General features: G+C 44.0%; 7 protein-coding genes and 1 non-coding gene across 12 annotated transcripts; 5 read left to right on the top strand and 3 right to left on the bottom strand.

Annotated features, from left to right (window-relative positions):
• The first annotated feature begins 30,948 nt into the window (after positions 1-30,948).
• Positions 30,949-31,986, top strand: LOC110017553 (probable G-protein coupled receptor 151). The gene has a single exon (XM_020713857.1). The coding sequence runs from the start codon at positions 30,949-30,951 to the stop codon at positions 31,984-31,986; it is 1,038 nt and encodes a 345-aa protein (XP_020569516.1).
• A 20,933-nt stretch (positions 31,987-52,919) lies between these two features.
• On the top strand, positions 52,920-62,335 carry mavs (mitochondrial antiviral signaling protein). The gene is made up of 5 exons (XM_004082817.3): positions 52,920-53,000; positions 53,941-54,063; positions 54,852-55,032; positions 58,558-59,129; positions 60,201-62,335. Exons 2-5 carry the CDS (start codon positions 53,941-53,943, stop codon positions 60,834-60,836), a joined length of 1,512 nt encoding a protein of 503 aa, XP_004082865.1. The 5' UTR covers positions 52,920-53,000; the 3' UTR covers positions 60,837-62,335.
• A 235-nt stretch (positions 62,336-62,570) lies between these two features.
• LOC101161204 (pantothenate kinase 3) lies at positions 62,571-69,519 on the top strand. 2 transcript variants are annotated; one of them, XM_011490789.3, is made up of 7 exons: positions 62,571-62,868; positions 63,286-63,638; positions 65,139-65,392; positions 66,723-66,866; positions 67,067-67,190; positions 68,635-68,760; positions 68,841-69,519. In XM_011490789.3, exons 1-7 carry the CDS (start codon positions 62,670-62,672, stop codon positions 68,889-68,891), a joined length of 1,251 nt encoding a protein of 416 aa, XP_011489091.1. In that variant the 5' UTR covers positions 62,571-62,669; the 3' UTR covers positions 68,892-69,519. The 2 variants fall into 2 exon arrangements, with proteins under 2 accessions (XP_011489091.1, XP_004082840.1); XM_004082792.4 differs by having other exon boundaries at positions 66,723-66,899.
• Positions 67,257-67,357, top strand: mir103-2 (microRNA 103-2). Its single transcript, NR_107208.1, has one exon. It is a non-coding gene; the product is annotated as a microRNA 103-2 (primary transcript).
• Positions 69,520-69,765: 246 nt separating the features above from the next.
• On the top strand, positions 69,766-99,255 carry loxl3 (lysyl oxidase like 3). Of its 4 annotated transcripts, none has more exons than XM_011490791.3 (16): positions 69,766-70,199; positions 75,324-75,652; positions 77,366-77,529; positions 81,636-81,853; positions 83,948-84,013; positions 86,639-86,689; positions 88,972-89,179; positions 89,262-89,442; positions 90,379-90,533; positions 91,535-91,690; positions 93,215-93,374; positions 94,795-95,038; positions 95,211-95,326; positions 95,401-95,537; positions 98,586-98,697; positions 98,766-99,255. In XM_011490791.3, exons 2-16 carry the CDS (start codon positions 75,331-75,333, stop codon positions 98,837-98,839), a joined length of 2,364 nt encoding a protein of 787 aa, XP_011489093.1. In that variant the 5' UTR covers positions 69,766-70,199; positions 75,324-75,330; the 3' UTR covers positions 98,840-99,255. The 4 variants fall into 4 exon arrangements, with proteins under 4 accessions (XP_011489093.1, XP_011489092.1, XP_011489094.1 ...); XM_011490790.3 differs by lacking the exon at positions 91,535-91,690 and adding an exon at positions 90,887-91,057 and having other exon boundaries at positions 69,772-70,199; XM_011490792.3 differs by lacking the exons at positions 83,948-84,013; positions 91,535-91,690 and adding an exon at positions 90,887-91,057 and having other exon boundaries at positions 69,774-70,199.
• Positions 99,256-99,472: 217 nt separating this feature from the next.
• mrps26 (mitochondrial ribosomal protein S26) lies at positions 99,473-102,387 on the bottom strand. The gene is made up of 4 exons (XM_004082791.3): positions 102,036-102,387; positions 100,427-100,573; positions 100,225-100,348; positions 99,473-100,145 (listed from the first exon to the last, which is right to left on the bottom strand). Exons 1-4 carry the CDS (start codon positions 102,257-102,259, stop codon positions 100,014-100,016), a joined length of 627 nt encoding a protein of 208 aa, XP_004082839.1. The 5' UTR covers positions 102,260-102,387; the 3' UTR covers positions 99,473-100,013.
• Positions 102,388-104,353: 1,966 nt separating this feature from the next.
• LOC101160521 (neurofilament light polypeptide) lies at positions 104,354-108,676 on the bottom strand. Its single transcript, XM_004082789.4, has 3 exons — positions 107,541-108,676; positions 105,107-105,231; positions 104,354-105,036 (listed from the first exon to the last, which is right to left on the bottom strand). The coding sequence occupies exons 1-3, from the start codon at positions 108,543-108,545 to the stop codon at positions 104,976-104,978; spliced, it is 1,191 nt and encodes a 396-aa protein (XP_004082837.3). The 5' UTR covers positions 108,546-108,676; the 3' UTR covers positions 104,354-104,975.
• A 6,892-nt stretch (positions 108,677-115,568) lies between these two features.
• On the bottom strand, positions 115,569-116,610 carry nanos1a (nanos1). Its single transcript, NM_001122908.1, has 2 exons — positions 115,967-116,610; positions 115,569-115,717 (listed from the first exon to the last, which is right to left on the bottom strand). The coding sequence occupies exon 1, from the start codon at positions 116,519-116,521 to the stop codon at positions 115,967-115,969; it is 555 nt and encodes a 184-aa protein (NP_001116380.1). The 5' UTR covers positions 116,522-116,610; the 3' UTR covers positions 115,569-115,717.
• Between the last annotated feature and the right edge of the window lie 4,100 nt (positions 116,611-120,710).

The raw sequence follows: 120,710 nt of genomic DNA, 5'->3' as shown, positions 1-120,710 counted from the left end.
TGTTTCGTTGGAATACCTTCCGCCTTCGTCAGGGTCGTCATAAGGTGGTGGTGTGTGACGTCTTAAAAAACAGATGAATCATCTTCAGAGAAACCGGATGGCTTCAGATGTTTCTGAGAATAAGATTCAACATTCTAAGCAAATCTTTCAGTTTTCTTTCTATCCTCTGTGAAAGTTCATCAGTTCATCATTGTTTGTTGGTTCTTCTGAGCCTCAGGAAGATTGAGAAGTAAGGAGTTAAAACTGAGATCCTCAGTAAACTCTAACCCAGATACTTTAGAATTCCCAGCTGTACATGAATGCATCTTGTGAGCCCTGAACAGCTGGAGAGTGTGTGTTAAGGGGGGAGGGGGGGGGGGCATAATTATCGGTTAAACTGCATGGGGGGGGCGTTAAAACCATGTTTTCGTCTTGTTTTTTTTACAGACATATAAAAAAATGAACAGAACGTCGATTCCTTTATGTTCACAATATAAATGTTGACACAAACTGAAACCAATTATTAAAACTCGGATTAAAAAGAATTCCACAGATTATTGTGACACTTTCAATTAAACATACAAACAGGATTGTGCTCAGAACCATTGCCAAACGCAATCTATACAAATTGTATTCACACAACACATTCATCATTGTGGAGCATTGAAATCAGCCATTTCAGTAGTGATGATTAAAATATGAAAATGGTCATTAATAGTGAGGAAGAGTCAAATGTAAATGAATAAATTCATACATATATATTGAAATGTAAAAGAATAAGAATGATTACATTTTATTTGTGGAAAAACTAAATGTTAAGACATAAATGACAAAGCAAAACTAAAAGAAGTAGTGGATTATTTTAGAGGTTTTCAGATGTGGATGAAAAGAAGAAGTGGTGGAACAGATGATCACATCCATCTGGAGAATTAAAGAGTGGAACATCTCTCCTCATTAAAAACAGCAGTTCTGACATGAACAAGGCAGGGAGGGGGGCACCAAACGGGAGCTGGAGAGTCCTTTAACAGACTAGAGGGATGCAAAAGAAACAAAAGAGCCCCCCAGGTATGAGGAGGAGCTGCTCCTTTTCTGATATTTGTTGGGAGGGGAGGTCAGGAATCATGTAAGCCCCCCGCTATTTGCTTTGTGGTACTTTGAGACGAGGGACGGGGATGGCGGGGGGGGTCATTCCCATGAGGACTTTCCGTGTTTTCATGAAGTAGATTTTTTAATCTGCTCTTGTTGACCTCTGAAATGCGTGGTGGGGGGGCTGTGTGACCCTCACACCCTGCCTCAGACACCATGAGAGCCATGTTTAAACAATGGGAAAGGGCTGACACTGATTTGTGGGAGGTGAACAAAGCAAGAGCCCCCCCCCCCCCCCCCCCCCCCTCAATATACATATATATATGTATATTGATGACAACAATAAAATGATCTGTACTGCAGTGAAAGTTAATTAAAAAATACTTTTTTTTAATGAAAACAGCTGATGCAGCGAGCAACTTTAGACTATTTACAAAAGACCCCCTATTGTGACTGCTTACACCGGCTCGCACATCGGAAAATGGTTGTGACCCTTCTTACACACCCTAATTGCACCTTAATTAACATTCTGTTTAGGTTAATAATTAGCTTTATAATAATTTCTTGCAGTTCATTTTAAAATGGCACACCTCCTTTGGTTTACATACACGTGCACACAAGTGATTTGTACAGTTTACATTGCTTATTTATGTTAACATTTTCATATTCTGTACTTGTTTTAAGCTGGAGAATGCTGGTGGCTGCAGGTTTCATTGAGGTTCTGCTGCTGGAGCTGTGAGGCCTGACTAAAAGAGTCAATCCAGGATGCAAAGCCTCCACAGGGTTCCCTTGTTTATTGCTGCAGCTGTGATAGGGGAAATCTGTATTTTCAATAGATAATTTGCAAACATTTTTACAGTTATTCTAGATGTTTTAAGGCTGTAAAACTCCTCACTGCACACTTTATACATGTTTGTCAGACACTCATTAGCATTTTTCACGTTTCTCTTTTGTTTAAACTCTATCAAAGTTCAAACATAGAAAAACACAGTGGTGGACAAAATAGTTGGTCCCCCTCAGTTAGAGAAAGAAAGTCCACAATGCTCACTGGAATGACTTGAAACGTTCAAAAGTAACAATAAATTCAAATTTATTGAAAACTAAATAATCAAAATCACCCATTACTTTTGAGTTGTTGATTAACAGAATTATTTAAAAAACAAACTAATGAAATAGGGCTGGACAAAAATGATGGTACCCATAACTTAATATTTTGTTGCACAACCTTTTCAGGCAATCACTGCAATGAAACGGTTTCTGTTTTTGTCAATGAGCCTTCTGCACCTGTCCACAGGTATTTTGGCCCACTCCTCATGAGCAAACTGCTGCAGTTGTCTCAGGTTTGACGGCTGTCTTCTCCAAATGGCATTTTTGATGATTTAATTTTCAATGAATCTTAATTTATTGTTGCTTTTGAACGTTGCAAGTCATTTCAGTGTGGACTTTCTTTCTTTAACTGAGGGGTACCAACAATTTTGTCCACCACTGTAAGTCCAGTAATATTGAATGAAAGGACAAAGATCTACCTATTATAGAAGATTGATGTAAATTTGGGAAATTGAGTGCATTTTGGACAACAGACATGGTATGGAGGAGTTTGATTGACAAGGTCTACAGCTAGAATGCAGAACAGTGTACTGTTAAATAAAATAAAAATGAATTAAAAATTAATTTAAAAAAATCCTGAAAAATTGCTCTGAAAAAAATCTGTGACACTGCAAAAGATGAACCGCAATATAATGAGGGACCACTATCAGCCAAAGCTATTGGAAAGAATCATCAACCCCCCTTTTCTGGGGAATATTAATATACCAATTTAACTATTTAACCATTTGTATCATATTTAATACACACATTTCACATTCTTTATAAAACAGCAACATGATGTTAAAAATGTGTAAGGTGTGTTTTTTTCAGAACAGTCATGTCAATATTTTTGCATCATTTTTGCATAAAGTGTAACAAATGATTCGATTAATTTTTCATAAAAAAATATTTTTGCTACTTTTTCCTTGTGGATTTCATGAAGTATTTATAAAACATCTTAACTCCAAAAATGTTACGTTTTCTGTTGATTGTTTGATGTTGTGGACTTTATTAAAAATGACTTGATTTGGATTCTGTTGGGTTTTTGTGTCTCTGTGTTTATTATTGCATTTGTGTTCTTTTTTTTCTTTTCAAAGACCAAGTCTTCTGTTTATTGTTGTCAAACATTTCCCCCTGATTTTCAGACTGTTCAGTGTTCAGGTCAGGTTCTGGTGCAGTTTGCTCTCTCTGCTGCCCTCTCCTGTCATTCTCATCTCCTCTGCTTCTCTGTTGGGTTTGTAGATCACACCTGATTTCTCTGCTTACTCGTTGACTCGTTGGTCATCTGGATTTCTTCTGCTCTGTCAAGGTTTTTCTATGTTTCATAAAACTCTTCTTTGCCTTGTTTCACTTTGACCACGGATATTTATCAGTTTGGTTCTGGTAGTCGTTCAGTTCGTTAAGATACACTTTGGTGATTTGAGTTTGTTCTGTTTGTCCTCTCCATCTCTTCAAGCCCTACTCTCATATGTTATTTGTTTTTTTTCTAGACATTTTTTAGACATTTTTCAGCGTCCGCATTACCCCCCCCCCCCCCCCCCAACATGTTTACTCACAAAGGAGAATTTCTGACGTTATCACTAAAGAACCAACCAAACACTAAAGAGACAGCCATATCATTCATTCGGCCTTTACAAATGTGAGAAGCTCCAGTATGACCTCGTGAAGGAAGGGTTACGGACATGGTTTTCAGGTTCTCCTACTTTTTTCATGCCTCAGTCCAATGTGCTTTTCAAATCCTGTCAATGTTTTATGTGTTGGAGTGTTAGTTTCTGACATCAAGCTGGGCCTCCTGCGTTCTGGTCTGTGTACCACCCCCCCCTCTCCTTGAATAATCTGGACTGATTTTCAATCATCTTGGAGCAGCAGCTGTGAGTCTGCAAAAGGAAGCAGACATGAAGAAGCTTCTCTGTCTGTTTGGACTATTCTGACTCAGCTGCATGTTGGACGCGGCACATGTTTGTCTAAAAGGTGTGGCACACAATGGTTATGTCCGAATTCCCTCACTGCTTAATCCACTATTTGTAACATTTGCCAATTTGTCGGAGTGTAAGAATCTACAGCTCCGTCCGAATTCCCTCCCTGCTCCCTAACTACTAAAAAACGATGTAGTGGTCTTGATTTTAAAAGCAATTCGGACAGCATGCTGCCAGCATGATTTCCCAAAGTAAAAGAACCAACATTTTATGAAGACTAGTTATGAATCCTCTGTGTTCTCTAGATGAGAACTTGATTGTTTTATAAACAATTGATTAAAACATAAATGTTCACATGACAAATGGTTCAAACGCACTGCAATCTGGTGACCATCAATGCAGAGTGGTTTTTCACAGAGACTTTTGGGAAATTTCTACTGGATTTTGGAATTGTAGATTCAGACAGCTCTACAAAATGGTAAATGCGCGAAATATTGAGAACTGAAGGAATTCGGACACAGCCTACAATTCCAAAATCCACCAGAAATGTCCCAGAAGTCTCTGCACAATGCATTGTGTTTGAATGAAAAAAAAATGTAATTAATTTTTTTATTAATCATCCAAGTTTTCATCATCAGAACACAGTGGATTCATAACTAGTTTTTGAAAAATGTTGATATCTGGCCACATGGGTGACGTCATATTTGGCATTTATAAAGAAGCATGATGTTCAGGGCACTCGATAGTCCAGCACTATGCAGTCTTTTAGGGTATTCGGACATAGCCATTGTTGGATCACACCTCCATTAGGCGTTGGGGGGGGGGGGGGGGGGGGGGGGGGGGGCACTGTAGCTCTGCCGGACATTGTAATTGTGCTTTAACAACAACAGTACTGTGACCCAGGGAAATGACCAGGAATAGCTTTGCCTGCATTATTATTATGATTCTGCATGTGTGCTGTGGGGGAGGTGGGGGGCAGGGTCGCTGGGAAGTGTCACGGTCAGGATTGCATCAGACTGTTTGAGCCTCAGTAACCTTAAACCTGTCCTCACTCCCCCACAGTGACCGCTGATGAAAGAGGTCACCCCCCCCCCCCCCCCTGCAGAGGGAACATGAACATTAGCATCTGCAAACAGCCGCATGTGGCTGATAATGAAGACGGCATCAATGAGCTGAAGCCAGATGCCTGCCTCAAAGTGTCTGTCAAATCAGACATCAAGACAACTTCACTCTAGGTTATTAAAATCCCGGTTACACCAATCATTTAGATTATTGTATTTTAAAAATGGGCTATATAAGGGACTAACAGATAATATAGAGGACTCTTTGGTGTGATCTCTGTACAGAGCAAGCAGGGGGAGCATCAATGGAGAGGAAAGCTACATTAAAGTGGAAAAACTCTGCAGCAGAATCTGACTTAATAGAGGCTTGGTGTTTGCTGCCAGCTTTGGTTGAAGTCTGGGGGGTCAGGAAAGACCCAGAAAAGAGACAAGTCAGTGACAGCAGCACAGACATCTGCATGCATAGATGAAAAAGAAAGCAGGTTATGTCAGAGCGGCTGTGGGTAGTCTGTGGCAGTTACAGCATGCCATGCAGTATGTGTGCACATGCGTGTTTGTTGGGTTGCTTATGTGTGTGTCTGTGTTAAAGAATGGGTATAACTGTCTTTGCATTGTGTTTCTATGTGTCTGGGTGTGGTTTCTGTGTAGGTGCGTGTGTTTGTGCTGTATGTAAGTATATCATGTGTGTTTCTGTGTTTTTGGTGCTTCTGTCATATTCCTATGTTGGGCGTGTGTTTGTTTGTGTTGTCTGTTCTAACTTGTGTGTCAGGTTGTGTGTGTATGTCTTAGTGTCTGTGTCTGAATTTCTGTGTGATTCTGATTCAGCTTGAATGTGGTTTTATTTTTGGTTATTCATTGTGTGTGTTCATGTTCAATTGTGTCTGTCTCTGTGTGTGTGTTTGTGTGTCCTATTGTGTCTGTGTGTATCCAAAAGGCTGTGGGCGGAGCCTTTGACCTGCAGGTCCTTCACAGATGTTATTTGATAAACTCCTGCTGCTATTGGTTGTCCCGCTTCCTCTTCTTCAGAGGTTTGTCTCCACAAAGGAATGGTCCAGGGAGGGGAGGGGAGGGGAGGGAGGGGGAGCAGAGCCCCCCCCCCCCCATGGCCTAAGTAAACAGTTTGACAGAAAGGTTGAGGATGACACTCATTCCCATTCCTTTATGGGATTAGGTCGCTGGGATGCACAAGAATGCCTCATTTGACATTCAAAGCAACTGTGACTGAAAGAGGCTGTTTGGACAGGGATCAATGATCCGTCAGTCTATGAAGGGGAGGCGGATCAACAAAACTCGGAGGCGTGTTGCCGAATAACCTCTCAGATCCTTTCAATGAATGCAGACAGACCCGTGCCTTTGGCTTTGACACTGACGCCTTCATCAGAGCTGCTGTCGCATGAAACAACCGCAGCTTCACAATGAAGGCAATTGTTGTTCTGTGGGATTAGAAGGAGCTTCCTCTGGGCGCACACATGACCTCGCTCAACTGGGGTTTGTTCACCATGTCTTTCTTTTGTATGAGTCAGCTGATTTGAAACATTAGAAACAGCAGCTTGTTCTGTGAAGCTCTTCCTGAGAATTTTAGACATGTTTAGTCCAGAAAAAACTACAGGTGTGAAAAGCGATTATTGGACCCATGGATAATGATCGACTTTGAAACATTTTGTAAAATTTGAATAATTGAGAGTCAAAAAACTGTTGGGATTCGATGAAAAAGTATCAAGCGGAACTTTAACCCACAGCGCATATTTCACCCTGAGGTTTTTGAAGAGTACACAAATATGACATGTCCTAGAAACCGTGGTGTGCATCACCTGACCAGCCTCGACTTTGCTTAAAGCTAATGTTTGGAAGGATTTGGGCTTTTTCAGTGTTGACGGTCAAAGGGCTTTGGACAAAAGTCCCACCGGATGTAAGTTGTGTCATACCAAATTAAGTATTTAAGGAACACAACAAACATACAAAATCATATCGCACAATTCCACACTGTTTTAAAATACTGGCTGTGTTCAGATTTGTTCAGTACTCACTATATAGTGTGCCATTTAGGGCATTTTTTCATTTTTAGTGCTGTCCTAATCTGCAATTCCAAAACTGAGTGCTCTTGAGGTTTCCCAGAGGTCACTGCAAAAAAACAGTGTACATTGATGCTCACTAGAATGTAAGCCACAGTGCACTGGGTTTGAACAGTCTTTGCCAAAAATAATTATGTAAAGGTATTTTTTAATTAATCATCAACGTTTTCATTACCAAAACACAGCTCATATTCATTAGGGTTTTACTTTTTCAAAATGGGTGATGTCATATTTACTGTGAAAAAAATGGTGACCATGGTGTCCAAATTACTTTTAAAATCCAAGGCGCACTATACAATTTATCAGTATTTAGGGGATTTCGGACATAGCCATGAGCTCAGTAGCCAGCCAGGCACTATTTGTTTTGTTTTTGACTTAAGTAAAGCGTCACAAAACAGGCAGAAGGCTGGTTCCAAATGCAGCAGGTTTATTAGCTCATCTAAAGGTTCACTAATCTATATCAGAGTCAGGCAGGCAGGTGTCAATAATGAGCATTGAAGCATAAAAGGACAAACAGGGGCAGTCAGGATCCAGGTGAGAGTCAGGGCAGGCAAACTGAGTCAGAACCAGGAGCTCTGGTCCAAATTAAACACTCAGTAACGCCAGCAGAGTGGCAAAAACAATACTTCACACTGAGTGAGGCTCAGTTAATGTTTAAGTATGCTGTGGGTGATTGGGTAAATGAGAGTCAGGTGTGCAGCATCCAGGAAGTGTGCACTGGGGTTGCTGGGAGAACTCTGGAGATGGTTCCCGCTGCTGACCAGAGGGGGAGACAGAGCTCTGACGTCTGACAGAAAGAACATCCCATAAAAACTCATCTGTTGATAAAAAGTAACATCATTGCATTACTTTTTATTGAAAACTCATCTTTTTTTGATGCTATGAACAATTGATTTTCAAGCGAAACATTTTTAATGTCACAATTTTTTATGTTTTAATAAAAGTTAAACACCTATTTTGATCTTGTCTTTACATACAAATGCACTTTAGTGGATAAAAGTAATAAATTTATTCTGCGGACGAGAAAATATTTTCACTTTTGTTTTTGATAATCCTATATATATATTGCTAAATTTTAGATACATTTCAAAGTGTAACCACTGATTCTGGAAGCTTCATGACTCGTGCACCTGTGGACTGTTGGGTTATCTGGAGGGTCGTTGTGTGTGCGTGTGTGTGTGTGTGTGTGTGTGTCTTGCAGGTTCCTTAAGGCTCAAGCAGCCACATCAAGGCATCTGGTAAATGTTTCTGAAGCATTTGTAAGGATGTTAGTTGCACACACGTATGACGTACAGGTGAGGCTGTCATTCGGTGTCATTACACCACACTCTAGTCATTGGCTCCTTACTGACCGCACACACAAATACTGCACACACAAGGTGTGCATGTAAGTGCCTGTTGTTTGTGCACACCTGCACAAACAACAATCTTTAATTTCCTCATTTCTAACACTCAGCCTGCATGCAAAGGGGCACGCACTCATCACTTCAACCGCATTAATGGGCTCCTTGCACAGTCTGCAGGATTTGGGGGAGGTGAAAATAGGAAAAAGCGCTACGATACTCATTCGTCTTTACTACTCCCCCTTAATCTACCCTCATGTGTTGTTTAAATGTTCACTACGACCTGTCGCCCGCAGCATGTCAATCTACTATCACTGAGGTCACCTGTGTGCTCCGAACAGCCACCCCCCCCCCAGACAGCCCGGATCCACCCGTAAGCAGACTACAGCGTTTTGCTGCTTTTAACGTTATGGATCAAAACACATTGTTTTATTGGTTATAACAGTTTGGGGATGTTGACATTGTTGCTCTTGATTGATTTTAATTGTAACTGACCTGAGGGCTGTGTGCAAAAGAGCTGCTTCCTCATTGGTTCTGTTGCCCTGTGGGGCTCTCCAGGGGCCGGTTCAGAGCAGATGACAGTCTGGAGCAGATTTATTTTAATACTGTCACTCCTGTCTTGTTTTGTTGATGTCAAGGCTAGATTGGCCCTAAACTGAGCACCCAGTGGATAAACACACAGACAGCATAACATACAGACACACAAAAACACAATCACAAGACAGAGAAACAGCATCTGCAGCTCAGGAACTGGATCTGCCAATTGCCATCAGCGGAGCCAGTTAGGCTGATGTTTCAGACAAATTGTTCATGTTGTGGTTCAAGCACTAAATTTGGCAGGGATGTACCTTAGGGTCCCCTTTTTCAGAGAAGCTCATTAGCCAGGAGGAAAATCAAAAATGGCAACCATTTGTAAAGATTGCGGCCAAACCCTCAATAGTTACAAAAATATTCAGTTTGTATTTGCCCAGCCTCAAAAATATGGGCTGTTAATACACAAAATGCAGTCTTATCACTAGAGGGGTAACTAAAATACTATTATACGTATGATATTTACATTATACATTTGTGACACTGATTCTGAAAGAGAAGATCCTAAAGCACATCTCTACCTTCTGTCAGTTAATCAGGTCAGCCTTTTGCTTCTAAAGGGCTTTCAAACAAACATCAGTTCCTGGTGGAGGTCCTCTGACGTTACCTTTTGTTTCATCAGCAGCTTCACAAAACCACATGTAATGCTTGTTTGGGTTGATAGAGGTTACCTGATTGGTCAAAGTCCAACTGGTTTAACTCTGGAAGCGCATCCATTGGCTGCACACAGAGCCAACTAAAACCTGAAAGTTTTGATCGGGGAAGCCTGTAGCCCAAGACTGTAGTTTAAGCGCGTTTACGTCAACTTTTCATTGGAAATAGTTTCTTGACCGTGGGTTACTGAGGGGGGTATGAACGTAGCATCACACTGGATGTTTTAGAAGAACTGCAGACTCTGATGACAGTCTTCTCTAGTCAAATGTTCAGATGTGGCCCTCCACTCTCTGGAGAAGAAGCTGGGACCTTCACAGGGGGGCTGGAGGGCGGGCGTCGTCAGACCTGATCATGACTACTGTCACGTCCACAAACGTACAAGTCTAGGGCTAGAGTGTACGCAACATAAACACACACAATATAGGACTTAAGGATTTGATTGGACATGGAGGAGGGGAGGTAGGGACTAAGGTTGGGCCAAAGGAATCAAATAAATAGAACAAAACCCAGCCTGGCTATCAGAGCTCTAAAACTGAAAAAAGAAAACAAAAGTCTCACTGACTTATCTATAAAGAGGTGAAAAAACATACAAGGGGTGGCACCAACCAACTTACCTAGTGTGTCTAACAGAAAGCAAGCTACGTGAGGTGTACAGGGTACCCTGTCTGACCTGTCCACAAACCTCCCACAATCTCCAACACAAAGAGCTGTTCACATTCATCTGTTTGTGATCCAGAAGGAGCTCTGTCCTCGAGTGATTCCCAGGAGCTTATATGCAGGCCTGGTGGCTGACTCTGGCGCCTGATTGCACAGCTCGTCAGGTCTCCACCAGGTGTCTTCACTCAGCACTTGAAGAACATGCAGAGGAAGGAAACAAAAGAAAGACAATGAAAAGCCCCTGCATGTAACAACTACCCATGACGGTGGGTTGAAAGTCAGGCCGTGTGCACATTTAGGGCCTGCAAACGCGCTCCTGCCTCCTCCCGGCCGCAGCCATGAAGAGGGAAGGTCAGTCAGTGATCAACTTTCCCCCAGAGCAACATCCTTTTATTTGTAAGGGAATGACATTTAACTTGTTATTATTTCCTGGAAAAGATTAATGATAAATTGTCTATTATTTTTCCTTAAAAGTGAAAGATAAGGCTGCAGTCGTTCGGCCTGCAGGCAGGGAGCCCCCACTATGCAAAATGACAGCCAATTATCAGAGCCTGTTTGGGATAATGACTTTACAATGAATCCTCTTGATTGAAATGTAACTGCCACCCTCGGGGCAAATAGGAAGGAGAAAAAGTTATGGAGGCGGCGAGCAGCTTGGCGTTCCTGCAGCCCGGCTGCTTCCAGCCTCGCAGAAATAGAAAATATGTGCAGGACAAAGACAGAGATACGCAAATGCTGATGAAAAAATTATGAAGGCGCAGAGCGCTGGCAGCAAACATAAATTAGCATATTCAGGGTAAATATGCAGACTCTTTACGATAATAAGAAGGGATTATTCAATTCAATGAATGTTAAATAGATGAGGAAGGGCTGTGTGTGTCTTATCTGCTCACAGCTTCATTTTCTCCTCACTCCTCCTTCCTGTCGTCCGCCTCACCTGCTTTGAGTGCCGCTCACCTTATCCGGCCGCGAACCCACAAAGTCCACGTCACCCCGGGGCCAGCATCACGATAAGCCCTTTTCATTATGCACGGGGGCCGATGGAGGACAAGATTGGGGGCCGCGTGCACGAGGGCTGCGCACGGATCCAGATTAAATAAACGCAGCAAAAGCCGCAAACAAAAACACTTTTTGTTCTGCAGCAAAACCTGAACTTTAAAGCAGTTAGTGTATAAAAGCTGCAGCACACCCCCCCTCCCTCAAGGCCTCGGTTTAGAAAGAAAATGACTTCAAATCACAAACTTTTGAGTCATTTAGAAGCATAACTTTTTTCAAACGTCACGTTTTTCTGTTTGAATCTTTTAACCCTGTAAAGGCCTCTGCATCAAACAACTGACAGAAGATTCCCATTTTTTTATAGTTAAGATGTTTTTCAAACCCTTTGAGGAAATCCACCAACTATTGTTTTGCAATGTCAATATTTTATGAGACAAAGATGGTATTAATTATGATCTGTTGGGCGATTTGGTAAGCTTTTTCTCACAACAGTGTTAGTTACCCAACTAAGATAAACTCGATTAAAATGTGTTTGTTTTCTCTGCTGCTTGTTGCCTTTGGGGAGAAAAACAGACAATCACTATTTTTGTAAATATGTTTTCTAAATGTGTTCGACCGTCTGGTTGAGCCGGTAGGTGAAGGGTTGAGATGCACAAATGTTAAGATGAAAGTTAAGGGAAAAGCACTTCACTGACCCACCCTCTCAAACCTGATCCACACATTTTTAACACGGTGTTACAGTATTATAACAATATTTTGAAAATGTTGCTTTATTTTTTTATACAGCAAGTAAAGCCAGTCAAAATTAGTTATGAGATTGGAAAATTAGCCTAACTTTTCCCGCTAAAACCTTTTAAATCCTCACCCTTGCTGGGGTGTGAAGCCTAAGCTTCACCGTTTCCCGGGTGTCTGTCTTCTGGCTGCTATCAAGAGTCGGAGGGCGCCCCCCCCCCCCCAAAAAAAAAGACAGGCAGGGTTTTCTTTTAACTGTCCTCTGCTGCCACCTGCTGTTCATCCCAGGCAGTGAGAAACTCTGACCTTCAGCCCCCCCAACAATAGTACTGTTGATCTGTTTGGGCTGCAGTCCAAGCTCTGCTGTTGACTAAATGTCTTCCTCACTACCAGAGAAAGATAGTACTAAAAATTGTCCTAAATGCACAAAAACTACAACTCCCACAGCCCCCACCTCTTCATATTTGGTATGATTGAAAAGCCCCAACTGTGCTCTGTAGATACCTACCAGAGTTTGTTCAGCAGTGTGCAGAGGTGGGGAGATGCTCAGGTTTACAAAGAGGACACATTTGCGTTGTTGGTAGTCTGGAGGGTAGAGAAATAAAACAGAAATGTCTCTCTACCCGTAGAACACAGTACTGAAGGGAACCACCCCCCCCCCCCCTTTGAATTACCAGCACTGGACAGGCCAGTGGTTGCTGCAGGGCTGTCTGGCTCTCCTCCTTGAACCCTGTGGTGAGACACTGCAGGAAGCAGGACCTCTAAACACACATGAAAGTTCCCTTCGATATTACTAATAATAAGTGAGAAGAAACACCATTTTCATACATTTAATATTTATTGTCCAAAAAATGAAGGCAGTAATAAAGATTTCCCCATATAAAACAGAAATCGCCAATGCCAACAGCAGGAATCCACCATTTGCTTGACCGCGACGTCTCCTGCTCTTCACCAGACTCGTGATGTTTGGAGGCAACGTTCCACTTTTCCACAAGTGCTCCATGCTGTTCTGCCAGGTTACTTGGGGGTGGACTACAATACTCCAGTCTCTGCTCCAGTTGGTCCCAGACATGCTCTGTGGGGTTCAGGTCAGAGGTCATTGACACACTCCTACTTCCTGAAGTCCAGCTGTGATCATTCTGATACCATTATCATCCATGAACAGAAAGTTGGGAGGGTTCTGGTGGAATTGGGGGAAGATGATGATGATGACAGGTTCTATGTACAGTAGTTCTGTGTTTTGATGCAATTTTGCTGATGTCACTGAGACTGTCTACTAGCAACCTGAAGGCGCTATGGCCGGGTGCTTCTGCTCGTCCGTTAAGCCACGTCGTGTGTTCTTGGCTGTTTGAATGCTGAACTTGGAATGACTTACTGTCAAAAATCAGCTTTTTATAGCTACAGATTGATGAAAGTGATGTCACACTGAAAAGGTTTTCTATTATCATTTTTTTGTTTTAGCCCCAATAAGTGAAACTGTGTGGGAAACACTTGTGTCTCTCACACAATTGCCTCAATATTCTGAAAATATGTAGAGAGAAAAAAACACAGTGTAAATAGATTTGACATATCTATGTATTTTTTATTTTATTGCCTTTTTCCTTTGTTTTTATTAATGAAAATTTCTTAAAATAAATAAACCAAAATCGATGCATCAAAATGTGAATGTGCTGGACTTTCATCAGGTCTCATAATTATGCTTTTTGCAATAAGAACATTTTTCAATTATGCCAAAAAAGACTGTAGAATGTTTCAATAAAAATAAATCCAATGAGTACTTAAAGTAAGTAATCCAGTACATGGCTTTCAGAATGTTTTACCTGCAAATGTCGCCTCTGGATCTAAAGATGGAGGGACGGACGTTCCCTGAGATGTTCTCCTTTTCTGCCACTCCGTGGCGCTCTTCCGTAAGTCTTGCTCTCTCGCAAACCTCCCAGCTTGCAGACCGTGTGCAAACATTTCAGTGTGCCAACTGGAAACTGTCAAAGCAAAGATAAAGTACTGCCATGTGTGGGGAAGAGAACTTTCAAATTCACGTTTCTATTTTCAAAACATTTCCAGAGAATGAATGTAAAGGTTTTGGGTGACGCCTCGAGCCTCCAAATCAATCAACACTATGATGCACAAAGAGCCGGCCAATGCAACGTGCACAAGCAGGGACTTGGATGAAGCTGTGGTTTTATGCATTTATGATTAAAGCCTACATCCCCATCCGCTCCCCCCTCCCACGCTCGCACTATAAAAAAGCCTGACATTAATTATTTGCTGTTTTGCAGGCGGGAGTCTGCCCTTTTGCTAAAGGAAGCCATTTATGTCTTTGCATGATGCCTGACTTTAAATGAACCAAACGCTGATGAAGGTTCCTGCAGCTCTGAGCACCTTTGAACCCACAGAGGAAAAGTGTGCAAAATGTCGGCGTAGCTGATTATAACCACAACTCTGTACATTAGCGTACTAAAACAGATGATCCTGTTTATTTAAAATCTTTTAAAAAGTGTCTGAACATTGGTGATAAAAGATAAAAGAGTGACAAAAATGTAAATGTCCTCATTTGCATATATAAACCAATAGTACAAATGCAAGGAGCTTTGATGTTCTTGTGCAGGTAAATGCAGAGCGACGGTCATCCAACATGAAACTGAACCAAATCTAACATGTGAATCACAAACACAAATTTCACGCCAGATCCATCGTTTACTCTGTAAATCCCACTGCACTGAAGAATGGACAGAATATTCTAATTCTTTGGATTTAAAGTCCATCCATCTTCCTCCACTTTTGGATTTAAAGTACTTTAGAAAAAAAAAAAAATTATGAGGTATGGATATTATTGAATATGATGCATTGGGTGATTTGGTACATTTTTGTTCATAACAATGCTGATTTAAGATGCAAAAATATGGACACGAGTGTTCAGGAAGAAAATCCTCCTATTTATCCACTTTCTCAAATGGGATGCACACATTTTAACACAGTGTAAATGTTTCATAGATAATTCATTTTTGACCAATTTTGCATTCTTTCAACACAGCCAGCAGTCCTTTGCTTGAATAAATAATGTAAAGTTTTAAAGCATTTAAGCAAAGAGTTTATTTTTAACTGAAGTTTTCTAGACAAGAAGTTTATTTTGAAAGAGCCTTTAGTTTACATCACTTCCTGTTAAAATCTTGCGGTCTCTTCTTGGCTCTTCCTGCAAGCATGACAGACCCTGGTGAGAATGTTGAGCTTAATCCACGATCATCCACTGTCATCATCATAGAGGCAATGCTGGAAGTTTATCCAGTTGAATTTAAGAATGTTAAAGAATTATATAATGTGTTTTGTTGTTAGTGTTAGATCATTCGGAGAAGTTTTTATATTTAAAGTTATATTTTAGTCTTTAAAGAGATACTTACTAAAATACGCGCCGTTTAGCTGGATGTTTAGTCAGCAGTTTGACACGCTGAACGAGAATATTACAGTGAAAAAGCATTATTTGATGCTTGAGAGTGAGCACCATGGCATCAAGTCACAGATCATCAGCAGGCAGTGTTAGGAGCACCAAAACCTCAACGTCATCAGCAAGTGTGGCGCATGCCAGAGCCAAAGTTTAAGCTGCAAAAGTAAGAGCATCATATGCTGGTGATGAAGCAAAACTTAATATGGAAAAGGCTGCAAAAGAAGCAGAAAGAAAAATAAGAGAAGCACAAAATCAACACCGAATTAGAAGTATTAACACTAAAAATAGAAGCAGAGGCAGTTATTATGGAGGCTCAGGTTTTAGAGGAAGCTGCAGCAATGGAGTTTGTGGTTGATGATGAAAAGGATAAATCAGAAAATATAAAAATTCAGCGAACAAAGGACTATGTTCAGTCGCAGATTGAGTTCCAGTAATCATCTTCAAGTTCCTCTTCAAAAGATCCACAATACCACAAAACCAGCCAGACAGGCAGAGTCACAAAATAGCTTTGTAACATGGGACCCTCCACCAAACCCTTCAGTGTGTACAACCTGTTGGTGAAAGACTAAGCTCAAGAAGAGACGATAATGTTGGCTGGCAAACACCAAATGTAAGTAAGCAAATCAAATCAGAAGGACAATTTAAAGCGGAAAAAACGAATGCCATCATGAATGTACATGCTCCATCATATGTACCCCCACACGATACCTCTGCCATCATGCTGCACCAAGCTGAGCCGCTGGCACAATACTTGGCACGGCGAGACCTTGTCACCTCTAGCCTTTACCAGTTTGACGACAAACCAGAAAATTTCTGAGCATGGCAGTCATCATTCAATAACGCAGCTGCTGATGTCAATCTTACAGCTAGTCAGGAGCTAGACCTCATGATTAAGTGGCTTGGAAAATAATCTGGTGAACAGGTCAGGCGTGTCCGCTCCGTCTACATAAACAATATTGATCTGGCCCTGAAAAAGGCATGGGAAAGATTATGCCACTGCTACGCCACTCCGGAAATAATCGAAAAGTCGCTCTTTCAATGACTGGACAGTTTTCCCAAGATCTCAGCCAACACTAAATTACGTGAACTGGGAGACCTTCTCATGGAAATCCAAGGAGCTAAAGAGGATGGATACCTGACTGGCTTGTCAGATTTGGACACATCGCCTGGAATTGCACCAATTGTGGATAAACTTCCATATGGACTGCAGGAAAAATGGATGTCTTCAGGTTCATCGTACAAAGCAGAGAACAACAGTCGCTTTCCCCCCGTTGTCTTTTTCTGTGACTTCATCTGTCACAAAGGAAAAAATAGAAATAATCCTAGTTTTATGTATCAAACAGACACTTTCACCTACGCTGTATCAAACATGAGAAAACCATACACTCGCCGTGGAATTCTTTCCACTGTGAACAGTGTCTTTGACCCCCTGGGATTTGTTGGCTCCCATCCAGGGAAGAGCTCTTCTCAGAGAACTTACAATGCAGCTGTCAGATTGGGATACACCAGTCTTAGACGACAAGTTCAAGATCTGGGAGACTTGGAGAGACTCCCTTCAAGATTTAAGAGAGGTTCATATTCCACGGCCATATACATCTTCCTTAATGGGAGCAGTGCGCACAGAATTGCATGTCTTTTCAGACGCCTCAAACAAAGCTATTGGTGCCGTGGCTTACCTAAAGACTGTTCAGGAAGGTGGGAAAGCTGGGGTGGGATTTGTAATGGGCAAGGCTAAGCTAGCAACTCAGTCATCCCTAGGCTTGAGCTCTGTGGTTCTGTTCTCGCATTTGAAATGGCAGATCTTATCCAGGATGAGCTTGATCTGAAGTTTGATGCTGTTCAGTTCTATACAGACAGCAAAGTCGTCTAGGGTATATTTGTAATGAGACAAAGCGTTTCTATACATATGTCCATAATAGAGTCCAACGTTTATGCCAGTCTTCAACTCCAGAGCAGTGGAATTGCGTTTGCACAGAAGAGAACCCTGCAGACCACGCATTACCTTACCAGCATCTCGCCTTTCACAAACATCTTGGATCACTGGTCCCTCCTTCCTGCATAAGACATCAACAGCAACAACAAAACCTATTGAAAGGTTTCAGCTTATTGAACCTGAGAAAGACTCTGAGATCCGTCAACAAGTGCAAACATGTGCCACTTGCATTGAAGAAGCAATGCTTAATGTTGATCGTTTCAACCGCTTCTCCACCTTTGCTTCCATTGTTAGAGGACTTACCTTCCTCACAAACAGTCAAACCCAAAAACTAAGTGCAGGGGATGGCACAAATGCCATCTACCTTGCACTGCTGATGAAATGGCTCAAGCAAGAGATGTATTGAAAGCGGTTTTAGAAGACAGCCTTCTTAAAGGAGTTGTCAGCGCTGCAATCCAACCAAGCAGTGGCTAAAAACAGCCGCTTACAAAAACTAAGTCCAACCCTGGATGGCGGATTGTTATGTGTTGGAGTTCAATAATTCTGAACTGATATCTGTGGAAAAGAACCCAATAATCCTTCCTAAGGACAGCTACGTCTCTCTGCTACTCACACGGCATTACCATGTTCAGGTGAAACATCAAGGCCGTCATCTCACAGAAGGAGCAATCAGAGCTGCAGGCCTATGTATTCTGGGAGGGAAAACACTAATTAATTCAATTATCCACAGGTGCATGACCTGTCGCAGGCTGCGAAGGAAACCAGAGGAACAATGCATGGCTGACCTACCTTCAGAGTGCCTTGAAGTTTGTCCGCCATTTACATATGTGGGACTTGACGTCTTTGGGCCCTGGTCTGTCACAGCTAGACGAACCAGAGGCGGGCAAGCGGAGAGTAAGCGATGGGCTATTATGTTCAGCTGTCTTTGTTCGAGAGCTGTTCATATTGAAATGATTGAGTCAATTGACTCCTCCAGCTGTATAAATGCTCTTAGACGCTTCTTTGCACTCAGAGGCCCTGCAAAGCAACTCCAGTCCGATTGTGGTACAAACTTCATTGGAGCATGTAAAGAGCTTGGCATGGACAAAACTATGCAGAAGCGCATGATTGGTGTCGCCAGGAAGATTCTTGACTCTATGTTACTACAGCAAAAGAGTCATCTAACTCATGAAGTGCATTGCACATTTATGGCAGAAGTAACCGCCATTATGAACGCTCGACCACTCTTAACTGTAATTTTTACAGAATCTGGATCATGCTAGTGAGATCGGGGCCTCAGAACTGTGTGTATAAAATATGATATGAATGGTTATAGGGTGATCAATGGCAGCCACTTCATTGTTACTTAACAAACATGATGGATCACGGGAGTGAGGGCTAAATGTATTTGTAAAAGACGATCAAACCAAACTGCAGATGACTCATGAGCAAAAACAGCAATGATCTCAATGAACAGCCTCTCCACTGCTCTGACTCTGAAAGCTTCACGCATGAGAGGACGAACGCTCCAGTGCTCTCAGGACAGGAAAGTGCTTCGCCTTTGTGTCACTTTTGGAAAATCTCTTAGGGCAACATTACTGAAGTTCCTTTAGACTTGGAGCTGGTGCTGCCTTTTGTGCATGTGCCCCCCCCTCCCCTCTCCTTAGCCATTATGCTGTTCTTCTCTGGTTCAGTGAAAGCCTCAGAGGCAGTGGGAGGGCCGCTCGAAGACAGCAGGAAAACATGTCATGAGCTCCTTTTTGACTATTTACTGGGGATAAAAAAAATGTTCACATTCCACACTCAGAAAAGGTTCCTAAAAACCTCGCATCAGCAATCAAAACATTTTTAGCCCATTTATGAAGTCTAGACTTTACCTCGTCACATGAAACAATCGTGGTTGTCACATTTACAGTGTTTAGCAGCTTTAAAGACGTTTCTGAAGTTTTTCTCTGGTGAAAATGTGAGCATTGAGTGTTTTAGTTTGATCTTCAGTTTGGTCTTGGTTGTGGTCATGTTCCACCAAGTTTGGGTTGTCAATCATCCACAGGTGTCTTGAGTTGTGTTAGTGATCCTCAGTGCATTTTAAGACCCACTCCAATAAAAAACTGTGTTTTGAGTGTTTTTAACATGTAGCATTTATCTGGTGATTGAGGACATTTATCAAGAAATGTGAGCTTAAATCTGCATTTCTGTGTACTTCTTTATTCAAATGATTAAAAATGGCTGTTTAAAAACGATCTTATTTGTGACGTAGAAGATACAAATGGCAGGCTGGAAGCTCCCAGCTCTGCTCCATTCTGATAAGATCAGATCAGATCAGATATTCTTTATTGATCCCACGTTGGGGGAAATTCAACTGCTACAGCAGGTCAGTGCAAAAAAAAAAGAACAGCAGCAATGTGCAAAAAGAATGAACGGGTGTTTAAAATGTGCAAAAATCCAAAGGTAATAACATTTTACAAGAAGAAGAATCCACAACTATATGCACTATACACTCTTACGACTTACATATGTTATGCGTAATAATGAAATAAACTAAAGTAAGTAACAACATATTCAGATGGGCTGAAGACAAATAGATCCAAGATGGTCTTTGTTTTGCGATCTGAGCTGGCATCCAGCTCAAAACTGTACGGCTGGATGACTCCAATGTTGCTCAATATTTTTGTTGCACCGCTGAGGTTACGTCGGGGATAGGAGGGGCCTGTAAGCTAGAAATGAAAAAGCAAAAAATAAATTTATGAACTGCCGCTCTATAGAAAATATGTTTTAGAAAATGACAAGTTATTTGACTTTATCTATAAACAGCATGATCATAATTAAAGACCACAGGGAGCTCTTTTACAATAGATCAAAAGAGGAGTGGGACTTCAAGTGTCTGGTTTCCAGTTCTTCATTGTCAGGTCATCTGCTTTGTCACATTTTTGTTTTCTCCATGGGTTTTGTCATGTTTGAGTATATTTAACAAATGTTCAGTTTCTAACCCAAAGCCTGGTCTGCTGCATTTTGGGTCCTACAACACCAGTTCCTGACAGAAAGGTTGTAACCATGGTAACCATCAAAACAGTTTTTGCAATTATGTTTAGGACAGTATTGCACAGATCCGATTCCGTCCTGAACAGTTGAAGCTTGCTGAAAATGATTGCGTTGCAGATGGGATCAGTGTCGAAATCAGACCAGCGTCGATAATCATCTGGATCTCTGATTTTTGATGAAATGTGGCAAAATCTTTAAACTTTGTTGACATAAATTTGTTTTCTAAAGCTGGTGATGTCCTGATTAAAGGAGGCAAGCACACACTGCAGACCAGCTGCAAGCGGGAAGTCCATGGTGTTTAGATGACAAAGCTAAGAACACAACTGTTTGGATGAGGAGAGTTTGGAGCAGAGCATCAACAGTTTTTATTTTAATTATGAATGTGCCGTTTTTAGCCTAAATCCACAATCTGTCATTTTCTAGCTAGGACATAGTTTCTGGAGAGCAGCAGGAGTTCATTATAAATTCACCTCTGAGTTGTGAGTGGGACTGTTGGTGCAGAGCAACCCCGCCCCCCTTTCCCCTCCCGTTGTGCGACGGAGCAGGGAGATTGTAGCCCCGCCCAGTGTATTTTCTACGTGACAAATAAAATCTTTTTTAAACTGCATTTTTTCATGAATAAAGATGAAAGACTTAAAATATCATTTTAGTTTGACTTTTTTTTTATATCCGTCTCCATTGTCAGAATATCACCACAAGAACACCAAAAACACTAATGAGAGCCTTTAAAATGTGAAGCTGGACCCTGGGTAAAAAATGTAGGATTGTCAGGTTCAGGTGAGGGAAAAGAAGAGGCGTTTGATCTCCCTGTTCTAAATATCAGCTACAATTACAGGCGTCAGAGGACCACAGTTGGGGTTATATAGGGGGGAGTTGCTCACAGGAGAAAAAATCATGGATTTGCTTTGAATTGGGGAATTCTGTGGTGATCTGAGGGTGAGAACAGTCGTCCCATCACTCCCAGCACCACCTCGTCCTGCTCCGCCCCATCATTGAACTTTGTTTATTGGCACATTTAAAGCATATTTGAGTCCCTTTAAAGCCCCCCCCCCCCCCCCCCCCCCCCCGTGCCTCAGTACTCATTACACCTCACGCATTCTGACCCCCATGCTGCGACAGAGCTCCCCGTCTCCTGGCAACCAGCTCTCTTGAGGGGGTGACAGCAATCAAGTGGCCACCCTCACTTCCTCACTTCTGCACATTCAAACCCCCCCTCCCCCCCATCCGGATGCTCTTGCAAAGAGCAAATGTTATGCAGGGAGAAACTTTTCATGGATTCAAGCTTTTCCTCTCTTCTCCCTTTAAAGATTCCTGATTAATCTCTGTTTATCTGGCACAGTCAACTACATGAAAGCTTATTATTGTTGTAGCAACAGAAATGTTCATTTTAGACAGTAGAATAAAGCTATAGTGGACAAAATTACAAATGATGAAAATATGAATCAATGATCATTTTAGGATCATTTTCATTTATCTAATCCTGTCCTTTAAAAATCCGATACCATGCTTTCCGTAAAGCCTTCAGATTAAACTATATCCATGTATATGATAATCTATTACCTTTGGCACAGTTCTTTCCACTGCTCATTTTCCAACCCAGAAGCACACAGTGTTTTGAAGAATGTGATATAACTGATGCTATTTCCGCTTGATCCCCAGCAGAAAAGCAGTCTAAAGTTACAGAGGTTTCATTTCTGCGGCTTCTGTCTGCTCTGGGCTGATAGTAGGAATAACTTGGTTCAACTTATGTCTCATATTTGAGATTTACTTTTAAAAAACTATGGAAATCATCAGAGCTGAGAGTAATAGGGATATGTGGTATACTGAGCAGTGACTGCTGGTTAGTCTGGCTATCGTACTCAAAAGAAATCTTGGATTATTACCAGTCTCTGATATTGAGGTTGAATAGTTCTGGCTTATAGCTCTACACAGAGCTTTTTTATAATTTAATAGGCTATGTTTCCAGGTATTCAGAGACTGCTCTGAACCGGAGCGGCGCCATTCTCTTTCCAACTTACGGGTTTCTTGTTTAAGAGAACGTGTTTCAGCGTTAAACCACGGTGCTACTCGTTTTTGTCTAACAAGCTTTGGTTTAAAAGTTGCAACAACAAGCCAGAAGAGTAATTGCATTGCTGTGGAAAAGCGGATTTTTGATGTCATTTTAATTTTGGGGATTCGAACTAAAGAATGCTCCCCTGGCATATCTGAAGTTTAATTTGTAAATTTGTGTTTTGTATTGTACTTTCATTTTGTGCAATAAAGTAAAAAAAAAAAGTCATGTGCATTTTAGGTCTGTTAGCAGCAGGGGATTGTGGGATGCGGTCTCTTGATCTACGGTAATTAGGGCTCAGCATGAGGGTTTCTGTTTGCCCACGTTTCTTTTCATATGGCAGTTTTGTTGTTCCACCTTAGTTTATTCTTCCTCTTATGTTGTTTCTTTATGTTGCACCATAAGTGTGGGAGGGGGAGAGGTTGATGACTCCTGTGCAATGTTCAATGTGGTGTGTGTATTAAGTGAACAGGCCTGTAATGCCAGAAGGGAGACAATGTTCTCAGCTAAGCTTGCTGCCTGCTCCTCTCTGAAACTGTTAGGAGACGTGCCTTGTATGAGACACGGACATTACTCCAGCGCAGCCAATTGATTGACAGCTCAACTTCAAGACAGCTGGGCTCCGGTTTTGCACTCTGCAAGTGAAGTACCTGCATGGCGTTACAAAGTTTTTTCTACACATTCTTACAGCATTGGAAAACGTTAATGTTTGTCTTGTTTTTCCTCCTACAGAAACCATATTAAAGCATAAAATATATTTCTCTCCCCCATCTATTTTTCATTTTCAAACACTTTTGAAAATGCTCCAGGGAGCCACTAGGGCAGCGCTAAAGAGCTGCATGCGGCTCCTGAGCCGCGGGTTGCCGATCCGCGAGATGGGGGAACCTCCCCACACAGCTGCTCTATGATTTTGTGCATGATTTGTCTATGTCTTGGTTTTTGGGGGATGTTGGGTCATCTGATGGGAGGATACTACGCCCAAAAACAGGGGGTGACACACCCACCAAATGTTAATTACTCCTTTCACTACATACAGGTACAGTCAACACCTTTTTCAAAACATGATACACACTCATATACGCACTCATCCTCTGTGTGCTACTCCATTCCTCGCATCAGATGAGTCACATCAGTGGAGTAAACAGTTGGAGAGTTATGGGATGTCACAGGGTGTTTGCTTGTTAGGGGTCGCCAGCAACATCTCTGACGTTAATGGTGGAAGTTTTCTTTCTTGGGGGTTGATGCCCTAGCTTGGTGGCCGTCACCCCACACAGAGAAGGGGTCCCTATTTATTCTGAAATGCTGGTTTACAGGAATGACATCACATCTGAGCTAGGAGTGATCCATGTCTCTGTCTGGCTGGTTGTGGCCATCACCTATGGGTGGTAAGCCACTCTACGTTTTCCATCTTTACCGTGGCAGCTAGTTGGTTCTGTCTCACCACCTCTTGCTGTAAAGGATGGACCTGCAACTTTTACAAAACTGGCTGGTTCCTGCCTGGAGGACCACACAGATACCTTCTGGGGGGCCCTAGTTGGTGTGTGGGGTCAGTGATAGGGGGGGATGCTCACCATCGACTGTATGAGAGCTGGACTGAGACATTAAATTGAAATATCAAATCAATGATAAAAATGAATTTAGCTGAAATACAAATATTCACCTGGTGTGTTTATAGATCACATAACCTCTGGTGTCAAATATTTTGGGCAAACAAGATTTTTTTAGCTTCAATCTGTTTAGCTGCAGGACAGGGAAGAATTTACAAAATAATTAAAGTTATTTCTCTACCTGACAGGACCTCTGAGGACTGAAAGATGACAGGAAACCAAATCAGTATTTTGCAAGACAAAATAATTTAACTTTTATTAAAAGGATCACAGAAGAAAGGTGTATCCACAGACGGAAATGCAAACCTCAGTCTTGATGAAATTTATAGTTTAATTTTCATGCTGGGGGGTGTCTGTATGTGTGTGTGTCCTGGAGTTTGTTGTTTTCAAATCTCTGCAGGTCAGAGGAGCCTCTGGGTCACAGCATCCACCTCAGAGAGTGTGTGTGTGTGTGGGGGGGGGGGGGGGGGGGGGGGGGCAGCTGAGCCCGCCTGTCAGACTCAGCTGCCCCTCCAACAAACTGACAATGACTTGTTTTGCTGTAGTTTCTGTTTTGGTCATTGAGTCAGACTCATGAGCACACAACCTCTTTAAGGTGGACTGAATATGTCCACCTTAATGTGATCAGCTTTGTTATGTTGAGGTTTAGCTTTTAATTATTAAAACTAAAATTATGAAACTGGAAGTTTTTCTCTCGTCACTATAGAACCCAGAAGAACATTACTGAGCTCTCACAAAAAAATGAATACATATAAAGAAATATAAATATAAAGAAATGTTGCTTAAGGAAGAATCTGCTATTGGACTAAAAACGTATTAATAACTGTAAATAGATGTTAAGAACCGGCTTATGGTATCTCTGTAAAAAAAAGAGTTTAGTACAACATATTAGGGGTGAGAATATTTAAATCTGCTTCCTCCCACTTCCTGTCAAGCAATTCATTAAACTCTAGTGGACATTGATTGTGTGTAGTGGTTTCAATGTGTGTGTTGCACAGCGGCACAGTGGTTAGTGCTCTCACCTTTGACTCAGAATGTGTTGGTTCTAATCCCAGCTGGGACCTTGCACATATTTTATAATGTGTGGCAGTACTGCAACAATTTATTTTAACAACGATGTGATTCATAGCATAATTTGTGGTTTATCATACGATTCAAAGTCAACATTGGTTCATTTTGAATAATCCGATTCACTGACCTCAACTCGATCCAGGACGTCTTTAATCCAAATTCAACCAGTGTGAGTCAGAGATGAACAGGTGAAGTTTTCCAGATTCCTTGTATTTCCTGCAAGATAATCAAGTGTAAATGAAATGTGTGTCCAAACAAACAAGAACAATGGTAAATCCATTCATGATTCAGTTTCCTAAAGCTCAGCCCACTGTTGTTTTTCCATCAAAATAATCCGAAGGTAACATTCTTAGAACATTCTGGATGGTCACATGTCTTTGCTAAATTCAAATGTTTATAAACATTGGACTGGAATGATGGTTGATCATTTTTGGCTGCCATCACATGTGTGTTGGCCGCTGTAAAGGCACTTGGTCGTTTTTATATTATAATAACCCTGTACCGTGTTTCAATCCCAATCATTTTTTTCATTTTTAAGCTATTCCATAATGGTATGGATCGATTGGATTAACAACTTGCCTCAGACGGATCAATCTGTTTGGGATAAAGGAATATAAATGTATTCATCAATTAGGCTGATTAATCATTACACCCCTAATGTGTGGGTTTTCTCCAATCACTATGATTCCCTCCGACTCTAAAAAACATACGTCATTGATAAAATTGTTATTCTAAGTTGTGTGTGAGTGGCCCTGCCATAGACTGGTGGCCTGTTTAGGGCTCCAGCAGCCTCAAGACCCCAAAAGGGATTCAGGATCGATGGATGGATTTAATCTGTCGTGTGTATTTATGTATATGTGCAGATATGTCTGTTTGGGATTAGAAGCAATTATAATGTCAATGGCATCAATTTCTTTTATTTTCTTTCTGAGCAAGAAATTAATACCTTGTGATTTAATATATGTGGGGGGTTCTTTTTTATTGCTGAACTTGCTTAATATAAACGAAATCAATCAATCAATAAACTAAAAGATTACAGAATTCATTTCTTTGGTCTAAAAATGTTGTGACTTTTGCTCCTTTTTTTTGCATTTAACAAAACTTTAAAAGTAAAAATCTTCATTCTGAACTTAACATCTGGACTCTACGACGGAGTATTAGGGCCACAAAAAAAAAAATTAGAGCCACCAAAAAAAAAAAAGTAAAATTACGAGATTTTATCTCGTAATTTTAGGAGATAAAAACTCGTAAATTTAGGAGATAAAAACTCGTAAATTTAGGAGATAAAAACTCGTAAATTTAGGAGATAAAAACTCGTAAATTTAGGAGATAAAAACTCGTAAATTTAGGAGATAAAAACTTGTAAATTTAGGAGATAAAAACTCGTAAATTTAGGAGATAAAAACTCGTAAATTTAGGAGATTAGAAGTAGAGATAGAAGTTAAAGATAGAAGTTAGCATGCAGAGCAGCAGGTGAACGCCGTGCAGCCGCAGAGAAGACCGACTAAACTTAGTTGAACAGGTGAGCTGAATGTTTATTGATAACGTTCCAAATGTCTGGAAGGTCATTTGTTTGATTTACGATTTATTAAAGTTTTATTTATTGATGGTTGGTTTGCAGGATCTCTCAAGCCCGATGAAGCCGTCGTCGGTGTCCCTGCAGCTGTTTGCTTGAATCCTTTCTTCACCAAAGACAAGACTCTACGTCTGTGTGACGCTTCCGTCACACAAAAGGAGGAGCACTTTTTTTTTTGGCATTTTCAACGTTCCAAAGCTAATATAAAACACTATTTTCATTCCTCTTTATAGACCTTTTTCGCAAAAACCGGAAACACGTCAGCAACGTGTAAACTTAGTTCCGGTTTGTGCTTCGCTGGCGGAGAATGGCAGAGCCTAGAGTGTTTTCGAAGAGCCTGAGTTGTGTTCCGAAGTTCATCAGCGCCGATGCGATGAAGAGTGTGAAGATGCATTCGTCCACTAAAGGAAACAAATTGGACAAGGGATATAAATTCTTCCACGAAGAGTTTATCCACCATTACCAAGGTAAGCTTCAGCTAGCTTAGCCATAGCCGCATCACCGGTAACTCTGTGTGTTTGTTTACGTCAACTGTAAATCCTGGTGTTATTTGTAATATAAGGTATAACACATCGCAGTTAATATGTTGTGTGTGTGTTTAAGTGAAAAGGCATGAGATTAACATAACACCCAAAAATTTGGTGAAGCTGTAAATAAGAAATGTTAAGGTGCCCGTTTGCGTCTTCATTCTTCTTGCTGCAGACAGTTGCGGCACTTTCTTCACTTACTATTAGTATTATTTTTCTGAAAGTAGGGTGACCACACGTCCTCTTTTCCTGGACATGTCCTATTTTTCGATACTTATATGATAAAATAACATTGAACATAGATGAAATGTAATCATATTTGCTTCATGTATGCAGCTCTGCACACCAATTACTCTCGATGAAATATCTCACAAACTCACTTCACTCCTCTTTTTTACAAACTCAAATCTGGTCACCCTACTGACAGTTATAGTTTCATGTTACATTGATGTAGCAACATAAGTATGTCTTAATTTTAACCTATTTAATTTCCAGACCGCACATTATTCACAGCTGGGTCAGCAGGCTGATCCACCCCCCCCCCCCCTGGCCTGCACGAGTGGCTTGCAAAGATGGCACAGACCAAGAACACAGGTGGGTTTGTGATCAAATTATCATTATGATTTAAGAACGGATGTGTATCCATAACAACTGTAGATTATTATAAAAACACCCCCAGTAGTTATTACAGACTGTAATTTCTTTTTGCCTTTTATTTATAAGGGAATCCATCCTGAACCGGTTAGTGAGCTGGTGGTGCAAAAGCCCAAAACAGTTGGCTAAGACGGTCTGAGGTCCACACTGTACAAGGCATATACAGGTGAATAATTTAACTTTTTGTTGCTTTGTGAGAGCAAGTTAAGTTTAAATGTAAAAAAATTACATTAAATTTAAATGTAGTTATGCACTTATGTCTAACTTTTGTGTGTTGTGTTTCTCTTGTGTAGGACCACAGCCAGATCCATATATGATGGCATCTGGAAGCAGATTATGCCAGGTGCAGCCCCAACCTCTCATGGCTGTGTTGGATGGGGTTTCTGAGATGGAATGAAAGAGAACTTGGATAGATATTATAGCAAATGCATGAATGCATACCTTAAATTACACTTATCTTGTCTTTAAAAATCAGTTCAGCCTTCTGTCTTACTGTTGATGATCTGTAATGTTCTTTTTTATTCTAAATCTTTGATGTTATTTGTGTTGTTATTAATCAGTTGTTGTTACGCATACCTAAAAATATTAAATGAGGCACAATTTTGACCAAAATTGTTTTATTTGTTCATCTAATTATTTTTGTGAAGTCAAAGTCACATTTCAACAGGAAAATATTAGGAATATAACAATTATATTTAACTAGATTTTAAGAATATGTGGAAACACTAAATTTTTCCATACTATTTGCACATTATTCATTATTTACATACCAAACATTAATTCACTCTTCAACACAAAAAAGTCCTTGACAATTTGCCAAAACACGGCATTTAAGCCAGATCTGATTCACACTGCCCATCAGTGTGAGCGGCACAGAGAGTCCCTGATGTGAAAGGACTTTATCCTACTGATCACTCTTTCCACTATAATTCTGAGGCGGGTAATGGCTTGGGTTTGTTCTATTTCCTCCTTGCTGATGGAGCTGAAAGCTTAAAAGGTGGAATCATGATCTTAGATCCAATGTCAGTAAGGAGGTCTTGAACGAGGAACTCTTTGTCTGCCATGACATCGTCTCCTGGCTCCAGCAAGGGAACTTGGCTTCTAAGTCATGGATGTATCCAAAGCCTCATCCACAGCACCTGTGAAGATAAAGAAATTAAAAATCAGTCTTGATATATTTATTCTACCTTTCAACACAACACAGTAATCATGTTTTGAAAAGTATGTTAAGTATTTAATTACAAATACATTTCATTCATTTTTGTTAATGACAAAATACCCAAAATTAATTAAATACATGTAATTAAAATAGGTGAGAGCATGAACATCTTTTATTATAAATATTAATTTGTTCAGGTAGAAATGCATGTATCCAATAACGGTACACATAGTTGACTAACGTTAACCAAACACATCATGAACAACCTTACCTGCAGGTGGGTGTGTCACGTAGTCGTGATCCATCTCTACTGCCTTAGCTTAGCCACCATGTTGCTATCTTCACAGCATAGCTGCATAGACTGACGTTTGAGGTTCTGTCATATACTGACTCCCTTCTCAAAGGAGCAGTAAAGTTGTTCCAAGGGAAAAGGCGCGGGACAAAACCACTCTTCAGGCGACGAACGACGCAGCCGCACCACAATCCGGAGCGAAATGCCGGCAGCAGAGGGTGCTACCTGTGTTTACATTAAAACTATGCCCTTCGTCTCTTCGGATCACCTGTATCCATTTGGGTTTCAGGTTTGGATCCACAGGAAAATAATGATATGAGAGGCCAGGCTGTTTTTGGTTGGAAGACGAACAGCCTGGAACACAACAGAAACTGCAACTCTTCGACTCTGCCATTCTTCATATGTGCCGCTATGCTAACAGGAAGTTGTTTTACACGTCATTGACGTATTTCCGGTCAAAAAATGCGGAAGTGTGAAAAAGGTCTATTGTTTTATGCTGAAACGGGACATTTCATCTGCAGGAGGGGGCGTTTGTAACACTGTTTACTTCCGCATTGGTGTTGGGATGACAGGTTCATGACGTAATGAGACAAATGAACTTCAGAAAATGTGAATGAAAAGGAGAATAAAGGCTGCAGCGATTGTCTACACCCAAACGTGTCTCTGAGCTCCTTATTTTACATATTAAACTCCGCTTTACTGACACTGAACCCCGGAAAGACTGCTACACGGAAAATAATCTGATTTTGAGTCGCCAAAAGGTTCAGAATCTCTTTGTTTTAAACCTATAATAATCCGGAAATGAAGCTTCACAAAAGGCTCCACATACTTCATCTTCAAGCTAGGTTCCATAAACGGACAACTTCAGTGTTTTTTCTTTAATCTACGACTTTTTTCTCGTAAATTTATGAGATTTTAAGTCGTAAATTTACGAGTTTTTATCTCCTAAATTTACGAGATAAAATCTCGTAATTTTACTTTTTTTTTTTTTGGTGGCTATAATTTTTTTTTTTTTTGGTGGCCCTAATACTCCGTCGTAGGACTCCGCTCAGTTTCTGTTCCTTCTTTTTCTGCACGTGCGCGCCTCCGTGTGCGCGTGTGTGCCCATCTTTCTGACTGTGTGTGCGGACGTGCGTGGATGCTACACAGTTTGACAGTGACACGCGCGCTCTGAGCTCTCTGCGCTCACAGTTGCCGCGCTGATGAAATGACGTGAGTTGTTGACGAAGCCCCATAGCAGCTCCTGAAATAGCCTGTACCTGCCCCCCCCCTCAGAGCCCAAGCAGAAGCGCTTCAGCACCGCGGCGCGCTGGACAGCTCCTTCTACAGCGACTCTTCTTTGCTGAAACTTAAGGGGAGGTAATGGATGCTGACCGACCTGCAAATGTTTCCTTCTTTGATTTCGTGGGGGGGATTCAGCTTCTCCGGGGGGAGGACTCTAGGACAGTCATGCCCGTTATCCTGATTGCAATCTGCGTTTCGGGAGCTGTGGGGAACTTGCTCGTTCTGCTGATTTTCGTGCGTGATTTCAGGAGCGGGAAGGGCTCTGAGGTGAAGGCGCTGCTCGCCTCTTTGGCTTCCACGGACTTGGTGATTCTGCTGCTGTGCGTGCCCGTGCGCGCAATCACCTACTACAAGCAGTCCTGGGTTCTGGGGAGTTTTGTGTGCCGCACCACGGACTGGTTCCAACACTCCTGCATTGTTGCAAAAACTTTAATCATGGCTGTGACTACCAGAGCTAAGCACACGGTGGTTCCACGCACGGCATCGGGGTCTTTTTACAACCCCACGTGGATCCACGGAGCCCTGGCGTTCATTGGTGGGGTGTCCATGATGATTCCGACCCCCCAGCTGCTGTTTGCCGCGTTGTTGCCGCACGGCCGCGGCGCAATCTGCGTCTCTGAAATGCCGGTGTGCGCCTCCGACTTCATGAGCTTGTTCTACAAGTTCTACCCCACCGCCGCGTTCCTTCTTCCGGTCACCTTTACGCTCGCCTACTACATCAAGACGCTGTACACCGCGGTGAACCACGCGCCCAGCGCGCACCACCAGAGCAAGGTCATCCTGGTCCTGCTGTGTCTGAGCGGCGCACTCGGGCTAATGCTGCTGCCGGAGTGGGGGACGTTCACCTGGATCAGACTCGGGTACAACCACCCCCCCGTGGGTCTGATGATGTTTGCACAAGCCCTCCTGTACGCGTGCAGCTCCCTCTCGCCGGTCATCCTGATGACCATGTACGACGACGTGCGTCAGGGCCTGGTCAGTCTTTGGTTCACCGCCACCTGCAGGAGCAGGAAACCCCCCAGCAAGTGCCCCAAGAAGGAGGGGAACGGGTCGGAGGTCACAGCAAACGCCGTCACCAACGCGCTGTCGCAGCAGGACAAGACCTTCCCGGACGTGGAGCACTTCTGGACGGGGCGCAGGAACACGCACGTCGACGACGAGCACGATCCAGTTCCGTGGGAGAAAGAGGAGAAAATGCTGTGATGAGCGAGACGTCAAATCCGTTTCCAAACAGAAAAAGATGGTTTTTGTGGCTGTAGAGGCGCGCGTGCTTATTTTAAAGGAAACGTGTAGAGTCATGTTTTGATGTCAACCGTGTTTCTGAGTTTCTCTCTTTTTCCTGCGGTTGTTCTGCAAATGTCTTTCTAAGAAGCTGTAAATAGGAGGCAGTGATCGTTTCTGTGATAAAACCGTTCTATTCAAACAAACCTGGAGTCTTTGTTCCCCACTAAAAATGACGCAGACCCCAACTCCACAAATGTAATTACAGATTAAACACACGTCCATCAAATCACAGATCATTTCTCAATATTACAACATAATCCACATCATTTAGGTCAGCATAGAGTTTTAGAGAAAGCTGCGTGTTTTTAAAGCTTCTGTGTATAGATAATACATGGTGATGCTTTTCCTCCATGCCTCTGACCAGGTCAGACATGTTCTGGACAGTAATTCCTCAAAGGTACGCTTCCTTCTGAAATCTTCAGGAAGGTGGAGGCAGCCTTTTGATGTCCACAGACACACAGGATCTAAACTTCACAGAACCCTCACAGACCTCTGAAGAGCAGAAAAACGTTTTTTTATTTTTTCTTTCATGCCTCTTATTAAAACACGTCTTATTTTCTAGGTCCTGGCCTCCTCTTTATTGATAATTCCACCAAAGTTCACTTTTTATTCACAACCTTTTGTAACTAATAACCTGCTTTTATGGAGTTAATTTTAACTCCATATGCTTGAGATGCATTACAACTTTTGGTGTAACAATACATATAAATCAGTTAGTTCAAAAGGGGCCCAAGTCCACATTTTTTTTTCAAAATAGAGATATTCTATGTTCTATGGTCTTCAAGGGAAAAGCTATCTGATTATGTGCAAAAAAGTCCAAAGTCCGTTGTAATTTATTGACTATGCTTGACATTTAAAGTGCATTAAGTGCAAAATTCCTGGACTCGGGCCTCTCTTGCATGGGTTTAGCTTCATCCCATAGATGGCAGCACTAGTTATCCAATATGGCAGCGCCCCTGTTTAATTCAAGAAGGGCCCAAGTCCAGAGACTTTAGTTTGCTAGTCCTCTGAAATGATAAAAGCAAGGTGCTTCATATTATAGCATTTGTAAGCTATGATTTGGTGCTAAATCTGGGTAAAGTATGAATCATTTGGTGTAGCCTCCCTTTAAGATATGCAATTAAAATCATTTCCAGGAAAATCCAGCCTCTTGGACTTGGGCTCCTTTTGAACTAACCGATTCAATCATTCAACTGACCTAAAATCGATCTAATTAAGTATGTGTACAAATAAACAAGTAAACAGGAATGAATAGTAAATCCATTCATGTTTTAGTTTCCTAAATAATCCAAAGGGAACATTCTTAGAACATTCTAGCACACTGTATGGTCACATTGCTAAATTCAAAGTGTTCCCACACATTGAACTGGGATGATGGTTGATCATTTCTTACTGTCATCACACGTGTGTTGGCCGCTGTGATGCACTTAGTTGTTTTTACGTTATGATGAAATAAATAAGTAATAAATAAATAATCATATGAATAGAGAAGACCAATTCAAGAAAGCCTATGCCCAGGACAAATGTGTTTATTTTTCCTCAATGAATTACTTATGTGCGGGGGTCAGGCTGGAGATATTACCAGGCGTCCCCCCCACCCCCAATCTTGTAACCTTTTCCTTTTACCAAGGCAGAGTAAAATGTCAAATCTGCAGGGGTGTCGGATCAACGGGTGGCTGCCGCTTTGCTCATAAACAAACCCAGACTGAGGGCAGCTTCACTTGACGAGCAATAAAAAGGTGGCGTGATTGACAGAGACGCATGTGTGAATGGTGGGAGGGGCGAGCCCCAACCCGCAATCATTTACTCATTCAGAAGAAAAAGCGTGGCGGACATCTTTAAAAAGGTCCGTGACTTTTTGAAAGTAACGACGTTAGAGTGAAAATGCCGTTTTGGCCGTCCGTCTCCAAAAGCCAAATTCAGCAGAGGTGCAGTCTGGAGGAAATAAGTATTTGATCCATGTTCATTTTCTTCGTTTTAGCAGATGACTAAATCATTTACATTTTTTGGGGCTGTTGCTTGGCAACTCTGAGCTTCATGTTTCTTCATAGGTTTTGTGTAGGTTTAAAATCCAGGGACCGTTTAGACCACTCCATGACCCTGATATGCTTCGTCCTCAGCCCTTCTTCGGTTGCATGTTTTCAGTCATTATCCTATTAGATCACATTTGACTGGATGGCTCAGTTGGCTGCGTGTAGGAGTGGTTCATGGGAAACCAGGGGGCGCGATAACCGTCATCCAGTGTGGGTCCTTGGGCAAGACCTTTCCCGCTGCTGCCTAACAATGTGGCCACAAGGACACCCAAGTCTGTGGTTTCTCCCCGTTCCACTCCCCAGCCTGTATTTAAAAATAAAAAAAGTTTTATCTATGTTACGCCCTTTCTTATGTCTGAAGGGGGGGACCTAGTGGAGCATATCATCAAAGTAACGTTTTTTCACCAACTTTAAAATTAATAACAAAACACCAAAAGATTAACTCCATACAAAACAACAAATTATATTTACAAATTAATAAATACCAAACCAACAATAACTTAAAGGTGTAGCAAAAAGGCTTCATGGTGAACCAAGGCCTAAATAAAACCCCACCTAACTGAAATACGAAATCTAACCTGTGAATGAAAAAAAAGGGAATTCAATGACAAAACACTAACCTCCCCAGACTAACATGAACAGGAAAGCAATGGATGTAAAAGAAAATGGCAGTTCACCCCTACAGCTTCACTTAAACATGACCACAAACAAAAGACGACTCAGAGTGGGCATGAACACAAAACCACTGAGTGCAACACAAATGGGAGAAGCGCACCATTCTTCAGTGGAGCCGGGCTGCAGCAGAGCTCCCTTCCCACAGGCCAGAGGTCCACATGGTGCTGTTAAAGGCTGCCTCCACCAGCTTGGGTGCAATGGAAACCACGCCCTTTCCAGCACCACACCTGCAAACAATCAGATAGACAGACACACAAAGATCCACAAACACAACAAAGTCCCACTCTGATACAGAAAGAAAATAAACACAGAATAAAAAGGAAAAACTCAACTCAATATGGCCACAGCCGGAACAATCAGGAGGGGCATCCGGCTGGAGAAAAACTCTCTGCCAAACCACCTGTGCGAATCGGGGAACGTATGTTCACTGTGGCGCCCCTGAAGGGAAAAGCCAAAAGGTGAACAACAACATCTGTTGGATCATGAAAGAGCCGATCAGTTCTACACTTAACACAGTGCTTGAGGATCCACTGGAGAATGCAAATCCACTTCAGATGTACTTTGTGGATTTTTAGAAAGACTTCAGCCTTGTCCTTTGTGCTGTAGGTGGGGCCTGGAGAGCTCTCTGCATAATCAGATCAGGAACTTGGTTTATGCTGCTGGCAGGAAGTCAAACCTGCAGTCAGCGCATGATGGACTCCAGCAGTGATGCCTTTTGTTACCAGTTCTGCTGATCATTTCTATAGACAGAATTTGCAGGTGCAGTCAAAGGTTTTGTTTAGGGACTGCAAGATTCCAACTTTCCTTGTTGCAGATGTTGTTATTCGGTCGGCTTTATTAAACCACAAGCTTTAATGTGAATTGTGGTGGTTGGTTCGCTGTTGAGTGTGAAGCAACTGGAATGAGAATCAGCACCTCCAAGTCGGAGGCCTCAGTTCTTAACGAAACACTCCACATGAAAATTATGCTTTTGGTGGCATTTTTCTGATGATGGAGGACATATAAAGAAAACGAAGAATAAAACGGAGTTTATGAGTGTTTCTTCGTTAAAAAATTGATGAATCAGGAGCAGATACAAAAATGCAGTTGGAAAAAGCCTGTAGCTGTGATACAGTCGGCACGCCATAAGCTCCCTGCTCCGCTCCATTTGGATGCATCCACTTACAGACATATAGATCTAGATACCTCTTCGTTTTCCTCGTCTGAGCTGGAATCTGGGTCTAACTGGATAGCTTCAATATTCTTCACCATTTTTGTTGAACTGCTAATGTTACATTGGGAATGTGAGCAGCTGTAGAGTGTAAACAAAGGAATGATGGGAAATGAGGGCAGGATTAGTCCACGCCAACAATTCCCGCCCACCACAATTTTTAATGAACTCCTGCCGCTCTGCAGAAACGATGTCCTGGAAAAGGACACAGCTGCTTTTTTTTTCATTTTGACTAAAAATGACATAAATATACTTTAAAAACCACTTGGAATGCTTTGAAAATAGATAAAAAATTATCAAAGGCAAACTTTAACTGGGATATGAATTTACCCTATAGGGAGACTGCTCTTGGGGAGCCAGTTTAGCTCATGCTGGTTTGCGGCGCCTTCCGTCCGACACCAGGGTTCAAATCCGGGCTGCTCCCTGTTCCCTTCTCTGCTTCTGTGCCGGTCCCAAGCCCGGATAAATTGAGAGGGTTGCGTCAGGAAGGGCATCCGGCTCAAAACATTGCCAAGTTACCCATGCGACTCATACTTGAAGGAGAGGTTGTTTCGCTGTGGCGACCCCTGATGGGAAAAGCCAAAAGAGACAGAGAGAGAGGGAGACTGCTCTTGCAAGGAGGAATTTAACCTTAAGATACCAGATAAAACACTGGTGACACCTGCAATAAATAACACACACTCTTGTACTGTCAAGTCAATGCTACACAATCTACGCAAATCAGTTCATTCTCATCCAGAGATGAGCGGCTTTGCATTTGGGCGGCAGTTTAGCTCAGTAGAGCAGGTCGTCCAACAACCGAAGGGTTGGCAGAGTGATTCCCGCTCTCCCCAGCCAGCCTTTGCCTCCTGAGGGCAGCCAGTTCACCGCTCCCCCCTAGGGATGGGTCAAAGTGCGGAGCAGAATTTCCCCATTGTGGGATAAATAAAGTATATACCATAATTTCTGGACTATAAGTCGCCCTTTTTTTCATAGTTTGGCAAGGGGTGCGACTTATACTCCGCAGCGACTTATATTAGAAATAAATTGAAATAAATACATTGTTAACCCTCCTGTTGTGTTCATTTGTGAGGAACAGAGATGATGTTCCTGGGTCAATTTGATGTATGAGGTATGTTAAGTGTTAAGAGTATGTTAAGTGACTCAGAGAATCAGCAAACTTTTTTTTACAGTAAGATCTTGAAGGCTAACAACATAATATTCTATTTTCCAATGATTTCATAGATTCAGAAATGCAATAAAAATGACAACTGTTTCTACAAATACAGGATGAAAACAGAGTATTAGTTGGACAATGATGCTTCATGAAAGTAATAAATAAATAAGTTTGAGAAAGAATTACTGTGAAATTATGAGATAAACAGTCTGCTATGATTGTGTCATATGAGGTTGTGAAAGTTATTAGTTCTTGGTCTCAGATTTTGTCAAATAAATTTCCCGTCAAAATGCGACTTATAGTCCAGTGCGACTCATCTTTGTTTTTTTCTACTTTCTAATGCATTTTTGGGCTGGTGCGACTTATACTCCGCTGCGACTTATAGTCCGGAAAATACGGTAAATATTATTATTATTATATTGAACTTGCACTGATCTCCAACACTTTACTTTATGTTAGTAAAGTGTTTTATGACAGAACAAAGATGCTTTTCTCCACGGCAGAATCAGCTAAACTGGCATTCTTGAGTTTGTTTCTACCATTCAGTGTTCACACTGGACTGTCGCCACCTGATACTAGCACTTGTATTCACAGTTGGAAGAGGCTTGGTGCAAAATATCAAAGCAGTACAATTTTTTTAAATCTTACTCCATGCTTTTTCTTTCAAAGTTCTATTTCAATTTATGAAAGACTTGATGTCAAATAATTCCGGCCAGGAGCAATTATACATTTTTCCTCCAAGATCAATTTTTAAATGGTTGGTACTTCCTTGTTTTGAAGAGGACGCCACCCAAATGTCACCACCAAATCAAATCCGACTCCCAGATTGGTCAAGGTTCAACCTGGTTTAACCTTCATATTCTGTTCCGTTAAAAATTTTGACCCGAACACAATATTAGGCTTAACTTTCATGTTAACCCTTGTGCTATCCTAGGTGGGTCATCTAGACCCACTAGACAGTGCTCTGAACCTATTTTCTTCAATGATTTGTGATCTTCACTGGTGTCCATGGATTACATGAAATCTTTCCACCTTTATCCACCTTTGTCATGGTAGGGAGAACACGTCAATGTAAGGGGGGGTCATCTAAGATAGCACAAGGGGTAATGGGAGAGTATTGAATGCAGAAGCCGAAGCACGTTTATATGCACGTTTACATAGGCTTTTCATTGAAAGTGGTTACTTGAATGCCGTTTTCCGTAGCATAACTAAGTGCAGCAGCTGCAGCATTGCAGTGGCTGCATCAATCCATTTTAGTGAATTTTTGAACTTCAGAGAGGCAGCTTCATTTTGAGCATGCTTCTGACACAGATTTTCTTCTCAGCATTGCTGCTTGAACCCACCCCTTTATGTCAGGAGTTTGTAATAACATATGATGACATTATCTCATGTCATGTTTAATTCAGGTCAGTTTTTTTGTGAAGCAACCAAGGTTGTCTGGAGGCGCCACACAACAAAAGCCCGAAACATCAGAGAGAGCTTTATGAAGGATGATTGTTAGGATGCAGCTCAGTCCAGATCATTCCAATAACACCAGATTATCTTAATTGTACCATAACAGCCATTTCGAGTGACTGACAGATTACATGGGAGGATTTTTGATGTAATCCCTGTACTCAGCCCCCAAAAGGCAACAGCGGAGGAAAACTCTCTTTAAATGGAAGATTAGGAAGAAACCTCCAGCAGAACCAGACTCATCGAAAAAAGGAGGGGGGCATTTGCTGTTGTTGATGGGTGTCTGAATCCAGCAAACTTGTGAAAAACAAGCCGGCCATAAATAGCTTTGTAAACATGAACACTGTGAAGCCTTCACAGTCTGATGGTTCTCCGTTTGTAACAGCACATTATTGAGTTTGTCAGACCGAGCGCATGCTCTGTGCTGATGGACAAATGTTGGCGGGTGAGGGTGGCATGATACAGGTTAACACAACCTTTGTATTTAGCAACTTTTGCAAAGTGCACAAGTGCTCTGCAGAATAAATAAAAATGCTGTAGAAAACAAATGAGTTACGGTGCTGGCATCCTGTCGGTGTGAAGAGCCCTGTGTGAGGAAAGGCTTTTGCCCCACCAGGTAAATAAACATCTTTTTCTGTTTTTTTTGGACAAATAAAAGGAACATATTTGCCAGTAATGACATTGTATATTCGGAAAACAGAGCATCAAATTATACACGTGTATACGTAGAAAAACATGCTAATGTGCTGGGAAATGGAAGAAACCTAATGGCTGTTAAAAAGACCACTCCCAGATAAAAGAACAAGATATTTAATACTATCAAAACAAGACAATAGAGCAGTAAAGCAAAACAAAATTCCTTAATTTTACATTTTATAAATCCTTATGGTAAACATATCAAAGTAAGTGTTTAGATAAAAGTCTGTTTTAGTTTGGTGAGTTGATAAAGACATTGGGTTGACTTGGGTCCATTAAATCGTATTAAGATTTGTTCTCGGCTGCATTTGTTTAATGGCAGATGTCATTTTTGGGCCTGTTGGTTGAATAGTGGTTCCAGCAGGTTAAAAACCAAAATGGTGGGACAGGTTTGTAAATTCACCCCGATGCTGCGTTCATAATGGACATGTTACCCATTTGACATGTTGAAGAACACGCTAAAAGCATATGTTTGAACACGCTTTTAGTGCACGGCTTTCACACTGTATTGTCTCTACTCAATGGGAACGTATGTCGCCCATCTATAATTGGAAGAGGCTTGGTGCAAAATGTCGAAGCAGTGCATATCTTGTGAATCTTGCTCCAGGCTTTTTCGTTTTCAGCTTTATTCCGAAAGAAGAAAGTATCATATAATTCCGGGCAGACACAAACTGCATTTATTCATTTTTCCTTCATGATCAATGTTCAAACAGTTGGCACTGATTGCTCAAAGTTTAACTGGTTTCTTTCAACACGCGTTCAATGGCAGCATATTTTGTGAGAACAAAAACTTGAGTTGCAACGTGTAAACACGAAGGTATTGAACGCGGAAGCCCAAAATGTGCATATAAGTGCAATTACAAAGACATTTTTTTGGAAGTGGTCATCTAAAGTTGCAGAGGACGGTGTGAACATAGCTTTAGGGTTTAACTTCTCTTTAATGCGTCATCTTTAATACCACAGAGCTGCAAGTTAACACAGAAAAAAATCTTTCTTAGCGTCAGTTACCTTATCTGGAAGGGGTGTAACATCATTTTAACAACAATTTGCTTCATATCTTAATTTGTCTTTGACGATATTCATCGTCAATATCGGTTCATTTGGAAAGATTTGATTCACTGTCTTAAAATGGATCCAGGACATTTTTAGCCAAAACTCCAACCAGTGTGACTCATAGATAAACACCTGGTACTTAACATGAAGGTGTTATGGTTGCCCTCTAGTGGTGTTTCTTTTTGGGGTCGTGAACAGCGCAGCAACACTCGGTTCTGCCCACCGCTTCCTGAGTTGGTTTCCCAACCCCCTTCCAGCACTCCACAACTAGCCTTCTCTCCCTCCTCGGAACCCATACAGCTGGGGACTGGCCGCCTCACCCCTGCAGAGCGACAGCGCCGCATGAGTGAGGGATTTTGTTTGTACTGTGGACAGTCCGGTCATTTCCTCCAAAACTGTTTGGGACGTCTCGAGTATAGGAGGGACCTGGTGAGTCGTGTTTCCTCCTTCGCCCCTCCATCACGGCCATCAGTAAAGGTCCTGGTGGTACACGCAGAAGCGAGGGAGGTGTTCGAGACTCTGATTGACTCCGGTTCTGATGGTAATTTGATCTCAGTAGACGTGGTGAACAAACTGTCCATCCCTGTCGAACCTCTGTATTCTGTATCACTAATTCATTACTTAGGTGGCTCTATCAGGCATAGAGTTTCAGCACGCGCTGTAAATATAAATGTGACTTTCTCTGGTAACCACAATGAACTAATGTGGTTTTACGTGGTGGACTCTCTGAAGCCCCCGGTTATTGTCTCCAAGCATGTTTTTTGTTTACATGGCCTTCCGCAGAACATTACTTCTGATTGAGGACCACTGTTTGTTGCAGCCTTCTGGAGAGAATTATGCAAGCTCCTAGGTATCAAGATCAGCCTAAGTTCAGGTTTCCACCCCCAAACCAATGGCCAGGTAGAGCGTTACAACCAGGACTTGGAAAAAACTTTATGAGCCATGTGTGCCAAGAACCAAAGCACTTGGTCTTCTCAGCTGCCCTGGGCTGAGTATTCCCACAACACCCTCCAAAATTCCTCTGGTTTTTCCCCTTTTCAAGCAGCCTACGGTTATCAGCCACCTCTTTTCCCCCACCAGGAACAATCAGCTTCAACCTCTGGTCCCGCTGCTTTTGTGAGTCGTCGGCGACGTACATGGAGCAGATACCGTCACCAACTTCTGCATAATCAGGAACGGTTCACTGCAGTGGCTAACCGTCACAGATCGGCTGCTCCTGAATGCAAGGTGGGGGACAGAGTGTTGCTTTCTTCATCCGATGTGCCTCTGAAAGGGGGAGCTCGGAAATTGCATCCCCGGTATATTGGTCCTTTCACTATCACCCGGATCATCAACCCTGTGACAGTCAAACTGGACCTTCTGAGCAGCTTGCAGATCCACCCAGTCTTCCACGTGAGCAAGCTAAAACCTGTGAAAGACAGTCCCCTCCACTCCACTGTCCCATCTCCTCCAGCCCCCTGTTTTGTGGATGGGGGACCAGTCTATACTATCAGCAGTCTTCTCGCTTCCAGAAGGGTTGGGCGAGGAGTCCAATACCTCGTAGATTGGGAGGGATACGGTCCTGCCGATCGACAGTGGGTTCCAGGGCGTCATATTCTGGACCCGGATCTCATCGATCGCTTTCACTGGGACCATCCTGACCAGCCTTGTCGTCCGTCTTGGAGCCGGACTTAGTGAGGGGGGTTATGTTATGGTTGCCCTCTGGTGGTGTTTCTTTTTGTTACTTCTCTGGCAGGTTTTCTGTGGTCCCTCACTAATTGATCACAGCTGCCTGTTGCTTCCTATTTAAGTTCTGTTCTCTCTGTGTTTTGTGTTGAAGCGTCTTCTCTGTTTGGATCCTGTTTGGTTCAAGTAAATGTTTAAAACTCATTGGATTTGTTTGAGTCTTCCTGCTTCTGGGTTTATTCTATCTGACCACCTGTAACAGAAGGTGACGTTTTCCAGATTCCTCGGATTTCTTTAAGACAATCGAGCGACAGTGGCTCAGGTGGATGAGCGGGTCGTCCAATGACCGAAGGGTTGGCGGTTCGATCCCCGCTCCCACCAGCCAAAATGTCGTTGTGTCCTTGGGCAAGATACTTTACCCTCCTTGCCTCCAGTGTGGCTCCACTGGTGCTTGAATGTGCATGAATGATCCTGGTGAAGGTCAGAGGGGCCGTAGGCGCGAACTGGCAGCCACGCCTCTGTCAGTCTGCCCCAGGGCAGCTGTGGCTACAACTGTAGCTACCATCACCAAGTATGAATGAGGAGTGAATGAATAATGGACACAATGTAAGCGCTTTGAGTGTCTTGAAAAGGGCAGATAAATCCAATCCATTATTATTATTATTATTATTAAGTGTAAATTAAATATGTGTACAAAGAAACAAGTAAACCAGAATGAATGTTAGATCCATTCACATTTTGGTTCCTAAAGTTCAGCCCACTGTTGTTTTTCCACATCAAGAATAATCCAAAGGGAACTTTCTGAGGACATTTTACTACACTCTATGGTCACATGACTTTCTAAACTCAAAGCGTTTCCACACTTTGGACTGGAATGATGGACTGATCAGTTTTTGCTGGAACCACATGTGTGTTGACCGCTGTGCTGTGCACTTGGTCGTTTTGACATTATAATAAAATAAACCTACCGTGGCTCAATCCAAATAATATTTTTCACTATTGATTATAACTTATTTATGCCATTTTGAGACAACTTTATAATTGTATGAGTCGATACGATTAACAACTTGCCTCAGACTGATTGATCAAGTTGTATTGTAGGACTATAAATAGTATCATCAAGTAAATAAATTGATTAGTTGTTACACCCCTAATATTTTGTGTTTGGTTTTAGAGGCGATCAGGATCTCTACATTTAAGATGGAAGGAGTTTGACAACTGGAGCCGCATGGATGCTGGTGTTTGATCTGACTCTGGCAGGCTTGGTGTTATTGGTCAAATGAAAACAAAAATGGCTTATTTCATACTCCACCAAAATGAAATCAATTCTGTTGTCATTTTTTTGGCGGCATGGATGTCACCATGATGAAGCCAGAAATCATCAGTAAGCGGGGATGGTCCAAGTCGTCATTTCTTTGTGGTATCCACACCCCTATCACATGAAAGCGTGCTACACAAGATCTGTCAACCAAATGTTTCGATCATTGGACCTGAGACCACATACTTTTATTGAGGCATCTGATTGGTCAGATTGGACATGAAAAAATTAAGATTAGCAAGAAGATTTTTAATAAATACTGTATATCAAAGCAAGAACGGTTATTCTGACAAATGGAATGACTGTTTTTGGAACCAGCAGGTACTTCCTGTTGGGGGGGGGGTCACTCAGTCCAGTTCTCAAATACAGACAATGTGTGCTTCTTGTTTAATTCTTTCTCTTGTGCACACGGAGACTTCCTCGTTTTTCCTTGGTGTACCACAGGGCTCAGAGCTCGAGCCTCTTCAGATTAATTTTAATTAGAGAAGTACTTCTAAATCCTACTAAATGTTTATGAACTACACTAAAAACCTGTTTCTGATCGAACCTGATCATCATGGCACCTGCTTTAAACAAGCTAGGACAATCTGACGTGATCAGATTTGGGATTTTTTTCTGCACAGCTTCTTACATGACCTTTGGTGCAAATGTCACTACATAAACAAACCAGAATGTTATATTATTGCTAATTTGAAAAGTTTATAAAGATTCTTAAGATAACTGTTACAAGTCTTTATTTCGAGCTGGCATTGTCTTGGTTCTTTCAGTCCTTGAGCCCTGCAGGATCCAGGAGGATCTTTTGATGGAGACTTTCAGCTCGAGTTCTGCACATCTCTCTTTATTTCCAACCAAGTAACTTTTCAGGCAATCCCACCCACACATGCTCTGTGAGTGCAGCGTCTGTTATTGCAGAGCCAAAACATGGACTGATGAAGACTTATGCCTGGGGGGTTTGTGTGCATTTTGTCATGTTTGACTCCTTTAGTTCGTATGTAACAGTCCTCTGTCAAAGGCTCCCTTTTTCCACTTGCATAACTCCTGAAAATCTACCAGGAGCACACTGAAGAGTCACAGAAACACTCACAAAGTCCAAAGATGAACCTGGTCTAAAAAAAATCTGTTTCCATGGGAGTATTTATCTTCTTCTTTCTCTTTCGGCTTTTCCCATCAGGGGTCGCCACAGCGAATCATCCTTTTCCACCTCACTCTATCATGAACATCTTCTACCCTAACATTAGCCAACTTCATGTCCTCTGTTAAGACATCCATATATCTCCTCTTTGGCCGTCCTCTTGCCCTCCGGCCAGGCAGCTCCATCTCCAACATCCTTCTACCAATATATCCACTATCCCTCCTCTGAACATGTCCAAACCATCTCAGTCTGGCTTCTCTGACTTTGTCGCTAACACAGGCAACATGAGCCGTCCCTCTGATGTACTCGTTCCTTATCCTGTCTAACCTGGTCACTCCTAAGGAGAACCTCAACATCTTCATCTCTGCTACCTCCATCTCAGCCTCTTGTCTCTGTCTCACTGCTACCGTCTCTAACCCATAGAGCAGAGCTGGTCTCACCACTGTCTTGTACACCTTTCCTTTGAGTCTTGCTGGCACTCTTCTGTCACACAACACTCCTGTCACTTTCCTCCACCCGCTCCAACCTGCCTGCACTCGCCTCTTCACCTCTTTTCCACACTCCCCATCACACTGAACTGTTGACCCCAAGTACTTAAACTCCTGCACCTTCTTCACCTCAGCCCCCTGTAACCTAACGCTTCTACCTTGATCCCTCTCGTTCAGACACATGTATTCTGTCTTACTACGACTGACCTTCATGCCTCTTCTTTCCAGAGCAAACCTCCACCTCTCTAGCTGTTCCTCCACCTGCTCTCTACTCTCACTGCAAATTACAATGTCATCCGCAAACATCATTGTCCAGGGAGATTCCTGTCTTACCTCGTCTGTCAGCCTGTCCATCAGCATAGCAAACAAAAAAGGACTCAAAGCTGATCCTTGGTGTAGTCCCACCTCCACCTTGAACTCCTCTGTCTGACCTACAGCACATCTCACCACCGTCATACTTCTCTCATACATGTCCTGAACTACTCTGACATACTTCTCTGCCACTCCAGACGACCTCATACAGTACCACAGCTCCTCCCTCGGCACCCTGTCATACGCCTTCTCTAAATCTACGAACACACAATGCAGCTCCTTCTGACCATCTCTGTACTTTTCCATCAACATTCTCAAAGCAAAAATGGCATCAGTGGTGCTCTTACGGGGCATGAAACCATACTGCTGCTCACAAATCTCCACCTTCTTCCTAAGCCTGGCTTCCACTACTCTTTCCCACAGCTTCATTGTGTGGCTCATCAACTTTATTCCTCTATAGTTGCTGCAGTTCTGCGTGTCACCCTTGTTCTTAAAGATCGGAACCAGAACGCTTCTCCTCCATTCCTCAGGCATCTTCTCACTCTCTAAAATCCTATTGAACAACCTTGTTAGAAATTCCACTGCTGTCTCTCCTAGGCACTTCCATACCTCCACAGGTAGGTCATCAGGACCAACGGCCTTTCCGCTCTTCATCCTTTTCAGAGCCTTCCTAACCTCATCCTTTCCAATCTCTGCTACTTCCTGCTCCACAACAACCACATCTTCCTCCCTTCTTTCCCTGTCATTTTCCACGTTCATCAGCTCCTCAAAATACTCCTTCCATCTTTTCTGTACACTCTCCTGGGTTGTTAGCACCTTTCCATCTCTGTCCTTAATCACCCTTATCTGTTGCACGTCCTTCCCATCTCTGTCTCTCTGTCTGGCTAGCCTGTACAAGTCCTTCTCTCCTTCCTTTGTGTCTAACCTGTCATATAGCTCATCGTAAGCCTTCTGTTTGGCCTTTGCCACCTCTCTCTTCACTCTACGCTGCGCTTCCTTGTACTCCTGTCTACCTTCCTCAGTCCTTTCTACATCCCACTTCTTTTTAGCCAACCTCTTCCTCTGGACGCATTCCTGTACTTCCTCATTCCACCACCAAGTGTCTTTACCGTCTTTCCTCTTTCCAGATGACACACCTAGCACCTTCCTACCTGTTTCCCTGATAATTTCTGCTGTAGTTTCCCAGTCATCTGGAAGCTCATCCTGACCACCCAGACCCTGTCTCAACTTCTGCCTAAATTCCTCACAAGTTTCTTCATTCTGTAGCTTCCACCACTTGGTCTTCTTTTCTGTTTTCCCTCTCTTCTTCTTCCTGACCTCCAGAGTCATCTTACACACCACCATGCGGTGCTGTCTGGCTACACTCTCTCCTACCACCACTTTGCAGTCATTAACCTCTCTCAAATGACCTCGTCTACATAGGATGTAGTCCACCTGAGTACTCCTACCTCCACTTCTGTATGTCACTCTATGTTCCTCTCTCTTCTGGAAGTAAGTGTTAACTACAGCCATTTCCATCCTCTTCGCAAAGTCCACCACCATCTGTCCCTCCAGATTCCTTTCCTTCACACCAAACCTGCCCATCACCTCCTCATCACCTCTGTTGCCCTCACCAACATGTCCATTAAAGTCTGCTCCAATAACAACTCTCTCTCCTCTGGGGATACTCTCTATGACCTCATCCAACTCACTCCAGAATCTCTCCTTCACTTCTAACTCACAGCCAACCTGTGGCGCATACCCACTGACTACATTCACCATCACCCCTTCAATTTCTAACTTTAAGCTCATCATCCTGTCTGAGACTCTTTTCACCTCTAGAACACTGTTTACAAACTCCCCCTTCAGAATCACACCTACCCCGTTTCTCTTCCTATCAACACCATGATAGAACAGTTTGTATCCTCCTCCAATACTACGTGCCTTGCTGCCCTTCCACCTTGTCTCCTGCACACACAGTACATCTACCTTCCTTCTCTCCATCATGTCTGCCAGCTCTCTGCCTTTCCCTGTCATTGTGCCAACGTTAAGAGTCCCTATTCTCAAACCTATGTTCCTGCCTTTTCCCTTCTCTCTCTGGCCACGGGCCCTTCTGCCTCCCCTCTTTCTTCGACCAACAGTAGTCAAATTTCCACCGACACCCTGTAGGTTAACAGCATCGGTGGCGGTCGTTGTTAACCCGGGCCTCGACCGATCCGGTATGTCTAAAGTGTTGTGGATGATTCGCATGGTTATTTTGGCAATTTTTACGCCGGATGCCCTTCCTGACGCAACCCTCTCTATTTATCCGGGCTTGGGACCGGCACAGAGGCAACTGGCTTGCAACCCCTGTGGCTAGATTCCATGGGAGTATTTATGTTGTTGTAAATTAAAGCTGCAAAAATAAAAAAATAAATAACAGCCATGCTTTTTCTCTGGGATGTGCTGAGTTCCATTCAGCCATGATGCATTGGTGATGCTGCCCCCGGCTCTGTCGGCTTTGTTGCGCTCTGCACTCTTCCTGCAGAGCAAGGATCAACACACAGTCAAAAAGGACCTGCCAGCCTCTGCAAAAGCTGTGATGATGGAAGGCTCCTGAGAAGCCCAAACTGAAATGTCAACACTCAGAACTTTACTGTGTTTGTCCACTTCCTGAGGCCAACTTTCTTCCTCAAAATAAGGACGTTTAACAATATTTCAGGATTTTGTTGTCAGTGTAAAAATTCAGACTGAGTTTCACACTCATTTGTCAGAAATGCTCACATACAGAGTTTGGATGCAATAAAAACCTGTAACATTTGCACACAAACACACATCCGTTTGTCACTGACACAGCCGATTAAACACAGCTGTGTTTCAACCTACTTCCAGTTTTCCCCTCTTCCTCCAGGGAGCAGAAAAGTGTCGTCTCTGACCTGGTTTTTCATTCACACTCCACGTCTTCAAAACCAACACTTGGATCTGTGCCGGACAGGAAGACAGCGCCACCTACATTTAGACAGAAGAGGTGATGAAGTCAGAGGCACCCTAAGAGATTTAGACGTTAAATTGTCATAGTTCTGACACATTGGAAAAAAATAACTCTCACCATAACATGAACACTAAACACACTACTCACAAATGACACGCCTTCAGGTTGGTAGTAGGCTGTCAAATGTTGCAGGTGATTCTCAAAGAGTCATCAGCAGACTTGCATTAATACAGAGAACTCCTGTCAGACCCCCACAACCATGACCAGTACCGAAGTACCTCTGACCTCAGACATGGTTTAGCAAACGGCACACAGCTGCAGGCCCGTTTACCAGATGTGAGGGAAACTGGGGTTTCCAGACAAACCATCCACAACCGACTCCACCGCTTTGACCTGAATGACCGATGACAGGTGACCCCACTGACACCAAGACACCTCAGTGAATGTTTGCAGTACAAGACCATGTGACCTGAACAATGCAGAAATGCTCGACTGCCCTGATCACTGATGGTTGTCGGGTCACCTTGCACCAAAATGATGGTCGCCAGCAATGAGGAAGAAGGCACGGTGAGCGATACGCTGAGGTCCACAAGGTCCCCAGGGTTGGTTTTGGTGGAGGTGGTGCAACAGTCTGGACAGAAATCACCAGTCAGAGCAAATCTGATCTGGTTATTTAAGATGATCCAATCACTGCACGTTCTTACCTAAGAGACACCATAGAACCATCATCATCCACCAGTTCCACCAGAACACCCCCAACTTTCTGTTCATGGATGATAATGCTCCACCACATCATTCCAGAATGATCACAGCCGGACTTCAGGAAGAGGATGTGCCTCACATGATTGGGTTAGCAATGACCTCTGACTTGGACCCCACAGAGCTATTGACATGGTCAATATTAATTATTTGGGGCTATCTTTATCAATTTCGAAATTTTTAGGACTGCATCTTAAAAGTAATTAGTTACTCAGAAAAGTAACTACTACAGTTACTTTGCCAGTTAAAATACGACAATAGATTTAACTTTTTACATCAGCTGCCTGCAAACATAATAAAGCAATAAGACGCAATAATTCAATGAAAGTCACAATTCTAGTATCCTGGCATAGTTCTACCCATGAAATTACAATGTTTAGTGACAAAACAGAGAGAGAGGGTTGAAGTGTAGGCATTTAAATATACATTTATCAGAAATATCAAACAACAATACAGCAACAAGCAATATATAAACAATTATATTAACTTCCGATAGACTGACTGTGAAGGTTTTAAGTGTCAACTTCTTTCCTAATTTCTGTTTAAATAAACAAAATAGTTTCAATCATAGTGGTTGAGGGGGAAAAAAGTAATTCTGTATCCTATTGCACTTTAACTGGAACTTTAACATTGTCATTGAGAATTATCAAACTAAAAAACTGCAAGAAGAAAAATATAAATATAGATTATATTAACTTTATATCAAAGAAAAAGAAGCTTTCCATAAAAATAAAGGTTTCTAGTATCAACATGTATTTCAACATTTTTAGCTGCAAATTAATTTTTCTGTTATTATCATCAAAGTACCTTATAAAAGCTTAACAGCACGGGGGGGGGGGGGGGGGGGCAGATCTGATGGATCTTTGAATGATTTGGAATTAAATTAGTCAGCCAGAGCATTACTTCTACAACAGATATTGCAATAATGATGTGCATTCTGCGTGAGTTACTGGGCTGAATATCCAGTCTGTCTAGTTGTAATGGTTCTGCTTTGTCACTGGAGCACACGCCAGGGCTCCTTTTCTGGGCTCCATACTTCTGTAGCATTGAACGGCTCCAGACAGACGTTGGTAATGTCTTTGTACCAAGACACGATGTAAATAAACATGCATTTCTTTTGGTACTATTAAAGTAAAATAGTGTTGATATTTCCAGACTGAAGATTTTGCATTTTATTGGACTGTAGTTAGTTAGATTATCCCATTACATAACTTCTAACACCTTTAGTAATGCTGTTATACTTAAATGCTGTTACCACCGACACTGTAAATAACAATATCTCTAACATATTGTGAGTAGTGTATAAGAGAGATGTAAGACAGTGATGAGATGTGCTGTAGGTCAGGGACATGGAGTCGGGTGAGACAGGTGGGGTCCTGCTTCACCTGCCATCACATTCACCTGTCATCATAACATGACAAACTAATGATACAATATTGATGAAATAAATATGTGCCCTCTACTCTGTGCTGTAAACAAAATTTCTCTGTGATTTAAACAATTTAAATGATTTTTATAATCAAAATCTCTGTGTTTTGCATACTTCCTGTTTATTTACAGAATAGGCAGCGGGGTGAGGCAGCCCTGATCTCTGCCTCATGTTAGATTAGGCATTCCAACTGGGGACTTTTTGATAACTCAGTGCATGCTGCCAATGCAATGCTTTATCAAAAAGTTTTCTATAAGTTCTAGATTTCTTTATCAAATTTCCTTATATAATTTAATAGTATTTAATGTATTTTACGATTGTAATGACATAAATGTCTCCTGCGGGACAGTGTGTTAGATCACTGGAAAAGGAAAGGCATAAAAGATTTATCTCTACTTTTACGGATCAATTATTGATTTATTTAGCTTATATTGATTCAGATCAATTAATTGATTTTATTAACCCAGCCCTAGTTCTGTGGGCAGAAATGCTTTGTTGATGCCAGAGGTCAGAGGAGAATGGCCAGACTGGTTCCAGCTGATAGAAAGACAACAGGAACTGAAAGAACCACTGGTTCCAACCGAGGTCTGCAGGGGGGCATCTCTAAACACACAACACGTCCAACCTTGAGACAGATGTACTACAGCAGCAGAAAACCACACCGTGTGCCACTCTTGTCAGCTAAGAACAGGAAACTGAGTCTACAATTCACACAGACTCACCCAAACTGGACAATTGAAGATTGGAAAAACTGTTTCTGGTCTGATGAGTCTGTATTTCTGCTGCGACATTCAGATGGTAGGGAAAGACAAAATGTGAAAGAATGTAATGGATCCATCCAGACTTGTCTCAACGGTTAAGGCTGGTGGTGGTGGTATAATGCTGTGGGGAATGTTTTCTTGGCACACTGTGGGCCCCTTAGTAGCAACTGAGCAACACAACAGTATCCATATCCATCGAGAAGAGCGCCTTGGCCTTCTGATGGCTATTTCCTGCAGGATAAGGCACCATGTCCTAAAGCTGGAATCTTCTCAGACTGGTTTCTTGAACATGACAATGAGTTCACTGGACTCAAACGGCCTCGACAGTCACCAGATCTAAACCCAGTAGATCACTTCTAGGATGTGGTGGAATGGGAAATCAACATCATGGATGTACAGCCGACAAATCTGCAGCAACTGTGTGATGCTGTCACGTCAATATGGAGCAAACTCTCTGAGGAATAGAGCAGCCCTCCTTTGGTTTTTGGACGACCTGCTCTACCGCCTGAGCCACTTGCTCCCAATGTTTCTTGAACCTTGTTGGATCTCTGCCACCGAGGATTAATGCAGTTCTGAAGGCAAAGGTGTGCCCAGCCTGGTACTAGGAAGGTGTACCTTATAAAGTGGCCAATGAGTGTATTGTATTGAATAACTTTCTTAGATGTTTTTATCTTAAAGCAAAGGTCTTTTTACTTTCTTAACATTCATTTTTTTACAGTGAACAAACTCAGCACAAAAAAGTCACCAACCAGAAAGATGTCAGCATCTTTTCAGGATGCTTTTATTATTTTTATTTCTGTAAACTGCACATTTTTGTGAGCGATGCAGTGCAACAGCCTTTGTCATTAGGAGCATTTTTCAACTGAGCCCTGTTCCTTCAGATCAGAGGAAATCTTGTCCTTTCCGCGTCATTTACAAACATTTTTGTGATCCATTGGCAACATCTACTGGTCAAAAAGGGAACTTTGTCCAGATTTTTTTGGGCTGTTTATTGTCTATTGATCAATCAGTCAACGGTTGTGAGGAGGTGTTTAAGCAAAAATTACATAACAGAATCAAACACAGAGGCTAAGAAAGTAAAAAGAGAAACATCAGGAAAATAGAGCCGCAGAGTATAAACACAACATAGACAGTCTGTCAATAATCAGCGATAATAAATGGACATCTTAGTAGTAAATAAAAACCACATTCATTTTATTAAAAAAATGTAATTTCCGTGCCCAACAAAACCTAAAAGAATACACTTGAAAGAAAAAGAAACATGGAAAACTTCTGAATTCAATGAATTGATGTCATTGTTAAATTTGTGATAAAAATTTAAACAATAAACATTTATATCTGGACATAATCATCTAACTTTATGATTTCATTCATGTCTATGTGTGTGATTTTTGGTAGAGGATTATGGAGAAATAACATAGAAAAATCTGACGTTAATCCCAGAATTCAGACTTTTTTTCTCTGAATTCTGACTTTAATGGTTCTCTTGGAAATCTGACTTGAATCCCAGAATTTTGACTTGAATCTCATAATTCTTACTTCAATCCGTCTTCCGTGGAGAATAGAGATTAAATAAACTGTTTTTAAAAAGTTATGATTGAGAAAAGAGGCAGAAACGAGGCGGGAACAGGGGACTAAGCGCGAGCGCAGCCAAAGTAACTGTCAGGGTCAGACCCGCCTCCAGGCCGCAGTGACCTGCTCCTATTGGTCGAGCATGTGATTGACGTGTGCGTTGTCCAGTGGAGGGCGCGGGCGGGGAAGGTGCATCTGCGCAGCTGTGAGGCTGGGCAGAGAAAGGATCCGCCGCACAGACTCGACCTCTGGATTGATCAAGACGAAAGGTGATTGTCGGATCTGATCGATAACAGAATTTATGCTAGTTTGTATTCACACGGATGACTTTAGTGCGTTTTTATCGCTAAAACTTTTAATAATTAAGGTTGATAGTTTTTTTCCCCTCTTGTCTTACTTTGATCTTAGTTTCACTTTATTTTGATTCCCTTACTTTGAAGCTACCCCACCATGTTCTGAAACAGTTTATGCTAACTTTATGCCGCTGTCTTCATTTGCTGACGTCAGGTCTACTTTGAGTGCGCGTGAATGCGCCTTGTGCTCCTCTCTGTGATGGTGCGTTTGAGTGCAGCGTTTCTGCTGTAAACTGGACTTCCCAGAGGTCCCCCCCTCCCTCACAAGTGCAGGCTCACACAAGGTCAAACAGGTGTGTGTTTGTGTGTGAGGGGGGCAGACAGTGGTCGTTTGCCCGGCTGTAAAAGCTGTTGTTTGTGTGCAAACAAGCAGAGGATCCAGAGGGTCCAGCCTGTGCTCTTTGTCTGACCCTCAGAGGTGTGACCTTCTACAGGAGCGCAGACGCTGAACCACAGCTGAAGATGATTAATCAGTGACTAGTTGAGGCCTGCTTGGCTCCTATAGGCCTCACAGCCGCGACCTTGAGAATAATCGCTTTTCTTCTTCCTGCATTTCTGACATGTTCTTGTTTCGAACTGCTGACTCTCTAGTTTCACTTTCACTTTCAGATTCATTTGACAGAAGCTGTTTATTCTGAGATGTTCTTAACTTTCCGTTGTAGGAAAGTTGTGTCTTTATCCTCACTCCAGTTTTTTGCTAATCCAGGTCGTCCATCAGCAGAGAGATCTGCAGAAGCTCAGCTTCTGCTACTTGATTTTTTTCTAGATTAAAGTCCATTTGCTGATCCTGAAGAACAGAACCCTGTGGTCCATCCTCTCATCCAGCTCCACCCCTTTGTCCTCTTTGACCTTGCAGATGTCGTTTGCCAGCGACCGACTCTACAACACGTACATCAGGAGGAACCTGCCTACTATCGCCACCACGGTGAAAGTGCGAGAAGTGATTGTCCATCTGCCCTGCCTGACGTCCCACGACCGGGTGGGTACCCCGGAGGCGGTCAGGGCCTTCCCCCTCGCTGCTTTTGGGTTATTACGACCATGACATTGAAGAAGAAATAGTAATGGGATTACAGTTTTCTGATCATCTTTTGATCTATTGTAAAATGGTTCCCAGTGGTCTTTTAATGATTTTTAGCCAAAATGAAAAAAAATCTGTGTTGTTTTGTAGGACATAGTATCTGCAGAGCGGTAGTAAGTCATTAGAAAGTAACCTCTCAGTTGTGGGCGGAACCATTGGCGCGAAGTTAGCCTGCCGCTGCTTCCCAACATCCATCTGTTCTCCCACTAGCTTACATCCAAGCTAACATTAGCGTAGCAACAAAAAACGGGGGGGAATATCGGAGCTATCCAGCCGTACAGTTTAGATCCAGACTCCAGCTCAGACGAGGAAAACAAAGACGTACACGGATCTATTCGTCTGTAAATGGATGATCAGAATACAGCGGGGAGCTTGTGGCTTGGTGCAGTTGTGTCTACGTCACAACTACAAGCTTTTTCAAACAACTTTATTTGTCTGCTCCTGATTCACAACAATTTGAATTAAACAAAATACTCAGAGACGTAGTTTTAATCTTAATTTTCTTTAGAAATGTCCTCTATCATGAGAAAAATGCTCCAAGAACATGTTCAAAACAGCATTGTCATTGGAGTGGGTCTCAAAGAAACTATGGTCATAAATGTGTCATGTCCTGCAACCGTCTGTAGTTAAAGCCGCACTCGTCTCGTTCTCATAAAGGGACGCACGGCTTTGCTTTGTCCTCACTGCAGGAAAACATAGAAGCCAAGCGGGACAACAACGGGAATCACGATGCCATGGTGCTTCTGATGGAATGCCTGAAGAGACGGGAGAACTGGCCGGAGCAGCTCATCCAGGCTCTGGAAGCGTGTGAGCACGTCAGCTTGGCAGCAGAGGTCAGGGCGGCGTACGGCGCCCTGACTGGAGTCAACTGTGAGTCGTCTCTGTGTTTGAGCATGTGTGTTTCTGCAGCAGGTTCCAGTTATTCCGTTGTGAAAGAGCAGCTGGATGAATGGTAAACGGTGTAAACTTGGATAGGGTCAGAGTCCCATTCACCCATGCACACACACACAGGCACACACAGATGGCGGATAAAGATGTAGAATCTGCTGCTTCTCCTGACCGGAACAAACCACAGAACTTTCTTCATGGCTTATCACCTCCTCAGTAATGAAGGTTATGACTTTCACGCCTTCCCGCTTCATCTGTGGGCAGACATGACAGCGAATGTGAATGTGTTTGTGCGTGAGTGAATGGAAGTATAACTGTGAAGTGCTTTGGCCTTCAAACAAAGGTAGTAAAGCAGCAAATAAGTACACACCTTTTACCATTTCATGCAAATGCATCAACATTTCTAACATCTTTAAGTCACGTAGGTTTTTTTGCCTCCATTTTTTTTAATCTTCAAATAAGTTTTTTTATTTTTTTTTGCATTTCGTCTCTGAGTTATCTGCAAATTCCAACTGACAGGTACTATGGTTCAGGGTCCAGTTCATATCAACCGCAGTAGTGGAGGATTTGACCACATAACAAACTCAAAAAGACTTTCCAATGGTTTGTATTGTGAAAATACTAAAAATTAAGTTTAGAAAACTGATATGTTTAAAAGAGGAACAACTCTTTGTTGAGTCTAACAGATGTAAAAACTTGGTTATAACACTATAAAATGGGCGGCAGTGGCTCAGGCGGTTGAGCAGGTCGGCCAATGATCAAAGGGTCGGTAGTTTGATCCCCGCTCCCCCCAGTCAACTGTCGCTGTGTCCTTGGGCAAGGCATTTCACCCTCCATGCCTCATGTGTGTGATTGCATAGAAATGTCCCAGTCATGGTTAGAGGGGCCGTAGGCGCACATTAGCAGCCACGCCTCTGTCAGTCTGCCCCAGGGCAGCTGTGGCTACCATCACCAAGTATGAATGAATAATGGACACATTGTAAGTGTAGATAAATCTAATCCATTATTATTATTATTATTATTATTAAATGAGAATTACTCAAAATATTCCCGTGGTTGGCCACATATGAATGTCAGCCAAAGGACCATGAGTAACGTAGATCTCCATAAATGTGTAGCAGAAGCCGTCGCCGCTGTAGAGTGAAGTGACTTTGAGTGTTTGCTTTCAGCTCAGCTGAGTTCTTAGGACAGGATCAGACAGACTGTCTGACCTTCAGAGGCTCCTTCAGAGCAGTTCATGTACGGAGACGGGAAACTTCAGGAGTCCTGGCTTATGCCTTACTCACAACTGCCCTCACAGGTGGAGACAGGCTGTTGAATAATGGGCAAACCTGTACAGGGCACACAGGGGACATGCAAAAAATGTCAAGGTCATAAACCACTTGTTGAGCATGTAGAGCAAAAATACAAATGCTTCACGATACACTTATCATGTGCACAACAATGGTACATTCCATTTTCATGACCTGAGAGACACACCAACACTCCCCCTAAAGGGCCTATATCATGCTTTTCTTATGTCTTTCACACTAATCCATATATATGATAGGATATATTACCTTTGCAGTGTTAGAAATAAGGGGGGAAAAAATGGTTGTCCTCTGATCAACCTGGCAAGTAATATTTGGTTGTCCTACCCAATGTTTGGTTGTCCTTGGATACCAATAATCAACAGCAACTAAACCTACTCAGATGTCAGTACTTACATCTTTATTTCTTCTATACGTCTAATATCAACTGCCTCTTATGATGGACATTTAAAAAACTCTTTAAATATTAAAAACAAACATTTTACTTAATATTGAAGCATCTGGTTACACAAAGTATTGCCATGTAAATCAAATACTGTTACGGTCAAATGAAAATACTTTATCTTACCCTATAATATATCAGAAAATTGATTACATTAACCAACACTGTAACCTAATGAGTATTTTTAAAATTTAGAACACTTGTATGGACTGGCACTAGTACAGCATTCCAAATATAAAGTAATATTTATATGTGATGAAAAGTTATAATCTGATATAACATCTATTTCAAATAAACACATGTGTAAAAGATACCATGTTTCCATTGTGCTGCAGTAGCAGTAAAGACTAATATCCCTGATCTTTTAAACAAGACATGCAGGTGCAATGTTGTCATTTTGACAAGTCATTTCAGACAAGTTCCTCTAGGGACATGTCATCATCATCAACGTCCGACTCAGTCTGCTTTCATCCTATTCCAGCCATGGCCTGCCGACTGTCCAGCTTTGTTGAAATGCCCCTTTTCTTCTAGTTTGGTCATACGATTCTTGGCTCAATGATCTCTTCAAGGATGTGCTGGGAGACGCCTTTGTGGGTTGCTTTCCAAAGCTTTGAAAAATTGACAACTGTTTATCCATTTCTGTGTCAAAAGAATCACGACATCATGTATATGATAAATATTAATAATATCTAGTCCTCCAACAAGCTCACTAGAGAAAAGCTGTAACAGATAAAATGCACTAATCTCGGGTGTACGGCAATAGGATTCCGTCAGGCCTATTATTAATAATAACACTTCATGTAAAAATGTACTTTAGGTCTAAATAACCCTGAACACACAAATTTGGCTTGTTTTCTCTACAGTACAAAGATTAAATGTATATATAATTGATAAAATAAGTAAATGCAAGCCTGAAGGTAAAAACAAAAAGCTACATTTGCAGAATGATGGCCACACAATTTAATGTTTTATTACAAGAAAATGTTTTTCAAAGGGGGTAAAAGGTTAAATTTTTATGATTTCCCATTTCTCAAAAGGCATAAAATAATGTTTCCTGTCCCAAAGTTGCAACTCATCACTAATAGAAGGATATCTGGACCTTTCTGGATATGTGAAAAGACTACAGGCACTTCGACACATGGTCTGCTTACAGTTCATTTCCTAAATTTGCAACAGCCTCTGTTTCTGAATTCCTGTTGGTACTTTTCTACTTTCTTATCACTGTTGAGTTATTTCTGATTAATTCTAATGATATTATGATCAATATGAGCAATGAAATAGTATTTTACCTCTTCTCGAGTTGCAGCGAGCGCCCAAAACAGCCTTGACTTTACTTTCGGTTACGATTCTGCGATGCCCCCTCTGCAGCTGAGTTTGACCCCCCTGTAATACGAGTGTAGAAAATTCATGCATTTTTGTGTGTAAAATGAGCAGATAAAAATAGGGCACACAAAAGGATGTCGTCAAATTGTGTTTGTGTGTGTGGTGGTGGTGGTGCTGGGGGGGGGCTAGGAAGATTTTAGCAAACAGGTCCTGTGGCCCCCCTTAGACCACTTAGTGCCCATGAAATAGCCCTCAGTCTCAAAAAGGTTGGTGACGCCTGCTTTAGACTGCTTCGGCCTGCATGAATTGCCACCATGCCAGTTATGTGGGTTAATTTGGAGTCAGGGATCCGTGCTGAGTCAGGGTTGGTCCCTCAGGGTTCCTCCAGGCTGGGGTCAGGCGTGTTCACCACATATCTTTGCTTCCTTTCAGACTCCAGCGCCGTCTGCCCTCCAACAACGGTTGTCAGAGCGCACGTCCATCCGGTACCGGCTGCCGGTCCACCCGCCGTCCCGGACAGCGGAGCGAGCCACCCCGCTGCAGTTGCTCCGCCTCCTGGGGTTCCTCCAGTCCCTGCAGAGCCAGCCATCCAGTGTCCATCCCCGCTGCAGAACACTGCAGAACCCCACCCTCCTGAAGCTCATCTGTCAACTCCAACTGTAGTTCCACCTACTGTAACCCCTCCACCTTCTCCTGAGACCCCCCATGCTCTGCAGGCTGCTGCTGTGCCACAGGAGGACATGCAACGAGTGCCAGAGGAGAACTCGGAGAGCCTGGATGAGGTGGGTGACGATGCCAACCCGCAAAACAAAGAGGGAGCCACACCTCAACCCCCAGGCAGCAGGAATGACGACCCCACCATGAGTCCCACCACCACCCGAGTACAGCTGGGAGCCAGACAGGGATCCTGTGTTCCCCCACTGACTCCAGAGAAGTCCCCGGTCCAGGACTCCTCCCCCCCAGCCATCCCAGCACCCTCGGCTAAGGTTTTCCAAGCTGTACAGGTGAGTGTCTGCAGTCACCACCTGAGATGATGCTCTGCAGGGGCTTCTGCCCCCACCCCACTGGTGCTCTGGCCGAGCAGAAGTCCCACAACTGATTATGCTGCCTAATCTGGTTGGTGGTTTGAACCTAGTTTAGCAGCTTCAGTCACCCAGAGGCGGATAGTGAGCTGCTTCACGCCGTGCATGGCGGAGGCTGTGGTTCAAAAGCCTTTGATCTTTAAGGTTTAATCTTAAAGTTAACTCTGACACGGGTTCTTATGTAGCCAAAAATCTGCAAATGTACCTCCAGACCTCTGAGAGACTTTTCTTAAAAAATATGACCCAGAATGTGGCTGGATCTGAGGTTCAGCACAGGTTCTGAGCCGGGTCAGAACCTTGGTTTCTACGCTAAAATTTAACGCAAAACTTAATGCTAAACCTTGACTCAAAATGTGATGCAAATTTTTAGGCAGAACTTAAATGCAAAAAAAAAGAAAAATAATGCAAGACCTAACGTTAACGGTAAACTTTAATAAAGTTTACATTTTAAACGGTAAAGCAGAACTTTACAGTAAACTTTAACTCTAAATTTGAACACAAAATTTAAACTTTTTTGCTAACGGTAACACGAAACCTAACAGTGAACTTTGATGCAAACTTAATGGTAAACGCTAACGCAAAACACTAAATATTAAAGCTACATTTGAACTCAAAATGGATCGAAAAACTCAAAATTTTAAGCAAACCTTATAACAAAAGTGCCATGCTCCAATTTAAATGTAAAGAACATTTTGTGGAAAAAGCAGTAAAATTGAATTTTTCCTGCTGTGCTTTCCTGCCTGTGAAACGCTGCACATGTGTACAGCCGACTTACAGACACGTGAACAGAACACATTCAATATATGACTAACAAAATCACTGGCAGTAAACTATACCTACAAACAGGTTAGTGTAGCCCCCCCCCTCACCACCGAGTAACCATGTGCGCTGAAATCTGGTCTTTCAAAATAAAAGCATGGGAGCAGCAGTGAAAGAAGAGCTGTCAGATCAATAATAATAACAATTGAACCTTCTCATCACTTTTTCCGGCAGGCTGTCGACAGCAGCCCTCAGACAGAACCTGCAGCTTCGTTTGGTCCTCCTGTTGGGACGCCCCCCCCTCTTGATGATGATGTGTGTCTCAGTAAACCAGGTCAACTGGTCAGCGTCGCACCACAAAGCAGTGCCGGGCCTGCCGTCCTCCCCAGCAGCCCGGATGAACCCTTCAGCGGCGGCAGCGACCGTCTGGAAATCAGCGAGGCTGCCCCAGACGCTGTGGCCCCCTCTCAGGCGCCTGCTGCTGGGGGGTCAGTAGTGGAACTTCCATGCCAAGAGAACGGCGTTGCTCTTGACCTGCACGAACCTGAAGAGAATCATTACGAGTCGCTGTGTTCCAGCATGGGGGTGCTGGAGAACGTGGTGCATGTGTCCCAAGAGCCCTCCCTCCCTAATCTGAGCGGGCAGACCTCCTGCTCCCCCCCGCAAAGGAAAGAAGCGGGAAAAGGAGTCACCTCTGCAGCTGACGAGGCTCTTTCAGACCCTGCCAAGGCTAAAGTTTCTCCTGATCTCCAGACAGCAGGGGCCCCTCAGGCCCCCACCACCTGGGCAGCTCCTGGGTGGTACGCGCTGACTGCTGCAGCCGTGTGTTCATGCGCTCTGCTGTTGGCCTGGAGGTTCAAGAAAATGTGAAAAGCAGAAGTCAACTGGAGTTTGAGTGAGGGATGGGGGGGTCTAATGTTAGCACTAACCTGTAAAGCTACGTTCACACCGCCCCCAGCAACTCACGTCCAAGCGTCCGTTGTCAATGATAAATCTTCATATACATGCGCTTCACACATATCTATGCATGTTCTTAACGAGCATTTTCAGGCTAAGTACAAAGCGCGTGGCCATTGAGTGGAGAGTTAAACCAGGTTGAACTTTGACCAATCAGGGACTTGGATTTGGTAGTGGCGTATGGATTTGGTTTATGAACCCAGACATGACAACAACCATGACAACGTCAGTACGAAGATAAACCAAGTCGCCTGGCCTGACGGTAATCCATGTCCATCATGGTGAGGATGTCAGATAGCTTCACGTCTCTTCGTGCTTCTAGAAAAAGAAAAAAAGAAGAAGCCCCTCCCTGCTTGTCCAGTGTGAACACCATGGGCTTAAGCATTCAAGGTCGTGCATCAAAAACCCGGTGTGTGCGTAGCTTCAGGGTGGAATCTTAAGCTGCACACCTGTGCTGGGGGGGTCACCCCTTAGTCCTTCGCTCTTAAAGTCCTTAAACCAAGCTCTGCCTTCATTTTGTAGGGGAGGGGGGCTATGTGGACCCTTCCTGTAACTGTGGGGTTTCCACTGTAACTGTGGAGGTAATCGGTGTCTTTGGGGGCTGCTATATTTATTTGTAAATAGGCATTCACTTTCCTCTAAGTGCACAGCAACGTCTTAAATGAGGGCTGGCTGTTCTTGTATGCGTCTGTCGTGTAGGTTTCTGCTGACCAACAGAATTTCACGTGGGAGCTTTTAGATAGACGTGTTTAAAGGGTCCTGCTGTTCTGAATTTAATTCTTTGGACTGAGTCGGTGTGGCATCATCTGTAGAAAATGACTTCCAACAAAATGAAGTCGATTTGTTTGCCTTTTTTCTGTGTGTGTTGCCATGTTGGAACCAGAAATCGTCAGTAAGCAGTGATTAGTCTGAGTCCACGTTTTGTGGCAACCGCTCTTCCACCGGGGGAGAGCTTGTTGGACGTCCACACCCCTACAGGCCACAGAAAACGGTCGGTCAAACGTTTCAACCGTTGGCCGTAGGGGCCAGCGGACACCACGAACATCAAGAACGTGTTCAAAATGTATGGGAGCAAGAATGTTTATTCTGACCAATAGAATAACTGAGTAATAGGTGTTTATTTCTCCATAGAAGTCTATGGGATTTTGGCTTTTGGAGCCAGAAGTAGTTGGATGGGGTTTCTAAGTCCAGTTTTCATCTACAAATGGGTGTTAAGGTTGACATTTCATAAACAGCTTTGTGTAGAGAACTCGACTGATCTGAATGAATTTGCACACTTTAAAATTTTGTATTCCTGGGGGGTGGGGGATATTGTCAGTCATATTTTTGTGTGAAACTTGTTCAAATCTTTGGCACTTGTAGCCTTGGGCTGAATCAATCAATTGTTAATCAAATAAATTTTAAAAAATAAATCGATGTTTATTTTTTTAATTAACACCTATCACAAAACAAATACACAAATATATTTTTAAACTTTAATATTTGCACATTTATGGAGCTAAAAGTGTGTTTAGAGTGGAAACATGACAGATTCTGTCTTTCTTCGCACAAGCTCGCTGATTGGCGGGATCAAGCGCGGACTGGCGAGATCAAGCGCTGATTGGTTCTCTCTTCCTTCAATCACGCGAGAGCCCCGCCCACAGGACGTGCAGCTCTAGATTGAGTCCGGGTCTGAGCTCGAAAACTCCTCCGGAAATCTTCATTCTGTCAGGCATTGAACATTTATGTGGCCGTGTGGTGAATTCCATGGCGTCTAACGGCCACCAGCTCGATGACACCGCGGACGAAGACGAGACGCCCTCGAAGCAGCCGAGGTCCGGCTGCTCCTTCAGCCAGGAGCCCCAGAATGAAGCCGCCGCGCCCGCAGGAAGAGCGACCACAGAGCGGCGGACGTCTAACTCGACGACGAGGCACCGGAAAAACTCGATGAAGAAGACGAGGCCGCGTATGTGTTCCCGTTTGCGCCGCGGGCTCCGTTTATTTACCGGGGAAGAGCCAGCTGTACATACACAGAGCCCCCTCCCCTACACACACACACACGCATCCACACAAACATGTCAGTGTTCGTACGGCATAAATTGCGGCTCCTTATGGAAAAAGCTGCGTGTTTCCCCGCAGGAAGCTGCAGTATCGGGGCTGCGCGGGATAAATGAGGCGGTGTCACAGTCAGCGTTCCTCCGGTGACGTGATGGCAGAACTGAGAGAATATGAAGAACGTTTTCACAAGATGGCGTTCGCGGTACACTGTGTTCTGCCGGAGAGAAAAGGAGCCGCGGACCCCCGCGCGCGCGCCTAATGACAAATGCGTGTTTGCATGTCAGGTCATTATTCTGTCTCTGACACCCCCCCCCCCCCCCCACAGCGTTTCCCTGGTTCGGGATGGACATTGGAGGGACTCTGGTGAAGCTGGTGTACTTTGAGCCCAAAGACATCACAGCAGAGGAGGAGCAGGAGGAGGTGGAGAACCTGAAGAGCATCCGCCGCTACCTGACCTCCAACACCGCCTACGGGAAGAGCGGCATCCGGGACGTCCACCTGGAGCTGCAGGAGCTGACGCTGGACGGCAGGACGGGAAACCTGCACTTCATCCGCTTCCCCACCCACGACCTCCCCGCCTTCCTGCAGATGGGCAGAGACAAGCACTTCTCCAGCCTCCACACCACCCTGTGCGCCACAGGGGGGGGCGCCTACAAGTTTGAGTCGGATTTCCGCAGGGTGGGTGTCCACAGGGATGGGGTGTGAAGGAACAGTGCAGATCTGCTTTCCTGTATCTTTAATGTTCCAGTTTGGTCCGTTGACTGTAAAGAGAACTGGACTGAGTGACCCCCCCCTGCCGTTCCAAACAGGAAGCACCCACTGGTTCCAAGAAGCCAAAGTCCCATTGACTTCTATGGAGAAATACACGACAGTTACTCAGTCATTTGGACAGGTTCTTGCTAATCCTATTTTTTTCTGTAGTCCAGGTTATTCAAGTGATAATCTGACCAATAGGATGACAGTATGTGCTCTCACGTCCAACGTCTAAAACGTTGGACAGATTCTCCTGAGCCCACATTCAGTGGTAGGGGGTGTGGACTATCACAAGCTCACTCCGGGTTGACAAGAGTGGTTGCCATAGAAACATTGACAGACCGACTAGGCCAACGATTGCTTACTGACACATTTTTGGTTCCAACATGGTGCATCGTGAAAAAATGTCAACTTAAGTGACTTCATTAGGTTGGTGCTCATTCCCTATGAGTGACATCACACTCACTCAGTCCAATTCTTTTATGCTACGTTCACATCGCCAACTCGGGTTTTAGTGCAGAATGTCGGATCTGGCGATTCTGGCACGAAATGGTTGGGTTGACAGCTGGCGTCCTTAAAACGGCGGACATGGATCACCATCATGTCAGACGAGTGGCCTCGGCGTGGGGTGTTCATCCTGGACAAGCACAGCTCCATTCCGATATGTGTCATCATTCTGACCAACAGTATTGTTGGCCGTGGGCGGCCGTGGTGCAGCGGTAGGGCGGTCGACCCATGATCGTAATATTGCAGGTTTGATTCCCGCCTTGCACACCCATGTGTCGAAGTGTCCTTGGGCAAGACACTGAACCCCGCTTTGCCTCTGGTGGGAGGTTGGCGCCAGTGTTTGGCAGCGGAGCCGCCACCAGTGTGTGAATGTGTGTGTTCATGGATGAATGGGTCTGTGACTGTAAAGCGCTTTGGGCCTTCGTAAGAAGGTAGAAAGCGCCATATAAGTATACGCAGTATACGATTTCTCCTTCCTTGTCTATTTTCAAATGGTTGGCACTTCCTGATTGGTCAAAGTTTGACCTTTCAGCAGACTCACGTTTAGTGTGTAGAGCCCCAAAACGCTCGTGGAAACCTGTGTGGCTACGCGTGAAAGCCAAGGCTTTGAACGCAGAAGCCCGGGAGGCGTGTTTACATCCACGTCTTTGGTTGTCATTCGTTGCCGAGGGCGATGTGAACGTAGCTTTAAGCGGTCAATGGTTTCAACCTGACAGTATTTTTCAGACAGATGACCGAAAAACCAGCACAAACTTTACTGTGGATCTGAATTCTATATTTGTTTTATCTGCTTTATTATACTAAAATAAAGCTGGAATTTATGTCTGAAAGCAACCCCCCAATCCAGCTCCAGTTGTCCCCTTGACCACACCCCCTTGGTACCAGTTTGACCCCCTGCTGTTTGTCTCTCAAACAAAGATGGCCGACCTGGAGCTTCACAAGCTGGACGAGCTGGACTGCCTGGTGCGGGGGGTGCTGTACATTGACTCGGTGGTGTCCTGGGGGGCGTCGGAGTGCTACTACTTTGAGAACCCCACAGACCCGGAGCAGTGCGTGCAGAAGCCCTACAATCTGGAGAACCCCTATCCTCTGCTGCTGGTCAACATCGGCTCCGGGGTCAGCATCCTCGCTGTGTACTCTGAGAACAACTACAAACGCGTCACTGGGACCAGGTGAGGACCCCCCCCCCCCCCCCCCCCCCCATGCAGCTTATCACAAGGGTACGAGGGGCTTCCGTTACTCACCTAGAGGGTAGTATTCCAGCAGCACAAACCAAACTCTGCTTTGAGGTCAGCTTTAAAGACCCGCTCCACTGAAAATGGTCATTTCTGTGTTTTTAGCTCGTTCTTGTTGGATTTTCTCACGATGGAGGACATTTAAAAGGAAAATTAAGCTTATAACTGCATTTCTGAGGATTTCTGTATTCAAATTGTTGTGAAGGGGGCGGGGTTGCTCTGCACTAACGGCCCCGCCCAAGACTCAGGTGAATTTCCAGAGTTAAGTTAGCGTCACAGCCCCTCACGAGCGTCATACAGGACATGATATCAGTCATACAATACAGTAGCTGGTTGCTAAACTAAACATGCTGAGCTAAACGGGCATCTCTGCCCTTTGACCCTCCTTCTCCGTGAGGAAAAACTGATTCTGAGGGAAAAAAGAAGAACCTCAGGGATGTTCACATAAAGGAGGGAGTAAATGCACATTTCTGCGTTCTTGTATTCTACGCAAGTTTCTGCAACCATTTGCCGGGTCCATGTAGAAAATGTGCAGCCATTAAAAAAGTTAAACCAGGTCAAATTTTGGCCAATCAGGGGCTCGGGTTTGGTAGTGACCTACAAATGGTGTCCTTTTTTAATTCACGGAAGTGCCAACTGTTTGATCATGAAGAAATTCAATTAGACTCCAAGTCCTTCATTTATCGGAATAGAGCAGAGAAAGAAAAAGCCTGGAGCTACACTCACAAGATTTACCCGCTTCAACATTTCACCAAACCTCTTCCGGCTGTAGGTGTTAGACATGTAAAGAGAAGAGGACGCCCCCCCCCTGTGTGTCCTGTGTTAACACCACGGGCTGAATGCACGTTCAGGAACACGCTAAATGGGGGTTTTTGATCGAACACATCACATGTCCGATGTGTCCTGAGCTAAACTCTGCAGACGTTTTTGATTTGGGCTAAAAACGGCATAATTGTAATTAAAAGACCACTGGGAACACTTTTACAATGGATCCAGAGGCGATTGGAGCGGGTCCTTCAGTCAGGGGGGGCTCGTTTGTTTCAATCTGTCCGGCGCGTTGCTTTGCACGCCCACGCTGGAAGTCTGATGGCGTCTGCCGCCGCGCTTTCCTTCAGGGGGGAGGGAGACGCAGGAAGAGCTAGTGCCAGCACCTGGTGTCAGCCGCAGCATTCCGGTTTAAAGCAGACGTGGGGGTGGGGGGGTCAGGACTTCCCGCTCTCCCGGCGGGAGGATGAACTGAACGTTTGCCGGCTCTCTGCTCTGGCAGCCTCGGCGGCGGGACCTTCCTCGGCCTTTGCTGCCTGCTGACAGGCTGCTCCACGTTTGAGGAGGCCCTGCAGATGGCCTCTGAGGGGGAGAGCACCCGCGTGGACAAGCTGGTCCGGGACATCTACGGAGGAGACTATGAGAGGTTTGGACTGCCGGGCTGGGCTGTGGCGTCAAGGTGCGGTTCCCAGCTGCTTCCTCCCGTTACTGTTGGACAGTCTGCCAGAGAACTAGATAGCTTTGTCTGTCGTCCTGTGAAGCAGTCACAGTAATCAGATTGTCACAATCCTCCAAACGTGTGCAGTGGACGCCCCTCCCAAGAATAAACCTCCTCTCCTTTGGTAGTTTTGGCAATATGATGTCCAAAGAAAAGAGGGAGTCGGTGTCTAAAGAGGACCTGGCCAGGGCCACCCTGGTCACCATCACCAACAACATTGGCTCCATCACCAGAATGTGCGCTCTGAACGAGGTGAGTGCACGTGTGCAGACGGGGCTGCTGTCCTCCCCGTACCCGCCAGTGGACCATGCCGCCGCCGCCGTGTTCCCTCTCTGCCTTCAGCCTCTTTATGATGCTGCCTTGTGGCGTCTTGATCAAGCAGCATTGTACAGGGCTATGAAGGCGTGGAGGAGCTTCTCTACGCCCACAGTGGGCGGAGTTTTATGACTGGATCCCTGTCCTTAATAGCAATGGTCCCCAGAGACAAAAACAAAAGACACAACCTACATTTGTTCTGTTTTTATTTACAATCTGGGTTTGAAGGAAGTTTTATTCTGGAAAATCTGTGGATTCTCAATCTTGAGGCATGTCAAGTAACTCAGTCACATGTTGAAAATACGTCCGCTGCTTTCTTAAAGTGGCTGCTAAAAACTCCAAGCTAGCAAAGTTAGCAAAAAAACATGTATCTGGAACGTTTCTGCATAAAAGATCCAGAGAGGAAAAAGAAGAAGAGCTTTAACTGCATTTAGCAGACAAAAGTCTTTACTCCACACATGGATTTATTGCTCCAGTTGCTCCCACCCATTATAATAATAATATAATGAATATTATAATATATAATATTATATATATAATATTCATCAATCGGCTGTCTGTTTTGCTACGGCAATGCTGCTTCCTGTAGCCACATTCAAAGAAAAGTCTATTTAAACGACTCTCATGTGTCTTCCAGACTTCTGCGTTCAGAAGTCGTGCGTTCGGATGTCGCTATGCAGGTTATTTAGTCTGTTTTCAGGCTCTACGTACAAAACACACAGCCAAAAAAATGCATGTTGAAAACTAGACCTGTTGACCTTTGACCCATCAGGGACTAGTAGTGTCACATGGATGGCCTCCCTTCTAATTGACGGAAGTGCCAACAGTTTAAAAATAGATCATAGAGGATAAAGGAATCATTTGTGCCCGGATGGATTTCTATGACACAAAGTCTCTCATGTATCGGAATAGATCTGAGAAGGAAAAAGCCTGGAGCCAGTTTTAACATTTAGTGCCAACTCTCTTCTAACTGTGAGTCCGGCCCAATCTGAATTCTGCCCCCACCCCCGCTTCCCCCCATCCCTTCAGTTGGATCAGTTGTGGGGGTATTTTGAGGGAAAGGGTTGTTTTTTTTGAGTGACTTCCAAATGAGAAGACCTTCTTTTTCAATAACTCTCCCTTTGGAGGGCTAAATGTTGGGGAAGAATTCAGATTACCTGCGCCAATATCAGGTACTTGAACGCACCATTTTCCAGTTGTGTTTGCAGCATTCTGAGGATGCTGCTAATAAAGTTTCTGAAACAGCTGATTCATGGTTTACATTCAATTATAAAAATGTTGTTTTTTATCCGTGGCTCCTTAAAGGTGGGCCGAGCCTGACGAAGGTTGGAGAGTTCTGCTTTGGAGTTTTCTGCTGAATCTGTTGGTCTTTTCTTCCCAGAGCATAGAGAGGGTGGTGTTTGTGGGGAACTTCCTCCGGGTCAACACCCTCTCCATGAAGCTGTTGGCCTACGCCATGGACTACTGGTCCAAAGGCCAGCTGAAGGCGCTCTTCCTGCGCCATGAGGTAGCTGAGATACTTTGAGGGCGTGGCCTGGGGGGGGGGTGACCTCTCCTGAAGCTTCCTGTGGTTCTCCTTGATTTTAGGGTTACTTTGGTGCGGTGGGGGCCTTGCTTGAGTTGCTGCATCGGACCTAGTCCGTCCCACCATCGTCCAAAGAGAAGACTTGATCTGCTGCACTTTAGACCCCCCCCCCCCCCCTGCGGGGGCCGTCCCCCTCCTTCCAGCGGTTCCTGTGGAGGACATGGAGGTGGCCTGACGACGTTCCTCAGGGGAACCTTCCGTTCTGCAGCTTGGAGGGTTCTGGGCCTGGTCTTTCGGACCGGTCCTTGATGTTTTACCATAAACCACAAAGTTCTGTCCTGATTCCATGAAGACCTCCTGAGCCTGATCTACCCAATGCTGGGGGGCATTCTGTTCTCAGGATGTTCTTGGGTTCGGCTGGGGGAGGGACCCTAAAGGGCTGTAGTTCAGGTTTGGACTTCTGAAGAGCTGGATGTTCACGTGAGCCCCCACCCTTTCAGGGGAGACTCACCTGTAGTGATCTGTTCCTGAGGTCCTCGGTCTTTTCCAAAGGGGGGGTCTTCACAGTTTGCCTCAGTTGGTCCGGCAGCGTTCAGAGGGACCACCAGGAGGCACCACCCGTTCCAGAAGTGCCTCCCGCTTCAGACGTGGGGCTTTTCAGTGTTCTCAAATGTTCTACTGTTGTTTGAGCTGTAAAGTTTGGCACCGTTAAAAAATAAAGTTTGTAAAGTTCTGCTCTGACTCTGAAAGCATCATTGAAGAACCGGGAAAGTGACTTTTTTTGTAGATGTCCGACTGAGGAGGGGCCTCGGGCGAACGCATGGAGGGGCCCGGCTCTCCGCAGGGCCCCGGTCGCCTAGGTTAGCTCCTCCTCAATGTTCACTGACAGCAGCTCCTCTGTTGATGTGGAGGTAGTTTCCATGGCAACGATCCAGCCAGGCCCTGAACAGCTGATAGGAAAGTCTTCAGTCTGAATGAGGAGAGCTGACTTTACTCGACGGGGGAGGGGGGAGGGCACGTTGTGCACGCGCGTGCGTGCAGACAGTAGATGCCCAGGATGAGGCCAGCAGAAGGAGCGACATTCATTGGTTTCAGGCGCAAAAGCGGCGGGAGAGCCGGAACCCGCCGTGAAAAGGGTCAGTGTCCGCGCCGGGCCTGACCCAGCCCCTTCCTCCTCCCCCCTCAGCGAAAGCTGCACAGCTGGCAGCCGCGCGCGATGAGCTGGAGCTGGGGGTGGAACGGGGGGGTATCCACGCGCAGTGAGAGCTCTGTTTGATGGAAGACGCCAGTTAAAGCGGATCAGTGGACATTTCCTCCTTTTCTGTGAGAGGGGGGGCACTTTATAATTCTCGGATCATCGAAGTTTGGACCCCCCCCCCCATCCATCCATCCACTAAACCAGCTCCTTCAGGCATCAGAAGGTAAGACTTTAATTCTCCTACTGAACCGGAATCAGGACAAAAGTTACCTAACATTCCAGGTGAGGGGAGGGGCTTGATCTGGATCAAACAGGAGTAAGTATGAACACTACAAATCGGATTGTAATATTGATGAAGCAGGGGCAGAAAAACAGCCTTTGAGGCTTTGGTGTGGAAGATGGTGTGCAAACTAAATCCTGACTGAAGATAAATCAGATGAGAGAATTCATCATTAATCAAACAGAAAAGTCCAACTGTGAAGGAGGAGCCTCCCTTGAGCCTCTTCCAGGAGAGACCTTCTAAAAACACTGCATCTGTGTTGGTGGACACTATGACCTCTGCATTGACTCCTTTGTTGGAGGCTGAAACATCTGCTCCGCACAGCCATCAGGCTCCCAGTCCGGACAGAACCAGCTCTGCTGATCCTTTAGCGGATACAATGAGGGAAAAGCAGTTTCACAGGACATGAGGACCAGAACCCTGGATCCACATCTGCACCCGTTTCTAAAGTCACAGTGCCAACAGGTGTTTAGTTTGTCTGCTAAAATGTCTGAGGCGGCAATTCCGTAGTGTTTCTTTAAGGCAGAGGAGCAGTCACCCCAGATTCCTGCGACTGCTTGAAAGTGCAGACCTCTGGAAGTGATTTCTGCGAGAGAGCATGTGAGCAGGAAGGAATGTGAGCCCATGCTTCCCACCGCACGTGTGTGTGTGTGTGTGTGTGTGTGAGAGGGGGGCTTACTGAGATCCTGGTCCATCATGTCCAGGCTGACAGAGGGAGAAGTCTGAATTTGGGGTTCAGCTCTGTCTGGATAGTTGCCTCTGATCTGTTTCTGAAACCAGCAGGTCAGTCAGAGGTCTCCTGCCTTCATGCACGTTTCCTGTTGTCATCATTGGACAGTGCTTTACGTGGAACCACTCATCAGCAAGACAAAAAAGAATTTGTTTCTTTTTTTAAAGTACAGGACTTTAAAAGTTGGGTTTTATTGAGCAACAAGTCAAAGATAAACTTATACCAAAGTAGCAGAATAACTGAAATGATCTGCTCATCAGCCCAAACACACCAGCCCATCTGTGAAATATGCTGTCATGGTTTCTGTCACCATGGCTACAGTTAGGATCAATTACTAAAAATAAAGGATTTACTTCCAGCTCCAACAACATCAAGACATTTCAGTTGCCATTTTTTTGCGATTCGGATGTGGTCGGAGTAATTGTTTCTATGGTAACCACTCTCACAGTCAATGGTGACGTATTTATCTTCAATGATGATGTACATGATCCACGTTCCTTATAGGTAGATCAATTAAAAGGCCTATATCTTATATTTGTAAGTCTTTCGTAATAAATATATATCTATATATGATAAAATATCACCTTTGGTACACTAAAGAACATTTTTTTTCATGAAATATGAGTCATTTTCGCTGCTGGATAAGGAGCCAGCCTGCTCGGGCCTTTTGAACTTTATGATATTTTTCTTATTTGCGTACTTGTTTTTATCTTTATCCTTTTATTTTTTTTAATGCATGACAGCAAGCCAAACTCTGTCAGAGAGAGAACACATGCGGAGAACACATTTGGGACTTTAACTTTGAGTTTAATTATAAATACGTGCAGGCAACAACAAAATTCAGCCGTGGACGCACTTAAAATGCAGCAATGTGCCACCTTCTCTTCTCCTGCCCCTGAGCATGTGCAGGCTGGACGGGGCAGATGAGGGAGCTTGTGCAATGCTTTTTTTTTCTTTTGGGAGCTTGTGCAATGCGCTGCTGGGCCGTTGTGACATCACAACTGCTCATTCATTCAAACCGAGCGTCTTTGCAACAGTTTGTACTTATAAACACTCGTAGACACTGTTCAGAGAAATAAACCAACATTAAAAAGTGAACAGTTCAAATCTGAGGACCTAAAGGGATGTAAATACAGATAAAAACAGAATAATCACCTTTTTTAAAGAAAAAGTAGTTCTAAACATATGAGATGTCAGGGAATTGAATTATGAATGTATCTGGCTGTAAACGTTCTTTGGCGGTTAGACTCTGGAACACAGCTTGGCTCAGGATTGGGCTCAGAACATTAGGGGAAGATCCCACAGTCTTGATGATGGTTGTGGAACCAATGAGGCCTTCCAGGGGGCATAACAGAGGAGAGGAAGGCTAACGTAACGGATGGTGGAGAGAGAGACGGAGATTCAAAGAAAAATAAAAAAACAGACATTGACTGTCTGGAAAAATGGGCACAGAAACGTGTACATTTTTTTCAAAAAAAGGATCAAAATTTCTTTCCCAATCGAGATCGGTGGGTTATGCCGATTGTTGATCCGATCGTTGTTCATGTAAACGGTTCATTCCGATCGTGTGTCACTACTGCTCCGGTTTAACGTCATGCATGGTCGGTGCTTCTCCAGAGAAGACTTTGGAGCTCAAACAGGGCCGACCAGCTGCTCCGCGGACGCCCGGCGCGAAGCGCCGCCCTCGCCCAGCGGGCTCTTCGCCTCTCCCTTCAGTTACACCCCTCATGAGGGGGGTGCGGCTTCGTGCCCCGTGACGTCTGGACCCTGCGCAGTCCGGGCTCGGGTGCCGGTGGACTGAGTGAACAGTGTCTCTGAGCAGAGCAGCCGGACTTATAACTTAGTGTTTGAGGGAAGGGGAGGATGCTTTGTTATGTGTGCGTTTTGTTACGTGTGGGTAGAGTTCGGACTGCGATCCGTCCCGCCGCTCTGGGTTAGCGGCTGCCGGACTCAGGAGAACTGTGTGTCCGAGCAGAGCTTGGACTTCCAGCTCACACAGCGGCTTTGGGGCGGTGTGTGAGCTTTTCAACGCAGAAATGTCGCTCAGTCCTTAGAAACTGTTCAAACAATCACGTGGATTTGTGTTTCCAGTCGTGTCCCGACTAAATAAAGGCTGATTTTATTCCACATATTTACGTGCAGCCAGGATGCAGATTGCAGGGTTTCCATCATGGATTTATGTCCATCCAAGGCTAAAGTTGTTAGCGCGTGTTAGTTCTCTCCTAACCCTGGCTCCTTCCAGCTGCGTTATAGATAAAATGATGAGCGAACAGGCGCTTCATAATATTCACAACATTTATAAAAGTACGTTTAGAAGATCGTCTCAAATATTACAGAGCTGCTGCATAAATGTATATGGCAGCCCACTTTGTTTACAGTGGGACTCATTTCCTCTTCCGGTATTTTCAACACTACTGCGCATGCCCAAATGATTTATTCTGACTGAAAGTGAGACCATGTGAACGTTTGTTCTAATCGGAAAAAGTTTTTCTGATCCCATGTACACGGTTGGATTTTAATCCGACCATTGAGCCGATCAAGACATTTTGTGCATATAACCGCGGCTATTGTAACTGCGGCTATCCGTGTAGATCCCATTTCATCACCCAAATTGGGACAAGACCCATTCCTGACCTAGAAAAGAATCAAGCTGACTCAAGGATGGTTTTTTGATGTGTTGGACATCTGCTTGAACACCACTTATTTACATTTTTGAAGACAATTTGCACATGCAAAGACATGACAGTACTTTTGTCCTTCCCTGGAACAGCACGCATACATTGGTTTAGATATGTGATTGACTATTTACTACAGTCCTCACTGGACTGTAGTGAAAGCCAAGAAAGCAAAACTAGTAGGACTGAGCCCAACAGAGGATAAGGAGCCACAGACATCTTTGCCCAGCAGACTTGATTCCCATTCACACCTGTTCCACACCATCGAAGTACTACTTAGAAATAAACCCTGTTTAGTGCCCCAAGTAACAGGACATTAGCAAACATTCTGATTCTAGATCAATCTTTAAAGTCATCTGATGAACAGAAATCAAGATCTCATGGGGGATGCATGGTACAGAGTTAGAACAGTGGTAGAGCGGTTGAGCCCTGATTGGAATATCACAAGTTTGATTCCTGCCCATATGTCGAAGTGTCTTTGGGCAAGTCACTGAACCCCACCTTGCTCCTAGTGGTTATAGGTTGGCACCGGTGTTCGGCAGTGGATCAATGTGTAAATCTGTGTGTAAATGGGTGAATGGAAATGTGACTCTAAATCTTCTAAGAAGTTTTCAAAGCGTCATACAAGTATACTCCACGTGAATTTAGTAACACGGGCACCCTATGAGGTACAATAATATGGGACTTATTAGACATATGGATGGCTAATTGGACTTAGCTGGGCTCTGCTTCAAGTCCAGCTTAAACCCACTAAAGTCCAATAGACACTAAATATAGTATTCGTTGATTATTATGGTGCCATGTATTTTTTAGTTACATTTTAGGATCACCTCGATGTGTCCAAGCTTGGTATAGTAAAGCAATCAAGATGCAAATGCATATTATTGACTGTGTATGAGAGCTGGACTGAGCAAGTGTGACGTCTAAATTCTGGCTCCAAACAATAAAACCGGTCCCATATTAGAGCCATGTGATGGAAGTGCATAGTTAGTGGTCCGGGTCAACGTTTGGTGGCCATCACTCTTGCCAATCAGGAGTGTTGGAAGTCCACATCCCTACCACTTGAAAGCAGACTACATGAAATCTGTCATTTAAACGTTTCTAACGTACTTAAATAGAGGCATCTTGGTCAGTTTGTAACAAAATAATTGTACTACAGCAAGAATATTGTAAAAAAATAAGGATTGTCAAGAATGTTTATCCCCCGCCTGTGTCTCTTAATTGTATCTACCCCAACTTCACTTGATTGAAATCGTAGATTAGGAAGCACCAAATAGAGAAGCCACTGCAGAATATGCTCCCTAGTGATCACTCCATAAATTTGTATAAAGCTGGACTGAGGCAGGACTGACTATGACTTTTACAAATGGGGCTGCCAAGGAACCTACAGACAAACCCACACAGATCCCAGTGAAATGCTGGTATGGATGCTGGGTTTTAGTCCACTGGTCTTACCTACGACTGTGTCCCCCTGCTTGATTCCCACCATTAAGTGTTGGGCTGGGGGGGGCATAAACCTCCAATTTTTCCAGACTGCAACCCATTTTTCACCCAGGGAAGGGGTCACATGCAAAGAACAAATGTTCCCACCCAGGTGTGTGACAGACAAAGGGATTTCAACGTTAAGCGCTTTTGTCCGTTTTGTCTTTTTTGCCTCTGCAGGAAAACCATGGAGACATCAGAGCGCAGGAAGCAGCTGGCATTCAGCTTGCTCTTTGGGTTGTGGTTTCCTTGTTGTTTGGCTCAGACGACAACATCAAGCCCAGCCAGAGACACCTCCACACCATCCTCTCAGGCCAGGGTCAAGGTCAGACTGGCTGGTTACCCGCGTAAACACAACGAGGGGCGCGTTGAGCTCTTCTACAGAGGAGAGTGGGGAACCATCTGTGACGATGACTTCTCTTTGGCAAACGCCAACGTGCTCTGCCGCCAGCTGGGCTTCGTCTCTGCCACAGGATGGACCCACAGCGCCAAGTACGGAAAAGGCCAGGGTAAGGGATGCCACCGGAAACAGTCTGTGCCCTGTTTAAGGTGGAATTCACGCAGTTCCACCTTCTACCAGCTGGGAACCGACATCAAAATGGATCTGTTCTTTGAAAGTTTCTCACAGCAGGAGACTCATGCAGCATCATTCTGAGCTCACCATGAGTCACTCATAGAGGAATCGTCTGTCTTTAGCCATGATTTGAGCTTTGTCACATTGAGCTGTGAAGAAAAAAATTAAGATTGCTCTGGACCTTTGAAAATACTCTTGTAAGGTTTGTCTCTAAAATAAACAGACTCATAAACTACGTCAGAGCATCAGAGGGAAAAGCTGTACTCCAGTTTTTGGAGCCAATTCACTCCAAAAAAGCCCAAACAAATATCAGAGATGGTGTTTTTACTCTAATATTTAAACACAACTGCAGCTGGAAGACAATTAAGTTCAATTTATTTAAAAAATCCAATTAACAACAGAATTCATCCCAAACTGCTACACACAGAAGAAAATGTATAAAATGAACTCAAACTGATTAGTTTGAACTGCCCTAGAAGTGAGAAACAGATTACAGTGTTTCCCCATCAGTTTTGAGGTTATGTTCTAAAAATAACCTTTAGTAGATGAAATCCACAAAGTAGGATTATACAAGGAGTGATATAGCTAGAGACACTACACTATCCTGTTATCATTGTTCAGATACTTAAAGAGCGACTCCATATTGGACGTGTCAGTAAACAATTAGACATTGATTAGCAAATACATTAAAGTGACCATATAATGATGAATTTTGGTCCAATTTTAAAAGTAAAGTTGCTCCAATCATCACAAAAGTGAGACCCAGGCTGCACTTTTGATATTTGTCTACAAAGTGCAACTGATGAACAATATTTCAAACTTTTCTGTCATTATGTAGGAAACGCAATGCATTCCTGATGGATGGTTGTGATTATATTCAAATTTACAGACATACTAAGACTTACACAAAAGGTTAGACTCCTCTGAAAGTGTTTAAAAATGGGTCGGGCTTGGATCTGACATCGCTGCAAACTGCTAGCGCCCGTTGTTTATGGGCCGGTCCCCACAAATGCGCGGGTGGATTCCACCCAGCAGGACTCAGGCACCAACGTGACACCGGCAGGCAGTTTTCCAAACGCCACATGTCCCAGTCTGCCCGCCGAATGGGAATTCCCCCTTTGCTTGCCACTACTGAGGAAATCCTGGTTAGTGTCTTTTAATCTGCGTCGTAATCAGTTTACCAGCACGTCATCTGGTCTGATCTGAGGTTGAACACACACACAAATACTAGTGTAAAGTCTAAAGCTACCAATTACTTTGAATAGACTACAAGATCCGCCTAAACACTCACTATTCTGAGAGTAAACTCACTCAGATCTTCCTCAAATGTTTTCAAGGAGTTCCCCTTTATGAGTTGATGGTAATCATTTACTTGTGAAAAGTCATATTTTTGTCTTTCCAGCCCTGTTTGTACAATAATAGCACAGCAGTACACAGGTATCTCGACATGTCCAATATGGCGTTTACTTAGCGGATGCAACAAGCTAGTGTAGCACCTCTAGCCTATATATCTCATTGGGATTATAGATATTTTAAGGCTGTAAAAGTCCTCACTACAGCTCTAGCTTTCCTTGACCCATTTGGAAAATAGATGGATGGATGATACACACACACGTACACGCACACATTAATGTCTGCTTATCTGCAGGTAAAATCTGGCTGGACAATGTTCTTTGTAATGGAGGCGAAAAGAGCATTGACTCCTGCAAGTCCCGCGGGTGGGGCAACAGCGACTGCACTCACGATGAAGATGCTGGCATCATCTGCAAAGATGAGAGGATCCCCGGCTTTGTGGATTCCAATATTATCGATGTAAGTCACTAAAGTACATGGAACAGATTTCTGCAGGTTACCTTAAGGCAGTGCTTCTCAAATAGTGGGGGGCGCAATGCGATGCCAGGGGGGGCGCGCAGTAGAAGTGGTTTTAGGCACAGGTGCGCACATTTAACGGGGGGGGGGGGGGGGGGGGGGACAGCGGCTCAGTGCTTGGAAAACAATCTGCACCGCTATTGGTTTCCCATTATCTGTTATATGACAGAGTTTATAACAGCCTGAAACTGTGAACTGCTGTCCCTGGAGCTGCTCCTGTCTCCTGCCACATGCGTGTGTGAGAAAGAGAGGGGAGGGGTAGTGGGCTCAGGCTGCCGGGTGGAACGTGCACACGCTGAGCGCTGGCTAGATTGCTCAACGCCAGGATCACCACGTGCCTCTAGATTCCTCAGATCATGCTAATAATGTCATTCTGTATTAACTATTGTAGACATTTTGATGACGTGTCTTTATTTTCCATAAATGTATTCGTTGGATCTGCCTGTGGTTTAGTTGGTGTCAGTATTTGACATAAAGACAGCAGGTAATGCAGGAAAACAGCTGCACTTTATGACATCATAAATAAGTAATCCATCATGTAGAAAAAAAACAGCACAATGTTTTTAACCTATTTCTTCAGACTGAAAACGTTAAATATATTGGTGCTGTTACTGTTTCAGATCAATTTAGATTTAATATTATGTATTGATTGAATTATTTTTCTCAGGATCAAATGGTTCAGTTGGTCAAAATGTTTCTAGTTTAAATAAGGACTGACAGATTTTTTATTTCAGGCACTTTAAGCTTCTTTTCTGTTTTAGACTAGAACAGGGTTTCTGTGGCTAAATAAAGTTAATATTTGTTGAAAGTAGATTTTTTTTGCTTCTTTCTTTTGTTAATGTTAAAAAATACAATTTCAGGTATAGTATGACTGCGCGAGTGTGTGTGGGGTGGGGGTGGGGGGCGCAAAACATTTTCTTTTTCCTAGGGGGGGCCTGGCAAAAATGTATTGAGACGCACTGCCTTAAGGCCAGAGCTAGGTTCTCTTAAAAAAATGTAAAACCAATGTAGACAATGTTGTGATGGGGAGTTTGTGCACTAAGGGTTACTGGAACCGTTAAATATGAAGCCTTTGTCATATGCTCCCGGGAGGGGGGTTTGACCCGTACGGGTGCTCACTTGGCGACGCCTTCCCTGACGGCGCCTCTTATGCAGTCAATGATTGGGGACCAGAGCTTGTTGAAGAGCTCTGTTCAGCACTGTGAGAGGCAGCGCTGCCGCAACGGAGTGATGAGTTCTGGAAGACTTTTGAAAAAAGTATCGAATCATATCTGTTTAAAAAAGTAGAAAAATGTCACGTTTTTACTAGATATTAGTCACAATCAAAGCGGCTGATAGGAAAACTTTGATGGCCCAGCATTCTAGTAGCATTTAAACACATCATCGACACACAATTCTGGAGGCGTTGAAGGAGTCTCATAAGTCCTTGTGCACTTGTAACTTTGATCAGTGCGTACATGCGGTTTTGTGTGTGTGTGTATCAGGCAAATGGTGCATACTTTGTAAAGATTTGTATGAGTGGAAGACGTTATGAACTCGTAGTTAGTTTAAAGCTGCTATAATTTTAACATACGCTTGCATAAACTGTAAAACTATTTTACACTATTGCAACACACGCAGTTACCAGATACATAATGTATTGTATGAGTTACACACAATTCCAGTGAGACCTCTCCGCTTTCATACCCTTACACCACACTGCAGTCATTATTATGGTGCTAGCACTGGCTCCTTACGAATAGAGCACGTGTGCTGTACGCAAGGGGTGTGCAAGTCATTTCTAAGAGCTCGTAGGATGCCAATACAAAATATGCTATGATTGCCTAATTTCTAATAGTCAGGCTGCACCCAAGAAACTCTCACTCATCACACTAACAAAGCTAACAGGCTCCTTGCGCAGTGCAGAGGATTTGGGGGGTCAAAAAACAGAAAATCCGTACGACACGCCTGGGTTTCGACCTCTTCATGTTGTCTGTTTGTCACCCGCAGCATGGCTGTATAAAAAATGAATAAATGAGCATTTTTTCTCTATGGATTCATCGAGCGGTCCTTGACCTCGACATTTTGTGCGAGCCACCTGCATGGCCACTACAGATTTGGTGATTTTCCACCCGCAGACAGCCCGTGTCCACCCGTAAGGGCAGTTGTGACTTAAGGCTTTTGCTGTTGTAGATGTTGCTCCTCGGACCAGTATTACAGAAGTTCATCTGTTTGCGCGGGTGCGCTGTTGTGTGTTTTCTTACCTTTTTTATCTCCACAGCTTCTATCCTGCTTTGATTGAAGCTCTAGATCACATGTGTCAAACTCAAGGCCCGCCATGTCAAATGTGGCCCCCATGTCATTTTATGTGGCCCTCAAGAGCATAAAAGTTTTTAATTTCTTAAAATAAAAAATTAAAATTGGTGTGTATTTATTCATATCTAGGGGGGATCTGACTTGAAATATCGGATTGGGCAACTATAGATGAGGACTTAAACACTGTTCATATAACCTAACCTGACAGAATCAAATTTAAAAGGATTTATGTTAGAGCAGGGGTCGGGAACCTTTTTTGCCGAGAGAGCCATAAATGTCACATATTTTTAAATGTAATTTCGAAAGAGCCATACAAAAATGTAGTGTCCCTTTTCCACACTGAGGCACGGAGACGTAACCTCTTTTAAGGTTCTTTATTCTGGTGACTGCAGACCACAACAAACGCTATACAATTAATTCAGCAACTCCTGAATCTCTCCCGCTGAGACGAGAGCACTTCTCCCAACTTTATTCCCCTGCTCCCGCTCCAGCCCTCCCATTTCCCTTATTCGGCCCATAGCTGAACCCCATTGGTCCAAACTACCTAACAACAGGCTGAGCGACAGAACTGAGGGCCAATCAGATCTCTGCATGATGCGTTCATGAACTCCAGAACTTTTAACGCGGCCCAACAGCCATCCAACTCAGTCCGCGACAATATGTTTAAAACTAAATATACCAGTGAATGTGTGCATTTGATTTAATTTCAACATTTTTAAAGTACAATAAGTCTGTGGATTATTTTTAATAACATTGTTATGTTGTTGCTAATAAATGATGAGTATTTCTCGTGGTAGTTTTGCTGATGGTCTAGCCTGGTTTACGTGGAGTTTCTGCTTCATGCAGGCGTTGAGACTTTAAACGTGATCGTAGGTCTGAATGTTCTTTAGATGTGAGACAGACTGATCACATGCAGACGGGGAGCCAGACACACACTCACTCGCTGCAGTGAGTGACGGGCAGCGGGTTTTACGTATTTACATTCCCTGCGCGATTCACCTGCTGCCTGTCCACACAACACCTCAGCCCCACCCTCTGCTTTCTTCCTCACACATCCCGTCCCCGCATCTACGCGCTCTTTCTCAGAGACGGGAGCGCGCAGTTTTAGGCACGTCAATTCACAGGTTTCCAGGTGGTACAAACTCTGTGAAATAATAGATAATAGTAAACTGATAATGCTGGCGCTGATTTTTCTCTACATACACCTATACTACTCCGCGCCTCTGACATCGCATCGCGCCCGAGAAGGACTGGTCTAATGAAAAAAAAAGTATAATAAAAAAGATTTGTCTGCGAGCCACATGTGACCATCAAAAGAGCCATATATGGCTCGCGAGCCATAGGTTCCCGACCCCTGTGTTAGAGGAACACGATGCATATGTTTTCTATGCAACTGTAATTGTCACTTTAAAAGGTTATTGTAAATAAATAATGAGTTATTTAACATTAAGGAGTAGTTACATTTATTTTCATTACATTTAGTTACATGTATAAGTTATATCTGGCCCTTTGAGGACAGACACTATGCTGATGTGGCCCTCAGTGAAAATGAGTTGGACACCCCTGCTCTAGATGCTAATTATAGTTCAATGAAGAACATTAAACATGGATAAAGCAAGTCAGTAAGATCAGATCTGAAATCTGGGCATCTCTTTTCTGTATACAAGCAGATAATAACTCCTGGGAAATGTTTGATAAATGTGCAGAGAAGTTCATCAAATCCAAATGCTACTGTTTGCCAACCCGTCCTGCAGGCACAGGTGGATGAGTTTAAAGTGGAGGAGGTACGACTCTGGCCAGTGGTTGCCACAGCCCGCAAGAAGATGCCCATTACTGAGGGCGTGGTGGAGGTGAAGCACAGGAATGGCTGGGCTCATGTCTGCGACCTGGGCTGGACCGTCCAAAACACCAGAGTCATCTGCGGCATGCTTGGGTTCCCACATGAGCGGAAGGTCAACAAAAACTTTTACAAGTGAGTTTCTGACCCAAGTTTGATCTTCAGACATAAAATCATTGAAAAAAACACGAGGTGAAAGCCGATTAAGTTATCCCGAAGGACATTTGGTTTATGAAAACATCCTTCTGAGACAGAAGAATGATGATGCTAGCGAGGGTGATGGTGGTTTTTCATTGATTCTTTATGGGTTTGGTTAATTGGAAACCTTGCCAGGTGCTTGACCTCAAACAACACAAGCTAAGTGGAAAACAAAGAGCTTGAGGACTCAGGTGAACTTCTTAGAACAGCTGGGAATGGCCACACCAGTTGGAACAGCAGTCTATTGAGGGGACACTGGACAGAGGTGAATCCAACGAGCATGAGGTTGACGTCCAAACGAGAAGCTGGTGGTATAAAGAGGTGGAACTTAGGTCTGAACCGGAGGGCAGAATCAATGTCCAAATCCAGGTCCAATAAATATGGTAAGGGTTGTAACAAACATTCAACCAAACCAAGTTTCAGAACCGAGACGACTTGAAAACCAGAACCGGGTGGTGAGGAGGAGCAGTGAAAGCTCAGTAAAGCAAGCATTATAAAGACATGCTCCAGGAGCTGACAGCATTTAGTGGGGGACATCATCCAGTCTTATGTAATTGAAACACCTATACCAATGGTTAACCACTGTGCTAATTAGTATGCCACTGTTAGTGCTCCCACCTCACAGGGGGGAAGGCGCTGGTTCAAATCTCTGCTGGGTTCTTTCTGTGTGGAGTCTACATGTTCTCCTCATGGATGTGTGGGTTTTTCCAGGCACTCCATTTTCCTCCCACAGTCCAAAAACATGCTTCACAGGTTAAATAATGCATTGAAGTGGTCCTTAGGTATGACTCTGAGTGTGATTGATGACCTGTTCAGGGTGTACTCCGCCATGAGCCAATAGTACAGCACAAGTTTATTAGAAATTCACCTCTGAGCTGTGGGCAGGAGTGTTGGCATTGAGCAATACCACTCCCCCTTTCCCATTACCTGTTTACACATTCTCCAACTAGCTTACAGCCCCTCACAACCCCAATTTAACATTAGCCATGCAACAAAAAGAAGAGCAATATCGGAGCGATCCAGCAGTACAGTTAAGAGCAAGATGTGCGCTCAGACGAGGAAAACAAAGACGGGCACGGATCTTTTTGTCTGTAAGTTTGATGCATCAGAATGGAGCAGAGCATAGTTTCTGCATCACAAATACGATCTTTTTCCAACTACATTTCTTGCGTCTGCTTCTGATTCACGATTTAAATAAAAAAATATTCAGAAATGCTGTTTTAAGCTTAATGTTCTTTATTTTTGTCCTCTAGCATGTGAGAAAGTTGCAAGAACATGTTACAAACACCAAAAACACAATTTCCATCATAGTGGATCTTTAAAGCTTAGTGTTAAAATTGTATCTACATGTTCAGAAGTTTTGAGGATGAAGTATTTCATTCCACGGTGCTGCCCTCTCAAAAGTAACTTCAACACAGATGGACGCATGACTTGTGGGGAAGCATTGCCTATGTTAGCTTCAGCTGATTATCAGCAGCTGTAAATATCAGCAGCTGTAAATAATTACTCATTTTTAATACCTTTCCATTTTTACTCTTCTGCCTTTGTGCTTTAACTGACGCTGATAGAACTTCCAAGAAGATAATAAACAACTGTGGGCTTGTGCGGATGTTAGCCTTTGTTCAGTCTGGAAAAGGAATGTTTCATGGGTTATGATGGAAATGTTCCTGCCAACAGTTAGATTTACACAACAGCATTCACTAACGGGATGGGAACAAGCGAGGCGTGCACGAGTGAGGCGTACACGGCTGCGGCTCCATGCCTGCTCCGTGGCCCTTTTCTTCTGTCTGGAGCGTTTGCTCGAGCAAAGCATTTTTCTCCCGTTCTTTAACAAGTCAGCTGCAGTTTTTTCTGCTGCAGAGGGTTTCAGCAGCACTGGGGGGGGGGGGGGGGGGGGGGGGGTCCTCTCAGGCATGTGTGAGGCTCCAGGAATGACCTGGATGGGTCTGGATGGTTCTGTGAAACGGGGGGAATTTCAGAACTGTGCTGCGATGTTTGCTCCTGTCTATGTGACGGATCTCACTGTTGCAGACTGATGAAGGGGCCAGCAGCGGAGACGGTCTCTGGTCCAAAGAGGTTCACCTCAGCCCACGGAAGGTACCCGGGTAATGGGACAACCCACTGCTGCTGTTGTCACAGTGGGTTTCCTGAGGCTGAAGTTCCTGCTGTGGCTGGATGAACCCCTCCCTTTAGGTTTTCCTCTGTTCTTTTAGCTTTTTTACCTTCATGACACTGACTGAAACGCAGCCTGAAGGACTATTTACATTTTCCTTTGATCATTAATGATCATTACATTGGACAATGCTTGACTCCCATGTCCTTCTTTACATTAACCCTTGTGCTATCCTATGACCCCCCCCTTACATTGACGTGTTCTCCCTACCATGACAAAGGTGGATAAAGGTGGAAAGATTTCATGTAATCCATGGACACCAGTGAAGATCACAAATCATTGAAGAAAAAAGGTTCAGAGCTCTGTCTGGTGGGTCTAGATGAGCCGACTCCCAATGTTAAAGTGCCTAGGATAGGGTTATAGCCCCACTTCGATCGTATTTTGATCTATTGTTAAAGTCTTACCAGTGCTCGTTTGCTTATGATTATTCAATCAAAAATAGCCAAATAAAAACCCAATGTTGTTTCCTGGGACATAATTTTTGCAGAGCGGCAGTAGTTCATCAGAAATTCTCTTCTGAGTTGTGGGCGGGACATTAAACTCTGTACCGTAATTATGCACTTTCCTGCTAGCTTACAGCCCTTCACTCCCCCAACCTAACATTAGCAATGCAACAAAATGGCAAGCAACTTCGGAGCTATCCAGACGTACAGTTTTGATTCAGATGCCAGCTCAGACGAGGAAAACAACGACTTACATGGAGCTAATCGTGACATGCTCGCTACTTTTATTAAACATCAAATATGATGTCACCCCGCCTGCTGAATTTAAATTCTCATTAATATGAACCTTTTACGAATACTTAATTATGAATCCACTTATGATGCAAACTTGGATGATTTATAAAAGATAAATATACATACATTTTTTCAAATGAAAAATTGTGCAATGCATTGTGGTCTGTATTCGCCCATTCAGTGAACATTGACCATTGACTGTATGTGAGAGAAATGGATGGAGTGAGTGTGACATCACCCATGGAAAATGGCTCACAACCAATCGTCATTTTTTCACGAAACGAACGTCACCATGTTGAGACCAGACAACAGATGGTAGGCAGTGATTGGTCTGAGTCAGTCTGAATCTGTCAATCAAATGTTTTGAACATTCCATGTGAGACCACGTCCTTTATTGAAGCATCTGATTGGTTGATTTAAAAACTTAATAACTTGCAATACAGAAAATTTATCTTGAAAAGAAGAAGAAGAAGAAGATTAATAATGACATTTTTTTTTAAAAGGCATCAGAGCTGTGAAGAAACTGGATTCTCTAGAAAGGACTGTGTTAAATATTAGTTCGTACCCCGTCAGTTTCTTGCACACAGAAATTAAATGAATAATGACTCAGAGACAGTAACTTAGCTTTTGTAGATGTACTCCGTACAAAGAGCACAAATTTGAAGGCAGGGTTACAGACAGATGAACAGAGTTGTTGCATCAGAGTCCGAACAAAGGAACTCAGAAATAGGCTTGGTATATATACCTTGCATTTGCATATTCAGAACCTCATCCGATGGGTCATGGTGTGAAAAACACACCCACAGACTGTTGCAGGCTAGATGTTCGAAGGTCAGAGAACCTAAAGTGTCAGATCTCTCTGAGGCTACCACAGACATTTGCCAGAGCGCATACAGCAGAACACACAAAGATGAACGGGGAGGATGCTGAAGGAATGTTACAAGACAATAGTCTTGGTTGTGCTCTGTAATATAATTTTGAGATGATAATACATAGTGAATCAAGTTTAAACCATCAGTGTAAAAAAAAGTAAAAGTTAGTGTAAAAGGGAGTTTCTAACTATTCTGTTTCTAATCACTCCTAACAATAATAGCTGTTTATTTCTCTATAGAAATCTATGGGATTTTGGCTTCTTAGTACCAGTTTGTACTTCCTGTTTGAAATGCCAGGGGGGAGGGGTCACCCAGTCCAGTTCACTCATACAGTCGATGCTCAATGCTTCAATCCAACCTTGTGTACTGAGAGTCAAGCATGGACCAATTGGGTTTGCTTTCCACTTGTACAGAAGACCCCTACCACCCCCACCAGGATGTTGAGCTGGCACAGCCTACAATCAGCATGGTGTTCAGCATGATTATTGAACTGTGCTGTAGCTCATTCTTCGATCCCTAAGTGCCTCTCATTTACCCCCCTCTGCACATTTTTGAGGCAAAAATGTGAACGATTACAGAAACCGCTAATAGACGAACAAACGTCTAATTACATCTTCCCTTTTTAAAATAACAGCAAAATTTAACATAAACAACAAATGCTGAGATGAACATGATGCCTTTGTAAAGTGGGGAGGGTCCACTTCGCCCCATGAGGGCCACTGTCCCGCAGGTACAGTACACCTGTCCTTCCTGCTGCTTCTCTTTGGACCAGGTGTGTCCAGCCAATCATAGGCTGAGAGGACAAGTGCCCTCCAGATCTCCGCTGCATTAAATGGTGCCAGCTCGAATGGTCTTTACATGACCTTTGTCACCACATTTCAACCGCTTTCTGCTGTGCTCTCTCCCCAACTCTGAAGACTAACCTGTATTTACCTTGCAGGCAGAGATCTAAAGCTAAAGCTAATTCTGTGCAGAGTCGTCCTGGACAAAGGTAATCTGGGAGGGCTTTTGAAGCTGCATGGATGAGTGCCACATTCACACAAACATAGCCATCAGTTTAAGATTTTGGAGCCACGTACACATACATCTGCCCCGCACATGTGTAGAATGACTGCTATCACATGTCGCTTCCTGTCTGGAAAAACCAGTCCAGCGAACGGTTCCCCTAATCATCACCACGCAATTCTTTGCTTTGTTTTCATTATGTGGGTGTCAATCAAATGTTTCTCAAAGATATCATAAGACAATATGAGGAATGATTTTAACCAGACACATCCTCCAGGGATAAATGTTGGCTTAGACAAGAAAAAAAAGACTTGGTCCAGACTTAAGCCAAAACCTTTATCTAGGCCATTCCAAGGTGAACCTGCTGCTCGGATCTTTATTCTGCCAACATTTTTGTGAATTGATGGAACACATTGAGCCCCTCCATCATCACACGTCATCTCCTTCGTTCACCTCTCACTCTTTTTGGAAGTATGGAAGTCTCTCTGTTATCTGACCTGATCTGAGTCTTCACCTTTATGCCTTATCTGCTTCTCTAAATACTTCCTGGACGTCGTTTTTTTAGGTTGTTTGCTCCTGAAAGGTTCTCAGCAGTTTTCTTTATTGGTAGCTGATGGCTCTGAAATGCAGATAAAGAGTTTTTTTGTTTAGACCCTTCGGATATTTCAGTTTGTCAGGGAGAAGCTTTTCAAATGCTTGGAGAATGTAAAATTGTGTAAGAAGTGGAGGGTCAGAAAAGGAAATGTAGGTCTATTACTAGAAATAGTCTATAGTCTTATTTTTTAAACAGTGTACCAATACCTTGTTATTAATATTCACACCACATGTAGGTGAAATAATGTGTGACTTTCAGAGAGAGTTGGCTCTTTGATCAATGACTGTTACATTTGTTCAGTACTTCACACCACACTCATCCTTCCATCCATCAGTTGATCCGTCCATCATCACTCATCACTCCATTTATCCATTCACCCTTTCATCCATCCATCCATCCATACCTACACCTACTAATTTATTCCATCATGAATCCAACAGGTCCTACTTAAATCCATCTATCCCCTTCATTCATTCATTTCTCAAACCTTTCATTTGACCATCCATCCACCCCTATGAACAACAATGTTTACATCAATTAATCTATTCCTTATTATTCCAATAAGAACTATATTCATCCATTTAATCATCTGTTGGATCATCCATACATACATCCATCAATCTATTCATACATCCAGTCATCCATCCATTGACTTATCCGTTTATGTGTACATTATTCAATATATCCCTTCAACAACCCATTCATCTCCCATCCATTTATTCTTCCACCAATCCATCCATAAATATAAAAATACAGACATTACACATATACATATCCATTGTTCCTCCACCCCTACAGCAATCAATCTATCCCTACAACAATGATCCATTTCCAAATCTACACCTTTCCATTTATGTATCCATCCATCCATTCATCTATCATTCATCCGCTTATCCAAACAGTGTTCCCCCGGTTATTCGTGTTTCAAAATTCACAGTTTCACGTATCCGCAGATTTTTCTGACATGTGACCCGTCCGGTTCATCACAAAAACACAGCTCAAGACGCTTGTATGAGACTTTTGCGTCCGAAGGAGATGCTGCAGGGGAAGAGGGGAGCGGAGATGAAGAGCATCGGCCCGTCGGCTTCCTTGCTGCCTGCTAAGGAATATTTCACAGCTATTTCCAGCAGTTCCTGAATCGCTACCAACCAAAGTTTGTGCCCCTGCACGGTGAAATGGCATCAGCTGACTCAGAAGTGGCTGGAAAAAATTCTGAAATGTTGAGGAAGATAATCGCAGAAAATAATTATCCGGATGAATGAATGATGGATAAAACAGGCCTCTTCTGGAAGATGTTGACCTCTCGCACTTAACTAACGAAGTGACAGTGACGGTTGGCTTTGTCTTCATATTCAAGGGTGTCTCTGGTCCCTAACCTGCGTGAATATAGGGGGAATACTTTATGTCTATCATTTGTCAAACTATTCCTCCACCAATCCTTCATTTGCTACATACATTCATTCATTTATTCATCCATCTGTTTATCTATTCTATCAATATATCCATCATTCTTCTACCCTTTAATTCCTTCATCCACACAAACAAACCACAAACATCTGTCTTCCAATCATCACTCCATTTCTTGATCAATTCATCAAAGCATTTATCCATTCAGGTCTACATCAGTTTATCCATCCCTTCATCCATTGATCATTCCATCCGTCTACCCCCAGGCTGTACTTGGAGCGTCAGAAGAACCAAATCCTCGTCCACTCTGTGTCTTGTACTGGCACAGAGGTCCACCTGGCCGCCTGCCCCCTGGAGTATTCCAAACCCAACAGCACATCCTTCTGCTTAGGGGGCATGCCGGCTGTGGTCAGCTGCATGCCGGGGCCGCTGTTTCTGCAAAACAGCAGCATAAAAAAGAAAGTTAAAGTTTCGGTAAAATAACAGACTTCCAGCAGATGTTTTTCAACAGATGAGTGTTTCAAGTCATTGTTCCTGACGGTCTGAATGTTTTTAGACCAACGTTAGGCTGAAGGGAGGATCCAAGGTGGGGGAAGGCCGAGTGGAAGTGCTGAAAGACCGTGACTGGGGTACCGTGTGTGACGACCGTTGGAACCTGCAGTCGGCCAGCGTGGTCTGCAGGGAACTGGGCTTTGGCACCGCCAAGGAGGCTCTGACGGGGGCCCGCATTGGACAGGGTGAGCTGTGACACCAGATCAGATATGCTTGTTCCATTTCTTTCTTTGTCCAAATCACTGTTTCAACAAATCACAAAAAAGCTTGTGGTTCTGTAGACAGGGTTTGTCTGTCGTACTTCTTGGCGCTGATTTCTTCACCTTTTGGCAACCTGTTTATTTCCATTTTCAGTGAAAGTACATTTGCTAAAGAAAAACATTTTTTAAATCATTTTTGCAGTTAACTTACCTACCCAGAAGTAAGACGACTTGATCTCTGAGGCTCTGGGGTTGTTTTTGTAAGGAATTAACATTATAATACACTAAAGTAAAATATGTCCAACACAAGAGGCTGTCAGCTCTCATCTGCCTGCCCAGCTGTTGGACAGGACAAGTAAAAAATAAATAAATAAATAAACATTATAATACACTTAAAAGTTGAAAAAATGTGATGGTGGTGTGCTCGTCAATGCTCTAAGAATTGACCCACTTGACTAATTTGGATGTGACCTGTTGGATGGAGAACTTCCAGCCTTAGTGGCATGTGCCAATACGGGGGGGTTGGCCCATAGGGGTGCTGCTGGTTTAGATTGAGGGTCATAGAGAGGAGTGCCGCCATCCTAATCGGTGTTCAGGTGTTTCTTACAGCTTCCTTAAGGCTCTTAAGGCCACCTAAAAACATATGTAGGAAAATGGAATTCATTGTTGTGAATCAGGAAGTATTTTTAAGGATAATGTAGGTTAGCTACTGCCGTTTCATGCCGGCACTAACGTAGCTAGACTGCAGAACTAGAAGTAACAAAGTTTGCTTTAGCCTGAAGTGTGTGAAGAGGCAGTTAAATATTAGTAGCCTCAAAAGAGGTCGGTACAAACCTGTTCCATCTTGACCTGATCTAGTCAGAGGATTCTTTCAAACATTTGTTCTGTAAAGACGTGAAGCTGAGCTGCACCTCTGTTCAGGAATCGGTCCCATCCACATGAACGAGGTGAAATGCGTGGGTCATGAGCGCTCCATCTGGATGTGCCCCTACAAGAACATCACGGCCGAGGACTGCCAGCACACGGAGGACGCTGCTGTTCGCTGCAACGTGCCCTACATGGGCTTGGAGAACTCGGTCAGATCTGCCACGCCTCTGTTTGTGTTTGTGCTTCTTCTGCATTCGTTTACGGGTGAAAACCCTTCTTCGTGTCAGATCTGAAGACAGGAAGATGGAGAGATGATTTTCAACGGAGAAGCTTCTTTTTAGAATCCTATTCCTCCTATTTTTATGACTTTGCTTCTGTGGCTTTTTGCTTGCATGGACTCATGGATCAGGCTTCAGACTCTGTCCCTCTGTCTGTCCTCCTGGGCCTGACCCATGAGGAGTCTGACCCCCTCCTTCATGGTGGCTTTTTCCTGTGAAACTCCAGCCTCAGCTCAGCTGGAGTTTCCCTCTGCTCTGCCGCCTAACCTACTGCTCTCACACAGATCCGAATAACCGGAGGGCGGACCCACTATGAGGGCCGAGTGGAACTACTGATCCCGGACTCTAACGGGACTCAGAGGTGGGGTCTGATCTGTGGTGAGACCTGGACCACCAAGGAGGCCACGGTGGCCTGCAGACAGCTGGGCCTGGGTTACGCTAACCAGGGCTTGCAAGTAGGTCACTGACCCGACCGAGCAACCACCCGCGCAACAGAACGCGCTGATGTTTCTCTCTTTTATTTAATTGTAACGTGCTGCTGGCTCCGCCCCATCACAGCTGGTCTCTGGATGTTGCCTAGACTCTGGACTTCTTGTCTTTTTCTGATGGCAGCAGCTCCAAGTTCTGCTTCCTTGTTCAGACAGACCGCCCTGCCATACTTTGAAGATTTCTCTGTAAATCTCTCAAAGCTGTGAGGGTGAAAGCAACTGAACACGAGTCCCTTCATGACAGAAAATGATCATTTCCACATGCAGGAAACATTTCCTGTTCACGCTTTTCCATTTGAGCAGACCACCTCTCCTTCTAACAATCTTAGAGCCCCTAAAACCTCTTAACCAAAGTGCTGCTTTAGCAGTCCTCAGGACTGCAGCCTAACATGTAGCTCAGACCATGCAGACGGGACACTGACTCCCAGCAGGACCTCTCTACAGATCCGGATTGTGGGTGGCCGGAGCAGTTATGAGGGCCGAGTGGAAGTTCAGGTGGGGTCCAAGTGGGGCACAGTATGCAGCTCAGGTTGGACCACCAAGGAGGCCATGGTGGTGTGCAGACAGCTGGGGCTGGGCTACTCCATGCACGCCATCAATGTGAGTAGGAGCCTGGGATGAAACTGTTACATCACTGAAGTGTGCATAGTTCATGTGTTGAGCACGTGCACTGTGCACAGTGAGAGCCTGGAGCTCTGGCACGAAGTGGAAACGGAGTCCTTGTTTTTCTGAGCTCCTGTGTTTCAGTTCATGTCAGGTTTCCATCCGAGTAAAAGAGCAGCGGTGTGTCACGGCCTGCAGGCGGCTGGAATGTAACAGAAAACATCTGTGGTTTGTGCTTCTGGAGTAAAGAATGCTGAAGTGTGATTCCTCTACAGTGGCAGAAAACAGCTGTCCTACAGTGTTTGAACAGACCATAATACACTCACCGGCCACTTTATTAGGTCCACCTTGCTATTACCAGGTTGAACCCACTTTTGCCTCCAGATCTGCCCTAATCCTTGGTGGCAGAGATTCAACGAGGTTCTGGAAACATTCCTCAGAGAGTTTGGTCCAGGTTGACATGACAGCATCACAGTTGCTGCAGGTTTGTCGGCTGTACATCCATGATGCCAATTTCCCGTTCTGCAAAATCCCAAAGGTGATCTAATGAGTCTATATCTGGTGACTGGAGGTCGTTTGAGTCCAGAGAACTCATCGTCATGTTCAAGAAAGAAGAAGTGTACCATCAGAAGATGGACACTGTGGTCATAAAGGGGTGGACATGGTCAGCAACAATACCCAGGTAGGCTTTGGTGTTGTAACTATGCTCGGTTGGTACTGAAGTGTGTCCAGAAAATGTCCCCAACGGCATTAAACCACCACCAGCCTGAACCATTGATACAAGGCAGGATGGATCCATGCTTTCATGTTGTTGACTCCAAATTCTGACCCGACCATCCGAATGTAGCAGCAGAAATGGAGACTCATCAGACCAGACAAAGTTTTTCCATCTTCTACTGTCCAGTTTTGGTGAGTCTGTGTGAACTGGAGCCTCAGTTTCCTGTTCTCAGCTGACAGGAGTGGCCCCAGTGTGGTCTTCTGCTGCTGTAGTCCGTCTGCCTTAAGGTTGGATGTATTATGCTTTCAGAGATGCTCTTCTGCAGACCTTCTTTCAGTTCCTGTTGTCTGGTCATTCTCCTCTGACCTCTGACATCAACAAAGCATTTCTGCCCACAGAACTGCTGCTCACTGGATATTTTCTCTATTTTGGACCATTCTCTGTAATCCCTAGAGATGGTTGTGGTCTGCCACCAACCACTATGCCACGCTCAAAGTCACTTCAATCACCTTTCTTCCTCATTCTGATGCTCGGTTTGAACTGCAGCAGGTCGTCTTCTCCAAGTCTACATCCTTAAATGCATTCAGTTGGTGCCATGGGAGTGGCTGATAAGAAAAATATATTAACAAGCACTCGGATAGGTGTGCCTAATAGATTGGCCAGTGAGTGTTTTGACTGTTTATCCTGCAGTGCCTGGGGGCTGATGATGCAGGATCTGAGAGTTAGATTTGTGTGAACTGCAACTGAGATAGCGCCTGACCCACGTTTGCTTCTCTCTTCTGGTTCTGTCCCGCCTCTCCAAGGAAACCTGGTACTGGGACAGCAGCAATGTGACCCAGATGGTGCTGAGCGGGGTGAGGTGCACAGGGGAGGAGATGTCTCTGAGCCACTGCCAGCACCACAAAACTGTCAGCTGCCAGAAATCTGCGGCAAAGTTTGCAGCCGGAGTCATCTGCTCTGAGAGTGAGTCATCACCATGGAAACCAGAGGATGCACAGGCTGTCTCCGCAATGTCGGACCAGCCCGTCTCATAAATCCTCCCACACACAGTACACCTGACGTGGGTCAGGCACAGCTGACAGTGCACCGGTCCACAGCAGGAACACAGACAGAGGATGCCTGCCTTTACTTTATCACATTACTGTTGAATTCTTTTTTTAAATCCTAAAGGGGGTCATGGTGCCGCTGTAGCTCCAATATGATGTTCCAGACACTTCCAGCTCCTCCAGGGTTCAGGCATAAAACATACGTCCAAAAAAAAACCAGCAAGTTTTCAACAAAACCACCAACATGAAACAGTTTGTTTTCAAGTAAACAGAGGTGTTTGATATAGAATATTTTACAAACGTTCTAAATGGTAAATGGCGTATACTTATATAGCGCCTTTCTTCCTACAAGGACAAAGCGCTTTACAGTCACAGACCCATTCACCCAGTCACACACACATTCACACACTGGTGGCCGCCGCCAAACACAGGCGCCGATACAAGATAAGAAAGTCAATTTTCCATCAGTGTAGGTTTTTGTGTAACCCTTGTTCTATCCTAGGCACTTTAACGTTGGGAGTTGGGTCATCTAGACCCACTAGACAGTGCTCTGAACCTTTTTTCTTCAATGATTTGTGATCTTCACTGGTGTCCATGGATTACATGAAATCTTTCCACCTTTGTCAGGGTAGGGAGAACACGTCAATGTAAGGGTGGGGTCATCTAAGATAGCACAAGGGTTAAGCTATAGACAGTTATGATCAGAATATTCTGTGAAAACAATAAGTCAAACAGAGGAATTTCTCCGCTCTAACGAGCTTTTCAAAATTTCTGGAATCATAATAAGATAAAAACCACACTTGGAGCAGAGCAGTCTGACAAATGAGTCATTCATTCCTTTGCAGCTTAAAGACCCATGATGAAGAAAGCGGTGTGTTTGATGTTTTTAACATAGTCTTCCGGCATTTTGTTTGAGGATGACGGACATATACAAAGAAAAATAAGTTCAAATTTGCATTTCTAAGTTTATCTTTATTCAAATCCTTTTGAATCAGGCGCAAGTGAAAAAGGCCATTTGAAACAGACCTTATTTGTGATATAGAAAACATTCTGGGCGGAGCCACAAGCTACCTGCTCTGAGCTCTTCGCAACATGGAGGGAAAGGTGGGGCAAAGTTGCTATGCCTCAATGGTCCCGCCCATAATTCTGATGAACTACTGCTGCTCTGCAGAATCTATGTCCTAGAAAACTACACAGTTTTTTTTTTATTTGACTTAAAATGGCTAATCATAATTGGAAGATCACTAAAAATGGTTATAAAATAGATTAAAATATGATCGGAGTGGGGCTTAAACCACGTTCGAATGCCAGCAAGAACTCTCTTCTCCTCTGTGCAGCGGCCTCTGACCTGGTCCTGAACGCACCCCTGGTCCAGCAGACGGTCTACATTGAGGACCGTCCTCTACACATGCTCTACTGCGCCGCTGAGGAGGACTGCCTGTCCAAATCTGCTGCCAAGGCCAACTGGCCGTATGGACACCGGCGCCTGCTGCGCTTCTCCTCAGAGATCCGTAACATCGGCCGGGCAGACTTCAAGCCAAAGGCTGGCCGGCACTCGTGGGTGTGGCACGCCTGTCACGGGTACGCTGGAGCCTGCTGCCTTACAGAATACGTCCTCAAAATGACCGTAACCCAAACAGGTTTCCAACCTGTTTCTGACCAAATGGCTCACGCCAAAGAAACATCAGAGCTGCAGTTCACTTATTTGACCTTGCTGGTGGAGAAGAATCATGTGCAGTTTCTGTTTCTGCAGACACTACCACAGCATGGACATCTTCACGCACTACGACCTGCTCAACGCAAACGGCACCAAAGTGGCCGAGGGCCACAAGGCAAGTTTCTGCCTGGAGGACACTGACTGTCAGGAGGGTGAGTGACGCTTCAGTTCAGTGAGGCGGGGGGGTGGGGGGTGCCTTATTTTCATGACGGTCTCGTTGGTCCAGGCGTCTCCAAACGGTATGAGTGTGCCAACTTTGGAGAACAGGGCATCACTGTGGGCTGCTGGGATTTGTATCGTCACGACATCGACTGCCAGTGGATTGACATCACAGACGTCAAGCCTGGAAACTACATCTTTCAGGTGAGGTGGGGGAGTTATTGTCAGGACTTCAGATTTTCTTATGCATCGCCCACAAACCTCTTAAAGGACTGAGGGCTCATAAAGGCAGACTCTACAGAACAGCCCTGAAAGCTGGCTGGGTTCAGCTAAACCCACAAAGAGAGCCCGGAAAGTGACGATTTCCTCCTCAGTTCTTGGTTCATTGTTACCACCTCCTTCCAAGAATAGATGAGGAGACGCAACAAATACATCATCCAGTTGTTGGGACATCCTAACTGAGCTCATGATCAATCTGTGGCCATGGCCCCATAGGATAGGAGAAGACCTTTATTCTCACTGGAACACGTTACATGTACAACAAAACACTTCAAGTGTCAATCTGCCAGTGCAGTCTTTATACGATAAAAAAAAAAAATACAAAAATTTAAGTAAATTAAAACTAAGCTAAAATAAGAGGTTTGTTTTTAAGTCTGTTAGTCTGTGATTTGATTTGTTTGTAGTGTCAACCTGACAGCAGCACTTCTAAATGATGTTTTTGGGGCTTTTTGATGCAGTTGTAACTGTAACTCTTCCAGTGTAGGGAGATACATTGGAATACAACTCTCTGGGTCGTTTTTGTCTCTATAGAGCTCGTTCCTCTGTGCCCCTGTGCAGCTGGTGAACCACACACTAATGCAGCGTGTTAGGAGGCTCTCCTGATGGCGTATACACAGATAGTGCTCTTCTACCTTCCTCGACGGCCCAAAGCTTTATAGTCACAGTCCCATTCAGACACACTGCCGAACACTGGCGCCAACCTTCCATCAGAGGCACGGTGGGTTGAATGTCTTACAGCCACCATCATCTGCTCAATGCAAACAGCAGCAAAGTGCTGTCAAAGGGCACTTTGACATATGGGGGGGAAAGTTGGGAACCGAACCTGCAATCTTCCCATCAGAGGTCGACCGCCCCACCACCACCCCACCTCTATGGAGAACCGGTAGAAGATAACTTATTCTTCATCACCTTATGCTTCAGGTCAGGTCCTCCTTTATCCCAACCCCAGAGATGTGAAGCCAGGGACCATCACCCAAGCCCCCCCCAGGCCGGGTCCTGCTCAAACACAGCTGCCTTTGATGACTGTCATTGTCAGGCTTCTGAAGAGGAGGCCTGATGATGAGATGAATCGGGTGTGCACAAGCAGAGCAACATGGAAAACATGCAGGACAGTGTGCCTCGAGGACCAGGGTCCAGAAACACTGCCCAAAGGTGTGGGGGTTGAGAGTGTTAAGCAGGGGGCTCAGCACGCAGCCCTGTGGGTAAACGGTGCTGAGACTGTGGGCTGTAGATGTATGCTGGTCCACTCTCACGTCTGTCTGCAGTGAATGGATAACCCTTGTGCTATCTTAGATGACCCCCCCTTACATTGACGTGTTCTCCCTACCATGACAAAGGTGGATAAAGGTGGAAAGATTTCATGTAATCCATGGACACCTGTGAAGATCACAAATCATTGAAGAAAAAAGGTTCAGAGCACTGTCTAGTGGGTCTAGATGACCCAACTCCCAATGTTAAAGTTCCTAGGATAGCACAAGGGTTAATGCTGTTTATCCACACGCAGGCGAATTGAAACCCCAACGGTTCTCCTTTTGTTTCTTGAGGAGAAACAGATGGAACAAACAAACACCCACAGTTTAAATCTATGCCTTAAATGAACGAAAAATCTCCCCAATTCTTCGAAGTCTACCCAAAGAAATGAGAAAAGACGTTGAGCCACAGTGCATTTGTGTTTATTAATATTATTTTTGAGGAAAGGTAGACCTTTCTACGCTTCAGTGAATCGGACCCCCTGGTGGTGACATGGTGAAGTGCACACTTTTGCCTTCAAATCTCTTTTCTGAATGCTTCCTGTATTATTTTTAGGACAGGTGGGGGCATTGGAGGTTGCATGAACTCTGAATTCAGTTGAATGTTTACATGCTCATTGCCGCCTGTATATCAAAGCATAGTTTCATGTTTCCATAGTAACCACATTGTTTTTTTCTTTTCTTTTTTTTTCTACTACTTTGAGAAGAGCCGTTCCTGTCAGGACGGAGTATCACTGCCAAAGGATCAGATTTCTCATTGATTTCTCACATTTCAATCAGATTTGTTTGGTGATGAAAAACGTTTTTTTTTATCACCAAATATGACAGACTAAAACTGAATGTTGTTTTTTACATTTTAATTTTAATTTTAAACAGAACAGAAACAAAATTTTCTCTTAAAAAACAGACATTTCCTTAAAGGAAATCGATCCTCTAATTCTCTTTTGTTTAATTCTTCTCTGGTTTCTGTCACTGGGGGTTTCCTCTGAAATTTTAGGACATTTGGGTCATAAGCCATTGTTTTCTGGTCTTGATAATAAGAGTCAGTCAAATCCAAGCAGAACATTGACTGTATGTGAGAACTGGACCGAGCGAGTGTGATGTCATCCATAGAAAATGACCAGCGTCCAGCACCAACACAATGAAATCAATTCAGTCGCCATTTCCTGCAACACAGAGGCCGCCATGTTGGATCCGGGCAACGTTAATGAGCAGTGATTGGTGCAAGGCCGTCTGAGTCACTGTTTCTATGGTAACCCCTTGCTTTTTAACCCTTGTGCTATCTTAGGCACTTTAACGTTGGGAGTTGGGTCATCTAGACCCACTAGACAGTGCTCTGAACCTTTTTTCTTCAATGATTTGTGATCTTCACTGGTGTCCATGGATTACATGAAATCTTTCCACCTTTATCCACCTTTGTCATGGTAGGGAGAACACGTCAATGTAAGGGGGGGGGGGGGTCATCTGAGATAGCACAAGGGTTAATCAGGAGTAAGCTTGTTGGAAGGCCGCCCCCCTATCACTGAAAAGAACTGAACCTAAGGCGATTTGTGTTGGGTGGAAAGGTGGTGGTGTGGGGGTGTTCAGGTCTGACTCCTCTGGGCTCTGACCTTCAGTCGTGTCGATGGGACTGTTTGAATCGCGCCTCAGCAGTTGCTTTTCGACCAGCTCCTTCTCCCAACTCTGGGTTTCTGCTCCTGAACTGAACCTCTGTGCCCCTCAGGTGGTCATTAATCCCAACTACGAGGTGGCCGAGAGCGACTTCTCCAACAACGCCATGAAATGCAACTGCAAGTACGACGGCCACCGGATCTGGCTCCATAACTGCCACCTGGGTGAGCAGTAGTCTGGGGTGTCTGTGGGAAGGGGAGGAGCCTGCTCTGACGTCTGTCCTTTTCTGCAGGTGGGGCTCTCAGCGAGGAGGCAGAGAGGTTATTTGAGAAATACCCCGGACAGCTCAACAACAAGGTTTCCTAACCATCTGACGGCGCATTTGCCCGAACGTGCCGCTCCACGCCGAGCGCTGGTCTTTCCGGTTAAAAGCCTCGCTTCCCTATCCAGCTTTTATAACCACATCTGCTTTCAGTAACCGTCAGAGGAAGCCTGGCTCGCTTTTCTGTAGAACTGCACTCCGGTGCTGAGCAGGTCTGGGGCAGATCTGCACAGGAACCCCCCCCCATCATGGAAACCCCCCCTCATCATCTGCTCCTCAGAGTTTCTGAAAATGTTGGATGAACAAACAGCAGCATTTTTCTGAAGTATTTATTTTCCATGTCGAGGGGCATGGGGGGGGGGGCTGCAGCTCACTCATGAAGCTTGTGTGTGCGGATGTAATCACAAATAAACCTCTGAGGGTGGGGGGACGACTCAGCATCGGAGAGGCTGAACTCTCTCTTTGTGTCTCAGAGTTTGTTTTTCCAGATCCTCAAGAAGCTGCTTTTACCCCCTCCCTGACCTGAACCCCCCCACCTTAACCGCTGCAGATCCAAGCTCACGCCTGTCTGCATTTCTCCTCACGACAATCACGCTTTAAGAGGATTTCTGAGGAAAAGATTTCAAGTTTAATTCCAAACCAAGTCCTGTGTTAAAAAAAAAGTCTTAAATCCACACTTTTTGGTTATAAATAGGTTTTTAATGGTTGATCATGTGATCACAGCGGGCCCTGAGCCGGACCAGGTTCTGCTGGACGGTGTGTCCACAAGGCCGTCCCCAAGCAGGGTTATGATGGGTTTGAATCCTGCAGAGGCGGGATAATCTGATGATAATCCCAGCTCTCCATGAAATGAAAGCAATCCTCTTAATCCCAACAACTTGTTGCACCTTCCCACCCCATCAGAGGAGGAACCTGCAGGACAGGAGTGGGTCACTGTGACCCCCACCCCACAACAAGCTCAGCTCCAAAGCTTTGGGCCGATCCGGTCTCTCAACACACATCCGGGTTTTACAAAAAGTCAAAACTTTATTGATCTAATCTTTGCAGTCTTTTCTGTCAAACTGGTGAAGACAGCTCTGAAGAAGGGCGGGGGCGTCCTTGGGGGCAGGTCCCCCCCCCCTCACAGATCATCCATCGGGTCCCTCAGGGGATCAGAGTAAAACTTTCAGAAGCCCCGCCCCCCTCAGGTGTGAAGTCCTGCTCCTCCTTGGGGACGCATCACTGCACCACAGTTTGCCGGACCACCCGTCCTTCTCTGTCCACGGCAAAGTTGTAGTTCTTCGGATGGTCCAGGGCCTCCTCGATCCGCTGGTCCAGGTTCTCCATGGTGATGAAGTTTTTCGCCTCCTCCTGGTAGACATGAAACCAACGGTCAGCGTGAAAATCGCAGATTTTCCCCACACAACAAAGACCTTGGAGAGCTTCATACCTGCAGCTGTAAAACCTGCTGCTCCTTCTGTTTGATGAACTCATCCTGCTGCAGTTCCAGCTTCATCACAGCCTCCATCTTGGTGCGCTGAGCCTCCTCCTCCTCTTTCTGGATCCTCAGCACCCTGGAAGCAGGGAGGCCAGGGTTTGAAACGGAGGCCTGGGAGGCGGTTGTCCCTCCTAGGGGAAACGTTTGGACTCACCTGGCCTTCAGGAGGCGCAGATTCTCCTCCTGGTTCCAGAGCATCAGAGTGCGGTGCTCCTCTGCGTCCTGCCTTGCCCTCTCCTCTGCCAGCGAGCCCGTTTCCTCCTCAAACTTCTTCCGCAGAACCTCCTCCTTAAACTCCAGCCTGATGGAGACATTCAGGTTCAGTCACACATCCTCACCTGCAGCCTGTCTGTCACTCCTGTTGTCATCACAACCCTATGAAGACCTTTCAGTCAGAAGGTCCAGGAGCTTGTAGTTTGTCAATCAAAAAGTCTTGCTGCTGTAACACTGCTTCATATAGGATCCAGATGATCAATGTTCAATCTAGAGCAGGGGTGGCCCAACACATGGATTGGGTCGATCCCAGGCAGTTAAAATCTATATACTTTTTAAAAATGTGGGACTGTTCAGTGTCTAATGTACCTTATTTTTCTGGACTGGCCTGAGGTCAGTCACTCACAAAGAACCTTGAACAAAACGCACACAGAACGTTTCTGTTGATGGTCCACTGTACGCTGCGGCACCGTTGGCATGACAACTACCAACAAACGGGCCCAATTCAAGAACCTGTTCAAGGAAAAATGACAGAGGAACTAACGTAACTTCACATCTCCTCTAAATGTAGGCATTTAATTCAAAATAATCCTCTGATTCACTTTAAAGCCTGCTTGTCGTAATAACTGTGTATTAAAGTACACAAATATACAGTTTTCAAATGGGGAGGGGGGGGGGTTCTGCTGAGGATGAGTCTGCAGAAACAGTAAAGTTACATACATGTAACCCTTGTGCTATCCTATGGGGTCCAGATGACCCCCCCCCCCCCCCCCCTTGCATTGACGTGTTCTCCCTACCATGACAAAGGTGGATAAAGGTGGAAAGATTTCCTGTAATCCATGGACACCAGTGAAGATCACAAATCATTGAAGAAAAAGGTTCAGAGCACTGTCTAGTGGGTCTAGATGACCCAACTCCCAACGTTAAAGTGCCTAGGATAGCACAAGGGTTTACATGACTCAGTCTAAAATTTCTGAAGGCTCAATCAGTGGTGCAGGAATCAAGCATTTAAACCGTGCAGCAGGATTCACCAACATAAACCTGCTGTGGACCAGAAGAACATGTTACCGTGGAAACCAAATGGGCTCATCTGCTTATGCATCTAAGAATTGTATAAATGTATCTATAAATGATATTTAATGTATCGTATACATTTACAATCACAGATGAGGCTTACATTGTGTTTGGTCATAATGATCTTTAGTGGAAAGTAATGGTTCAAAGAGAAAATTCCTGAAAAATCACGTTTTCTCTGATTATAGTCCCCATCAGCTCCTCTATATCAGTTTTTTTTAAATAAATTTAGTGTTTAGTGAGCCTAACGTGAACAATCACACCAATTGACGTAATCATTTCCAAGTGGTTGGATCAATTAAACTTGTGTCTTTCCATCAGAATAAAAAAGCGGAAGTCCACACAAGCCTCTTGTCTTGTTTTCACAATAAAAGCCCGTTTTCATAACAGCCGGATTAAAACTTCAATCAACAACAGAGAACATTGTTGACCCAGGATCTGGACCACAGGACTCCCAGAACCGGTCCTGCACATACCGTAACGCCCTCAGGATCAGCTGGTACTCCGTGAATCTCTCCTTCAGGACCACCATCTCCTTCGGGTCAACCGGAGGAGGCACCTTTATTCGCCCCTCTTTGGATTTGGCCACCGGGTCACCGCGGGACTTCCGGCCGCGGACACTCTCCACGAGCACGGCGCCGCGCGGCGCGAGGAGCAGCCGAGTCACCGGCGCGCTCCTGCGGGCGATGACGTGGAACATTTCCGGTCCAGATGAATCGGTTGAAGCTTATGGGGTATCAGAAAGTCCAGTAAACGACTGGTCAGGACGTAGTGAACCCTTACGCGCTCACCGTTTCACCATCTGTAACATGGGTGACCTCTGACCTGCGGAAGTGACGTACGACAGTCAGGAATTGTCACCGCCCCCTGTCGGTAAAAAATTGAATTCACAGGTGAACTGGGGTCAGTTTGAAGAACCCGGCTGAGCGTGAATCCTGGCCAAATTCACAATGCTCAATAGTTGTTAGCAGGAGTTTGTTGTCATGGTAACCTAGTGATGCAAATGAGGGTTGCCTGCCAAAACTCCGAACCCAGTTCAGGCTCCTCCCTAGAGTCTGCAGAATCTGTCCCTCATCTCATTCTGTCTGCAGTCCTGTCTCTCATGGTCATTGAGGTGATAATAGGAGTGAATGAACTCCTGAAGTTTTTCCAGAATCTTCTTCCTGACAGTCATTTCCTCTCACCACTCTTTCCTGTCTTCTGCTTCAGAAAAGTGTTACACTATTTACTTACATACTGGGATTTTGGAGAAGCCAGCTTCTTTAAATGAAAGATTTAAATCCATGCATTTAGTTCTCCCCTCATGGGATCGCCATGGCAAATCAGGTGGAGTCTTACTTCGGATACCCATCCTGATACAACCCTGTATTTTATCTGGGCTGGGAACCAGCACAGGGAGTGCTGCTGTGTTTTAGGCAGTTACCAGTTTTTAGGCAGAGTGAGGAAACTGAAGAAAAATCTTTAACTTCAAAGAAACATAAAGCTACTATTTACAGACTAAACCAGGAGTTTTACTCAACGTATGGATGGATGGACACAGTTGTTTCCACGTACCAAGTCACCCTGCATAAAATGTGGCGACAGACTCTCGAATGTTTCACATAATCTCACAATAATAAAGATGCAGACACTATGAATTCATGTTTATATTATATTTAGAAAAGACCGGTTTTCTGATGGTTGTGTCGTTTTATTTATCTGTCACACCTTAAAAGTTGGACGCGGCTGAAGTTAGCGTCCTATTAGTCTCATTAAGGGAAAATCTTCATCACAAAGTCTAAGTTTAAACCAGGCGCAAACATTTTACAGAGAATGAAGATTCAGTCAAATAAAGTTGCCGACCTGCTGAAGATATTTCTGAACTGAGGAAACTTGTAAAAGGGACATTTATGAATTTTCCGTGCAGAAAGGCAGAATTAAGCAGGAACTTTCCAGTTTTGAAATGCAGCCCTGATAGACCGAAAACCTTCAAACATTTGTTCAAATGTATATTCTTCCAAGGAGGTGTTTGGTTTGTGGAAGAAACCAATGAGGGCTAGTGGATCCTCCTTTATCTAGTTTACTTGGTGATGTTGGCAGTTGTCCTGGTAGTGCTCCTGTTGTGTGTGTGTGTGTGTATGTGTGTGTGTGTGTGTGGGGGTGTGTGTGTGTGTGTGTGTGTGCGTGTGTGTGTATGTGTGTGTGTGCGTGTCTGTGTGTGTGTGCGTGTCTGTGTGTGGCGCACAGTTCCTTGTGTTTTATGTTATGCGACATTAAATACTGTCAAAAAGTTTTAAAATGTGCTGAATTCATTTGAAGTGAGAGTTAGATATTAATTACATGCAGATGTGCCACCAACACCAAAGACTTAAAAATATATTACACTAAATATTTAGACATCATTTTTTAACTTAAAGACATTTTTTCTAACTGGACCATATTCAGCTGAAGACCCCCTGATCTAAAGTGTGCTTGTGTGGCCCAACAGTAGCCAGGACGCGGTTTTTCCCTAGAGGGGTACAGGGATTTTATAAAAATGGATGACTTTCACTCTGTTGTTGTTTTCTCCCCTTAAACGATAGACACATTTTCTGTAACTATGTGTTATGTGATTTGTTTTATATGTTTGGTATTATATCACATGACTATTTTATCTGGAGAATTGTACTTTTCTCAGAAACATCTAAAAAGCATGAATCAGATAATTAAACAGATCAATCCTCGGCAGGTTCAGGTCATCACGGCTCAGCATCTCACTTGAGTTTGGAACAGTTTGTCTTTGAAGCTTCTTCAACAGAAAAACCAACAGCAGAAATAGTTTCAGGTTTATCTTTATTAGGACTGGAGACAGAAGAGGAACCAGCAACAGTAAATCTTCCACAGCTAGGAGATGAGCAGGTTTAGGATGCGCACATTCACGCAGATCTGAGACTCTTTTGAATCACAGCTCTGTGTTTTGGACGTGAAATTCTGTGGAAGAGGAAGTTTAAGAGAAGAAAAACTGAAAGTTTAGGGTTGCTGGTTCACTTAACTGCTCTGCAGAAGCAAGAAAGGAGAGGTTACATAAGAAAGAGATTCTAAGGTGGTGCAGATGAAGTCCACATACTGAGAGAAAGCAAATCGTTTCAGTCCTTCACAAACACTTGCTTAAATGTTTGCGTGGGACGGCCTCCTCTGCTGCATGGACCTTAACCTGCACCACAGGCAAACCACAGCGTTCCCCGCCACTCCTCTGGGTAACTAATGCAGTGCAGGCCGCAGATTTCTGAGTGACGGGAGCGTGTGTAGAATAAGGGGGACTTCTGGTGGACCTCTTGTTGGGAACAAGGGCGCTGGTGTCTTGTTGAAGATGAGTTCATGTTTAATCTGATTCTCCTTAGGGGTGAATGGGAGGGGGATGAGCGTTTATGAAAAATACAGGTTTATTCCAGCAAGTTTTAGGCCAGAGCAGGAATGGAGGGGTAGGTCAGCCGAATCTCTTCCCCCTCCAGAAGTTTCCTGAGAAGAAGGGCAAATGAATCGGTCAGACCTTCTAGGCAGTTCATAGAAATTCTTTATTTCTGCCTACCTATATGCAGTGATTTCTATGTCCAGGGCCATCTTCACGTTCAGCAGGTCCTGGTACTCCTTTAGATAGGAGGCCATCTCCTGTTTCGCTTTGGTGATGTCCCGCTCCAGCTCACCAATCCTAATCTGAAAATAAAAATATCTGTATTGGTACAAAATACATTTGTCTTCTCTTATGCTGAAAACCTGCAGATTTCACAAAACTCTGATCCCTCAGTCACTTTCTGATGAGACCTGAACACATCTAAGAGGAGCAGAACAAACCTAAACACCCTTGGATGCCCCAAGACACAGATAAACCAACCCGAGTGCACATTTAAACACAACCGAACACATCTAAACCCAGATAAAGGTTTCTACACCATGACAAACCTAGATGCACCTGAAGGCTACTGAAAACACCTGAACACTCCTGAATGCACATTGGTGGGAAAGTCAATACAACTAAACGCATCTGAATCCATCTTAAGGGACCTAAACACTCCTGAACCTGTCTGACAGCCAGCCAGAGTCAAGTCTCAAGTTTTAAAAATGTACAGACAAACATAACATTTTACTGTCAAAAATCGTTAAGGTACTTTAGCTTATAGGGACACAGAAACAGGCAGATGGTGCTTCTGCAACCAATAGTCAAAAATATTGGGATTCTTCCCAAATCCCAAACCTGTAGTCCCAAGTCTTTGAGGTCAGGTCTCTGCATGTGATACTTGGGTGTAACTCAAGTCCTTGTCTCAAGTCCAAGTACCCATCTTTGGGACCTGAACATTTATCTGAATGTATTTACCCACATGTGAATGTAACTGAAAGCCCCTGAACACACTTCAACTCACCTAAAACATTTGAATGCACCTGAACACACAAGAACCACCTGAACACGTCTGATCTCGCTTTAATGCAACAAATGTATTTGAATCCACCTGAACACCCCTGAGTACACCTGAAATTCCAGAATATTTCCCTGAAGTGGTAAAAATAGCCCCGTCTGTCATTCAAGGACCCCCAACCCACTCACGCCACAGCACTTAAACACATATGAACACACCTGACCAAAGGGCATGTCTTGTGATGTGATGTCTTTTCACCTCTCTTTTCCCATTGTGTTATACTCTGACAGTTTGTTGTAAAGCACTAGTCACATGCACTCCTATTGGGGGTTGGTCCCATATGGGTGCTGGAGGTTTTTGGGTTGTCCAGGCCTGTTGTGGTTCGTAGAAAAGAACGGCTGCATCTTAAGGGGAGCACAGATGTGTCTTCCAGTTTCCTTGAGGTTTGTGTGGTCACCTTAAGGGACAGCATTAAAATAGAATGTACAATTGTCATGCATGAGAATGCATCGTGAAGTATTTATAAGGTAATGGAAGTTACACGCACTTGTGACCAACGGGTGATGTTGTCATGCGCTGCCCTTACGCCACAATCTAGTCGTTGGTGATGTGCCTCCTTACTGACAAATGCTGCACGCACAAGGTGTACAGGTGATGCGTAGGTGTCAGCAAGACGCATGTAGTATACCCACACAAACTACACTCTGATCGTCTAAATTCTAACAGTCAGGCTGCACGCGAGGCTCACACACTTATCATGTGAACTGCTCGATTCACACCTCTCACCTGCTTCCACCTCACTTATTCGTGCATGTCGTATAAGTGTTCACTACAAGGACTCATACGTGCATGAACATTTTCGCTCTGCAGGCTCACTGAGTGGTCTACAACCTTAATATTTCATTTGGTCCACCTGCGTGCCCTGTACAGGTTTACCCATTGTTATCTGGAGACAGACCGTATCCACCCGTAAGGGCAGTTGTGACTAAGGCAAAAAGAGAGACTGTCAGAAGTCAGAGCTCTGTCTCCCCCTCTGGTCACCGGTGGGAGCCGTCCCCAGAATTCTAGCCAAACTACAACTCCCACCACCCCCAGCGCACACTTCCTGGATGCCGCACACCTGACTCATTCATTCACTCAACTACAGCTTACTTAAACACTGCACTGAGTGAAGCTTAGTGTGAAGTATTGTTTGTGTCACTCTGCCTTCATTACTGAGCCTTATATTTGGACCTGATCTTCTGTCTCCTGACCCTGTTTCTGTCTCAGTTTGACTGCCGCCTGCCCTGACTCTCGCCTGGATCCCTGTCACTCCTCGGATAATCTGATGCCTGACCCTGATTTAGCTTTGTGGACTTTTAGCTGAGCTAATAAACCTGCTGCCTTTGGATCCAGCCATCTGCCTGTTCTTGTGACAAAGACAAATGGACAGTTCATCTGCTTCTGCATTTTTCTTCCCGTCACCGTGTACTTCTCCTCTTTTCCCTTCTTGTCTGAAACCTTTGCACTTTTAACCTGGAATTTTTACAACTTTCACTTCTCAACTTTAAAAATCTCCATCTTGTGTTTTTTACCTCTTCACCCGTAAACAAGTTCTTCTCCACCTCTCACCTGATACTTATCCACTTCTTTGGCTTGCATCTCCCCCAGATCCTCCAGCTGCTTATTCAAGGAGTGGATGACATTGCGGAGAGCCTGGATCTCACAGGAACGGGACTGCAGCTGTTTCCGGTACTCCATGGTCTCCTCCCGGATGGCGTGCACTGCCTCGTTGTTTTTGCTGGCCATCTCTGCCACGCTTGCAAATTTGCTGTGGTACCACTCTTCAGCAGCCTGCATGTTCTTGTTTGCCAGCCGCTCATACTGCACCCGTATGTCTCGCAGGGCGGAGGAGAGGTCTGGCCTGGACACCTCCACGTCCACGCTGATACTGGCAACCTGCACCTGGGCCTCCAGCTCCGCCTGCTCCTCAGCAAAGACCCTCTTCAGAAAAACCACCTCGTTGCATAGAGAGGCCACAGTGGCCTCTGTGTCACAGGCAGAGACAGCAACCCGGCCCGCCTCTTCCTTGGCCCTCTCCAGGGCCTCCTCCGCCTCCAGCCGGCGTTGCACCTCCTCCTCGTGTCGCTCTTTCATCTGCTCGTACACATTCTGCAGGTAGTCCCTCTCCTCCTCCATCCTCATTTTCTCCCCGTTCTCTGAGTCAATCATGGCTCTCAGACTTCGTACCTCCCCTTCGTAAAGCAGCTGCAGGCGGGATGGGTCGTTCTTCTGCTTCCTCAGAGCCTCCAGTTCTGCCAGCAGGGCTCGGTTCTGCAGCTCCAGGTTCCTAACCTTTTCAATGTAGGAGGCAAAGCGGTCATTTAGGTCCACCAGCTGCTCTCTCTCCTGGGAGCGCAAGCCCAGCAGCTCTGTGTTAAGAGAGCTGGCCTGAGCCAGGTCTATCCTCTGGGAGGCATCTGGGAGGGGGGAGGAGACCAACCTCAAGATCTTCTTCCCAGCTGGAGGAGCTCGATATGAGGAGAGCAGAGGTGAAGATATGGAGGTCTTTGATGTCCATGAGCTCTTGTAGCCATTCCAGGGGCGTCGGTAGGAGTAAAAGGAATCGAAGCTCATGATGAATTTTTTGTGGTGGATGATTTTCAAGAAAGAATGTTGTATTTTTTTTTATGTCCCCCTTGTTCTGCACACCATCGGTGAGGATGACGAGTGCTTTTGCACTGCACCAGTTCAGCAATGCTGCAGATCTGCAGCTTTTATAGAGCAGGCTGCTCCCCTTCACAGGGACATTGAGTCTGTCAGCATTTGTCTGGCCAATAGCAAACCTCTGCAGCGCTGATTCAGGGAGGAGGGGGTGGGGTGCTAAGACTCTCTCAGCTGCCACAGTCAGTGCAGTGCAGCACAGCATCCATCAAATGACTCTGAGAGGAATGTAATGTATACACCTGCAGACTCTGGGGCAAATCCACAACCACATACATGCATGACTCAGTAGTACATATGTGCATCCTAAACAAGCATCATTTAGTATCAGAAACATGCATGACTCAGCATCCCAAAAAACTGTGATTTAGCATCGCAAACATGCATGACTCAGCATCCCAAACATGCATGACTCAGCATCCCAAAAGTGCAGGAGTAAGTGCTTCATTCATGTATGACTCAGTAACAAAGACACAGAGATGTTTTTACCATGCAGCCCACATGCATGAAAAGGACCCCAAACAATCATGACTCAGCATCCCAAACAAGCATGATTTGGTGTTTAATACATGAATGACCCATCCTTTCATTTATGCATTACTTAAAATGACAAACAAGCATAATTCAATATTACAAACACGTATGACTCACCATGACACAATCACACTGCACTGTGGACGTTATTTATTTATTTATTTATTTCTTGTGGAAAAACTACTTAAGGTTACTGGACTTAACATCCAGATTTGATTTTTCTGCAAACTGCTACCATGTCCTCTTAGCCTTTATCTAGTCCCACCCCCCTTACTGAATCCCCTCCATTGAATGAATCTTGTTCTACTGGAGGTTTCTAATTTTCTATTATAACAGAGAGTTTATCTCCACTGTTGCCTTTTGTTTTCTCAGTTCGAGGATGACACTGAATTTTTTTTCCTTGTAACCTGTTGGTCACTTATACTGACTGTTTGTAATACAGTTAAGGATAATTCAATTCTATTCCATGTTATTTATATTGCCCAAAATCATAAGAACAGCCGTCTCAATGGGCTCCCTTCTGGTAATTGCAAAGTAAACATAAATTCAAAAGGATCATAAATATAAAGAATTCAATAATGAAAATTCTAAACTGAACTAACTAAACAGACTAAACTAAACTGGGCATCCCTGCCCTTAGATAATCTGAGTTTATTCTTGATTGTAACAATCATAACTAATAAAGCTCTCTGGGATTCAGACAGCCTGGGTTGGGAACTGCTGCTTTATAAATAAACTGATTGAATTCAAATGAATCTTCTGTCCAAAAGCAAGAGTGACATTTCTGCAGACTGTGAACGATTCCTGCAGTGACTTGCAGTGAGGTTGATGGCTGGTGAGGCACAGACTCTTCCGGAGTCAGCTTATTATGGCCCGCAGCACTCACAGAGTGCAAGGACCATATTGTAACTGGTACGAGGGTCGAACACTCAAAAAGGTCCAAAACGTCAAAAAAACGCGTCAAAACGCCAAAAAATGGGGTCAAAAGTCGCCCAAAGCACACAACGACACGACAATTGTGTAACGCAACAAAAATACACACACACACGCACAACACCAACGCAAAAACGTAAAAATTGTAGTCGCAAAAATGACGACAAAAACACAAAAATGCCCAAAAAAGCCCTCAAAAGACGGGTTTAAAGCCAAAAAGACATGCCCAGCCTATAGTAAAAGACAGGCCGCATTGAAATACATGGGAAATCCTAACCGCAAAAACTTCTATATTGTTTCTGCTTCGTTTCATTATTATTATGGCCCGCAGCAGTCATAGACTGCAAGGACCATATTGTAACTGGTACGAGGGTCGAACACTCAAAAAGTCCAAAACGTCAAAAAACGCGTCAAAACGCCAAAAAATGGGGTCAAAAGTCGCCCAAAGCACAAAACAACACGACAATTGTGTAACGCAACAAAAATACACACACACACGCACAACACCAACGCAAAAACGTAAAAATTGTAGTCGCAAAAATGACGACAAAAACACAAAAATGCCCAAAAAGCCCTTAAAAGACGGGTTTAAAGCCAAAAAGAAATGCCCAGCCTATAGTAAAAGACAGGCCGCATTGAAATACATAGGCCACCTGACTGCAAAAACTTCTATATTGTTTCTGCTTCGTTTCATTATTATGGCCCGCAGCAGTCATAGACTGCAAGGACCATATTGTAACTGGTACGAGGGTCGAACACTCAAAAAGTCCAAAACGTCAAAAAAACGCGTCAAAACGCCAAAAAATGGGGTCAAAAGTCGCCCAAAGCACAAAACGACACGACAATTGTGTAACACAACAAAAATACACACACACACGCACAACACCAACGCACAAACGTCAAAATTGTAGTCGCAAAAATGACGACAAAAAACCAAAAAAGCCCCAAAAGGCCCTCAAAGAACGGGTTTAAAGCCAAAAAGACATGCCCAGCCTATAGTAAAAGACAGGCCGCATTGAAATACATAGGCCACCTGACTGCAAAAACTTCTATATTGTTTCTGCTTCGTTTCATTATTATTATTATTATTATGGCCCGCAGCACTCACAGAGTGCAAGGACCATATTGTAACTGTTACGAGGGTCGAACACTCAAAAAGTCCAAAACGTCAAAAAAACGCGTCAAAACGCCAAAAAATGGGGTCAAAAGTCGCCCAAAGCACAAAACGACACGACAATTGTGTAACGCAACAAAAATACACACACACACGCACAACACCACCGCACAAATGACAAAATTGTAGTCGCAAAAATGACGACAAAAACACGAAAACGCCTCAAAAAGCCCTCAAACGACGGGTTTAAAGCCAAAAAGACATGCCCAGCCTATAGTAAAAGACAAGCCGCATTGAAATACATAGGCCACCTGACTGCAAAAACTTCTATATTGTTTTTCGAATGTTTATTATTATGGCCCGCAGCACTCACAGAGTGCAAGGACCATATTGTAACTGGTACGAGGGTCGAACACTCAAAAAGGTCCAAAACGTCAAAAAAACGCGTCAAAACGCCAAAAAATGGGGTCAAAAGTCGCCCAAAGCACAAAACAACACGACAATTGTGTAACGCAACAAAAATACACACACACGCGCACAACACCAACGCAAAAACGTAAAAATTGTAGTCGCAAAAATGACGACAAAAACACAAAAAATCCCCAAAAAGCCCTCAAAAGACAGGTTTAAAGCCAAAAAGACATGCCCAGCCTATAGTAAAAGACAGGCGGCATTGAAATACATAGGAAATCCTAACCGCAAAAACTTCTATATTGTTTTTCGAATGTTTATTATTATTATTATTCCCGTTTCTAACGGATCCGTTGAGCTCAAATTTGACCCCCGCCACATACCCGAAAACTCACCAAAATTGGCACACACCTGGGATAAATTGAAAATGAATTTTCGGCAAAGAGAACGTCACCCCCCCGAAATCGATGACATCACAGCGAGCGTTCCCGTAAAAAAAATGAATGGGCCGAAATCTCTTTATGGGGCCAAAAAAAAATATTTCGAAATAGAGCAACGAAACCAAAACACGCGTGTTGGAGATATCCCAAAGAAGTTTTGAAATCATTATGGGATGGCCACACGACCTACGGCTTGGCGGCCATTTTGTGGCGAACTCAGAGAAATGGCGATTTTCGTGTTTTTTGACAATATGGGAAAACGACACTTTTGTTTAAAAGTGTCGTTTTGTAGATTTTGAACGGCGTGCGCGTGGCAAGCTAGCAAAGTGGCGCACTGTTATAACTCCCATGCATTTCAATACAATACAGTGAACATTGAATGCATGCATTAATGCCTGAAACTGAATACATTGAAAAACACTGGATATGGACATATAAGGAATGTGGGCGTGGTTCACATAAACCCCTGTTGCTAAGGACAACAAAAAATTTACTTTTACCGATTTGTCCGAAACTGACGTCAATATGTTCGTCCTCCCGAGGGGACCAAAACATAAAATGGTTACTATGGAGATAAAATCAACAGAAAAGCCGCCATTTTGGAAAAAGTTATTTTTTTATCAACTTATGACATATAGCTCTCACCAATGGAGGAATGTGTTTTTCTGAGTCATGCAGTATGAGCGGCTGGCATGCTGATCGCTATGCTAGCAATTTTAGCCACATTAGCATAGCTAGCATAGTTAGCATAATTAGCATTTTAGGAAATGTGTTTTTCTGAGTCAGTTGATGATGCTGATCGGTATGCTAGCAATTTTAGCCACATTAGCATAGCTAGCATAGTTAGCATAATAAGCATTTTAGAAAATGTTTTTTCCTGAGTCAGTTGATGATGCTGAACACAATGTTAGCACTTTTAGCTACATAAGCATAGCTAGCATAGTTAACATAATTAGCATTTTAGGTAATGTGTTTTTCTGAGTCAGTTGATGATGCTGATCGCTATGCTAGCACTATTAGCCACATTAGCATAGCTAACATAGTTAGCATAATTAGCATATGCAGTTTTGACTAGCCTTCATCAAAAGTGGGCGGTGAGGGCGGTGAAGGCGGTGAGGGCGGTGGTGCGTAGAGTTGGGCGTGGAAGGCGTGGAAGGCGGGTTGCGTCTGCGGGCCATACAACGCCGCTTGCGGCTTTAATTTAAATTATTTTTTATCAGACACTGGTTTGTTTTGTAATGTAAAACGTACCGACATGTTTCGGTGGAATGCCTTCCACCTTCATCAGGGTCGTCATCAGGTGGTGGTGTGTGACGTCACCTGTCAAACTTTGACAAGTGACTCTTCTGGATTCAGTTTTACAATTGCAAGAACTAAATATTTCACCATTCATCCAACAGCACCAAGCAGCTTATAAAATACACACAAGAAAATATTTGTCCTACAGAGAATATTTCTTTTATAGACATGGATAGAACACTCTTCTTGTGTATAGATTATTCATATGTACTGTAAACAAATGAAAGTATACAGATGTGTTCAGCACACTTTTCATTTTGACCCTTAGGAAGTTTTTCCAACTTCAACTTCTGGATCTTTAATCAGTGTTATCAAATGTTGTCTGTGAAAATGATCATGAATATAATTCTTTTGGGCCTAAAATGTATTTTTCAAACACTTACATTTTTTTCCCACTTACCCCGATGTTATTTTTTAAAATTGTAAACCATGTTTGACCTTATTTTTACTTGTAGATGAAGTCCATGCGCCGATCCTTCTCCACGAAAAGCTCTATGACCCTGTTGAAAAAGTTTTCATTAGTTAAATGAGTCTCTCCCTCTCAATGGAGATTATGGCCAATGAAGAAAGACGTCCTTGGTCTGTTCTGTTTCTACTTTATGGTTTTAGTCTGTTTGATGCAGAGAATGACCTCTCCACTGATGCTGTTGTAGGTGGTAGAGTGAGAGCCGGCTGGGGTACCTTTGTTGCCTCTGGAAGCTTCCAGGAGCTTGAACTACTTCTGGTAATGCACCAGTATTGCTACAAAGCAGCTGTCAGCTCACATCTGCCCCTTGGTGAGGCTCGCCTAACCAGCAGCCTTTTCTCTGCACTTACAGCAGCGCTCTGACTGCACGTCACTGTAAATTGAGTCCTGCCATTAGACATGAGGCAAAGCGCTCCGGAGCCTCACCGGGAGTTTCCGCTCCGTCTGTGATCGTGCAACACTCAAATTCAGCGATTTTGACCTCAGAAACTTTGGAAAACGTGTCGAGTCAACTGAAAATGTATCTTTTCTCTATGTTATCACAATGAGAGGTGAGGCCGTGGCTCACTTGCCTCACCTGACAGCACATCACTGAATTCCTGTCACCAGAAGTGGGGTGAAGTCTGAATCCAGATCACTCTAAAAATGGACCCTACAGGTATGTACAGGTGTGGGGGCATTCATGGGTCAGTCTGGACTACTTTGGTTTTCTGTCAGTGAGTTAGTGGGAGCACGTGGGTGGGGGGGTGCTTTTTGCCTTGCCTGTCACTCTGCCCCCCCTCCCCCCTCCCCTTTCAAGGCACCATCATTTACTGGAACATTTATGGAAGCAGAAACAGAAAACCTTGTCCAATACGTTTTTGCTCACATTATGCATAGGGTCAAGGGTCACCACAGGTGGTTTGGCATGCCAGATTCCCTTCCCCTCCCGACCTTCCCAAACCCTATACTTGATGATCCAGATCAGACCTCGGTTGAGCCAACCTTGGGCTAGTAGTCCTACACACAGCCAACTGTGTTAGCTGCCTCAATCCTTTCCAAAAATGTGATACTGAAATAAAGAATTATGACGCACAGAAAAGCCCACCAACTGCAAAAATCTGGAGTTGGGCTCAATTAAACTGATTTCAGTGTAGAAATATGCAAACTCTGCTGATAAACAGACAATAAACATGATTAATTTTTTGTGCACACAGTTAATAAAACTGAATTAAACAGAGACGTTGGGGGTGGTTTGCATGCATGAAATTGGCTGTGTAACCCTTGTGCTATCTTAGATGACCCCCCCTTCCATTGACGTGTTCTCCCTACCATGACAAAGGTGGATAAAGGTGGAAAGATTTCATGTAATCCATGGACACCAGTGAAGATCACAAATCATTGAAGAAAAAAGGTTCAGAGCACTGTCCAGTGGGTCTAGATGACCCAACTCCCAACGTTAAAGTTCCTAGGATAGCACAAGGGGTATGGGGGGCTTCATCAGATATTCACCCTGCCGTCCTCTGCTCTGATGAAAGGGAGATTCAGGATGATCATATTTGTTTCAGCTTCAAAAAGGGTTCTTCTGTTCCTGGGCTTCCAAAAGTGGGAAATTCTGATTTCATGACCTTTAGACCATTTTTCTGATGAAATTCATCACAATCAGAAACTGCAACGGAGCACGTTGACCACAAGGTGGCGCCCTTCGTAAATAAAGCTTTTTGTCATGACAACAAAGATGCAGAGAGTCCTCCTCACTGCAGATGATCACAAAAAGCATTTATTTCACAAACCGTTTACAGTGAAAATATTTTCCAGTAAAAAATAGACCATAATAAGAACCTTTATGTTGTCATGGAAACGCTCTGCTGTAAACCCTCCAAATATTTACAAGAGCAGCAGACCCCCCCCCCCATTGTTTACATTCATCTTAAGAAATTAGACCAACAAGTAAACAGGATTACCTTCATGCACTACAGTCCTTTGGTAGGAAGCCTGAGTTTCACTCAGGGAGGGGCAGCTAATCGACCCTATAAGGGCGCACAGGTGTAGGGGGGGTGGGGGGGGGGTTCATGGGTCGGTCTGGACTACTTTGGTTTTCTGTCAGTGAGTTCGTGGAAGCACGCACGCGGGTTGGGGGGGGGGTCTTTTTGCCTCCTCAAAAGATCTTCAGCCGCTTGCCCGTCACTCTGCCCCCCCTCGGTCTCTGGTCCCTGGACAGCGGGCAGTACTTGATGGTGTGCGCGTTGTCCCCGTTAGCGCTGCACAAAGGGCACGTGTACGCGCGCAGGATGGGGCACAGCACCCTGCCCTCCCCCGTCTTCAGGATGTGCGTCCCGTAGACCTCCTCTGGCGCGCCGTTGTTCCTGCAGAACACGCACACCCGCGGCTCCGGCTTGTCCCTCTGCTTGCGCCGGCCCTCCGTGGACAGGAGGTCCTGCTGCCCCCCCGTGCTCCCCCCGTAAAGGTGAGAGTCCCTGCTCCCCAGAAGCAGATCGTCAGAGAGGTGGGAGATGCCGGGAGCCGCGCAGCAGCAGTCGGGGGGCCCGTCCTGCAGGCCCAGGCTCGCTTTGATGGACTCCGTGATGGAGTTGGGACCGGAGGCCGGGATGTGGAGTCTGTTCCTGGACACCAAAGAGGACAGACCCAGGTAGTCGTTCCAAAAGTCAAAGGTGTAATCGCAAGGAGCTTGCACACGCGCCCACAGATCCATGATGCGCGCAGGGTTGTCAGGGCTGCGGGTCTGTCAGCATGGGGTGAGTGGGGGACATACGCACTGCTCCTCTCTGCTGTCCTGTTTGCACAGCCTCCATCAAGAGGGGAGGGCATATAAACTCCCCTGAGCGACAGATGTGGGAGTGGTTTGTTTTCTAATGCTGGGCGGGTTTAGGGGCGTGGCACCGTGTCAGAACGGCTCTACAGGAGGAAAAATGAAAAGAAAAAAAATGGATGAAAAGGAAGAAAGAAAGAAAGTTCCTTTGAGGGTTTGCATTTGCGTCTGGCACACAGAGGATCTACCTGAAAGGATCCACCTGCACCTGGAGGATTTACAGTTTTTCTCAGTGGCTTTAGTACAAATTCTCAGATCAGAATTGAAGTTTGCAAATACGTGTGTACATTTCTCAAAACAATTTGTACAAACAGCAAAACACTATGGATTTCTTGCAAAAGCCTGTAACTTGCTCAAAATCTTTAGTTCATCTCTCAAAACTAAGTCTTTATATCATTGAACATGTCAGTGCCATCAGAATGTCAAGTCCTTGTGTCATTGTTTACGAACAAGACAGTCAAATTACTCAGTCATGTTGTCAATTTAACTGTGTACTTTAGAGAGGTTCTGATGTAAACTATGGCTAAAGTTTTGATGACAATTATTGTAAAATGTAAGTTACACCTTTTTTGTTTGATTGCAAGAGACTGGACAAGATTCACATTTACACTTTTATTGTTCATATTGTAATTTGTTGACAGACCATGTCATACCAACATAGAAAAAACCCACTGCAAAGAGTAACACAAAGGGAAAAAAAGATAGGACAACATTCTGTACAACAGTACAGGCAGTGCAGTAGGAATTGGTGTGGTCTTCCTACACCTCTTGTCGTTCCTGTATGTTAGGCCACAAATTCTCATCCACATCACAGTGAATATCCTCTCCTGCAATGCAGCGAAATATGTTTGTCACATTATGACAACTTGTTCAACCATTTTGCAGTTAATGACTCATACGATGAACTAATGACTAGGAGTTTTGAGGAGTAAGACTATTACACAGTGAACTATATGATACATTTTGATCAACATGACATAAACAATTGATAATGTAGCAAAGAGCAGAGAATTCAATTCAATTCAATTTTATTTGTATAGCCCAAAATCACAACAACAGTCGTCTCGATGGGCTTCGAAGTAAAACATGAAATCAAAAGGATCACGAATACAAAGAGTTCAATAGAAAAATACTAAAATGAACTAACAAACAGACTAAGCTATACTGGCATCCCTGCCCTTAGACCCCCCTTCGCAGTAAGGAAAAACTCCCAAAAAAAACGGATTCCGGAAAAAACGAAGAAACCTCAGGGGTGCCCACATGAAGGAGGGATCCTCCCCCAGGACGGACAGGCGATTTACCAGAACTCTTAGAGAAGAATTAACTTATCTAAATCTACAACTACATATATAAAAGTCCAGCAGACGAGCTTCATCCAGCCGTGGTTGTGGGGACAGTCAAAGGCGCGAGTCAAGCCGGAGACAGGAACCACAGCCAGGTGTAGGAGCAGGAGCAGAGACGAGGTACTCGGTCAGGTACAGAGCAGAGATGAGCCAGAGGCAGGATCCACAGCCAGGTGTAGGAGCAGGAGCAAAGGCGAGGTAAACAGTCAGGAACTGGAGCACGGATGAGCCAACTGGAGTCTGGAAGCACTCCCACTCCCCAGGAGGGGAGAGGAAAAGAGGGACAATACATGAATCACTGCACCAAACAGAGGCATGGAGAACTAAATGATAAATGATGATCAAGAATAGAGGAGAGGAAGGGTAGAAGTAAAAAAGGAAAGAGGACAGAACCCCAGTGTACCATAGTTACCCCAGCTTCAACTTCTAGCAGCCTTTTAAAAGAAATAGTTATTATTAAGTTTAATTTAAACAAACTAACATTAAGTTAAATAATCTCTGAATACTAACTAGTCTGACAATAAGCCTGTCCAAAGAGGAATGTTTTCAGTCTAACTTTGAATGTAGAAACTGAGTCGGCCTCTCTTACATGAGCTGGGAGTTTATTCCATAAGGCAGGGGCTTGGAATTGTACATAATCATTTGCATGGATGTACCAAAGCAATTGCAACTTGTTCAAAGAAGTGAGAAACTGCTTATATGATGTGCACAAGTGACATCATGATGTGAAGATTGAACAAATAGTTCTGGGAATTTCATTCTGATCTGAGAATTGTACTAAAGCGACTGAGAAAAACTATAAAACACTAACTCATTCATGCATGGATATTGATCCCTGAGTAAAGATTGGTTCAACATCAGTTCATTCTTTTTTTAAACCCAGTTTCTCAATGACAAGGCACTGCTTTAAATCCCACCTGGGATCTCTCTGTGTGGAGTTTGCATGTTCTTATTGTGGGTTCAGGGGTTTTCTCTGGGCACTCCAACTTTGTCCCACAGTCCAATGACTTCATAGGTTCATTAACACATCAAAATTGTCCCTAGATCATATGAATGTGAGTTTGGTTGTGTGACAGACTGGTGAGCTGTTCAGGGTCCCTGCCTTCGCCCAGCAGTAGCTGGGATAGGCTCCAGCAGCCATTAACCCCAAAAGGATGAATGGATGGATAAATGGATGGATGGACAGATGGATGGATGGACGGATGGATAAATGGATGGATGGACGGATGGATAAATGGATGGATGGATGGATTGATGGACGGATGGATGGATGGATGGATGGACGGATGGATAAATGGATGGATGGACGGATGGATAAATGGATGGATGGACAGATGGATGGACAGATGGATGGATGGATGGATGGATGGATTGATGGACGGATGGATGAATGGATGGATGGGTGGATGGATGGATAAATGGATGGATGGATGGATAAATGGATGGATGGATGGATAAATGGATGGATGGATGGACGGATGGATAAATGGATGGATGGACAGATGGATGGATGGATAAATGGATGGATGGATAGATGGATGGATGGATGGATGATTTGGATGGATGGATGGATAAATGGATGGATGGATGGATAAATGGATGGATGGATGGATAAATGGATGGATGGATGGACGGATGGATAAATGGATGGATGGACAGATGGATGGATGGATGAATGGATGAATGTATGGATGGACGGATTGATGGATGGACGGATGGATGGATGGATGGATGGATGGATGGACAGATGGATGAATGGATGGATGGATAAATGGATGGATGGATCGATGGATGGATAAATGGATGGATCAATGGATGGATGGATAGATGGATGGATGGATGGATGGATGGATGGATGGACGGATGGATGGATCAATGGATGGATGGATGGATGGATGGATAGATGGATGGATGGATTAATGGATGGATGGATAGATGGATGGATGGATGAATGGATGAATGTATGGATGGACGGATTGATGGATGGACGGATGGATGGATGGATGGATGGATGGATGGATGGATGGACGGATAAATGGATGGATGGATCGATGGATGGATAAATGGATGGATCAATGGATGGATGGATAGATGGATGGATGGATGGATGGATGGATGGATGGATGGATGGATAAATGGATGGATGGATGGATAAATGGATGGATGGATGGATAAATGGATGGATGGATGGACGGATGGATAAATGGATGGATGGACAGATGGATGGATGGATGAATGGATGAATGTATGGATGGACGGATTGATGGATGGACGGATGGATGGATGGATGGATGGATGGATGGACAGATGGATGAATGGATGGATGGATAAATGGATGGATGGATCGATGGATGGATAAATGGATGGATCAATGGATGGATGGATAGATGGATGGATGGATGGATGGATGGATGGATGGACGGATGGATGGATCAATGGATGGATGGATGGATGGATGGATAGATGGATGGATGGATTAATGGATGGATGGATAGATGGATGGATGGATGAATGGATGAATGTATGGATGGACGGATTGATGGATGGACGGATGGATGGATGGATGGATGGATGGATGGATGGATGGATGGATGGATGGACGGATAAATGGATGGATGGATCGATGGATGGATAAATGGATGGATCAATGGATGGATGGATAGATGGATGGATGGATGGATGGATGGATGGATGGATGGATGGATGGATGGATGGATGGATGGACGGAT

This window comes from Oryzias latipes, chromosome 22 (genome assembly GCF_002234675.1).
Source record: "Oryzias latipes chromosome 22, ASM223467v1".
NCBI lineage: Eukaryota > Metazoa > Chordata > Actinopteri > Beloniformes > Adrianichthyidae > Oryzias > Oryzias latipes.
This window is presented reverse-complemented; position numbering and strand designations above follow the sequence as displayed.

Excerpts from the sequence above, each read along its gene's own strand:
- mavs (XM_004082817.3), top strand. The coding sequence starts at position 53,941 with ATGTCGTTTGCCAGCGACCGACTCTACAACACGTACATCAGGAGGAAC. Across the intron at positions 54,064-54,851 it reads GCCTGACGTCCCACGACCGG|GAAAACATAGAAGCCAAGCG; the intron begins GTGGGTACCCCG and ends TCCTCACTGCAG. Across the intron at positions 59,130-60,200 it reads AGGTTTTCCAAGCTGTACAG|GCTGTCGACAGCAGCCCTCA; the intron begins GTGAGTGTCTGC and ends TTTTTCCGGCAG.
- loxl3 (XM_011490790.3), top strand. The coding sequence starts at position 75,331 with ATGGAGACATCAGAGCGCAGGAAGCAGCTGGCATTCAGCTTGCTCTTT. Across the intron at positions 84,014-86,638 it reads TTCACCTCAGCCCACGGAAG|GCAGAGATCTAAAGCTAAAG; the intron begins GTACCCGGGTAA and ends TTTACCTTGCAG. Across the intron at positions 90,534-90,886 it reads ACATGGGCTTGGAGAACTCG|ATCCGAATAACCGGAGGGCG; the intron begins GTCAGATCTGCC and ends GCTCTCACACAG.
- LOC101160521 (XM_004082789.4), bottom strand. The coding sequence starts at position 108,545 with ATGAGCTTCGATTCCTTTTACTCCTACCGACGCCCCTGGAATGGCTAC. Across the intron at positions 105,232-107,540 it reads AAGAAGTGGATAAGTATCAG|ATTAGGATTGGTGAGCTGGA; the intron begins GTGAGAGGTGGA and ends TTTTATTTTCAG. Across the intron at positions 105,037-105,106 it reads ATAGAAATCACTGCATATAG|GAAACTTCTGGAGGGGGAAG; the intron begins GTAGGCAGAAAT and ends CCTTCTTCTCAG.
- LOC110017553 (XM_020713857.1), top strand. The coding sequence starts at position 30,949 with ATGCCCGTTATCCTGATTGCAATCTGCGTTTCGGGAGCTGTGGGGAAC.
- mrps26 (XM_004082791.3), bottom strand. The coding sequence starts at position 102,259 with ATGTTCCACGTCATCGCCCGCAGGAGCGCGCCGGTGACTCGGCTGCTC. Across the intron at positions 100,349-100,426 it reads CTGCGCCTCCTGAAGGCCAG|GGTGCTGAGGATCCAGAAAG; the intron begins GTGAGTCCAAAC and ends CCCTGCTTCCAG. Across the intron at positions 100,146-100,224 it reads AGCAGGTTTTACAGCTGCAG|GAGGAGGCGAAAAACTTCAT; the intron begins GTATGAAGCTCT and ends CATGTCTACCAG.
- nanos1a (NM_001122908.1), bottom strand. The coding sequence starts at position 116,521 with ATGGATCTGTGGGCGCGTGTGCAAGCTCCTTGCGATTACACCTTTGAC.
- LOC101161204 (XM_004082792.4), top strand. The coding sequence starts at position 62,670 with ATGGCGTCTAACGGCCACCAGCTCGATGACACCGCGGACGAAGACGAG. Across the intron at positions 65,393-66,722 it reads AAACGCGTCACTGGGACCAG|CCTCGGCGGCGGGACCTTCC; the intron begins GTGAGGACCCCC and ends CTGCTCTGGCAG. Across the intron at positions 68,761-68,840 it reads CGCTCTTCCTGCGCCATGAG|GGTTACTTTGGTGCGGTGGG; the intron begins GTAGCTGAGATA and ends CCTTGATTTTAG.